The sequence below is a fragment of the Vanellus vanellus genome (assembly GCF_965231255.1).
Source record: "Vanellus vanellus genome assembly, chromosome: 7".
NCBI lineage: Eukaryota > Metazoa > Chordata > Aves > Charadriiformes > Charadriidae > Vanellus > Vanellus vanellus.
Window position 1 is genome coordinate 22412740 of NC_138912.1, and position 144179 is coordinate 22556918.

A 144179-nucleotide genomic window follows, 5' to 3' on the forward strand; every position below is an offset into this window, starting at 1 on the left:
TTTTTTATGTGATCTCCCAGTTTCCCCCTCCTTTTCTTTAGCCCTGGCAACGGCGAGCGGGTGTCCCCCAACCGCATCTCCCTCTCCTTTATTGCTCCCCAATCCACGCAGAGACCCCCACACCCCCCGAGCCCTGGGGACAGCCCCTGCTAGCCCAGGCTGTCCGCAAGCACAGGGCACCCACAGCCCCCCCGGCTGCCGGGTCCCCTGCTCGGGCTAGAAACTTGTGTTGAGCCACCTGGGGAAGGAAGAAGCGGTCCCATCAACGTCTCCCCAAACCCCGAGACAGCGCTCCCGCCCGCCGCCCCCGGCCCCGAGCCGGCCCGGCGCTAGGCGTGCGGTAGCCCGGACCCCGGGAGACTTCGCCCGGTTTTGCCTGTCGCCGCCTCCGGACAGAGGAGACGAGACGGAGGCGTGGAAACGTTTTGGGAAGCGCTCTTGGATATGAGCTTGGGGTTAAAGGTTCCCGTCCCCCACCGGTGCTGGGGCAAGAACCCCTCTCCCCTGCCCGGACCGAGGCCGGAGCCCGGGGCCCGGCGGGCCCGGAGCGCGGCCCGGCATCGCCGATCTGCACTGCCCCCTCTGGCGGGACGCGCGGCCCGGCCGCCCCGACGGGGAACGAGAGCGGGGCCGCCCCGCTGCGGGGGAGCCGGGAGCCGCGGGCCAGCGGCGGTGCGCCGGGGACCCGGCCTCCCGCAGCCGGCAGAGCTCGGTGCCCCCGGAGCGGCACCGGGACGCCCGCCCGCCCAGCCCGCTTCTACCCGCCCCACGTCCCGGTCCCTGCCGGCAATTTCACGCCAAGGCGGCGGCACCGGCGACGCCTGCCGCAGCTCCGCCGGCTCCCGCCAGCCCGTCCCCCCCGTCAGCACCCTGATACCCCGCCGGAGGGACCCGAAGCCTCTGCGGGTGCGTCCCGCGGGCAGACGGGCGGTCCCGTCCTCCGTCAGCCCTCACCCACCGCCTCCCCTGGCACTGACCCCCACCTCGCACCTCTCCCGAACCCCTTCCCACTCCACTGCTTTGCCACCAGCCCAGCCCAGCCCCCAGAAGGGCAGCGTCTCCCCGTGCCAGCAGCATCCCTCCAACATTGGTAGCTCAAAGTGTTCCTGCTCATCCCCCGGCCTCTGCAGACACCCCCGAACCGGAGCGGAGGCCCACTCCGTCCTCTGCTCCTCTCCTCTTTCCCTGTGTCCTCCCCAGCTCCACCATCACCGCCAAAAGGCACCAGGTGGCCCAGCCCAGCACTAAAGCAACCGTGCGAGGCACAGCGGCAACCACACGGACATCCCCGCACATCTGAAGTCACCCCGAAACTCTCGGGAAGGTGCCGGGTCTGCCCCGGGCTCGGCTGCCGGCCGGGGGGACCCCAGGGAGCGGCCTCCGAGCGCCGCAGCCCCCCGGCCGGGGTCGAGCCTCGCCCCCTGCCCCTGCATCTCCCTCGCAGGTTCCTCAGCAGGTCCCCTCCTAAATACCCTCTCTATCCTTCAGCGTACACTCTGCCTCAGAGAGAGAGGGAGAGGAGATGCCGGACAAAGGGAAAGGCACCCACTTCCTTACGACGCTCACAAACCAAACAGGCAAGCAGTGTGCATTTCCCCTCGCCACTGGAAAGCCCCCTTGCTCCCCGGCCGCTGGTGCCCTGCCCTATTACCTGTTGCACCCACTTTCTGTCTCGGTCTATGGGGAAAGAGCCTGCCCCCCACCTGCACCCCACATCTCCCTGGGGAGTTTATCCCTTAAAACACTCAGTCCCGGTTTCTTTTCCTGAAAGGCGCGGGCGGCCGGAGCCCCGAGCCCGCAGCGGGGGATCCGGGAGGTTTTCCCGGGGGGGTCCTGGGCAGCTCTGCTGCCGCGGCCGGGGGGAAGAAGCGGCCGGTGCTCGCCGGGAGCGGGGAGAGCCGCGCTCCCTCTGCCTCCGCATTTCCCTGGGAACTTTCTATTCCGGAGTTAACTATTAACTGCAGGAAAGCAGGCAATTTTCTTCGGAATGTGAACTATTTCCTTTATCCAGCAGATAGATGGGGTGATTGATTAATATGGAAATTGATATTAAAATATGGGTCGCAGGCAGGCACACTTTCCCTGTAGTCACAGCCGCACGGCTACAGCCGCACGGAGGAACAGGCGTCCGGGGCAAGCAACGCACTGAGCTATTGCCGAGGGTTTTCCTGGTTCGCCAAGAAATGCTTTAATTGTGAAATACATGCGGATATAATTATAATAGCTCACATTAATGCATTCTGAACAGCGCTGAGTGAAAGGGCACACGGAAGGTGCACAGGAGCACGCATGGGGGGGGAAGCGACGGGGGTCCCGCCGTAGAAGGGGGAGGTGTTGGGATAGTGCTCGGTGATCACCTCGGGAGAAAAGCCGCGGGGGGGTCCCATATGCTGTCAGGGTCGGTGTGTGAAGAGCAGAGATTCACGTGTATAAGGATGGTGTGTAGGCAAACAGGTACCCTGTACCCATTTGTAGGGTACCAGTCTGCTGCAAGGGGAGAAATGAGAGATTACAGCGGGGCAGTCTGTAATTCTAGACTCGAGTTAGACGATACTTCAGCACGGCTTTAAGGTAGGAAGAGACGTGTGTCCGTAAATGTACCCACGAGCCTTCCGTCCTTAACCATTCACCCTTTTTATTTGCGGTAGCACCTGTGCTCTTTGGTTAAGGGTCGCAGTTTGACACCCAGGGGAGCTGTTACAGCCCGGAAAGCCGGGAGAAGCCCGGTCCCCATCTACCCCGGCCCCGCCATGTGTTGCTGTTCTCCCTCGGCCAGCCCCGTTCTAATTAACCGGCGCCTCTTTTAATTACGAGGACGACTCTCTCGGCGGCGACCCCCGCTCTGCCCGGCGGCGCGCAGCCCCACGCCGCCCCAGCCGCCCCCCGGCCGGGCGGGACCCTCGGGTGGCCCCGGCCCGGTTGCCCAGCCCGCCCAGCGCCCCCGGCCCCCCGCCCGGCCGCCCCGCAGGGGTGCCTGGCACCGGCCCCTGCTCCTCCCGGCCCGTTCGGCTCAGCCTCCTGGCGATATTTTTCATGCTTCTTCCCCCTCGCCCTCTCCCCCCGCTCCCCCCCCCCCCTGCCGATTCACGTCTTTTTTTTTTTTTTTTTCCCTCTCTCTATGCCGGGGAAGGGGGAGTTTTCCAGCCCTCTTTGCTGCTTTTCCCTCTTTCCCGGGTTTGCCCCTCTCCCCCTCGCCCCCTTCCCCGCCCTTTCCCTGCCCCTCGCTCTCGCCCCCCTCCCCCCCCCGTTTGTTTGTCCCGGTGCCCGGACGATCATCGCGGTGTATGAAGTTCTAACTGGTTTGTGTCAGGCAGCTCTTTCTAAGCAGCCTGGCGTGACGGATTAAACATCAACTAGTTAAATAAAAATTAATATCAACTGCCTCCTAACTTCTAATGTCATGTTGTTTATAACTAATGAACTGATTAGGGGATAAACACATCAGGAAGACATTTCTGCTTCCCTGCTCTTTCGAGAGAGATTTGCAGAATTCAAAGTAAATCTCCCACAGTCCCTCCTGGGTTTTTCCCACACCAGTTTGGGGAGGGAGGAGGGGGATTCCGTGGGGTTTGTTGGGGCTAGGTCGGAGGAATCTGGTGCGTGTGTGAGGGTTAGCTGGACTTATTTAAACATCTCTCCGTGGAAGCACGTTTCAGAGCGCCAGGAGCGTGCGGCTGCGAGCAGGGCTCAGGCTGCAGCGAGGTGAGGAACCGCTCCAGACAGATCTGGCGGCTGCTGCAGACCGGGCTGGAGACGAGGTCTTAGAAAAATACTCATTGCTGCCATTATTGACTTCTGGCGTCCCATTTTAATATTTAAAATGAAACTTTTTTTTTCCTTGCTTGAAGCGACAATCGATGATTTTTAAGTGTTATGAAGGAAAGCGCTCCCTCCACCTTCTTTATTTTTACAATGATCCACTTGTCTGGGGCATGCCTTTCGCCAGTCCGCGTTGTTAACATTTTCCTAAACACTTTAGAAAAAGAAACACATACACACACAAAACGCCCAACAGCCTCATCTTGGAGAGGTCCCAAGCTTTTAAATACTGTTTGCCCAGCACCGCCGGCTCTGACAAGACAATAATATCAGGGGAAGCTTTTTAAAACCAATTTAGCAAATGCAGAAATGTAATTTTAATGAAGAATCGATAGCAGAATGGTTCATTTTTCCTGGGACTCCTTGTTGGAGCTGAGAGAGACTTTCAATCAATGGGGAGATGGAAGAGGGGGGGTAGAAAGAGAGAAAGAAAAATATTCGCTCAGTGATGTCTTTAGCACTGGGAATTTTTCTTCTTTTCTTTGGAGCTTTGTTTTGTTTATTATTTATTTTCAGTCACGAAGTCTTTACCAAAACGCGGCGGTAGGAGCAAGGAAGAGACGAGTGGACAGATAAATGGATGGACGGATGGATGGGCAGACAGATAATCTCTCAGAAGCACAAAGCCAGGCGCTCCCAGGGGCAGACTTCACAGGACTGCCTTCCACCGCCACCAGAGTAAACGGCGGAGTCCCCGTCCCCGTCCCCCGCCACCCCACCTGGACGCTGCCCGGGCCCTGAGCTGAGCGCTGCCAGCTCTCGGGTGGGCTGCGCCACGGCACGGATCCCCGCTCCTGCCCCGGCCCGGCCCAGGCGCGCTCCCCCCGTTCCCCCCCGCAGCCAAGAGCCCACCGCCTCCCTTTTCAACTTGGAGGAAGTTCCTCCTCTGTCCCGCGTCCCCCTCTCCCTGCCAGCCCCTCTCCGAGCACATTTTTATGGTAATAAGACAACAAATTAATCTGCTGTTGCAACAAGACCTCCCTACAGGTAGCCGCTTTGCGGGAGGGGGGCAAGGGGAAGCAGATTCAAAGTCCAGGCGCTGTCCCCCGCGGGTCCCCCCCCAGCCCCTTTCCTCCCCGGCTGTACAGCCCTGCTACACTGGAGCAGGTGAGTCCCTCTCCACTTTTATAAGCAGCAGCGCTGCGTTTGCTTTGATTGTTATTTATTTTCCCCTCCTTTTAGCCTGTCCCGGCTCAGTAGAGCGGCGTTTCTTTCTCTGTGGCTGGCTATTTTTTTTTTTTTTTTTTGGTGGTGGTGGTGCTCTGGTGTGTGTGTGTGTGTTGTTATCTAAACCGTTTAGTTTTGGGTGGTTGCGCCTAGATCTCGAAAGTCAGCGGGGGAAAGCAAGACACCCAAGCGGGGAGGAGAGAAGCGAAGAAAAGGCCGCGGCGGATCTACTGGTTTGCAGCCGTCCCGGGGAGACGGGCCATTAGGCAGAGGAGCCATGGCTCAGAGCTCAGGGAGAGCAGGTAAGAGGGGGGGGGGGGGGGGGCGCTGAATATTCAGCAGGGAGGGATGAGACCGTCACCCCCAACTCCCTCCTTTGGCAGGAGGCAGCCTGCCTCTGCTCTCCTCCACACCCCCCCTCCTTGCCTCGCCAGGTTCCCCTCTCACACTTTGCCATCTCACCCTGCTAAATGCCCCCCTTTCCTAATGGCTGCCCGCTCCAGCCCCCCTCGAAGGGCTGGGTTCCCGCCGTGGTTACCGTGAGACCTCCGCAAGGACCCGCAGCGAAGCCCCCAGACTCGAGCGACAGCCGGGCCGAGCCCCGTCCCCTCCCGCCCTGGCCGCCAGCGACCCCGGCCGCTCTGCATCGCCACCCCCCTCCCGGCGCCCGGCCCGGCCGTGGAAACCCCGCCGTCCGTTCTCAGCCCCGGTCTATTTTACACTCCGGTTTTGGCGCTTTGCCCCAGTCCCGGAGTTTCCTCCCGTCCGTAGAAAGTTCAGGGCATCGCCTAAACTCTTTCCCCACCGCCTCTCTTCCCCCCCCCTCGCCCCCCGTGAAACATTGCTCGCCGTGGTGGCTCTTTTCCTTCTGGACCTGCGCTGCCCGCGCCCCGGGGCTCTCCGGCAGCCCAGCGCCTCGCCGATCTCTGCGGGGCCGGGGCGCGGAGCAGCTGCGCCCCGGGAGCGGGGCGGCGGGGGCGGCGGGGCTGGCTCTGTGCCCCACCCCCCCACCCCCCCCGAAACCTGCCCCGCCGACGGACGGGTCTCCGGATTCCCCCCCCCCGAATCCTTTCCCCGTCGTCAATTTTATTATTTGCAAACAAAGCTTCAAACAAACCCCGCCGGGGAGGAGAGGTTTTTTTCCTCGGCGCTGCCGCTCACGGTAAAAGCACAACTACGCGGTTTGGTTCCTTCGAATTACGTATATAAACGGAGCTCTGATTTTTTGGGGGGAGGGGGAAAAAAGGACAGAAATCTAAATGGAGGTATAAAATGCAAACCTCGCCGGCTGTCAGCACGGAGCCGTGCCGCTGCCTGAGCTGCCAACCGTTTGCCGAAGGGGAGGCTCGGGGAGAAAGGCTCCGGCGGGCGCCGGGAACCGGGGCTGGCAGCTCCCGGTTTCTTTTGTCATCTCTGGTGCAGTCGCAGGGTGAAATATCCCCCGTCTAGAGGGTGATTCAGGTGCACAAACAGGGACGCGTACGGGAGGCAGACAAAAACACCCGCCCTTCAGAAAAACACCTCGCTCTTGCGTCGATAGATTCCCCATATATAAATGTATGTGCATCACGTCGGTAAATCTTAATATTAAATAAGTTGTATATGTGTATATATGCATACATACCCACATACACGTGCGAGCATATTTTTTCATAATCGAACCAATTAAATCTATTATATATGTTGTATATTATATATAAATATGACAAAGATTCGCCAAAACGTAAAGGAAAAATGTAAAGGCAACGAAAAAGGCCTCCTAAAAGAAAAGGACACAGCGGCTTTTTTTCGCTGTTCTGCACCAAAAATCCTCTAAGTCGAAACTAAAAAAAAAAAAAAAACCAAACAAACTTCAGAAAGTTTGCAACCCCTCTTTTCCTTTTCCCTTCTGTGTTTTTAAAGGATCTGCCGAAGTCCCTTTGCATCTGAGGTTTAAATAGGGAGATCAATAGAAAACAGTTGTAATGATCTAATTAATTATGGCAAAATTAAAAGCGAGTAGAAAATCAATCTCTGATGGTGTTGAAGATGGAATTAAATTGATAGTCCATCTGTTCACCTCCTAGACCGTATAAATATGCAACCCAAGGACGGAGCTAATGGGATCAAGCTGCCTGGGAGACTCTCTCTCAGTCTCTCTCTCTTCTTTTTTTACTTCTTTCCTTCCCGAAGTTCAGCCCCGCAAACCCACCCTGCCCGTGCTCCCACTCGCAGCCCGGGGTTTACCCAGCGTTACTCCGCTCGCTGGAGACACGCAAAAGGCGTTTGTGCCGAACAAGTCAAACCGACAACAGCAGCCCGCAAATCTGAGGGTAAAAAACCGTATGGTTTGGGGGGTGGGTGGGGGGTGGTGTAAAAAACAGGGAAGCTGAGGAGACAGCGTTCAGTGACAGCGTGTTCCCTTATCGTGCTGTTTTTAAATCAAACGGACAGGCTTGATGATGATGATGGCTACGGAGTAGTTTGAGGATGCTCTCCCTCCTTCTAAGCGTCTTATTTTACATCGGTCGGGGTTTCAGAGAAGTCATCCGTTTCTTTAGCCGGGTTTCTATAAAATACCGCTTGTGCGCTGGCAGGAAGAGGCGACACATTGGATTAGTTTTGTTTGTCGGTTTTTTTCTGAGCCTGTGAAGCTCTCAGGGCAGAGACCCAACGGGAGGACGCCGGTGCCGCCCTGTCCCACATACCCGCCCGTCCCCGCGGGGTCAGCCTGCGCCGGGCTCTCCTCGGGCTCCCCGCCGCCACCCGCCCGCCCGCCCGCCGGGCTACGCTTCCGAACTACCAGCGCCACTTAAAAAGAAAGGAGAATTGGTGTCATTGCTAAATTACAGAGAGACGGCGGAATTCCTATATTTGCCCGTTTTAAAAAAATATTAATAATAATAATAGTAGTAATAAAGAAGTACCCATTTCCCCGCTGATTTGTAGGTGCGGAGCGCACGCTAACCGCAGAGAGAGCTCGGCCGAGCTGTCAGGCTGGAGGAGTTTCCCACCATCCCGGCCCCTGTTTAATTGTGAAAAATGAAAGCTGGGCGCTGCGGTTCCCTTGGAAAAGAACCTACCAAAACCATGATGTTTATTGCCCAGATTGCCCGGGTTAGAGCTGCGTGGGGTGGGACGGAGAGCGGGGGTGGGGGGTGTCATTTAAATAAGCGAAGCCTAAATATAAATCAACTAAGACGGGGGGTCCCAGGCACGGCTGTAATCGCGTGTGCACACCCCCACCGCCGCGCCGTGTCTCTGGCGGGCGTGTGGAGGCGAAAAAACCCCGCGGTGTCTCACCGGGTTGTGCTAATTTAGCTCTGCCAGACCCCGAGAGCCGACAGGGAGAGTCCCGCCAGCTTCGCCCGCCGCCCCCAGCGCCGGGCCGGGCCGGGGCTGGAGCCGGTCCCGGAGCCCAGCGCAGGGTCGGGGGCGGGGTGGGGAACGGGAGACGGGGGGCGTATAGGCCGGGCCGGGCGCTGCCTGCGGGGACTTCCCTGCCAAACTTTGCCTTCCCCTCACACTTCCCTATCCGGCCAGAAAGAGTGCCCGGGGGGAGCAGCCCGCAGCACCAATCGGATTTATTAATTGATGTATTGAAAAGAAGGATTGATTGACATCTCCTAATGGAAATTACAGCCCCGCTTTCCTGCTGAACGCTGCCCTCCCGGCTATCCCTTCATAAAGAAACCCTTGAGGCGAAAGGTAGATTTTCATTTAAAGTGCCCCCGTCCTCAATTTCACAGATTAGATACATTTTAAACACAGACACACATATTGCAAATTAGAAGCTAATTTAATTATAAATCAAAACTGGGCATAAATCTGCACTCACCACAAAGGATCCATTTAGCAGAATGCAACCACCTCCCCTAACCCTGGAAAACTGCCTTGCAGAAATAACACTGTATATACATTGCCAAAGTTATGGATTGTGCACGGTTCAAAAAGATCCACGGGAGATATTTTTTCCCCACGCTGGGGGGAGGGGTAAAGTCCCGTGTGTCAGAAATTAGCCGATCACATGGTGACAATTTCTCTTTCTCCTAGTGAAAGGAATTCTCCGATAAATAAAAGTTTGCATAGATGTAGAAGGTTGTAATTCTGAACTTACAGGCTGGGAGGGAGTCGGAAGCGGCAGATTTTTGAAGTCCAGCAGGTCAGGATCAACAAACGCGCTCATACACGCACACACACACGCACACACGCACCCACAGAGCCGGGGTTCGTATTGATTGGTGACGTTTGGTTTGCAAACCTCAGACAGGAGAGGAAGGAGGGAAGGGACCAGGGTGCAAAGAGAGGAAAAGGCAAGACAAGCAGCTAGGAAAAGCGCTCCGAGGCTCGGAAGAGCTCCCTCCCTCCCTCCTTCCCTCCATCCATCCCTCCATCCCGGATCCGCTCGTCCTCTCTCCTCTGCTGCGCGCCGCTCTCCCTCGCCCGCACAGTCGCTCCCTGACTCCGTCCCTCTCCCGAGCCTGCCCAGCTGAGGCAGCCAGGGGAGCTGGAGGGGAGATGTGATGTCTGCTCACAGTTCAGTCCTTCCCCGCCCCCTCCACCTTCCAGCTCCTCTTTTTTAAGTTTAAATTCTCCCTTTCCTTCTCTTCCTCCACCACGCTTAGAGACACACACGCACACTTCTTTCAGTCCCTCCGTTTCCTCTCACGCTCCATCCCCTGCCTCTGCCTTTTGCTCTGTGCCTTCCTCCTCAGATGCACTAAACTCCGAGGCCATTAACAGCTGATGTTAAAGAGGAATGACTCTTCCTGCCACTCTCTTTAATTAGGCGCCGAACTTGGTCTTTCGCGGCTGCCAGCCAGGGGAAGGGATGGAGCAAACCCCTCTGTGCGAAGGAGACAGGCGGGGAGAGAACTGAAACAGCCCGATTTGCCCAGAAAGGGGGGGGGGGGGGAGAGAAGAAAGTTTCCCCACCAACTTACGACCAGTTTCTCTTGAAGCCCTGCAGACACCCCCCCCTCCCGCCCCTTCTCCCCCACGCCGATCCAAGCACTGCTTCCCAAGCAGGACCCCCCCGCGCCCGGCCGGGCAAGCCCCAGCCCTCACCTGCGGCTCTCGCACCGGGCGGAGGGGCCGCGCCAGGTCCTTTGTTGGTGCGTTTCCAGCCTTTGTTTAGCAGTGGAAACGAGCCTGACTTCCTCGACCCAGCTCCCGGCGCATCCCCCCGGACCGGAGAGCCGTCCGTGGCGGAGGGAAGCGGGGACAGAGGCAGAGCTCGCAACGGGGCTGGGGAAAAGCTGCCAGAAACGCGACCGGGGCAACTTTCTCTGGGGAGGTGGATTCGTATGTGTATAGAAATTGTCCGGGCTCAGCTTGGCTGAGAAGGAAAAAAAGACGGGAAGGGGAGAGGGAAAGGAAGACAGACCGGGGGGGGGGGAGGGGGGGGGGGAAGAGAGAAAGGGAGATGGAAAGAAAGAAGGAAAGAAAGAAAGAAATAAAGAAAGAAATAAAGTCTCGAGGCATATCTATCACTTTCTAAAGCATGTGCGGAGAAGTGTGCTCCCAACTTCCCCCGCCGGCCCTGCGGAGGGAGCGGAGCCGCCCCTCTCCCCGGCAGGTCTCTTTGTGCCATCATTTTTGGAGATGTGAATCCCAGGCAGTCATTACCACACTTTGGCCCCTCTGACTGCTGGAATTACCCTTTCCGGGGACTTTAATGGGCAAGCCATAGGGTTTTTCGCTGATCCGCAGCAGTTTTCGCTCCCTCCCCGTTTTTATGGGTGTATTATAGTTAGGGGTTATATAAATGTTTTTGCGTGTGATAACTGTAAATCCTAACATTTGCAAATGGCCCAGAGGCAAACTAACCTTGGACGGGCAGAGAGAGGGAGGGAGGGAGGGTCTCCCATTACTGCTGATTAAAAGGAGACTTTAATAAGCGTCTAATTCACTCATCGGGAGTTTTATGGAGAAATTAGAGGAGGACAAAAAAAAAGACATCTCTAGCGTGGGGGGAGGAGGCAGCAGAGGGGGCTCCCACGCCTCTACCCCAGCAGCAGCCCAGGGCAAAGGGAAGAGGCAGCTGGGCCTCGCCGGTGCCACGGCCTCCCATCACGGCAGGAGGATTCACATCTGGGCCAGCTCCTTTGGGTCAGAGGAGCAGCACGGACCCCTCCTGCCCTCACCCCTTACTCCGGCTCCGCCGCTCCGGGGCAAAGAAACGAGCAGGCAAAGGAGCGGAGGGGCTCTGCTACCGGGGGACAGACAAAAGGAGAGTCAAGTAGCAGGGGATTTGTGGCAAGGGGGCAATGCCGGTCGGCGGAGGAGCCAGGTCCGGGGACCCCGCTTGCAATGAGGGCTCCCCCAGCCCGGAGCCGGGTGCGAGGCTCAGGGGCAGGGGATGCAGCGAGGCCCAAGCCTGGCGCCGGGAGCCGTGTGCCCGCTCCCTGCCTACCTGCGCGGGGAGGGAGGGGGCAGGCTCGGGCGGTCTGCGCCGAGACTGTCCCCGTCCCCATATGTCTGTGGCCCGGGAGGCTTGGAGACTCGCCCCAGCTCCGGCCGGCCCGGTGCGCTAAGAGGCGGCTTTGTTGCAGAAGTGTCTCTTCACATTGTTGGCTTTTTTTCCCCCATCTTTCTTTCTTTCCTTTTTTTTTTTTTTTTTTTCTTCCCCCCTCAATGAGGCTGTAAAAGGTCTCCGGCTTGTCTCGTTTTTGTGGCAAACGCTCTCTTGTAAAGAGGAGAGGTTAAAGTGTCGGTGACTGAATAAAGAGCAGCACACGTGGGCTATTACCATTCAGGGCAAACAAATGCAGAGAAGGGAAAAGCCAGCAGCAGGCAGAGCGCGGGGGGAGCGCGGCCCCCCCGGCGCACACACGCACCCGCCCCGCTGGCAGGGCCCGTCCGCCGGCCTCCTCCCGGCCCCGGCGTCCCCCAGACATGCAACCCACCCATGGCTCACAAAAGAGCGAGAGAAAGAGAGAGGGGGAGACATGAGGGGGTCTTAGATGGGAAAAAAAAAGAAAGTAGCTTTAGGGGGAATGTGCTGTGGAGTGTGAAATTGCAGCCCGTGGTGCTCCATATTGTACCAGAAGCTCTCCAAAAACTCATCCTCCAACGTGACCAGAGGTGCTTAGAGGGGGAGAAAGAGAGGGAGAGGGGGAGAGGGGCTCGGAGACACAGGGGGAGGGGAAGGATGGGGGTCCTTTATTCTTTTCGCGCTCTCTTTCTTATTAATTGTTCGTTTAAAACCTAACTTTGTGTTTATTTGTTAAAGTCGGCCACCGAGAGCAATCTCGGGTCTCCCGGGCAGAGCGGCTGGGGGGGCGGGGAGAGGCGGCAGGGCCCTGTCTGCCTCCCCTCGCCCTGCCCGGACCGGGGAAAACCTCCCAGGCAGCTTTGATCCCGCTCCCACATCCCCACGCTGCTGTCCGGCACCCCCCATTGCCCTCTCCCCTCCCCGGGAAAAGTCAGACCCCCAGCACCCCTACAGCGAAGGTGTGATCCCTGGTCTGGACACCCCTTTCCCCTGGCTGGGGAGAGGCAGCTGGATGTCTCCTCAGGCCACAAATCACTCTCTCCTCAGACAAAGCACCCCAAAAGTCTCCCGGGAAGGTTTTCTCAAAGTGTTCCCCTCTCACACTCACACGCTGACTCCTTCCCTTAAACGCCTGCATCCCTGGCGGTTTGTGTTTTGGTTTTGTTTTGTTTTTTCCTTTGTCATTTCACAGCCAGGGATTTCGTCCCCGACTTTCCCACGCGAGGTTAAATTAGTTGTCGCAGGGCAGAAAAATACATATAGATGGTCAGCGCATATTTTTCTTGGGTAAAATCGTTAATATGATGGTGGGGAGTATTAAGGAGGGAGCTAAACCACCTCCAAACTACCAACATTTAGGCTGAAAGCGCTGGCACACTTGGCAAGGGGAAGAAGACAGGCGGTGTGTTGAGCCGCAGAGTTAGCGGCATCTCGAGGTGGCAGAAAAACAAAACTTCTGCCCCTGCAGCACGCCGTCCCGCTAGCCATGGGTCGCGTTTAACTGTTTCCCAGCGTAGTCAGCGACAGGCAACCCGTAAAAAAAAAAAAAAAAAAAAAAAACAAACCAAAACCAAACCCAACCAAAAAACCAACAAACCCTGGGAGCAAGTCCCGGGTCTGGAGACAACGACGATGGCAGACACAACAGTTTTGCTCCAGGCCTGACTTCTCCAAGGGGCTCCCCCCGCCGCACGGCCCCTATTGTTCCCGGGCGGAGCGCCCTTCCCCGGCCGGCAGCGCAGGAGAAGAGGCGACTGCCGGGAAGAGCGTTTGTTTAACCCGGTTCCCAGGGACAAGGCGAGCCGGGCAAGGTGGCGAAACCAAGAACGGCACAGGAGACCCAAAAACGCCCCTCCGGAGGGGAGCTGGCAGAGCCCTCGCGGTTATGTGTATTGGGGCCAGGGGTGGGAAATAGGATCAATGGAGAAGATTTCGGCTTGATCAGCTGGAGAAAGCCGGCTAATGAAGCAGATCGAAAGATAGCAATCGCCGCAACTACCCCCAAAAAGTTTATTTTTCTTGACATTTCCGCAGAAAGCCGGGCGCCTCTTTTGAAGTGTAAATGTTTCTAGCTTGGGGGGGGAAGGGGGGGCTGGGTTAGCGAAGAAGAGGGAGATCCTCAGATCCTCTTTGAGAAAGAGAAAAAGAAATAAAAGAAGGAGGGGGAAGAAATAAGGAAAGGAAAGGAAAGGAAAGGAAAGGAAAGGAAAGGAAAGGAAAGGAAAGGAAAGGAAAGGAAAGGAAAGGAAAGGAAAGGAAAGGAAAGGAAAGGAAAGGAAAGGAAAGGAAAGGAAAGGAAAGGAAAGGAAAGGAAAGGAGAAAAGAGAAAAAGAGAGGAGGAAATGTTCATTTAAAGTGGGACGGGTAAAAAAGCACCCAGGGCTGGTGAAGTGGGAATAGGTTGAGAAGACGCGTGTGGAGCCGTGGGAGTGGGAAAGAGGCCCGTGGTCTCGGCCTCGCCCGGTCCCACAGGGCACACGGCCGTGCCCGGGGCCGCGGGGACAGGCCGGTATGTTTTATCTGGGCAGACGGAAATCATTTGGTGGATTTAAATGTTGACAAAGCAATTCTTCCAGGAAGTGTGGTCTGGGAAGGGGCTCCAGGTGATATTGTGGTATGTGAGGTGGGGGAAGGGGACAGCAAGCGGAGACCTTTTTCGTTCTTTTCTTTTCTTTTCTTTTCTTTTCTTTTCTTTTCTTTTCTTTTCTTTTCTTTTCTTTTCTTTTCTTTTCTTTTTCTTTTCTTTTCTTTTCTTTTCTTTTCTTTTCTTTTCTCTTTCCTTTTCTTTCTTCCCCCTTTCTTTCTTTTTCCTTTTCTTTTCTCTGTTCTTTTCTTTTTTCTCTTCTCCCTTTTCTTTCCCCTTCTCTTTCCCCTTCCCTTTCTTTCTCTTTCTCCTTCGCTTCCCGAGAAAGCGGTCTTGTTTTATCAAGCTCGAGGCTCCCCCGTTTACACAGGTTACCCCCGCGCCCGTGGGACTGAAGCGTCGTTTCGCAGAGCGCTCACGCTGTGTATTTCTCGAGCCGTCTATTCCTGCCTTTCTCCTCGCTCAGATGGGGAAACAGCAATAGGGACCGAAGAAAGTACGGCAAGAAACATTCCCGGGAGGAGACTTGGGGTTCATCGCCGCCCCCCCGCCCCGGCCCACCACCAACCTGTTCTCTCCTCACCGTACAATCAACAGTTACAAAGGCCCAGAGCATTTCCGTGAGAGACGAAAATGAACCCCCCAAGTGTTAACGACGGCACGGGGCAGGGGATGGGGAAGTTCCCGGAAAGCGGAGGCCCTTGGGGATGGGGCGGTTGGGTGAGGCAGACGCGGTGCCGGAGGATGTACCCTTCTACCCGGCCACTGCTGGGGCTTCCACCCTCACCTCTCGGCCTCCGGCTCGGCTGTCTGCCCGACCCCGGCCCGGCTTGGGGCGGGAGGGAGGGAAGGAGAGCTGCTGGAAGACTAGAAGCGCCCTAGACCCGCTCGGCGGCGGGGAGTGATGAAAGGGCCGTTTCCAGCGGCGGACAGCGCGGGAGCAGCGGGGTGGCGGAAGGGGTTAACGGCAGCGGCGATCAGCGCGCTCCCAGCCCCGCCGCGAACCGAAGTAGTTGTTGTTGTTGCTGGGGGGACCTGATAACCACCGGGCCCCGCCGCCTGCGTGACCCCGAGGATGGGGATCGCGGGACCCCGGGGATGGGGATCCGGGGATCCAGGGGTTGGGATCGCAATGGCTCCGGGATGAGGATGCTGGGCCCCGGGGATGGGGATGCGGGGCCCCGCCGCCGGCCGGCGACCGCCGCCGCCGCCGCCCCTTCCCCGCGCCCGCCGCGCCGCCAAGCCGACCGGAGGGCGCCATCTAGGGGCCGCACGGGGCCCGCCACAGCCCCGCACCTGCGCTCGGCCTCCCCCCGCCCCTCCGCGGGGGCGGCCCCGCCGCCGGGCCGGGCTCCGCTGCTGGGGGGGGGGGGAGCAACTGATAAAGGCAGCCCGCGGGTGGGTGGGGGGCGCCGCGGACGCTGGTGGGCGAGCTGCGGGGTAGAGCCGGGGCGGTGAGGACGGGGGCGGCCGGGCGGCCCCGGAGCGGCGGCCGGGCTGCCCGCGGAGAGCGGCGGCCGCTCGCAAACTTGGCGTCTGGCGGGAGTTCCCCGCCCCGGGAGGGGCGGAGAAGCGCATTCTGCAGCCGGGCGGCAGCCGAACACCGCTCCTGACCGGGCAGCGGAGAGCCCCCGCTCCCGCGGAACACGCACCCTGCGTGGGGAGGGTGGCACCGGGGTTTCGGCTGTGCCCCCCGTACCTCTCCGCAGGGCGGACCCGGGAGCTGAGCGCTTTACAGCTAACCGTCGGTGGTGTGGAAAAAAAAAAAATATATAATCCCCCCCCCCCCCCCCAAATCATCCTTTTTGCACACAAGGGAAAGGGGGTGGGGGGAAGAGAAAGATAAAACATCAGCTGAAGTGCCAAAATGATTTATGAGACGGTGGAAAATATTTCATAAGGATGTCTCAGAGATTCTTTACTTAAACCAGTTAGAAAACAAAGGGGCTGTTTCGTGACAGATAAACAGAGGGATGGGGAAGGATGAAGGAGGAAAAGGAGAGAAGAAGAAAGTACATTTTTGGTGATGATGAACTCGCAGACTGAAAATCAAAACTAAGCTCACAGACATTTCTACCTTGTCTTTTTACCCCCGGTTTCTCGAAGGTGTTTCTCCCTTGCTCTCTGTTGCTCTGCTACATCAAAGCCACGTCTAATTTAACCGTAGACTTACTTGTGAAGTAATTCTTAAATCCCACTCTAGCATTAAAAAAAAAAAAAAAAGAAAGAAAGAAAAAAGCAGCAGAGACGTGGAAAGTGGGATGTTGGATTTGCTGTTATTTTCCCAAATGTGCATGAGGGGAAACTTTACAACGACTGAAATGGGCCTAACCTACTGGTTTAAAGAGGCTCAAGAAGCTTTCTCTTTCTCTGTTTCTCTCCCTTTCGATTTCGCTCTCTGCCTCTTTCGCTCTTCCTCTCCGGTCTCTCTAGCTTCTATTTAATTTTCATTCTTTTTCTTCTTTATGTCTTTCTCTCTTGATCCTGCTCTTCTCTCTCTGTCTTTTCCCTTTTCCTTTTCCTTTCTCTTCTCACCTCCTTTCTCCCCTTCTCTCCCTGTCCGTCTCCCACTCTCCAAGCCGCACACCTCGGGAGCCTTGACGTGTATCGATCGCCCCCCCGCCCCCGCTCCCTTCCCATTTCACCCCGAGTCGGGTCTCCGGTAAAAAAGAGCGGGGCGTGAGACGGGAGATGAAACTCCCGTGCCGTGTGTGCCCGCGTGTGCGTGTGCGCGCCTGTTAAATGCGGGAGTTAAAGATCCAGAGCCGCAAGTGACAACAAAGCGGGGCTCGGGTCCCTTCCCGCGGGCTGGCCCGGGGCGCTGCCGCCCCGCACACGCGTGGCCCGGGGCGCTCGCAGCGCGCTGCCGGGGCTCCCCCGCCGCCGGGTCCCGCAAGGCGGCGGCCCCCCCGCGCCGAGCGCCGCCGGCCCGGCCCTCCTCTCTCCTCTCCCCTCTCCTCTCCTCTCCTCTCCTGGCCGCGCTCGGCTCGGCGCGCTGGCGAATCAGAGAGTGTCGGAATCTATTGCCTTTGTCTGACAAGTCATCCATCTCCGGGGAGGCGGGCGGGGGGCTGAGGGCGCTGCGGCTTTTAGAGAGACACACACCGGGAGCGGAGGCTCCAGTCTCCGGCCCCGGCTCCTCGCAAGCACTTCCCACCTCGGGCGAAAAGTCCGCCGGGGCGCCGGATCCTCCGCCCGGCCGAGAGGAGGGGGCGCGCCCGCCCGCCGCTCGCAGCTTTCCCGGGGATTGCTACTCCGCTTTGAACTTAAATGAACTAGCCCCGGACCGCGGGAGGAGGAGGAGGAGGGAGAGGAGGAGGGAGAGCCGCGTCCTCCTGCGCCTTTTGCCGCCCGGCCGCCGGCCGCACCTTGCTCCGGCACCCCCTCCCCGCCGCCGGGGATGCTCTGAGCCCTCCCAGCCATGACACCCACCTGCCCCCCGGCGCCGCCAGCCCCTCGCTCCCACGGACTCTGCTGACTCCGCCGGCCCCGCCGCCCCGGCCCCCCAGAGCCGGCGCAGCCCTCCCGCCCCCCGGAAAGTACTTCGCTCCCCGCTCCGTCGGGCAGGGGGGCCAGCGCACCCCGCCGCTCCCCTCCTCTCCTCTCCTTGTGTGTTTTTTTTTTGTTTTGTTTTGGTTTGGTTTTTTTGTTATTTTTTTTTCTCCCCTAAGTCTTGAAGTTGAGTTTTAGAGGCGACACGGCGGCTTCAGCCGATTTCTTCCCCTTCCTTTGCCTCCCCATGGATATGCACTGCAAGGCAGACCCCTTCTCAGCAATGCACCGTGAGTACTGGAGCCCGGCTCCTTCCGCTGCTCTCCCTCTTTCTCATCCCTCCATTCCTCCTTCCCCAACCATTCTTCCTCACCTGATCCTCCTCCGGGTCCGTCCTTTCACCGCCAGCCTCTCTTCCCCTGGCCGAACCCGGGCTTACGGAGGCGTTCGGAAGGCAGGACGGGCCCCGCCGGCGGAGCGGGGGTCCCGGGCAGTCCCGGGCCCGGGGGAGCAGGGCTCCGTACCGGCGGCGGGGCGGGGGCCAGGACCCCCGGCCCTGGTTGGGGGGGGGAGGGGGGGGGCAGGGGACTGTGTGCGGCTGTGCCCCGGCTGCTTGCCGCCTGCGTGCCAAAGAGAATACCCCCCGAACCAGATCTTTCCTCCGCAAAGGCACTTTCCCCATCGCCCCGCAGACAACACGAGTTTATTCCGACTCGTGTCAGCACCCGGGCTGGACCCTTTCCCTCTCCCTGCCCCGCCGGGCCAGGGCTTCCCGCGACTCTGCGTGGCTCTGAGCCCACAGTTTTCCCCGCGATCTGAGGCTGTTTGCTTTGATTTCGGATTTCAGTGGCAGAGAGGGGAGACGCCAGTTTCAAATTAATGGCGGGTTGGTCGGTGGCTGTTCCGTGCTTCGGTTTGGTTTGGTTTGGTGAAAGGTTGGACTGCGGAAAAAAATAGGACAATTGTATGGCTGGGAGATCTGGCGGCTTCGGAGGCTCCCAAGAAGTCACGATCCCTCCTGGTTTATTTACCAGATCCCCGGTGCGCATTTTAAATGCATTCCTGGCACAGAGGAAAGTGCATTCGCGATATATTTTCACTTTAAAGAACCTTTCTATAAGAGGGGGACGCAGGAAAGCGAAAAGATCTCTTTCGATCGGGGACTGTAATAAGGCATTTTTCAGGCATTTTAATTTCACCGCACGGAAGGAAAATAATTCCGAGATTTAAATTAAAGAAAAAAAAATACAAATAGAAAGCCGAGATTGAGAGCATCTCGAGTCAGGAAATGAATAATTAAGAGCAATTTGTAACTTTTGACACCGAAACTTTTGAGGACACGCCCTGACCGCTGCATAAAAACAAACCGAAAAGATATAAAATGGAAATGCTTGAAGTTTAAAAAAATCCCGATTTGCCGTGAGAAGGAAGGAGCAGAAATACAAACCCCTAGTCAGATCCCCAAACGAGGGGGTAGGTAACTGTCTTCCTCCTTCCAAATTAATGATTTCCAGGATACATTGCTTAAAATTTAGGGTTTAATTTTCGAAGATCTTTAACAGAAAATAGTCGGTGCGTTAGACATTATTTTTAGTTTTCAGCGGTGCGACCTGCTTTCAGACGCGATTGCAGTAATTCTGCCTCCAGTACGATCGGGAACACGAAGGCAGCCGAAAGAGGGGTTTCACTGTCGCTGATTTTTAAGAAAAACTCCAGTGAGATTCGTGAACAATTTTGGGTTCCGATTAAAAAAAAAAAAAAAAATAAAAAAAAAAAAAAACATTTGATTTGTTCTGTAAAGTGTATTTCTAGAGCTACAGACCTAGATATTAATAAGCAATTAAAATACATACGGGCGCGGGCTCCTGACTCACACACGCAGAGACAGCAAAACACGACCCGGACGAAAGCGGTGCGACTGGCTGGGTATATGTATATACAGATGCCGGCACTTATACGCAGATAAATACACGTAAATATCTTACTGCTCTGTTAGAAATAACCATAGAAAAGCCCGGGACAGAGCAAAACAAACTCGTGCGAAAAATATCCGGGCTGCAATAATTTGAATTATTAATTTTTAATCTTTTTTGCATCTGTTGCCTTTTAATACTTTGTAATGCGAGTTATAAAAGGTGCTTTGAATTATTTATCATGGAGTTGCCGAGGAAATTGCTGTCTTGTAACTTTAGAGGCAACATGTGCAGAAGGGCTTCTGAACAAATGAAGAAAACACACAGCAACATACACCCGCCGGTTTTAGTGGGGGAAGATAAATATCCGCTCCCTCCCCTCTGAAACTCTAAATACGTTTTAAGAAAGGCTAACAAAAGAATGCAGCAAATAACCCCGGCTCATCGGGGAAGGGACAGGGAAGCCAGCCGGCGCCCTGGCCGAGGCGGCTGGGAGGGGGTATGTAGAGGTGTTACTGAAGGGGTGGGGGAGATGGAAAAAACTCTATTTGTGCGAAAGGACTTGGATCGATCGCAGGGCAATGAGAGTTTCCACTAAGTTCAGAACCAATAAGTCAGTGTCAGAAGCAGGGGAGAAAAAAAAACTCAGCGAAAATACAAACAGATCATTTTTCAGCAAACTGCAAAACGAACTAAGATCTCTTGGCGAGGAAGATACAGAAGGTTAGGGTTGTGTGAAAGGAAAGCTTTAATACAGTGTGCACTCCACAGCTATATCAGCTGGGTGTTCCGGAGATAGAGACACCCAGGTAGCAGCGCCAGCGAAGCTGCACCGCCTGCGACTGTGCATCTCCCCGCACGCCCGGGAAAAGGCGAACTGCTCCCGTCTCTAACGCGGACCACCCCAGGTGCAAGCGGTTCACAACCGCCTCCCTTGCTGAGTCCCAAAAGGAGACATTTCCCTTTATTCCCGTCACTCCTTTCCTCCTGCCCATGCTAAGCAGGTGCACACTTATTTTTTTCCCCAAGTTATTTCTCGAAATGGAGAAAAATCGGGGGAAAAAAAGCGATGCTAGCAGTCCTGTCTGAGAGAGAGCGGGTTTTTGTCTGGAAAGGGGGCAAGAGAGGAAAACGGAGCTTTTAAATTTTCCCTGAATCAGATTTGTGGCAGGCAAAAAAAAAAAAAAAAAAAAAAGACGGAACCGTGCTACCGTGCTAGTCTGTTAGATTTATCTTTTTTTTTTTTTTTTTTTTTTTTTTTTACTGAAGGATTTTTCCTTCAAAGATCGAAAGCTGAGGAGAGAGAAGGTCTGTCTGTAAACGAACACCGACTGCGGGACACAAAATATTCTCTTTCTCTTCCCCTTCCCCTCCCTACATTTCTTTCCCTTTCTCTTTCTCTCTCCGAATCCCTTCAACTCGCATCCGAAAATAACGGGAGAGGACGCGTTGCATGGGGGACATGCTGCGGGGTGAGGGAGGGCGGGGTTCGCCAGGAACTGTAATTGACAATGTGATAGAAAATCGTGGAAAGAAAATGAAAGGCGAGAGGAAAAGCCCCAGAGCAGAGAGAAGGGGGACTGCGGCAGGGTCCGCCCGCAGCTGCTGAGCAGCTGAGCTCCGGAGTTTGGGAGCGCATCTCTCCCCAACTCTGGGGAGAGGAGCCGGTGCGGGCACTGTCTCCATCCTCGCCCCGCCACAATGGCCCTGAGGAGCCGCCGCTCCGGCGTCCCGGGCGGGGACGGCGGGAGGGAGAGGTGCTCTCCGGCCCAGGGAGGGGAGACGGCATACGGGGGGGACAGTTCCCGGCTAGCCTCCGGCTCGGGAAAATTCACTCTGCCTTCTCTTTCCTTCCCACCTTTCCTCCTTTCTCTATCTTTCTTCCTTTTTCTTTCTCTCTCGTTCTTTTTCCTCTTTCTTCCTTTTTCTTTTCTTTCTCTCTTTATCTTTCCTTCTACCTTCCTTTCTCTCGTTATCTTTCTTCCTTTTTCTCTCGTTATCTTTCTTCCTTTTTCTCTCATTCTCTTTGTCTTACTCTCCCTGTTTTTTCCTCTTTCTTTCTCTCTTTCTCCCCTTTTCTCTTCTTCTCTCTCTCCCTCACGTCTTGTTCCCCCCTCTCGACCCCCTGCCGTCACCTCCATCCATCTGTAGTGACTGGAGATTTTGCAGTACGAGTGGCGAAGAATCCACGACTAACGGTGTGTTTCTGGTGTGCGTGGGTTGTTGTGTTTTTTTTATTTCTCTTTCCCCAGCAGGGCACGGGGGTGTGAACCAGCTCGGGGGGGTGTTTGTGAACGGCAGGCCCCTACCTGACGTGGTGAGACAAAGGATAGTGGAGCTGGCTCACCAGGGGGTGCGACCCTGTGACATTTCCAGGCAGCTGCGGGTCAGCCACGGTTGTGTCAGCAAGATCCTGGGCAGGTAAGGAAAGAGGCAGCTCCTTCCCCTCCCCTGGGACGGCAACGGTGCATCCCTCCCCCGCTCCGGCGTGACCTCCCGCCCTTCCCGCCGCGCCGGGCTCTCCCCGCCACCTCCCCGGGCGGCCCCGGCACCTCCGCGCCGCGGGAGCCCGCGGCTGAGCAGGGCCCCCTCCTCCAGCCGGGAAGGACGTGCTCTCCCACCCCCCCCGCCCCCTCCCGGGCGGCGTTTGGAAACTCCCGGGAAAACAAACAATTTGCGAGGGGTGTGCGGGAGGGCAGGAAAGAGAACCAACCGGGGGTGGGGGGGGGGACGACAAACCAACAACCAAAAACGAAAGAAAGACAAAAAAAAAAAAAACAAACAAAAAAAAAACCCACAATAACAACAACAAAAAAACCCCAACTCACAACAATCCGTGAGCGGCCTTAGCAAATACACGGGTAAATAAACAAACATCAGGACAAATAAATAAATAAATGCCCGCGGTAACCGATCGCCGCCAAACGTGGTGTGAAAATATCCCCAGAGGCGAGCCGGGGAGAGGGAACGACGACACCCGGCGCCCCCGGTGCCCGGCCGCTGGGATGCGGAGGGGTGTCAGCGGGCGGCAGAGCCCGGGCAGCCGCCGGTGCGGGCGGTGTGTGCCGCTGCCGTGCCCTCGGCAAAGGACGGGCCGGAGCCGCTGCCGCCGGCGGAGCAGAGCTGCTGACCGAGCGGGGAGATGGGCTGGGGCTGCCCCCTACGAGCAGGGGTCGGCAACGGTGGTGGTGTGGGGGGGCTGAACTGCGCTCTCGCACAGCCCTGCCAGCGTCCCGACCCGGGAGAACCGGGGGCGGGGGGGGTTAACCCGGTACTGCCCGCTCCCCGCGCCCCTTCTCCGGTCGCCCGGCCCGGCCCCGCGGTCGGAGGGCATCGCCTCCGGGCCGGCCGCATCGGGGCGAGGGTTTTCTGTTTTGTGTCTCCATCCTCGGGCCTGAAACGAGTGTGTGCGTGTGAGGCGGGGGAAGGGGGAGGCAGCGAACAGCCGAGCGCCCCTCGCCTCTCACGCACAAAAAAAAAAAAAAAAAAAAAAAAGGAAGGGAAAAAAAAAAAAGAAAAGGCGAGCGGGGGAGCGAACCTGGAGAGGAGAAGGGACTCCCCCGGCCCCAGCCCCGGGCCCAGCAGGCGGCCCGGAGCCCCGCCGAGCCGCGCCATGCCGCACCCGAGCCGCCGTGGCCCGACGCCGCGCACCGGCGGGCCGAATCCGAGGTGGGGCGCGGAGCCGGGGGCCGCGGGGCGCTCCGGGGGGGGGGGGGGGGGCAGCCGTGATGCTCGGGGACGGCGGGGCTGTTCCTGGCACGGCAGGTCACTGACCGTCCTTTGTGCAGGTATTACGAGACGGGGAGCATCAAGCCCGGCGTGATCGGCGGCTCCAAACCCAAAGTGGCGACCCCCAAAGTAGTGGATAAAATCGCCGAGTACAAAAGACAAAACCCGACAATGTTCGCCTGGGAGATCCGGGACAGGCTACTGGCCGAGGGTATCTGCGACAACGACACGGTCCCCAGCGTCTCCTCCATAAACAGGTAAGAACAACCCCGCGGCTCTACTCGCGACCCAACCGCCTCTTTACTGCCCCATAACACCCCTCTGCACAGCGCGGGCGGCTCAACCCTTCCTCGGTCAGGTTAGGCCCAGCCTGCTCCAGGACCCCAGGCCATGGCCCGTCAGCCCCCGGCCCCGCCGTGACCCCCGAGCCTAGTCCCGGGCAGCGGGACCGGAGCCGGCTGTCCGCCCCCCCTCCCAGGCCCGGGCGGCGGGCGAGCGGCTCTGCCCCGGGGCTGACTGCTGCACGCCGCGGGGCTGCTGTTTGCTCCTGGCCCGGGGCGGGCAGCGCTGCTGCGAGAGCAGATGAGCTCCCCGCCGAGCAGCCCGGCGGTGCCGCAAGGTTTGGGGGGGCTGCTCGGGCTGCCGGGGCGACGGGCGGCGGAGCCGGGTTTTCCCTTGTCCTTCCAACACCCCTCCCGGGGTGTAAATGGCCGCCGGCCTTGCCAGGGTATTAGAGCCGAAAAGCTGCCGTTATCCGCTGCCAAGCCGGGCTCGCAGCCCCGAGCCGGTGAGGGCTGGAGGAAGGCTTCCCTGGCACCCGCTGCCCCCGGTTCGCTCCTCATCGCCAGCCCGAGGGAACGGCTAAACTCGCAAGGCGGTGTCTGCCCCCGGCCGGGGAGCGGCGCGCCCGGCGGCCCCCGGCTCGGCCCGATCCCTGCCCAGGCAGGGGGCTGGGAAGCAGCAGGGTCGATTCAGAACTAGCGAACGATCCCCCCCCCCCCCCCCCATCTCCTCCCCAGGCTGCTAGGGCGCGACTGCTGTTGGTGGCGGGACTCAGATTTGGTCTCAGGTTTGAGGTGACAAAAATAATACTCATAGGACAGGCAAAGGGAAAAAAAAAAAAAAAAGGATCGATGCAGGAGAAAACGGCCGGTGATAGATGTAATCAAGTCCTAACACACTGCAAAGCGCTCAGGCTGCTCACATGCCTGCACATTCAAACGCGACATACATCAGATTTTCACACTTTGGCAACACACAACACTCTTACTCACACAGTAAAAGTAATTACGCTGCTTTAGTGTAACGTATGTACAGATACTTTGACCATGCCCCCAGAAATGCAATCTCTAGAAACAGAGTAACAGGGATATTTTCAAAGGGTTCGTATGCAGGCACAAAATACCCCACCGACAGAGTAAGAATACATGAAATTTTGCATGCAATCCCAAATATACGTCGCTTCCCATTCAAAGAAAAGTATATAGGGTATATGTAAATATGCACACAGGCTGTTGTAGTGTCTGCATAGATAAAAATGCACAAGTCAGTATATTGGCCCTTTTGATATATAACTAGTTTAGCCAGATTTTTTTTTTTTTTAAACCTGGTGTATTTATAGCAAGGGAAGCAAAAAATAAATAGCAGGGAAACCACAGTGGTATTTTTTGTCTTGCGCTTTTCGTGGCAGATTTATCAAAATATGTCTAATAACTCAGACTGTGTATTTCTAAATCTGGCATCCTATATAAATGGGTTTTAATATTTTGCAAATGATATGGAATTATCCCAAATCATCTTGAAAACAGCAGGTAGAATTAGCTAGTGGAATGTACCTTGGCTAAGAAAGATTCCCTCAGACACACTGTCTCTGTAATATACTGCTAGGCTACCCTAGGAAATTATCCCTGTGTGTGCCATCTGTATTAAAATGGTTATTAAGTTATGAACAGGGTAACATAATACTGATCGGCTAATTATACACCCTCCTAAAAAACCTCCAGGTCTCTGTTACTCTCTCAGTCAGGTATTGAAATAATAACAGTTTGACATTCAGACACCTTACAAAGGCAGCTGCGGAAGGACAGCCAGCTGTCCCTGGGAGGAATTAAGCTGGTGGTACAGGAGTCCAGAGGAACGGCTGTGGGCTCTTTGGAGGAATAGCGTATACGGACCCGACGCACACGTATACTTTGGCTGGCTCAAGGGATGTCACCATCCAAATGTCACTGAAGTTTCAGCCTTACGCCTGCCGGACCTGACGCCTCGGGTCTGGGTTGCAATGTCCCGGGCAGAAGGCTGAGCACCAGGTTTTTGCTCCCACCTTTGCTACCAGTTTGTGGCAGGGCTTTGGGGGGGTTCTGTACCTCAGTTTCCCCACCCTGGAAAAGAAGACTGATCCTTCTCAGAAGGAGGTAAGAACAGATGTCAGTTAGTTGAGCTTATAAAATGCTTTGAGAAGGACAAGTGCTTTGTAGCTGCTAAGTATTATTAGATTAAAGAGGCTCAGCTGTGACCCACCATGTTTGATTCATACTGCGATGACATTCGAGTGTGTAGTCACCAAGGCACAAGAGCATTTTGGCTTCATACAGTTAAGTCTTTCTCCATTTCTTTTAAAAATTCTGGCCCGACTTCCCACTGTTCACCTTTGTATGGGGCTCCCCAAAACTCACATCCATAGGGAAGCGAGCCCATCATATCGCAGGTTGTAAAATTTGCAAGACTGTAGTAGGCAAGAACAGGACAGCGAACTGGGAAAAAACTGCAGCAGAATAGGAAATAGTGAGCATATAAGGGCCCGATCCTGGTGCCGCGGAGACTAGCGCGAGCTTCATCACTCCAGTGACTTTTGTGACTCTACCTCACAAAACTCACCAAACGCATAGACAGGACTAAGTTCACAATTTAAATATACATTTTGCTCTCTCCCATTGTAAAAAAAAACAACAAACCCACACACAGAATTGGATCAATCTTTTGTAACAGCACATCCCTTACCTGCGGTACGATCACAAATCGGAGTTAATCTAACGCTGACTCTGAGCAGCTTCAGATAGATGACAATTTTAAAAACCAACCTTCTAGAAATATCTGTCTTTGTATTTTCGCAAAATGCGGGGTTTCCAAAGCAAAAACTGCATTGGTCCAATGTCCATAACTGTTAGAGCTACATCCATGAGCAGTTTAACATCTTGAGACTATAAGCGAGGCATTTACAGAAATAGAAGTTATCTATGTCCCTAGATAGACTGTGAATACTGCACTTCAAAATGGAGATCTCCTTGTACATGGAAAAAAACTACTTTTGGTTATTATAAGATTTTCTGAAAAGGTATCTATTACATTTTACTTTCTTTCTTTCTGGGGATTAGTCTAACATTAACAAAGGCTTTCAGGTGAGAAACTACAAAACAACGCAGTTTCAATTCCATTTTTAAAGTCTCCCTAAAACATTTTAAAAATCTATTTTCCATTAATTATTTTTCTGTGATATATGAATTATGTGCGCGTACCCTGCACTGATCTGTCAGTGTTGTACTGAGGATATGAGGACATGTTTGGGACGACATGTAATTCAGTACTGAGATTTATCAGAAACTTGTTCATATCAAACTCACACAGATAAAGGCTGGATACAAACTCCGGTGAAAAACATTACTTAACTACTCTGTCAAGATTCAGGAAAAAATTAAGTCTTCTGCTATGCAGTAGGTTTGCTTTAATTATGGAAAAAAAGTCTAGAGAGTATACTAGTTAATAAGCAAAGTGCACCAGAACTGACAGGATCAAGACAGAGCAGTTATCTCTGCACTGGGAGCTTTCCTGTTCCCGCTTCATACATTACGCACTGTACAGTATAAACCTATTGCGTATGTGTAGGTATACACACACATATGTATACATACGTGTATATATATATACATGCATATATGTAACACACAGATATGCACAGTGCGTGTAATTGAGAAGCAGGCAAGTGACAGAAGCTTTTAATTCTTTGGTAAGCAATTCATGCTTACGTTAAATCACTTGAGCACCTTGCTTCTTGAGCGTCCTGTCAGCCCAAACTTTTCCATCTGTCATATGACTATAAACGAGTTATCTTTGGTCACTTTGGGTTAGAATATTTCCGTTGGATCTAGGCACTGCTGTAAGCCGTGTGGCGGCGGTGTCCTAAGTATGAACTTGGCGGCAGATATTAACGGGAATTTTTGCTTTGTGTTGCGGTACGTACAGTTAGCCTAAGAACACAGATTTCATGAGATAATAATCACCCCAGAAAAATCGTTTGAATTAGACAGTGTACTTTAGTAGGAACAGGACAGAGCACATCACGGACACACATTCACGGTTATGCAGCAAGTGATGCAATGGACATTGTAGTTTAACCATTATTTCCTGCTTCACTTAAATTCATTAATTGCTTACAGGTCCAGAAAGGCAAAGCAAAACACCCCACCCCACCCCACCCCCAGTTTGTCCCTCTATCCCAGCTCACTTGTGGCTGGGTTCAGTACTAGGGACTCCCAGTTAGTCCTTCTCCAAGGAATGCTGAAGCCAAAGCATTACGGAGTTCAGTCAGCTTTTTGGATACACTTTGGGTCCTGGGGTCCTGAGAGAAGACCTAACTAATGCCCCACGGCAGAGAATAGAGTTTAGTGGATATATAATCTCCGTCAAGCCATTAGATGTTTTTTCGATCTTCTCTTAGGTATTGCATATATGTTAATTTCTGGCGTTAAGCACTTTGTTTGGGGAGATCTTTCCTGTTTCATTATATAACAATTGGCTAATGATTCCTCATTAAAGTCTCCAATAATGATATGCTTTTTAAAAATACATATGGAAAGACACAAACATTGACTCAGGTTATAATATAGTGAAATATACTCGTTCATTGAAATATTATTGAGCATGTGGCCAATTTCAGTGGCCGTGGGCAGACCTGTAGTTTAGAGCAAAGAATGGCATATTAAGAGATCAGATTTCTCTTACCAGTTCTGCCATTAACTTTCTGGTTGATCTTGGGCAGGTGACACGGACTCCTTATGAGGCTGCTTTGCCATCTGTAAAATGAAAATAACAGTATTTAGCTACCTTCGTAAAACTCAGTGTGATCCTTCACTAAAAATGCCCATGGAGTTCAAGACGTAACGAGAAAAGGTTCCAAACTGGAGCTCGGTTGTTTTACATCCAGGGAGGCTTTAGCCCACCTGAGGGAGATAGAATTGAACAGAATCTCGATTGAGGTAAATGTAACATCTCAAGACAAACAATGGAGTCTGGCAAACGGCAGGCGTATCAGGGCAGGGGCTGTGTCCTATGCGGAAGAAATCAATGTTATGCAAACAGAGCTTTCTGAGTCACTCTCGCCAGCCTCGCTTGAGAATTTCCCCAAAGCGTACCCTGTCCAAAGCCACTGGCGAATCTCTCCTCCTCTTTCCCAATGAACAAATCTGGTATTCTTGGAGGACGGGTAATGAGCCTAGGGAGAAGCCGGAAGAGTACAGGGTATCTCTAATGGCGGCTTGTTCATAGTGACCAAAAGTAGCGACAGCTGCACGGCCTGCAGTGAACACGGGCTGAATTGCACAGTTTTAACTGGCAAGTGCGGGTGTCACACAAACCTCTCACCAGCATCAGTGTTTAGTAGCCACATGTCATTTTTCTCAATAGAGAGGCCAAGGATTAGACTGGCCATGTGGACTGGATTAGCCTCTGACTGGCAATGGGTCGGCACAAAGCAGGGGTGAGGAAAACTTGTCCGACAGTACCCAACAGAGTTTACCAGGTCTTGTAACCCGGCACTTCTTAGCGCACACAGAAGGAACTCGGGATCCTAGCAGGGATCCGCTCACTTAGCTGATGCTGCGACTAAGGTTCCCATTCAATTTCCTGCATCAGGGCATGCTCTCAAGGTAGAAGACTTCTACTGCCAGTTGCTTTCAGCCGAGGAAAGAATGCAATTGGGTCACACAGGGCTTCATTACAAGGAATATACTCCTTTAAATTCAGATTCTTTTCCATCAGACACAAACCTGGTATTATCTTCTTTTTATCATTGCAAATAAAGGACAGGCTCATAAAGCAGAGGTTACAGACAATGTTACTGCAGCTGAAAGAGTAAATGAATGCTCACAGCATTTCTCTTTGTCTTATTCCTCATATCTGCCCACTGGAAGGTTGTATGGTGGGAACTACAATAAGCCAGCCGCATTTTTTCTAATTTTCATATTGCAGACATATTAGCTCAACGGAGGCGGTTAGCAAGTAAAATTGGTTGTGCCTGGGAAGTTCTGAGCTCCCTGTTCTGTGAACCTCAAAGTTCAGAACCACGTCAGTCTCTTTTATCACCTAAAAATCCCAGCCCTTCCTTTTGGTATAGATATACAGAAACCTTGATTTTTGTCGGAAGTTAAACGTTTTCAGGCTTTTGCATCTAGTGAATGATTGCTGCATTCTGCCATGGAGGTAGCTGCATTTCAGCGCTGGGTGAGTGAGTCTTACAGAGCTAAACCTCATTTACCAGAATCACTATTATGTGAAAAAACTCATTTGACTTTGGGAGAAAAGAGGAGAAAATATAAGTGGCTTGGCCAAGCAATGATGAAGTGGTGAGAACAATACAGTGTTCTGAAGGGCACAGTCCCTCCAACAGGAAAGGAATTATTCACGTTTAAACAAAGCAGTATAGCCAGGAATGAAGGGGAGGAAATAAGAAAGGAAATATTTAAATGGTAGCAGAAGGTATCTCCTGATAGGGAGGTCCATTAAGTTGTGGAATTGCATCCCATAGGAATTCCTGATTTCTTGGTGTGTATGTATCTAGATGGCATTCATAACAAGCAAACATACAATAAGAAACAATCTTGCATTGGCTAAAGAGATAGATAATACTCTAGCAGGCCAGCTGGACCCTTTATGATAGGATGACACGACGCATACAAAACAAAGTCATGTTTTCAGCAGTGTATCAAATATCAAAAAAAAAATCCATCTCTGTTCCTAAAGCCCATTCAAACACAAGATTTCCATATTACTTGAATAAAAAGATTTAACTTCAAAACAGTTGAACAAGGCTGAGCTTCACTTAGATTAACTTGCCATAGTCTTCAATTAAGGCATGTTGAAATTTAAATGGCGTTCAGGCTCACTGGTTACAGTCAGCAAAATATTTAGGGATCCAACTTTTGGGGAGGGTCTTTATAAATGGAAAGGTAGAGACTTTCAAAAGCATTTGTCATTGGCCTGACACCCATGCAGTTAACTAGGGCTTTAGGAAATCCCATCTGTGTGTAGAGGGCTCTGATGATGATTACTACTCCTGAAAGCGTCGGAAGGGTTTGAGTTTTTCTCCCAAACATTAATTCTTTAAACTGAGTGCTAACAGGAATGACGATTTTTCCACCACAGTCCCAATTAATCTATTGGAAACTATACATATATGGTCATATTTACCAGTACCAACTGTTTAAAAATACCAAGGCAGAGCCTAAATCATCAATTGGCATAAAAATCATGAGTGCTTGTAATACAATGTGGGTTTGTTTTTACTTGTTTTCTCTTTTCTATCCTAAATTTTTAAAGGGATTTGGATATCTGACTCCCATTAAATGACTTTAAAAACACCTTAACAATGCAGTCCTTTGAGCCTTCAGAGAACCGACAGGCCCCTTTTCAAGCCGCCCCAAGCACTGGAAACATACTTTATTAAATGAGAACTGAAATTCTCATGCTATCACTTGACTAGAGGAGCTGGAAAACCCACAACAAACACCGTTAGGCTTGTGATGAAATACTAGACAGTATGATATTCGGCGCTAGCCTCCAATTTTCTCTAGTGCCAGTAACTGAGAGCTGATTTTGTAGCACTTATATGGCTATCTACCCAGCTGAAAATCACAAATCTAATCACTTGGTTTCCAAACTCCTCAGAGTGCACTTACAAATATTCATTTCCAATCAATTTGCACCTGCTAATATTTCTGAACGCTCACATGTGATGACAGAGTCAGAAGCAATGCTGGTGCTCGCTATTTCTATTGCAATAGCATAAAGAGGCTCTGTGCATAGATCACAGCCCATTGTCCAAAACAGGCACAGCGTAAATAGGAATTTCTTTCGAGAGGTTCTTTTAGCAAATCAGCACATACATGCATCTTTCTTTACGTCATCCCCTTAGCTTCTAGTAGGTTCATAATTCAGACAGTTCTCAAGGTGTTGGGGATCCTGAAACAAACATCTTGATCTGTTAAAAGAAACGGGAAATGTGGCCCGGGCTCACCCACCGAGCCCAAGTCTAGGTAAAAGGCAGAGCAGAACCGGAGAGACCTCTTCCTCGGGCTCAGATCTGACAAGACGAAGGCTGAACACTAGCTAGACTGCAACAGCCTCCCCCCTCTTCCGATAAGTAGGCATATAAATAAATAAATAAACGGCATCCTAACTGCACTGAGAACTCAATAAAACAATCACATCAAATATGAGGAGGTATAAATCTCACGTCTGCACAGGTAACCCACTCAATTGCTTTTATTATGGCTCAGCCTGACTCCATTTATTACCATCCATGGCCCGGGTGAAGGATGTTTGCATGGAGGGTGGTCTCCTGGTGAAATCCTATCCCCGGAGCAGTGACAATCAGCCCATACAGAGGTGGATTTTGGTGGGGAAACCAAAGGCAGATCCATCTGTCTGCATGAAAACCAATCAATAACCCTGTAACTAGACCCCTTGTCGCTGGGAAATGGACAACACAATAGTTCAATCCTGGAGCCATAGGAGAGGAATGGCTGTGGCTGGGGTGTGAAGAATGACAGGGTGTATGCATGAAGTGTTTGAGACGCAGGGACAGAGTATGGCTGCCCATCGAGATATTGAGGAGGAGTGATGGGATAGGAGGAGCGTAGAAGGTACATTTAGATATATGGTAGGCAAATCTGAAAGGCTGGTGTGTTCAGAGGTGGGTACGGGGAAGGAAAAGCAGAGTTATACGGCGCTTTTTAGTAGGACGTTTATATGGGGACTGTGAGTGCAATGCAGATAGGTACCTTTGGGGAAATGCTCCGGTTGGATACTACATATGAGTATGTTGGTATATGGCAGGGAACATGTATCTCTGGGCAGGCACGTAGACGGTGACACAAAATGCTGGTAGGCTAAAGGAAGCATACGCGGGAGTTTGATGTGGTCGGGGAAGGATATTCCTTTGTCCTCTGTCTGGCTGGGGATTTATGTGTGTACCAGTTTTGACAGAGAGGAGAAAGAGTGATGTGCCAAAAGCCTGAGCTAACGGACTGTGAGTTCACAGATACGCTTTCCAGAAAATGCTATGTATGAAACATTTACCCAAACCTCGCTGTTAAATCAGGAAGGGAGATTCTGGTGGCTTGTCTCTGCCTGTATGAAAAATAGAAGTAGGACATTTCTTGCTGCTGTCATCCCCTAGCTCTGCGGTTCCTGTAGCGTCTCTAAAATCTGTACAGCATATTGTTCCTCAGGCTTCTAGCAACTCCCCCGACATGCACACACATGCATACACACACAGATATGCTGAGGTTGCCTCTGTTAATTGTTCTCTCCTGGGGGCCAATTTAGTTTTTATTTCTTTGGCTCCATTTTGAACAATTCCTCTTCCTTCCAAGGTAAGCACCCTCCCCTTTTTGCAGGGTCCAAGGCACAGGGTTAAACTTCCATCTCTGGTTGGGAGGCAAATTGCATCAAGAATAGCTATCAGCCATCACCGTACTTCAGTTGAGGGGGCAGCTATCCATGTTCTGCAAGGCAGATTGATGCCTGTTCGTCAATTTATAAAAGGAAAGGCAGAGACTGCGACCAGACGACAAAGTCACAAAGAAACCCTCGCATATCTGTCAGACAGGGTGCCCCACACCACCTCTAGTTTCAGGGTAGGTTGGATGGTTCTGGCAACAGTAACAGTACCCCTTTCTTTGGTCAGGGAGGGTTAATATCCCAGCCCTTTGATTCCCAGAACTAGTCCCCATTTTCTTCAAGCTGGGCTGAAATGTGAGGGCACCCTCATTACCCCACTGCCCATTTCCAAGCTCTCCCTCCCTTTAAAAATGTGGTAGAGTCTTTGGGCAGTAACATTTGGGCACTTCTTAAAGGGACTATTGCCTTTCAACATCTTCCTGTTTCTCTACAAATTCTTTTAAGAACAATTTTTGGTCATCTGCCTTTAAAAAGAAAGACCGCAGCACAATGTAGCTATGTAATAATGCCTGCTGTTAATATTTGCCTGAATTTAGGCCCTTTCTTGGTTGTTTAAATTTAGACTTTGGAGCTTGAAAAATTATACATTTATACATAAATTATACATACACAAAAAATGCATATACTTATTTATGAAAAGAGTAGAGAAGGGAGGAGATGTAGAAGAGAAGAGGAAAGGAAGGAATAATATTTACGAAGAAAAGGAGATCACGTTTGCAAACTGAGTGCATAGGGGAAGTGTATTTCTGGGACATGCTACGTACCAGGGCCAAGGCTCTGTAAGCAGAGGCAGAGTGGCAAATTAATAATGCCACAAATTCCCTCTCCCCTTGGAACGAACAGCAAATTTAGAGTTTTAAAGAGAGAATGTTTGTGGTGCTGCCTCCGGCAGACAGACAGCCGCAACACGAAGCTTCCAGAGCCGGGGGAGCACAGCTGGGTGGGGTTGGGGGAGGAAAGGGCAGGAGATAAAGATGGAGTGAAAGGCTATGGCAGATTTGACTTGGAGTGTCAAAACCAGACCTGCTGTGGTTTTCCAGACGGCAGTCTTGGCCACTGTGCCAAACAAGATGTGGAGAGTCATCCAGTATTGACATCCAACTCCCTTATGTGGCTTTAACAATTTCAGGCTCCATGTGTGCCCGAGTCGGGGGTCTGTGCGTACGGAGGCAGCAGGGATGGGGACAGAGGAAGCGTATCTGGCTGTGCGTGGATTCTTGTGAGGTGCAGAAGCTGGACAGCAGGGAGGAACTGCATGGGCGAGTTTGTATGCTTGCACGTGAGAGAGCATGTGCACATTTGTAAAAAGATGCCTGCCGTGATTCTAACCCCCTTTTGCGGCTTACATGGATTTTCGTGACCCGCAAATATTTAAAGAAAAATACACGTGTATGGGTGACCCCGCTTTGGGTCTTGGTGCCCAGCGCGCAAAGCTGGCACAGCTGGTGGCGCAGGGAGACATGAAATGGAAGGGAGTGTGGCCTGTTTCGGGTGGATGTATATACAAGGAAATGCCCCTCGGACAGTGAAAGGCAGGGGATAAAGCGATCCTGGGGAATACAGTCTTTAGAAGAGTGCAAGAGGAGGGTGCCATCCCTGTAAACGAAGCCTTTGTACTGCTTAGAGCACCACCTTTCCAAAATGCCAGCACCTTCGGCACCATTTGAATGTGCTCCTGGATCATTCTGTGCGGTGAAGTAATTTGAGCATGGAAACCCGGGTGCGTTTGTGCAGATAGACTGCTGAGTCTCTATTGTTCCACCAGACAATCTTCTCTGTAATGGATATTTGGGCGAGACATGCCCTATACCCCATGACATGTGTACGAGGACAAGCGTGGACATATCACTAGGGCAACATGTCCAGCTGGGAATATAGACTTATAGCAAGTAGGTATTACTGGTCTGTGTAAGAACTAAGAATAGTCTTATCCATGGAAACAACGTTGTAACTCTGCAGTTACATGCAGGGAGTCACAGGGGCGAGCAAAGGCATGGCAACACACATCTTGGGAAGCCTGTCTAGTTTCGTGGGGCTCTGCACAGGATTCTGCGTGCCTGCTGCTCGATGGCAAGGCGGTCGTGTGAGTGCACTGATGAACTGTGGCTGTGAACAGACGCATGGGGGACCTAGCAGTGGTCCGTGTCTTTGTCAGCAGTTCTTTTGAGTAGACCTGCGTATACGGTGATATGGCAGCCATACCGCTAATGTGTGAGGACAGTGCAGCTGGTGAGATGGGCAGTGTCAGTAACACAAACATGTGTGCGAGTGTGCGTACGACAGAGCGGCATCTGCTGAGATGTGTGAACACAGAAGGCGTACGGCAGGGCAGGTACACATATACATGGAGATACCACGTACAAATGCGGGGACGTGTGCCGGCTGGGGGTACCTAGTGCATCTGAGCGAATGAGGGGTGTATACAGCATGATATATTTGTCAGGGAGTGGATGTATGCTAGTTCACCTGATACATGATGCAAGAAGGGGATACCTGGGGATAGTGGGGGCAGAGGGGGTTATGCTAAAGGAGATATTTCTAACGATAGCCATAGTTTAATGCACTGGACTATGCCCTCCTCTCCTCTCCTTTCCCCTCCCCTCCCCTCCCACTCTTCTCCTCATTACCCAGGTTATCTTGTTTGGGTTAAGAGGCCAATTTCAACAGACTATAATTGAAGAGTGAAGAGAATCTGATAAGATAAGGAAGGGACATCATTCCTCAAGGGATCAATAGAGGTTTCATGTTCCTCCTTCCCCTGCTGTGTCCCTAACACGCTAACGCTCTGTGTCCAAGGGCCTGGTTTATTTGCTCTGCTTGTCTGCAAGCCCGGGAAGGAAGCGTGGGAGTAGGGGGGGCTGTAGCCCCCGTCTGTCACACAGCCAGAGCAGGGTTGGGGACATAAGGAAGGGACAACGGGGACACCGGTGGTGATACGGTCCCCTCTGGGAGCCAAGAGGAGGCAGGGAGGTGACAAGCCTGATGCCCTCCTGGCCGTGGCAGGGGCACGGGCTCACAGGGGAGGTGTTCACCTTTGGCCTTTTATCTCGGCATTGTGCTCTGCAAGGGAAGGATATTGATAATTTGTCTAGATTTAGACTTGCTTTTCCTAGTGTCCCCGTGCAGGCAAGCTCAAAGCTTTTTATAAGCACTCACGGGGCGACCTCTCAGGGCCCCTCAGGGTGAGGGAGGTATAATTACCCCTACCACAAGGAGGGCCGGTAACTGCTCCCGATTAGGTTCGTGTTAGGATCTGAGGTTCAGGTTTGGTGGCCCCAGTATCTCATGAGCCATTCTTAGCAGTTTTTTGGACCAAACCAGCATGAGAGGATCCCCTTAAGAAACATGGGGCTGCCTCAGCAGTGAACACGTGTCCCTCCATGGCAGGGCTGCCAGGGCTCCCATGCTGCACGGCCAGAATTTGCTCCGCTCCTGCCTCACGCTCCGTGGCAGGAAGATGCGTGTCTCACACAAGCTATGTGAGATCCATACAAACCCTTGGAGCAGGGATCAGCGCTGCCTGGCACGCGCAGGCAGCCGGGGCAGTGTAAAGAAGTCCCTCCGGGAGGCTCAGCCTCTTGCATCAGGCGAGCGCTGCGGGTGCTCCCCTGTCCCCCCGGCCGGCGTAGGGATGCTCGGGCATGGGGAGACGAGCTGGGAGGTCAGCAGAATGCAGGATCCAATCCAGATCCCATACAACAGGGCTGGGCAAGGTTCTGGAGAGCCGGAGACACAGAGGGGTCTGGGGCTGAGATATCTTCTTCCAGCTGATTTCTCTTTTATTTTTAACACCCAGAGAAACAGACGCTGAGAGCAAGTCAGTCATGCAGTGAGCATGTGGCAGAGTTGGGAATACAACCCAGATCCCCTGACTCCCAACCTCAGGCTTTAACCACTAGACCATGCTTCCCTCTAAGCCACCTTGAACTTTCCTCAGTGAGGATGGGGGCTACTAAGCCTCTGTGGGCTGCAGTTTACCAAGCTGTCAGGAGTGTGCTCACTGGACCGCCTCACCAGAGACAGCCTTCCTCACGCACGCTAAAAAAGTTGAAAAGAAATTCATTTCATGGCCGGTGGTTGCTTAAAAAAGGCGATTCCAGCATATGTATGTGATAAATGTTAACTGTGCATTAATCGCATTAAAGAGGACCCTATAAACTTTTCATTTCTAATTAAATTCTGGCCGGTGATTCTGGCGAAGCCAGCACACTCCGGGCCTTTGTTTATGTGGAAAATTAAAATGCAAATACAATGGAATTTATTTCCATTACTAGAGTGATATGCTGGGCTCCGCTGTTTAACAGCCTCCAATTATTTTCAAACAGGTCTCTCTCCCACCCCCACCCCCCCTTCCTCACTCCCTCATTTTTTTCCTCCCCCTATTACCCTGATGCTGCTACCCCAGTGTGAGGGGTGGGAGCTGCTAAAGCAGTGGGTGGGCTGAGGATGGTGTCATCTGTTCAAGGTCAAATGCAGGCAGGAACACAGAGGAGGAAGGGGGAAAAAGAGTGGGAGAGCACAAACCAGGAGGCAGGGGAAGTAACAAGGTTTGAGCTAATCCAAGGAGGACTAAGGAGTTCCCCGTTAGCAACCTCACTGAAAAATATAAGCTAAACTCACTGGCTTGCTAAATCCCAGCCATACAGGTGACTTGACTGAGAGAGGTCACGGGTCTTTCCCCGATGGGATATTTTGGTGAGAGGGTACAGTTGAGAGCTCTCTCTGGAAGTTTTCTGGATCTTTCACAGCCGTTTTCATAGACTTTGTCTGGATGTGACTGCTGCTGGGCCAAATCCTGATGGCTGAGGAAGCACAGAACAGGCCCAATGCCAGACACATTGCCTGCACAGAGCAAATAAATCTGTGCAGCAATGACACATAATCATCAGCTGAAAAATAACTGAACTCTCTTGTTCATTTCCAAGGGACCAAATGTGGCTACGCTGTCTTAGGGCATTAGCACACGATATCCACACGAGTCAGAAGCCGTTGCACAAACCCAGAGATTCATTGTGCATTTAAAATTTCTTAACACGTATATTTACTGCTAAATGCTGCTGACATAGAATCCCATCCTTCTTACATATTAAAGAGACCTAGGTCACTTCAGACATAGGAACATCGTCAAGCAGTCACACACAGATCAGAGGCATCTGCTACCTGACACGGATGCCCTTCTGCGTGTTAATACAGAAAGTCACACAAGATGACCCTTGCAAAGGCGAGTGTGCACTTCACTGTAGACGTATGTAGTCATTTACAGATACCTTCACAGACTCAGTCAAATCTATTCAAAACGGCACAGTACAGTCTTGCATGTATTCGTGAAGAAACCTAGGATATGGAGACATCCAAAAAACGTAATGAAAAGTCGTAGCAAAACCCCTGAGCGCACCAGAAGGCGCACACACATGTAAACATATTCACATAGCCTTAGAAATATGCTGACACACACGCGCCCGGTTATTCACAATTAAGTGGCCACAGACCTTGAAGCACACGGCTGAGAACCGGCCAGACATGCCACCCCGTGTGTCACACAGGCGCAAGCGGTGTACCCTTAGCACGCCCTGCTGGCAGGGAGGGCTCGGGAGCCAAAGGGGTATTCTTTTAGTGCGTGTGAGCATCTTAAGGAATCACCTAGTGTAAATGATCCTGCCCCAGCCGAGACAGGGAAACAGGAGAAGGACACATTCACTTACAACATTGAAAAGAGGCCATTACCCAGTCAAACAACCCAATCCTTGACATCATTATTCAATACACAGGAGCCCTGAAATGCACACTAACTCAATCACAGAGACACACGATTACAAAATAATACTGATGGAATCAATGAGACAGACATGCGGTCATACAAAGCGCACCCACCCTGGTGTTAATACACAATAACAGCTGCCCACCGAGGGAATACAAAACAGCCATTCACCACCACAATGGCAAAACACGGCCCGCGTTCTCAAAGGAGACTCGAAAACTGTGGCGACAAAGCCCACCCTTGCCACAGGGGGCTTAGAGCAAACCTTAGGGTGTGGGCAAAATCTGGCGGTGGTCAGCCTCGCGACTAACAAATAGTAAAAGCCTCAGCAAGGAGGTTCACGTCCTAGTGAGGCTGGTGGACCCCCAGGGCACTCAGGACCACACAGGGCTGCACCCACAGCCATCGAAATAGACCAGTCCGGCAAAGTGACACCTTTGCTCAATGACCAAAAGTACCGTGCGGTCACACGAGCAGGAGTGCATGACATTCAGGACTCGCCATAACACAAGCCAACGTAAGGGAAGCAAAATCTACTGAATATCAGAAATGCAACACATCCACGCTACGAACGGATGCAGACGCTGTTCAGCATCCAAAGCCACAGAACCACCTCACAGACGTGCCTCCCCAAAACAGCCCAATCCTCTTCCCAAACCACAGCAGCACACCCAAATCTGTCGTAGCACTAGCGTCTTTCCCCTTCAGAGAGGAAAAAACCAAAGTGCCCGCAGAAACCACACTCGTAACGCCGCAAATGATCGACCTTCCTTGCGCCTGGCAGACTGTGCCCGAGCGTGCTAACCCAAGCGCTTAACACAAGGCCCGAACGGCCAGCTTTTGCAAATCCTCCGTGATCTGCTTGGGAGGGAGGCAGGGGAACCGGACTCCGAGCCCTTTCCCGGGCACAGCAGGCATCAGCTCGTAGCGGGCGGTGTGCTCGGGAGTACGCTGTTACTGAAAACGCCAGCAAGGCTGGGGGAAGACTGCTCGTCGGTTGTGTGTGTACAGGAATTCCCCTTCCTCTACCGAGTGCCGCTGCTTGTAGCCATTAAAAAGCCCAGGTCCTCATGCTGGGTGTTCAGTGAGTATTGATTCAGTCTGCAAGCAATTTTAATATTTCTTCAGGGACTTTCCAGCAACAGCACAAGTCATTAATTCACCCTCCCAAATTGCTTATTCAATAGCAGGAACATGGCTCCTGAATAAAGTCCCAGAATTTATGTGACTCACATGAGTCAGGAGGTCAAACAACTGTTATGGAGCGAAGTCAAAAATCCAAATAAAATATTGACACTTTTTTGGGGAGTGGGAGGAGGGAGAAGGGGGAAGGGAAAGAAAAGGTATTTAAAATAGGGTTTTGTTGCAATGCCCCCAGGATAAAGAACGGAAAGAGATTGAAGACAAGTTGGAGTTTGTAAAATCAATGGGATTTATTGCATATCCGCTTGGCATTTAATAACTCCTTCCTTCCCACCTCCCCCTGCTCTGTATGTACATGGGGGAGATAAACTCTTCAACAAAACTACAGATAGCCAGCCACAAAGTACACAGAGGGACAGCCAAACACCAACACACGAAGGCAGGCACGTGCGGGGATGAGTATTACTGTAAGGCAGCAGCACAGCATGAGAAGATCCTCTCGGGACCCGGGGTCTTGACTGAGCTAGACAGACCCCATCACATATGGTATTACATATGACCATGTAGTAGCGTACAATCTATGTCCACGGTCCTTGTAAAAAAAAAAAAAGATGGGAGGGGAAACTGAGGCATAGAGTGAATGAAAAGAGCCTGCTCAGTCGCACAGCCCATCAACAGGGTGGCTGGATCAGGATCCAGTTAGTGGTTTTGCTGCGGAAGGACAGTGCCATTCACGGGAATGAAAGCACACACCGGGACCGGGATCAGACCGCAAGAAGGCGTCCATCTCACAGGAGGGACACACAAACCACACAAGAAGAAATGCATCCACAGACACCAGGCAAGCCCATCCCTATGCAGACAGATGCACACAGAGATACCAATACATACGGGCTTTTACTGAGCTCATTGCTATTCAGAAGGCACCGCAGCCAGATTACACACAGAAGTAGAAACATACCTGCAGACAGACATACATGCAAATGACTGTGCCTACAAACTCACAAGCACACCCGCCGCACACCCCGATACATCAGTATAGCCCCGTACAGCTGTGCATCCACACTGAAAAAGTCACGCAATCCGACGTGTTGCTACAAACCTAGATTTTACCTACAGTGGTATCCGTACATAAACAGATGCCCACACATACTCAATTGCAGTCTGCACAAGCGTATTAATATACAAGATTGTCTCCTTATTATATGATACCGGTAACTGTTTCAGTGAAATTATGCTAGTTTTCTGCAGTCAAAGATTTGAGACGGTAGTAGCCGTCCAACAACATTTATTCATTAGCACTAACTCCATAAAAAATAAGCACACAAAAATAGAGCCTAACATCTGATCAAATAGTACTTGATGACTTGGGATATTTAAGTGGGCTTCCTTTGCCTTGTTTGGGTTTTTTTTTTGTGTTTGTCTGGTTGACTTTTTAGCAAAGATTTAGGGCAGGTGCTTTCTCTGAGTTGAGATTTTCCAAAAGGCAATTTTTCAAGGGCTTTTTTGCATTGTGATAAAAATAATTCTTCACAACATTTTCCTCCTAAGACATCTTTTCACCAAATACACAGTGTGGTATTAAAATTAAGCAAGGCAATGAAAAGTTTGAAATTTCCATAATGATGCTTTAAAAAGATTAATATTTTTGCATTAAAAATACGCTTCTGTGTTATTTCTAAGATTGTTTTGTTCGTGATTGATTTTGCAACTGCCCTTTAAAAACAGCAAGATAGCATCTTTGGGCCACCTTATGCTACCTCTTGTCTTCTTAGACTACAATATATTCAAGAAAAAAATGTAAAAGTAGTACCATCACCTGTGTTCCTCTTTGCTCCTTTACCTACGAATCTTGATTGCATCTGATCTTGTCCAATCTAAGTTAGATCAAAAAATGAAATACATGCTAATTTACAGCTGGAGGTATTCCGATTCGTTAGGTGAACAAGTACTTAATTCAGATTAAGGGAACCATATTTTGAAATAATGGAACTAGATAAAAATCACTAAAATTTTCTAGAATATCGTGATTTTCAGAAAGACTGTTGTGTAATTTGCAATACCGTATGCCACTGCAAAAGCCCAAACTGTAAAATTTGAATAATTAAATATTTATAACTCAGGTCTTCAGGTAGTGTTAATCAATCGCTCCTCTTCTGTGTTTACCCCAGCTAGTGCCTGGCTCGGTGTGTCAAGATCTGGACAAGTCAGTCTTAGAGATCACTGAAGCTCAGAGGGAGAAAAGTCACCTGCATGGGGACGTAGGGATGAGGAAACACTCGAGCCTGTAGGAGGATAATTTAAACTGCTGCTCTTGGGAGGTTGTTTGTCAATTTGGAGTTGCTGAAGGAGTCTCAGCTGAGACGGTTTCATTGATAGGGAATAGGCAACAGGCTTGTTTACACAGGGGCAAATGAGAAAATTAATCTGAATTAACTTTGCAAGTGCATTGGTTAAAAGCATTAAAACATTGTTTGGACGCTCGTTCAAAATTTGAGTGTCCTAAATTGAATTTAGTTTACTTCATTTCCAAAGTGAATTAAGCTAAACTAAATTAAAGCTGCCTTAATTCTAAACAAGGGAGCCAGAGGTGTAATGTAGTTTAACTAGACCACTTCAATTCCACACACCCAGTTAATTCAAATCAGTTATTTTGCATAGCCATATGTAGGTATACCGTTGCAAACTCCTATGGACGGAAACTGTATTTATACAGGGGCTGGGAAAAGGGGACCCAAAAGTCCAGTGTACCCTCTCTTGGCCATCACGATTGTAACGGAGCGGGATAGACACCGTATGCCGCTGAAGGCCCGGGGAAACCCATAGCTCTGCAGTTAATCGGATGGGCGCCAGATATGTGATTTAGGAATAGAGTAGATCTGCACTCACAAACTTATTCAACTATGCAAATGCACACACTGGTATGGGCCTTGTAATAGAGCAAGGTTCCACATTAATTATCTATCAGTATTCAGATATGTTGGATATTACATAATGGATATTATAGCCTCGTTATGGATGAGTTCTAGGTGGTTATGACTTACTATTTGTAATAACCGTGCTTGATGCTGTACAAAACCATCCATACAGCTAGCTGGTGATGGTTACAAGCCACAGATCCGAACAGCCTATTTGCCCATTAAACTCTGTTAAAAACTGTAATGGTTGAATAAATGTTTATTAATTCTTCATGGGGTCTGAATATATAACATGTGACCCAAATGTCTAACTCCATATAGCCACAGTTACAAATGCAGACCTATAGGCAAGGATAAACAAGTACGCGCATTGTGTGTTAAATTAAAATGTACTAAGAGACAAATGCTAGTGAATTTGCAAACACGATATAGATACATAAACAAACATATAGCTCCTATTCTCAAAACATTAGACCTGATAGTGACTTACATGAGCCAAGCAGACTGGCTACAGATTTGCCTTTTCATTATAAAAAGATGGCTTTGTCCTATAAATCTGAAAACTAGACTGTCTTCTACAGAGATGGGTGCCAACTTTATGCTGGGAGCCTGCGCTCTGACATGCCTGCATGTGCCTGGCTGCTTTGGGCAGCATGATCGAGCAAGGAACAAATAAGACCAAGAGCAGTGAGGACTAGGACAGGGAGGGAAAGATTGGGGTTCGCTGTGGAAATCTTCAACTTTTCAATGTGGTTTTCATGTTGAGTCAGGCTTCGATAAAATTCTACAGCTACATTTCGGTGTTGGTGTAGCCTGCTGTTTCAATAAAAACTATATTATTCTAATTTTAATTTTTTAGCATAGTCTCGCTTTCACCCTAAAAAGGTCATTTTAGAGAGAAAAAAAAATTTTTTTCCGTTCTGATAAGGCTAAAATTCTTCACATAATTTTGTTCATTTCTTTAAAACCCAAGATAAAAATAATGTTAGATCTAAATTGACACATTCCCAGCACTGGTTTTGTTTTGATTTTGGGCAAACATCTTCTCCTGGTAAGGGCCCCACTATGAGATTTTCACCAGTTCTGACAAACGTAAGGGAAGCACACACAATGACACCCCTGTAAAGGGAATCAATTACTCGCTGAACACATGCAAGCACATACTGCCATGGAGCACTCTACAGGATAGAGAGATAGTACACAGCTAAATACCCAATGCTGCCAAGCCCCCAAAGTCCATAGTCAATACCCTCCAAAACTGAGAGACTGGCATAAAATCCACAAGGCTGTAAATAAGAATGTATTTGGGTTTTTTTTTTTTCCTTTGCCTTTAGTGCTGGCCCCTTGGGAGGCAGCCAGGTCCCACTTCCACCTGGCTTTTGCAGCCATAAAAGCCAGAAATACCTTGGTATTAAATGAAAGCCGAAATAATCGCTTATCTTCAAGATCTGAGGTTTTACACAAAATAGCGGGGACGGCATAACTTGGAAGAGAGTTGAGAATGTTATCTACATTTATCTGATTCCTCCCAGTTCAAGACTCCTTTCCTAATACACACATGTCTTCTGTTAATCAAAATGAATGTCCACAAGGAATTCAGCACAGACTCCTGAATTTTAATAAGTGGAAATGGGCTCAAAGCAAAGCTTTCAATTAAAAGTTCCCATGCTCCAGATTAAGATATTTAACCTTGGCAAGCCCATGTGTTTCTGTAGGTCTTCTTAACTCACCTGCTGGCACAGCCGCTGTTCTGACAGCCCTGGCCCGTGCTGCGTGGCAGTCACCGGCGTGCTGGCAGCTCGTGGGGCTGTGCCCTACGCCAGCTCCATGCTGCTGCAGCCACGCTGCTAGCAGGACCCAAGCCGGCCAGCCGTAGGTAACAGAAGATGTCGCTTTGAACTGCAGTCATTGCAGTGTAGGCATACTCTTAGCAAATGATTAATTCCGAGGAACTCGAAAATTTCTGGGCGTTTTCATGGCAGAAAACTCTTACTAGTGAAGGGGACGTAGCTGCTGGCAGTGCTCCTTTCCTGCTCTCTTCCTGTGGCTTGTCGTTTTTTGAAGCTTTTGGTCTTTTGTTGCAGAGACTATGAGTTTGTGGGAGGGGGAGTGGTGGGTCTGTAGCTGCTGGGGTGGATACTGTCGTGGGTCCTGTGAGTTGAACTTCTGCGCCGTGGTTGCCCGTGATACTAGAATTTGGATTTGATGACCCAGGTGGTTCCTCCCAGGCCTCTATTTCTATGCCCAAGACCAGAAGAACCCTTTTGTCCTTTAATATTTCCCTAATTCACCTTAAACCCGGGATATCAAACATCTACACCCAGGATCAAGTTTGCCTCCAATATTTTGTTAACTGTACGACATCTTCTAGATGTTTGGATTTTAATGAATTTCCAGCTTTCCCGACTGCAAAAAAAAAGCCTTCCAAACGTGAACTGAGTGTAATAAAAGTAGAAACACCTGCCTGAGGACATTTCTACGCTGCAGTCACTGCTTGACTGCAGCTCATGTAGATATACTTTAGCCAGCTTTAAGCCCGCCAGCCTGGGTCCTGATGGCTCTGTAGCCACAGCTTTGCAGCGCGCCGCAACTATTCAAGCACACCTTCTGTCTCCCAGGTGGGTTTTGCACCCTCACGCAAATCCACTTGCACGAACGGGAAAATGTTTCTCAAAGCCTAACGCAGCAATTTCTTCCGGGAGGTCAGGCTAGGCACCTTACACACGTGGGGCTGGCTGCGGTCAGCCCCATCAGTACCAGTGGCATGAAGCTGTGTGTTACTGCTCAGCAGGGTGAGCTGGCAGGCCAACCCCCTGCCTGGCAGACCCCCCCTCCCAGAAGGCAGGCATCCTCACCTTTCTTTTCTTGCACCCCTCTTCCTTACGTCTGGACTTGTACTGTGTAGCACAGCAGAACTGGAATGGGCAGAGATCTGCTAGAAGCTGAACGTTAATGCTCTGCTCAAATTAAATGAAATAAAACCATATGGTGTCATCATGGGTCACTGGTTTAAAACAACAAAAAAATCCTAGCTCCTCTCTAAGCCCTTCAGATAGTAAAACTGCTGCTGTGAATTCTGCCTCTTCTCAGAGCGCAGCCAAGAAATGCAGTGAGAGAACAGGGCAGGATTGGGCTTTCTCCTGTGTTTGGAGTGAGCAGGCTAACCTGGAACAAAGTGGCACTTTTTTCCCCGTGTCTTCAGGCATGATCTCAGTGTAGCTCCAGTGATGGTGGTGGACCTACACATATTAACAGCAGATAAGGAGTCAAATCTTCTCAGGGAGGGCTGGCATTGTGTTTTGAGATATGCAAAGCATCTCCGTTTCGACCTCTCGTCTACTTGGAAGCTTCAGGAAAATAGATAATCCCTCTTCAGGCACCTTTTAGGACTATCAATCTATCTATCTAATCAATCGAATTAATCTGTCATACGTGTGCTTATATACTCGTGTAGTACACAATCACCCTTCTTCTCTCTCCTTTTCCAAAAGGTAGGGAGAAGGAAATGTGATTTTCACGACAGGAGAGAGTTTGAATGTGTGAATATTGCTCGTGGCCCCTGAATATGGCAGGGTTTGAAGGCATTCTGCTGTCTTGGCAGGGAGCACCAGAGCCTCAGGCCAGCTAGTGAGGAAGCTGAGTCTGCTGCTCCTGCCAATGTCAGCTGTTGTTCTGAGGGTTGCAAGTGTTGCGGTAGATTTTGAGAGCCGTAGGAGAAGCTACTGCCCCCTCCCCCCCGCTTCCTAATGGAAATGATGTTGCGGCTTTTAGGGGGCAACTGCAGCTCTGATCTTCCCAACTACATCTGCTGCTGCGAATCCAAACGCGGCCACCAAAGCCAGTGCAGCTGAAATACCGCTCCTGTTGCCTTTGCCCACCTCTCCTCCCTTCGCGCACAGCCACTGTCAGCAGGGTACATGTCACTTCTGCTTCAAGCAGGGGAACGAAGCCAATACTGTGCTACAGCTCGCTGAAGCACTTACTTGGCCCCTGTTATTAGAGAGCCTGAGCCCTTCACTCCTCCTTCCAGCTGTCCTCACTGTGCCCCAGGTGGCACGGCGATGCTCCTATCTTCACACTTCAGGCAGGAAACAGAGCACAGAGAGAAATGCCATTTGTCCAAAGTCTTGATGAGAGATCCATGACAGAGCAAGGAACTGAAGCCCTTTCCCTAAGTCGGATTAGGCTCGAACTATCAGACTTTCTGTTTCCCTTCCTGCACCCCCCAAATCCCTTGGTTGTTTTTCCTCCCCATGCTATGAAGCTTGCTTTCCGTTTTGAACTTTGTGCAAACAAGACTTCCCCCCGCCCCCCATGTTTCGCTCAGCTGTGAATTCAGCTGCGTCTTAACCCATGCACAGAAACACAAAACTCTCTCCTCTTCGAACCAAAGCCATGCTCAGAGCTCTTTGTGCCTGCGCAGCACCTATCTGCAGGTGGGATATTGGTGGCTCCATGGGGGCTGTCACCAAGGGGCCCAAAGCTGCCTCCTCCCACCCCATGTTCTCCCTCTTCTCCTCAGGCATGCTTTGACGCCGGCATCACTGGGATGGTCACGAGCCCTTCTGCAGGAAGCAGTCTGATGCAGAGAAGGCATCGCTGTCTCACTTAGCCCTGCACCAAGTCCCCCGCAGGCTGCCTTGTCGCTACCGCCAGCGCAGCCCGTGGCTCAGCAGTACAGCCCTGCGCTAATTAAGCAGCGCGGCACAGCAGGGTGTGTGTTCCTTGGCCATCACAGCCGCCCTTGGACACACTGCAGAGAAAAGGCTGAAGCTTCGCAATGTTAGCCTTCCAAGAACTGCTTTAATTGCCCAGTAATGCACACCCTGGGGTCTTGTAATGTGCTTCTAATATGGAGCATTTAAAATACGAATACTCCAAAACAATTACAAGGAGTTTGGTGATTTGCTGAGTGTATCCTTCCGCTCTGAAAAATAATCCGTGACAAAGGAACACGATCAAAGTGAGGATACCAGAGCTTTCTGAAATCTGTCAGGGTCTCCTCGGGGCAGCAGGACACACCGCTCTTTCCCTTAGTGCAACTTCAGTCTGTTCTTCCAGGGTTAAAAGAATTGCGAGTCTGGGACTCTGGATGATTCAGACCTACCTCGTCTCCCTCTGATCAGCCCTAGTATGATTTTTTAGTTGAGATACTGTCTAAAGACTCTCCCAGCAATAGTAAGAGAGGAGAAACCACAGAGTACGTCAGGCTATAAGAGAGTTTGGATAGAAATGTCAGAGAAGCAAGGGACATTTCCTATGATCTGTCATTCTTTTAGCCAATCATTTCTGGACAGGTCTAGAAGTGATTTTTTACTTGCTTATTTACAAGGAGTGCAGGAAAGTTCTGCTTCTCAGAAAGGACTATGGCTCAGCTAATTTTAACTTCCAATATTTCTTTCTACATTCTTGACCAAATTTGTTTAGAGCTTGTTACAACAGTCATACTAGGAGAGATTACTTTTGTCTGTCCATCTGTATTCGGAATCAGCAAAACGAATTGCATTAAAACTTCTGAAAATAACGAAATATTAATCAAACATTGGAAATTCGTGATCTAATGCTGAACGTTTTAAGAAAGTCAGAGGCATTTGGAAACAGGCAGTTGGTTTCAGCTGGAGCAGTATTAACTCTAGAAAGAGCCAACTATGGTAACTCATGAATTCCAGGAATGGATGTATAATTCAGAGTATGATACGATGTACTGTAATGACATTATATGCCATTACTTAAGATAATATTGCATATTAAATTCAGATTGTGGAATGAAGTTCAGTTGCTTTACTGCAATCAAAGACCTATAAATGTCCTGTTGCTGAAACTTCAGAAGGTTATGTATTAAATCCCTCTATATTCTTCTAAACTCAAAGTAGACAACTTGTGCAGAAACCTCCCACTGGAAAATGAAAAATGGGAATTTACAGTAAGTACCAGTTTATGCCCCTTATTAAACACAAATGCTGTTATTGGAGTCACCGACTGTGATGGAATTAGAGCAGGGATGAAATTAGTCCAAAGTAACAATTTATTTTGGAGAAAAGACAGACGTTTGAAAATATCTGCATTTACTTCAAGAAATCAGCACTGCTGACTGGTGTGCCAGGATTTGTGTCCCTTCTGCTTTTGGGAAGGGCTGAGGAAGCGTTCTGCAAAAAGGCTTGTCTTTTTCCAGTGTCCAGAGGCAAGAACAAGCCATCAAAGGCAGCAAGAGGCGATCAAGGTTTTGCTCCCTCTTACACAGCAGTAATCCAGAAATCCTAGGTTTGAGGCAGCAGAGCTGGCTTAGTGCGTATTTCAGTCTCCAGCCAGGGTGAGAAGCTTTCAGCAATCCCAAAGTTTAAAGCAAGCATTATTACGTTGAGTCTGTCGCTACAGGCCCAGGTCAGCTCTGTTCATCTTTTATCTGCTGTTTCATTAGGTGGTCTCGTGTAGGACGGACTCACTCGAAGCCTGTTAAAGCAGCACCAGTGATGCCTGGCTATCCTGCTGTTTATCGCTGTCCCTGAAGGAATCGACCCAGGGGGATGCCCTGCCGTATTCTGTACTGAGCGTTAGGGTCCTGAAATTTCTCTCTTTCCGTACAACACTGGAGTTCAGTTGTGACTGTTGGGCAAAGGAGCACTGCTGGGGAGAGCCTCTTCATGACCTGTCTCTTCTTTTAGCCATAGGAAATACCTTTTACCTGAGACCTCATTAGATTCGCTGTGCATCTGATGCCAAGAATGATTTGACCTGAGCCACTGGAGGTTGCACAACCAGGACTGCTCCCCTTTGCTCGTTATTTCCAGACACTTTCCCTTGACGTAAAACCAGTTTCATTCTTAGGAGGGGAGCACTTTTGAACAGGGCCTTTCACCTCTGGGTCACTAGCTGAAATCTGGCCCTGGTTGGTAGTGACCGAAAATCATTACCAGCTGACGGCTACTGGGTGAAATGAGCTGGTGAGTCTCATTCCAGTTCCCAATGGACACATCTCAGTAAACACAGTCACAACTGGCACTAACTGGCATTCTCAACTGAGAGACCACAAACTGAATGGGGAAGGAAACTGAACCTTCCTCTTCATCCCCTGCCTGGGTTTCTGAAGCATTATGGACAAGCATTTTATACCACCATCATTTCACAGGCTGTTTTCACTCTAAATGGCTTTTGAAAACTTTGCCATTTTCATGCAGCACGATTCAGCGCAGCCCGATCGGCCATCTCAGTATAATTAGACTTATCTTACGGTTCTCCTCAGTAGAAGCTGAGCTGTCTGACGCCACCTCCCAGTACGAATGGCAAGCCTGATGTCATATCTCAGTATGAATGGAACCGTCTGATGTCACCTCAGTGCTAACAGGACATTTTATAATATGTCATCTAAGGCTGCAGGGGAAATCTTCGAATCCATTCACTATGCTACACTACAATAGAACATAACACAGTATAATGTGTAGGTTAACTTAGACACCCTCAGGCAGATTTTGGATAGACGGATGGATGGATGGATGGATAGATACATTTATACAAAGTATACATACATTATATCACTCTATTGATTTTTAAAAAGTTCCAGGTCTGCCTGGCTATAATGAGATTTTTGAACTTTGTGTTGCGATCAATGAGGGGAATATTATTGGCCTGGAGAATTGATATACCCGCTCTCTGTGGCTTGTTCTGCTCCTGGACTGCCCCTGCCCCCAAGGTGTACGATTCCATCAGACACTTAACCTCTTTTACAGTGTCATCAGGCTAAAAGGAATCTAATAGTGACACGGGACTTGTGCTCAGCACTCTGGCACTATTGCTTTCCTGTCACAAATAATTTATAGCTTTCTATTTCCATCCCTTTGCCTGCACCCCATCCCCTCTTTCTGTTTCTCTGGGCTGGGGGAAATCAATAAACTCACACAACCAGAGTGGCACTTCAGGGGATTTTAGGGGGAATGTGAAAAAAGAGAAGAGAAAAGAAAAAAAAAAAAAACAGAAAAGAAGAAAAAAGTTATATTATTTGCCCTAGCACAGACTTCTCAGATCAGCTTCTCAGCTAGTGCAAATCAGCGTGACCGCAGAATCTGGCCCTGAGGCCCCCGGACACCTTTTCTATAGGTCCTCAGCAGCTATAGATTAGGGCCCTTGGTACCACTGACCTATATGGGGCAAAGATCTGGTTCTCTACGCCCAGCTAGAACTTGACATTCCCTGCCTCCAGCTATGTCCCAGGCAGCTGCGCTGCCACTCCGGCTACTGCCCAGGCTCCATCATGTGCATATCAGAGTTTCCCAACATGCAGAGGTGATATGCTCTGAAACACCTTTATTTTCCAAAGAAGGTTTCACTCATAGGAGTTGTGCTTTTTCAAAAATGTCCTTTCAACATCTCTGCCTATCTCTATGCATGCCCTACTGCCCACTAGCCATGCATTTGCTCTTTGAAGTTTTGCCAACTTATTTAGAATGAATCTTTAAGGGAAGCTCTCAGGTGGGCAGGGAGAACGTGTTATTTGCTCTCCCTTCTGGAGAGACTTTTGGGGAGAATATAAAACTAATATAATGCAGGGTTGAGAGTTCCAGAAACTCACACTGAAAAGCATCTGCAGCCTCCACCCTAACTGGAGAGGCTTGTTTTGATCTCAGAAAGGAATTTGGTCTCCATGGCCTCCACAGGTCATGGCTTATTTGCCAAGTTCCTTGGTGAGACAGTTGTTCCTGAGTCACAGATACCCAGCATCTGCCAGTAGGCAGGGATGCTGCCAGTCAAGTACTAGGTGCTAGTGATTTTCTTTCACCACCGACCTCAGCTGGATTTAAACCAGTGACCTAGAGGTGAAAGATTTCATGTAACAAGAAATGGAGCACTGACAATTACAGTTCAGTTTATTTTCATTCTGAGCTGCATTATGATGGGCTTTGTAGCATTCATTGAGGCATCTTTTTGGGTGCCCATGCTGTGTTCAGTCACCACCTGATAAACACCAATTTTTGCTCTCTTTGCCAGAGCTTCTTTTTCCTGGCGATCTATATCCCATCAGCACTTCCTACAGGTGTCTTCTGCTCCCACCTTCTTATTTATGAAGGGCAAGGGCTTGGGGCGAGCCTTCCATCGGTTCAAAGCATTCAGTTCTATGCCAGAAAGGTATTTTTTAGGTACACAACAAAATTAAATCTACACCATTTGTTAAGCCAGCAGTGGCTCTGTCAGCTGCAAAGACTGCCTTGTGCTCGTGCTGGCAGATTAACAACTGTCAATGCAGTGGCTGACACACGGGAGATCCTCGCTCGTTGACTGAGCACCACAGTTATTGCAGTGAATACCCAAGTTTGGGGAGAAGACGACAGAGCAGAGCAAGGACAATTCTCTGGGAACTGGACCAGCAAAGCAGTAGAATCAGGATCACGAGAAGGCAAATGATGCCACTCTGCTGCACCTAGAGCTCAGACCAGTCTTCAGGTTCTGACAGCTGCGATCGCAGGTACGCAAAGGCCCAGAAAAGCTGCAGTTGAGTTCTGAACATGTTTTGCTCTTTTCCAGGATCATCAGAACCAAAGTTCAGCAACCTTTTCACCCAACACCAGACGGGAGCGCGACAGGTGTGACTGCACCAGGACATACTATCGGTAAGAAGACTGGCATGAGGGGTCATGACAGGAAAGGTGGAAATAAGGATGAAGCTCAGTTGAGGGAACAACGTCTGACAAGGAGATGCTAAGCAGAGCAAAAGGGAGGAGGGGGTGGGGGAACAGAAACCTCAGTGGAAATCAGAGGTTTCTGTTCTTCATTTCCCTCGTTGCATTGCAGAGAAGGGAATCATGGCAGAGAAACCAGGCCAAGGTAGGGGTTTGCACAAAGTGATTCTGCCTCAGCATCCATTTCACGTCCGTGCCTTCTCCTTCGCCTCCCTAGAGAGAAGTATTTACCGCTATCCTGTCTAAGCACCAGTCTTCACCTTTTCTCTCCTTCTTACTCTGACTATCTTTTCCCCTCTCTCTCCCAATTTCTCTTCTCTCCCTTTGCTGGAACTGGTCCATTTCTTAGAGCTAGTAATGCACAGATCGGGGTAAGATATTCCTGATGCCTCACAACTGAGTTCTTTATTGTTCTAGCTCTGCAGTCAGGTATCCCATGAGTGTATTTCACTGAGAAAATGCATTTTCTGCTGGGGGAGACGGGTTTATCGAGGTGCACAGAAGATGGAGGCTGTAATAAAGTGACCAAATACCTACTAGTCTGTTGTGTTTAAAGGTACTGTGCTAGATGTGTGATGAGGTACTTTTCACTGATGTCTCTGTGGGCTGTATGGTCTGCTGTTGCTAGCATAGCTTTATCCAGTAGCCATTCTGAGCAGGAAAAAAACATGCAGTATTCTGGGATACTGTGAAATTCAGTGGCTAATTCACGGCCTAAGACAGTGTCTTAGATACTGTTGGTTACTGAGAATCAGCTGCTATACAAGGATTTACTGGAAAGTGTTGGTCTGCGTGAGACAGAGCTGGCAGATACAATCCTGCACACGAACTGTGTTCAGGAGCACAATGAAATTAATTGGCCAGTATGGAAGGGCATTTCTGGATGCCCTTTTAATCTGGGCTTGCTCACTGCACTGGGAATCACTGACCACAACAGATGGAGTTGGCGGATATTATTCGTTCTTGGAAAAGTAGTGCAATATCTAGGGAATGCATTGGCTGAGCTGGGATATTGGTTGCGAATGCTGCTACTGGAGTCTCGAATTGCTCTGGGATGTACTGGGAAGTGTGGGTCTACATTGGATAGCGTTGACAGATTCTGCTCCATCCTGGAAGGCTTGTTTTGGTGATATGGATTGCTTCAGGTCAGTCCTTTATGAGCTAAATGACGGGTAGAGGCCTATAAGAGAATTGGGATATTCTCCCCATTACTGGGACATAGTGAGACATAATGGGCATGCCTACTGGATGCATAGCTCTACTTCTGTACTCTAGAGCCTTGATTATCATGAAGTGATCATTTCTAATCTGGATGACTTGTCATTTCTGATATATTGGAAACTCATGAGCAATCTTGGACAGCCCTGAGTGGCAGGAGGAGTCTGCCTGGTGACATTGGTCAGTGCAAAAGGAAGACACTAGATTTTTATTAGTCAGGGTTGGAGTATGTATCACCAACTCACCATTTGTTGTAGTAGGGAACTGAATTTATTGGCCCAACACTGAAGTGCTTCCAGCCTATGCTAAGAAGGTAATTTTTCAATGAGTGTTTTGGGTGGACATACGCACTCCTGGCGGAAAAATGCTGAGAGGAAATGATCTGACAAAATATGGACGGACTAGGAAGTCACTAGAGAATGTGGCCGCTGCAGCATTGCACTCAGTTACCATGGCATGCACTGGGAAGCCTGCTCTGAACTGGGATATAACAACAAGGTTTAGCTTCTTGATGGAATGGACTTGCTTGTTATTAATGGCCCCGTACTGGAAGGCTGTGGAGCTATGGCATAGGAACAGACAGGCAAAGCTGGGATGCAGCAACGTTAGCAGTAGAGCGAGTACGAGTCTTTCAGTGTGAGGGACTAGGAGTCTGTTTAGTGTCCAGGCTTTCCTGTGAGACTGGTGGCGTGCATAGCTTTCAGCTGGGGGGTCCCTGAGTGCTGTGCTGCTCTCCTCATGGCCCTTTTTCCCTTTTCCTTTTGTCCAGTGCCCAGCACAGCATCCCCTCCCGTCTCCAGTGCCTCCAATGATCCAGTGGGCTCTTACTCCATTAACGGGATCCTGGGGATTCCTCGGTCGAATGGCGAGAAGAGGAAACGTGATGAAGGTAGGGGGAGGGGAGAAGCTCATCCTCCCTTTTATATTCTTTGTCCCCATGTACAGGCTCCAATTTCAGGCCAAGGTTTGCAGCTGCTCCAGGGGCTAGATCAGTTTTAGCAACAGAGACCAGTTCCCCGCCACTGCCCTGCTGGCTTGGAATGCTCTTCTTCCGAGGCCCTTTCATGACAGGCTGCGTCTCCAGACATCTGCTCGGCAGGCAGAGAGCCGTCTCCATTGCTGGAGCTGATCCCAAGTTCATTCACTGCTGGAAACGGCTGGAACTGAACTCCCCAGGTGCCAGCAGGTGCCCGGACTTTGAACTGTGGGTAAACACGGTTTCCCCGACTCACTCGTTTTCAAACAAAATGCCATCCCGGAGAAGCACCAGCAATGTGGGGGTTATCTTTCATTCCCCTTGCAAACAAGTTCTTGCCCTGTGACGTGCCATGAGCTCCTTTAGCTGGTGATCATAAGGGCCCAGTTTTCAATGGGTAGCATTTACCACAGCAGAACTGCCACGCTTGCAACAGTCTGAAAGTGGAACAGGAGGTCTTCTGAGTACTGTGGCCCTAAGGTTGTTATCTATGCCTTTCGCTAGAGCTCTAAGGAATTAGGATTAAGCTATCTCCTTTTCCTTCCTACCTGCTGGGAAGGACTTAGGGCAAAGTGAATCCTGAAATGAGCCAAAAGCTGGAGCCTCAGGTCATGTAGACTGAGTCAGGCGGGGTGGGTAAGGTCTTGGTGCTTTTATGGTGGCTTTGTAAACTTTTTTTCTTAAAGCTTGCTCTTTTAATTTGATGCATTCAAAAATTGAGGGCCAGGAGGTGAACTTTTCTAAGAGTAGTGCCTGACCAGTTTGTTGGGTTCAGCCCTGCCTTCTGTATGTTGTTTTCCACTGTTGTTGCCTGTTGCGTGGGGGGACCTTTTCGCAGTACGGGTGGCTCAGTGTGCTGTGTGTGCCGTAACCTCAAGGCTGTGTGGTGTAAGAGAATACCAGGTTTCTCTGTGATACGTGGTGAGAAGAGAAAGCTCTCCTGAGAGAGATACTGCGTTTGGGGGTTTTGGTAATCATTTTCTCAGCATTGCTTGCGGTGAGGTTCACATCTCTAAGTTTTTGATCCAAATAAACACAATAATCCCAAGCAAAATAGGTAGTCATCGTGACCCCTTTCTCCCTAATACAAAGTAAAACTAGAAGCAAGGACCCAATCCAGCTCCTATTAAAACAAATGGGAAGATTTTTGCTGATGTCATTGGAAATTGGATCAGGCCCCAGAGGAAGATCCATTTCCCAGCTAGATGGCAGTAGGGCCCAGCTAAGAGACAAGTGTAGCAATGGAAGGGCTGAGTCAATGCCTCAAAGTCAAAAAATGTCAGGAATAAGAGACTGCAAACATTGCAAACCCCTCCAGCATTTCCCATCATTACATGTACAGGAAATAGTGACATTTCAAACCGAGTGACAAGTTTCTCTAATGGTTGTGCAAGTCTCTTGGCAGTCAGTTGGGGTTTTTGTGAACCCCTGTCTCATACAGTCCAGCGTGGTGATCACCAGCTCTCAACATGGTGCCTCCATATCTCATTTTGAAATTAAGCAGTTCAATCTGGCATCAGCAGCTATTCTTTCCAAATACCTAGAAAGATCATCCCACTTTAGATGCAGCCACGCAGTCACTTCCAGCCCCAGAACCTGAGCGGTTTTGGAGCAGTACAGTTAAACGCAGAAGCAACCAAGCAGCCATCTAAGACTGTGACACTTCACAATGATACAGCGATAGTAAGAACAACTCTCTGTGTCTGTCCTTAATTCATCCCAGATTTGATTTATGAAGGGCAAGCAACACTCTGCAACTCCCTGCAGTTGGCCAAGAGCCCATATATCCCACTAGGAATCAAAAAGGTACCAGACAGCCCTGGAGACGTTGCTTGCCTTTAGCTTTCAGAGTTTTAGGTGGCAGTTACATGACACAGCTGCAACTGCCATAGAGAACAGCTTTCATCCTGCCATCCCAGATATCTGCCGCAGGGAAATGTCACGTTCCTGTCCCAGAGAAATCTCGCATGGGACACCCTGCCAGCTGCTGAACACCCCTAGCCAAGAGCTGAGTTATCTGGGCCAACGCTGGCCTTAAGAAATGCTGAAAGACATCATCACTTTGCAAGGTTGGGTCCTAAGGCTAGAAGGGGAGGTTTTGCATAGCCACTCACTCCTGGGCAATCTCCCCTGTAGCGCTCAGGGCTCCGATTGTTCCCAGCTGTGATGGGGATTAGGAAATCCAGGCAAGAAGTCCAGTACAGGTATTTCTTTCATGCTCGTGTTAGTTGTATACACATTCTCAGTATTTCCAGGAGCTTCTGAGTACTGTTTTATTGCAGTTTCTTAACTGCAGCATTTATTCTCATGTTGAAAAGCCCTTTTGAGCTCCCAATGCTCATCTACTTTCCCAGCATTTTGGGGGTGGCTCTTCTCTAAAGGAGGCAGAAGCAGCAGCACTGCTCTCTCTTTCTTTCTCCTCTCTTGGACCAGGCTCTGCTTCAAGGATTCCTCTGTGAGGAATGCAGTTCAGCAGAAAGGGGGGAAGTACCAAGCTGCTCCTAAGTCCCCGGTTCTGAAAACCTTGTTAGCAACCTCTGTGATGGCTGGGGGGAACAGGATGGGAGAAAGACAGAGGCGCCTCTATCTGAGCACACCCCCTCCCCCAGGTCCTCCTTGCTGCAGCTGGTGCCTGCATTAGACAGTAGCACAGATGATTAAGAAGAGGAGAGATAATTATGTGTCAAGATGATGTAGCAGAACTCCCAAGTTGGACAGAAGGAGCCAGACGGATGCATGAGGTGGGCTCAGCGATGGACGCTGACAGCCAGGTGTGTCCCTCACAGGGAGTTAGAGGGAAGAAGGGAAATCCCAACCTACCAAATGTGCTGGTTGCAACTGCAAGGGTGGCCTGGGAAGACTATGGCATTGAGAGACAGCTAGCAGGGAGGTACCTCCGAGTGTCTACTAGTCACAACAAGGAACTGTCAGATTGCAAGTCTTTCCTTAAAACTCAGTGTGTCTTCCTCAGGTGAGTGCCCAGGAAGGATGGTCGGGATTTGCCCTGTTAAGACCATGTATTCCTTTTGTTTCAGTTTTTGACCAGTGATAGTAAACCCTCTGACTTAGTCGGTCTCCTATGTTTTTTTAAATAATTTGGCTAAAAAAGTTCATCACCACTTGTGCAGCACAGTGTGCCGTTTCTTGCAGTCTTGCACAGCCAATGTTGCTGTAATTTCCCTCTGACCTTCCCCACTGCTTACACCCACCATCTTCCAGAGGGAGAAGCGGCCCTGCAGCATGTAATGACTTTCCCAAGACCACTGAGGGTCTGGCAGTATCAAGCTGCAGCTAGACACGGGAATTCCTTCTCTTCCCGATCCTAATGTTGTCCTATGCTGTGATGGCAGGCCAAGCTCAGCAGGGTCATTGTCAGACTAAGGAGCAGCAATAAGAAGTCCAGAAGGATAAAGGGGAGAAATAATATGCAAATATTTCTGTTGTTCCATAACCCCCCTCCTTGATAGCCAAAATGATGAGAATTGGGGTGACCCAGAAGCACTAACAAAAGATTAGTATCACTCATACCGCAGTCCTTAGCACGGTATAAGGAGAAAAAGGGAGAGATGGGAAGAAAGGGAAGGATGAACAGATAGATGGATGGACAGATAGACAGATAGACAATTAGATAATATGAAAACAATATTTCAAACTGTTCCCTGCATACCACAGCATGTCCAGCTGGCTGAAACTTTTGGGATCTTTACAAACCCACTCTTATTAGAGACAGCTCTTTCTCTCCATAGCAGGCCACAAACAGACTTCCTCTATAGACCCAAATTCTCATTTGGGATTCGTGTTCCAGTGAGTCTGGTGCTGTAACAATCTCAGCATTATTAATCTTGGTCCCTGACAATATCTGTAGTATTTGACTGCATTACTGGCAATAATATCTGCAGTGCCAACAATGGCAGAGATAATATCCCCCAGTATTATTGGCATTAGCAGGGATCATATCTGCAACCTGTTATTGGTGGGAGCAGACGTAATGTGTCCAGTATTATTAGTATCAGTAGCAATAAAATCCACACACTTGTTAGTATGATCAGTGCTAATATCAACAGTAGGTTTGTGGGAGAGGAGGGGATGGAGCGATTTCTACTGTAAATGGCAATAATACTCAGGCTGTTTGCAGTAAAGGAATCCCCAGCGGAGACGAGGGAGCAAATCTCAGAAGGCAGAAATTCCTCCCTTCCTTTCTTCACCTGTCATTTTGACGATTAGAGTATTTTACATTGAAGTAAGCGATGCAGGGCTGTGTTAGTGCGGGGAGACACTAAAGGGTCACCAACATTTCGGCAGGTCTGATGGTGTTTTCCAGCGAGCGTCAGCTGGATCAGTACAGGTGGTTCACTGTACTCTTCAAAACGGGGTTGAGCTATGCAGAGCAGGGTGCTGCCTACTAGCTGTAGGAGCACTTGCACCGGGAGTCCTGTAGCTGCAGGACAGGCAGCGTCACTGCACTACTCTTTGGTGCTGCACGCATAATTTTCTGATTGTTATTACCACGACACCCTCTACTGAGAAGTGTTGCTTTTGTTACAGGTGGTTTTCTCTTCCCTCACTCCAAGTGGGAGGACTCTGACTGCAGGGCAGGGTTTTGACAGTGTTCAGCTTGGGGGTTTTCCTACCCGGCCGTCATCTCATTTTCCTACTGGGAAAGTGGAAATGCCTCCTTCAGGTGGAGTGGGAGGCAGGGAGATCTGCCACAGTCCCAGTCCTGAAAGCTGGTTTTTTAGATACTGCCCCAGGACATACACTGTCCTGAAGAAAATGTTGAACTCAATTGTTACAGTGGAAAGTAGTGCAGAGAGATGTGTAAAGTGTTGTCAAAGGTCTGAGGTTTTGAGCAGATATACAGCAGCGGAGTGTGCCACTGCAAGTATGATCCCATTTGTGTTGTTGAGAGTGGCAATGATAGTATAATTTGGGAGACCTGGTTGTGACACTTCAGGTGACTTTGTGTCGTCAGTGGCATTGATACGTGTTTGCAGGCAGTGTGGCTGTGGTTATCATGTTGTAACTGTATCACTATAGGTTGTGGGTTTGTGACACTAATGATGAGATTAACTGTATCACCGCTTGCTATGCTGCCCCATCACACTCGAGGCCGTTACACTCCTCACGGAGGTGGCTGTGAATTATTTCTGGTGGTATGTCTGCATCACTGCATGCAGTAAGGTTGTTTCAACGTGGTAATTGTTGGTACACTGGTGCGGGCTGTACTGTACTATCATCGCAATTCATATAGTTGTAACTGCAGCTGATGTAATGTGTTGACTGACAAGAGACTGTCACCGGGCCATGAGAATGAAGTCGATCTGACTATGTCACTGCAGCACTGCATTGAGAATTGTGTGTTTTCCCGAGGTATGACCATATTGTTCCACAGCATACTGGGGTTGTTTCAGGACATACAGCGTGCTTGTGCTGTCATCTGCAGTATGATGATGCTTTACCAGTGCTCTAGTTGTACTGGTGCAGAGAGGTCCAGCCCTTAACTGTCCTGTAGGGAAATACGTTCGTTTTCCTATGCTGCCTGCATACGGTTGCGAAGAGTACGAGTGAGTCATTCCACTTGACTGTATCATGGCCCCTGATGTATGTTCATGTCTGGGCATATTAGGTGTATTTCTGTTCTCCCCAAACAGTTGTGTTGTTGAAGACAACAGAGTGTGTTTGGACCCCTACAGGTGACACATCAGCACTGCTGTCTGTGGTGTGGCCGCATTGTTTCATGCTGTGATTTCTTGTCACCACAGCTGATGTGTTTGCGTTATTCTGTACGATTGCTTTATTGCAGGTCAGCAATAGTCTTAATGACACTGGAGACACACGCAGTTACATTGCCTCAGGTGCTAACCCACGTCCCAACCATCACACACAGTTGTGGGGTGTGCGCTCGGCAGTTTATGGCTGTGCACATGGAGTGAGCAGTTTCTGGAGTGTTTCACACTCTCACAGTGTCTTCCTCCTACTTTCCCTGGGACTGTGATGTTTCATGCAGTGTGGCTGTGTCTCCAGTGGCCATGAGCTTGCAGCGACGGTGTATCACTGCAAACAGCAGTGGTCATGGGGGGACATCCAGGCTCATTGTGTCTACACGCACAAGTGTAGGTAACACTCCCTTCCATTCTAGATGAAAATGTAAATTGAAGAGGGAGTTTATTCTCAGCAGCCACCCACTTCTCCCTCCTGAGGGTCTTTGGCTGGTGAGACTCCTAGGAGGACATAAGAAAGGCACCTGCTACTTATCCTGCACCACTCCAAATAAACTGCAGGAGGACAGTCAGAAAAGGGAGACTATGTGTGGAAAAAGAGAGGGGTGGGGGGGACTGGATAAAGGAGATGACAATGCATAAGCAGCACCGCACTGTCAGAAATGTGGGCTGTTGCACCACGAATCTGGAGGTCAGTCTGTAAGCAAGAGGGACAGCATATGTGCGTGTGTGTGTCTGCACACAGCCTGAGGGTTTGGGGGGTACGCATTGCTCAGGAGGACTTCAGGTAAGGGAGAGTTAACAGCTTACATCACAGAAAGCAGTTTGGACAGAATGCTCTGCTTCTAAAGCTTACAGTGCTGCTTAGTTTGGCAGGGTTTGGTACTATCTGAAGACAAGCTGGTCTGGCTTCAGCTGTGTTTGTGTGCGTCTCTGCTGCTGTATTTGTGTCTCTAGGAATGCACGCCTGTTTGTTTTTTGTATTTCTGTGTTAGGATCACTGGTTTCCACTTATCTGTGCTTATGTACTGGGGTGAGTGGCAGGTTGGACCCGTATTTTTGTGCATGCCAATGGAGACCTGGAAAATGTGTATGTTAAGCTGTGTATAATACTGCCTAGTGGGAGTACGCATACTGTGGATCATATGGATGTCTGGGCATGTATGGCTCAGCATTAGTGCTATGTATTTCTATGAATGCCAGGTATTTGTATTCACATTTTAAGCATATATGTGAATGTTGTATATTTGTATGTATATTCTGTGTGTATGTGTTGTTACATACTTGGAGTATCACTGTATCTTTGTGGTTGCTGGATATGGATATGTAGCCTGTTAGTGCTGTGCACTTCTGTATATAGTTTGTACAGATGTGTATTTGCATTGGGGTTATATATTTGTGTGTATGTTGTATATATATATCGGTTGTTCTTGCCTGTGTGAAGGTTGTTTATTTATGTAAATAGTTTGTATTTGTTTACATGATTTAATTTTGTATATGTGAATTTAAGGAAATTCCTTTGAGTTCCAGGTTTTCATTTAGTTAGTGTATGTACATTTTTGTAAGTTATTTGTTTATATAGAAATTACATTTAATTGACATGCACCTGCATTAGTACTTCCTTGTGTCCCAGTTTGCATTCTTGTGTCTTTAAATGTTATCGGCTACGTTTTGTGAGTCTTATGCGTAGAGCTTTTCTTTAAGTTTATTTGTGTGAGTGCCGTGAACGTGTGCTTCTCTGACTGTTTATTTACGGGTATTTAGTTTGTGGTTAGATCTTTTCCTTCTACTTTTTGCCTCATTCTTGGGAGGGGTTGTTGCAGCTAATGTGTCAGCAGGAGTGAGACAGCTACAGCTCCTCCCAGCGCCTCTGCCTGCTCCGTGTGTCCGGCTGTGCAGAGGCTGCTCCCTAGCTTTGCTGGTGCCTGTCCCTCTCTGAATCTTCTTGCTCGCTCTAGATGAGTTGTACACTGGTTCTGCCCGCATTCAGGGAGGTGACCGCTACAGTTTTTCATGGATGTAAACAGTATGGGAGACAGAGGGAGCGTATTGCCTGGATCCATGAGGATCTCAGGTTAATGCACAGTGGATGACAGAATAAATGGCAAAAGGGATCAGGAATAGCTGGCAAGGTGGAGGCAAATGGTATTTTAGAGGGTTGTTGGTGACATGGCAATGGGACATGCGACTGGTGGATCAGGGTGCCATGACAGTGGGAGATAGGGATGACACTGTTTTGGGGTCAAGTGACATGGCAATGAGACATAAGGGCAATACTGCTATGCAATCCAGGTGACATGGCACTGAGGCACAACAGGGATCAAAGTGGCGTGCCGATGACCCAGGCTGATCTGTCAGTACAGGGAGGGCTGGGAAACCTCCATCAAGAATCAGTTGAATAAGGCAAAGGAGAATTGGAAGAGCAGGGTGAAGAAGATCTGAGGTAACTCAACAGACCTGTACAGTGGCTGCAGGAGCCGGGTCACCAGCAGTGTGGGACATGCAGTGTCTCCATAAGGAGATCAGTTGCATCCTGGTGCGAAGGGCTGGGGCAGTCTGTTAGCAGTGGCTGTTTGCATCAGTGATGAAGAGCAGGGATAACACAGTGATGACATCAGGTGATGGACATATCCTGTGACGTAGCCATGGACCATAGGGACCGTGTTGGCAGGGGCACTATTCCCAGTTGCTGGAAAAACAAAAGAACCTAACGGGCAGTAAAACAAAAACAAAGGAGACTTGGAAGCACCTGACAGCCCTAATTCATCACAGCCCAAGATTTTTTTTCCCCCCTCATGTTCCCATTATATTTGTTTGTAAAAGTGGAAATCAATTTTGAAGGTAATTTTCTGGAAAGAATGGAAGGGAGGTGGGAGGGCCGGATAAGGCAGAGATGGCAAGACGAAAAAAAAATTTAGGCCAGGCACAGCCCAGGGGCAGCTCTTGGCAAGGTGAAAGAAAATTGCATATTCAATCTCCATCCATGAATCTCCCTTGCTGCTGCCCGCCTCCTGCTCGAAAACAATGAAGGCTTTCTCCCCTACGCTGCACAACGCCTGAGTATCAGCGCTCACTTTAACTTCAGGGTCATTAATTCACCTGATTATTGCAGGAGAGGAGAGGGTTGCAGAGGCATCCGTTCTAAAGAGCCCTCCCTTAGCTCATTCTTTGATTAGTTTGGGGTGGGGGGAGTTGAGATAATGTGTTGTCTTGGACTCAGTTTAAAATGGGAGGGGTTGAAGAGGGGGTGGAAGGAGGTAGAGGTGGAAAGGGAAAGATGTGGCCCGGCTTGTTGTGGAAGGGAGGGTTGGAAAGCAGTCATTCTTGCATCCCTCTGCTGTGGTGTTACTGCAAATTAAAAGTAGCATGTTCCACTCCATAGCTATCTTTCAGGGAGGGGAGGGGCATGGGTATATGTCGGCATGGGGATGGGGGGATCTTATCATTGCTTCTTCAGCAGCCCAGCATAGTGTCACCCTGTGAGGTGACATTTGAATTTACAATTCCGCTGAGAAAAGCCATTAATTCACAAATTAACATTTCTCCCTCTCTCTCTCTAGCTCTCTCTCTCTCTTCCTCGCGCTCTCTCTCTCTCTCTCTCTCTCTCTATCTCACATGGATGTGCAAGCAATTGAAAAGACAAAGGAAATAGCCTTAAGGAAGAGACTTTACTGCTACTCTGTCTGTGCAGAGATTGCTACTACTGCTTCTAGATAGATAAACCAATTACCTGAGCTGCTCTGTTCATGGCAGCCTGCTATTACCCCCTTTTGTAGAGCTGACTCCATTGCTGGATTACACTGTGTGTATCTCATTAATGTAAACCAGCACGATACTGGGCACTGTCCCTGACCCTTCTTGCCAGAGCCCATTGCTCTGCAGTGGAAGAGGGAACTGGGAGAGGAGTCGAGCAGAGGTGATGGTAAGCACAGTGTGCTTCCTAATGCATAGGGACCAGGCCACACACAGAACCTGCTTAGAATACCTTCACACGGGGCTTCCCTTCTACAGAGGAGATTGCGTGACATTAACCCCGAACTCTTCCATGTCTTGGCACGCACCGAATGCTGCACAAGAGGCCTCACGTGTGGGCACCAGGTATGGGCAGCACCTTGCAGCTCCATTCTCAACATTATCCTGAGTTTCCTCCAGGTGTAAAAATGTGTGTAGAAGGCAGATGCAGAGATGTGAGTACGAAAGCTACGTATAGATAGCTATAGGCAGATGTAACTGACTGCACCCAGGAGGTAACTGGCTCACAGAGGTACATGACAAACCTCAGAATAAGACGCAAAAATAAGCACTCTAGCTTACGGGCTGAGAGGGCCAGATGTCTCTGTAGTGCAGCTCCACTGAAAGCCAGTCAGTGATGCCTGTGGAGATGTTCTCGTCAAAGACAAACACTGGACACTACTTCCACAGAGCCCCCAGTCCTCTTCTCATGCCCTTTTGTTGCTCTCTCCTGCCATGCTCTTTCTCACATGCTTACTTCTGCTGTCGCTGCTGCTATGGATGCTTGGACAGGACATGTGTACAGGATACACACACACATGTAGGCACTCAGTCGCATGCTGACGCCACCCCAGGCACACGTCTGTGACACTAGCAGCCTGCCTGTGCATAGTCAAACCCCTGCAGGCATGGCTTCTCGCCACCTGCCCTAGTGAGGTCCCTTTCAGTGGCTCCAAGCCTGCTGGCTGGGGTACACGCTGCCGGGAAGCTTTCTGAGCACCTTGTGATGCTCTCTGCAGATTGCCTCGTAGGAACACACCTGGCTACCCCTGCGCCCTTTAGCCTGGTCACACAGCTATATGTGTTTGGGGAGAAAATGTGCTGGCACTGTGGTTTACATAAAGACTCGCACGTTAGTTTTTGCTCGCTTAGCATTCTACCTGTATGGAATTGGACAGAAATCTTCACCATCAGGTTTTTCACCCCATAAGGGCTTGACAAGCCCCGTTCAAGCCATTATCTTAACTTTCATGAAAGGCAGAAGCTTGCAGGGGGCAGTTCTCCACGTAAAAGAAAAACAGATCAGAACTGGTGTTTCTGGAAGCCTGGCCTCCACGTGCTCAGCGCATGGAGTATGTGCCTTTCTTCTGCGTTGCCTTGGCTCCTTAAATCTTCCTAAAAGCTTATCCTCTTAACAAGAGCATCTGCCTCTCTGTCATTCCCTGTGCCCCACATCGAGCGCAGCACATGGCCAGGGAGCAGCATCCTGCAGCCGGCGCTGGAAGACGGATCACGATCAGCGGAGGAATCGGCAGGCAGTGCCAGTAATTCAAACCATCCTGACCGTTCAGTGAACCCGAACCTGCTGACCTTGACAGCACTAGACAGCAGCGGCCTCAGGAATCCCAACCTTTAGAGAGGCGTCGGCAGAGTACGGCTCCTGCTCTCTCCTTTTCTTTCTCTCTCTCTCTTTCCGATCACATCCCAGCAGCCAAGGGAGCCCAACAGTCAATCCCCCATGCACCAATTAGCTCCTAATTTGGCTATCTCTGCAATCCCAAGTCTACGTCAATGTAATGTTAAGCATCGCTTGCCGTTCATAGATGGAAACCATTCCTATAAAGGGGTGTCTTCTTGTGCTAAAGGGAAACACTAAGCGCCTTGTTCTCAGTCAGAGCCAGAGAGAAACCCCTCCTCCTCCCAAAATGGGGGCGCTGCTGTTTGGAAGGAAAGCGGGAGCCCTTTGCTTCCCGAAGTGATAGCATCAGATCCTCCAGCCTTGTTTCACTGGATCCCAGGGGGATCCAACAAGATCTCACCAAGTGATTAGTTTGTGAGAATCCTGGCTGGATAGATGAGGGGCAAGGAGGTGACTAGAGTGGAGGGAAGAGAGAGAGAAAAAACAATGCGCTTAATTTTGCCACAAGAACTTGCATTAGAGAAAAATGCTGTTTGTGAACATTTTAAGACGCTTTCAGGGAATACTGGATTTCCTCCAGCTACCTCTGCGGCGGCCAAACAAGACCTGAAATGAACAGCATTTTGTGTTGGCCTGCAGAGGCTAGGCTAAGCTCTAACACCTTGCATGTGGGCACAACTCTGTTAACAGTAGATGGCCTGAAAGAAGCAGTTACAGATACCTGTCTATTGAGACCCAGCAGACATGTCTGTCTGCCTTCTATCTGTCTCCATTGATAATTCTTTGAAGGTGATTTTTCTATGCATCTCTCAGATAAAATAAAGGACACTTTGAATAGGTGTCAAATGCAATCCATGACCATTTTAAGGCCCTCATGTCAGAGATTTGTTAAGGGGCCTAAAAATAATGCCTAGGTCCACATTTCTCCTTTGCTTTTCCTGCATCCATCCAAGCATTCTACTGATTACATCCCATCAGGTTCAAGGTACAAAGTCTTCTTCCCACGCAGGTCAACAGCTGTAGGAAAACACACAGGAGCACGGTGCCAGAACAGGAGCTAGGTCATGGGTATTGCTGTTTCCAGTTGGATGTGGAGTAGGTCAGGATTTCTTTCACTGGCTCTGCCTTTTTTGGGAGCTTAGAGGTGTTATTCTGCTTTTAAGCTAGGGGATCTGCATCAGAACAGGTTTGTAGGCATCTGTGTATGAAATGTCCATCAAGTCTTGAGTGCCTTCTAGTCCTCTCTTAGATGCTTTAGAAAAGGCTGCTATAAAGGATGGGTACAATTCTATGCTTGGTTTCCCAAAGAAGCTGTTGCTTTCTTGCTTTGGCTTTTGCCATCTAGTGTGGGAAGAGGTAGGCCTCGAACAGAAGAATTGACCTTGCAAGCAGATCAGAATTATCCTAGAGTTTAGGACAACTTTACTAAATCCCCGTGAATTAAAAAACCACCTCACTAGCTAATCTTTATAGATACTTATGGCTTTTGTGCGTACAGCCCTCTCTTGTTTGTGAAACTGATTGCTACCCATGACGGGGCCCCCTCTTGTTTCCAGACTACCTCTTACAGTTTGCAACATATCTCCAACATACATCTTATAGAGGTCATATCAGTATAGGATCCTTCATTATCAGTAAGGGCCTTTACATGAGTTCATGCAGAAAGAGTCCAAATTACTCTACTAATGCTTTACAGTTATTGCAGAACATTCAAAAAAAGAGTTTGCATGGTGACAGTCCAAGCAGACTGCAGCATATCGCAAGCCTGTAGCTCTTTCATTGCATGGCGTTTTGCAATTACCCATCCTGTATAATACATTGTTTATTAACCTTCCCATTCTAAAGATCTCATTTACTACTGAAATGTGGCTGACTCTCGGGTGGACCATGGCAGATGTTGAACAATACAGAGCATCAACAGTGAAATTTTGCTGTGCCATGTCCAAATGAAACCACAGGAGAATTAAGATATGCTGTGGGTAATCACTCAGGCTGGATTTTGTTCAGGACAGCCAGGTTAATGTCTGCACTCTTGCAAAAAATGCCATGGGAATTTTAATGACTCTGAGTGATTGGAGCCTTTGTTTTATGGCACGTCAAAAATGGCAGCTCTAAAAACACTCTGCTTGAGCACTGGTTTAGTGCTGACTCAGAAGGGCTTCCAATAACATGATTCACTAGCATCTGGCTCAGGGGCAGGCACAGCCGCCTTTGACTTGCGAGGTTAAGGTAAAAGTGTGGATGAGGGGAAAATAAGGCGGAATGAAAGGAAAGGAGAGTCTAGGGCAAGGGAAATGGAAGGAAAGGATGTATTAAGAGGCACGTTAGTGGGGGACCAAGCCAATGAAACCCAGTGGGCTAAAGAGGAATTCATATTTTCTACACTGTGCATTAGAGGTGTCCATGGCCTGATCCAAATCTGCTGCGCCCTAGTGCTGGTGGATTCTCAGGTGCCAGTGTGCTCCACTGGAATGTCAGGGATCTCCCAGAAACTGGGAGATAGGCCTGGATGGGGACAGCCCAGCTCTGTGCTCCCTCCCTTGTCTCTAGCGGTCCTGATAGCAGTGTTGATTTGCATGTCAGGCAAAGCACTGCTTGAGAAAAAAAACAACCCTCCGAGTGTGGCGGTGTCAGCGCTCGCTGTTGTTCGACAGTGTAAAATTAAATTAATAAAGCCCCCAACACAGGAAAACATAACAGGAAATTAATGGCCTTTACTGTCGCTCTGATGCAGTCATTTGCAACCCTGCTTTCCGCACCAAAGACTTCATAAATGCAAGCAGTTTCTCTAAACAAGCATAGTTAGGGCTGCATGCGATGTAATTTTTTGCGTTGCTCCTGTCCTTTGGAGCTAACAAAAGCCACCCTTTTTTATGTGCTCCCCGAGGGGCATCCTGCCAAGAAGCAGCTCCCCAACAAATGGACTTAGGAAGGTGAGAGGAGGGAGCTAAGTCATGCCAAGGATGCTAAGAACATCTTCTGCCCTGGCAAAGGGAACAGCATACCTCCTGGTACCCTGCTTTCCTGTGGTGGCAGCTCTCCCTGAGGGCACTGCACTAAAGGCAACGTGGTGGACACCACAACAGCATAAATCAGGATAGCCCTTCTGATAACTTTCAGGATGTGTAACCACTGAATGCAAGAGACTTACAGATTTCCACTAACTAGAGGATCTGGCCCACTGTGTGACAGTGCTGCTTGCTACTCCGCCAACATAAACAAAGCAAGTGTACTGGGTCCCGGAGGCAGCTGCATTTCTATCTGGCTAACAGTCCAGCCTAATAGCGCTAGTAACAGATACCGGACCTACACTCTGTCCCTCATTACAACGGTATAAATCCCCAGTGCCTCTTCTGAGGCAAGGGAATTGTTGTGGATTTGCAACAACCTGACTGAGAGCAGATTATGTCCACTCATCTCCAGCACACCCAAAGGTCACAAAGCTGCAGCGACTGCTGGCACAGAAGCCACCGGCTTTGACTACCCAGGCTAACACGCCTCATCTGCACACCCACACACGTGTAGTACATGTTGTACACACGTCTGAGGCAGCTGCTTGCAGCCTAACACCTGGGAAGGCCTTTACTGGTGCATTCGGTAAGGCTGGATGTGCTGATTATTGCTATCTAATGCACAAACCTGGGTCTGTACAGACTTAGGGTCCCAGAAGCTCTGGGCTGAATTTGCAATCAAACACTTAGATCCTGTAGTAAATATATATGATTTTCATACACATACACACACTCACTTCCTTAAGTGCACATTTGCATGCTCCCACGATAATCCAAGACAGATCCGAGTACACAGTTCATTACGCATTTGCACACACAATTCATTTCATTTACATTCTCATTGAGCATTGCCATTTTGCTCATGTAAGCCCCGCATTAAAGCTGCGCTGCCCATCCCTGCTCCATCTGAGTTACTCTGTCACACGCAACCCCGGTGTTGAAAGCACCACAGCCCCCAGCTGTCAGGCACCGGCACACATCTCACTCTTCCTCGGTCAGGCACGCTCGCTTCCCTGCACGAGCAGCCTTCCTTGCTCACCGATTCCTCATTTGAGCTGTGCTCTCATTTCAAAACAGAAAATCCCTTTGTTTCTGAGCCTTTCTGCTCTAAGCCTGAGCATGTAAGTAACAAATACACACCGTTTATGTGTCACTGCCACAAATTACAGAGACACGTGGACCAGCACAGCACCATCAATTAGCATACTCAGGTTCAGGCTTCTGTATTCCCTTGAGGCAAACGGACACAGGAATCTGAACAACTGCAGAGTTCGCAAAAGATGATACACTTCCTTGAGGTGATATTCCTCCAGCACTCATCTCCCACTGTCCCTATTTTTGCAGGAACCTGAACTTGTACCGTATCTTCTTTCACTATCTCAGTGTAGATCCCTGATAACATTCCTCCTCTATGCGCTGCTGGACCTTGCCAGCCCCTTCCATGCTCCGTCACCTCTATCCTGCACTCACTTGGGATCCTTTTCACCTGGATTTGAGGTTCATCTTTCTCCCCACTAGTTCTGTTATCGCAATCAAAGCCCTGACAACTCTTGCAGCACTGCTACATGCTGAAATACAGGACTGACCCATCTAGAGATGACGCCTTCTCTCACATTGCCCAAAAGGCTGCAAAAATTCTTCTGGAAGGAAATTTAAACCAATTTTACAGCCTTCCTTTTCCAAACCCTAGTGAGTAAGGCAAGAAAGTTTCACAGGTGAAAACATTGCCAGATTAGGGCTGCCGGTCCCTGCCCTTGTCACTACTGCAGGGAGTAGAGTATTAGTTTAATAATCATTGTGGATGCAAACAGAGTCTCCAGAAACATGACAGCTGGACTGGATCAGCTCGTGCAGACCAGGACACCACTACCAGACGCTTCTGTCCGTGTGAAAATGTGGGATCCGCTGCCTCAGCACAGGTCTTTGTCCCTGACCTCTCCCTCGGTCAGGGGTCAGCCCGGACACAGATGCAGGAGGGCTGCTGTTCCCCGTGGGAACCCGATGCCAGGGTTTGAAGCCCGGGTCTGGTAGCCCTGGGCTCCTTCCCGGACCCGTGCCGAATGCGGCGCAAGGGTCTGCGCAGGGCTGGCTGCCATGAATGACAAGCGCTGGCTATCGATCGCGTTCTGAACTCGGCCCAGCCGATAGAAGGTAATTAATGACTCCATTTGCCTCAGTACCGAGGAGAACAATTGAGTTTGAAACTGCAACAACTGGCAGTGCGGGGAAAGGCCCCCCGGGACGTCCAGGAAAGCTGCCTGACAGGCCCAGGCTGCGCGGGGATACGGGAACACATCAGAGGGGGAAAAAAGAGAAGGGAAATAGGATAAAGGGAAAGAGCAGCCTTAACACAAAGGGTGGCTTGGGAAAGGGCAGCACACCTAGTCAGGAGTGCCCGGAGAATGGGACAGGGCTGCCCTGGGCTAGGCAGCCCAGCGGGGACGGCGACAAAGGCAGGCTGCGGGAGAGGACAGGGTCGCCTCACTGGCGCAGAGGGATGGCATTTCAGCAGCCGGCTCAGCACCGCTGTGTTAGACAGATGCGTTTCCCTGGGAGGCTTTGACAACCAGATGAGTTCTGCTGTGTCACCTGGCTGGCAGTTCTCATGCCAGTCACATTCGCTTTTATGATGACTGCGTTTTTTATTGGTAGTGCTGTGAGGCCCCAGCTGAGATCGGGGCCCCACGAGGCAGCGGGCAGACATGTCGTAGGGGTGGTAGTAGCCCCTGCCCCAAAAGAGAACGGTATCTCCATGTTGGTGTGCCAGCTGCACAGCTTCTCGTGACCCTCCTACGTGTTTCTGTGCCACAAAGGTCCTCCTGTGTCAGCAGTACTTCTGAATTATTTGTTGAGATGGCCTTGTCTCACCTTGAGCAGGGGTGCTCTCTGTCACCTGTAGCCAGGGATATAACTGTATTACGCTGCTTTGTTCTACTTGTACATGATAATGTCTTTGTGGCTTCCAGACCTGGGAACGTCTCTTTGTTTTGGAGCTATTTAACGGACATATTCCGTGTCAGATGTAGTTAAGTTTGTTTCTGTGTCCTCTGGCACAGCACTTCCTTGTTATCTGTCAGGATACTTCTGTGACACCCGTGGAGCATTTCTGTGTCTCGTGTCGAAGGCTTGCGCTGAACATTGGCCGTGTACGTTCCCTCAGCAGCCCCTCGGGAGGAGAGATGTTTCCTGTCACATGTGCAAGGCCAGCCCTGATCACGCTGACAGCAACTGTGTGCTCTTGTGAGGGACATAGTGACCAAGGCCATGGTTCACCTCTCAAGCTGTTTGTTTAAGATCCTCCTGATTTAAGAGAAAGGTGTCCCTGTGTCACACTACCACAGAGTTTCCCTTGCCAGTAAAAAGGGAACTACGAAAGGTGATGATGCCTCCTAATGGTACAGCTCACGCAGTTACCCAGGTGGCATCCCCAGACTCATCCTGCAGCTGAAGCCTTGCTTCACCACAACACTCCTTCCAAGAGCTGCTTTCTTGGCAAATCCCCATACCTTAAGCTTTTACTCCTAGTGCTGTTCTTCATCAGTTGAAGTGACCATTGCCCATGACAGTGCCATTCCTCATGGGATCTGCTAGTCTTTCCCAACCCAAATTTTCCCCATGAGCTCTCCCTTCACTGTCACCCACAGCTCTTTGATGGACCCCATCTCTTCTCCAAAGTCCTCTTTGCTCCTTACTGCCACCTTTGCTCATACCCATGCAGTTGTCAGCTCCCATACTTGTGTATTATGATATTTGAAGCTCCTCCTCATAGTCCAGCTCACAGAGTCACATGCTTAGATGAGAATTGCAACTTCAATCTAAAACCAGATATAAGTGTCTGTCCCTTGCAGTTTCAGGGAAAAAATTAAAAAGCATCTTCTATAGGTTTTGACACCAGGAAGCAAACACAGGGAATTTCCAATTCTTTGGTTTTGAAGAAAATATAATGATCCATGACTGTGAATGACTCAGTGTTAGCAACAGAAGACATAGAAATCTGTCTTTCAGGATCACCTCTGTGAAACTTTCTCCACTTCATAAGTAAAATCCATATGCACAGCTCATATTACTGCTCTGTGAAGTTTGTGATTTGTGTGCCTTACCATTATTAAGTCCAATACTACTGCAAGGTCCACCTCGAGGTAGCCTACAGGCCTCTGCCAAAAGTTTCTTTTCTTTCGTAGATTTTAAAGCCTGGGCCCTGGCAGAGTGCCCCCAACCTGCAGAACTCCCACCTAAACTAAAGCATTGCCTTTCTCCTTACAACTTTTCCACCCCTGCCTATCTATTTGCTTGCTTTGATCATTCTGATTTCTTATCTATACCCTGTTCTTTCCCTTTCTCCTCCCTTCATGCTTTTCTTTCATTTCCCACTGACTATGCAGGTCCTTTCTCATCAGCTGGTCCTGAGTTTCCCAAATACACATACGCACTTACGCGCGCGCGCACACACACATGCTGACACAAATAAATAAATAAATAAAAAGGTCAGTGAGCAGAGCAGCAATAACCCCTAAAACAGTACTATCAGAGGGACATGATTGATCAATTGAATTCCATAGCGGCTGAAAAATGTGGGATTAAGTAGTGTATTATACGCACAATGAGTTGAGGCATGATGTTCATTTCAAGTTCATTTCGCCAGCCCTCTGCCACCAGATCAGGCAATCAATAGGGGCAGCAGATATCATATATCACCTCTCTCCGTGCTAGGGAGAGAGCACCATAATCTCTCGCAAATTTAGAGTGACAGATTTGTCAAGATCTGAAGGGCCCCTGAATAAATGAAGGAAAAGAGACTCTTACAGCGACTTGGGAAAGCTGTGGTTTCAGCTTCTTCACACAAAGGCATGGCCTGTGCACACATGGGAGACACGCGTGCACAGGGCTCTGCAGGCAGACAGGAATTGTAAATGCGTGTGCATGTGCGCACTAATCTGTGTAACAACCCAGGGCAACTCACTAAGGGTAAAATCCGGTTTAATGACAATCAATGGAAGTCGTGCCGTATATGTGAACACCCGTCCACTCACACCGAACACCATGCGCAGTGTAGGGCTGCCACCCTTGAAAATCAAATATAGCCTAAACCAGCCGCCACAGACAAACGGCTGCTCAGGCACGTATGGTGATGCAGAATCTAAAGAATACCAGATTAATGACCTACTGCAAATATACCCATGTGTGTTAGCATCATGGTGTGCACAGTCATGCACGCTAACTGACACGTGTGGAAAAATCCTCAAAGGCAAACAGCTTCACAGGCTGCAGACAGGTTGAGACAAGTGCTGATGCAGAAACACACATATTTTCTTTCCGAGCCTGGACCCGGGAGTTCTGTGCCAGCTTTCTTCAGGGAGGACCAGAGAGAAGTGTCTACTGGAATTGGAAGCATGAGCCTCGAGCTACCCTAGTCCTCCTGAAAGCTACCCCCTGCGGTACCAGCCCAGTCCACCTAAAACACAAAGATTGCACTGACAGACCCGGTGTGCAGTCCACCAAGCCTGGTCTTTGCTTTGTTTTCTCTTAGTCAAATCTGCCATGAACTCCAGCTTTAGGAACTTGAGAATTTTCCCTTGTGAGAAAAAGCACAAGGAGAAAAGAGGAGAAAATGCCAGGGATCAGTGCCAGTAAAGAGCCTTGCACTGGCTAGGGGCGGAAAAGAAAGAGAGAAGGGGCTGCTCAAGGGAAGGCTGCTGGCTGGGACAAATCAATATGTAATATTTTCTATGGTCTTGCGAGTGGTACTGTACTACGTTACTGTATATAATGTACTATTGATTATATCATATCATATAATCACCTATAAACGGATATATCTCATAGCCAGAAGGCAGCAGGCTCAGTTATAACTCTGAGCCACCAGTTGGGCATTAACTGTGCCAGGAAAATACCCATCTTGGCACCATCCACAAGCTAAAAGATGACGCAGCGGAGTGGCATGGTTCTGGCTGTTGTGCAGTGAATGCCACTCCTGGCTCCTGGGAGCATCCTCTGCCCATGAGCACACTTGAAATCGCATGGAGGAGGGAAAAGGTCTATACAGATCCCCCAGCCACTTTCTTGACAGGCAGCAAGTTTCTGACATTCACAGCCTGGAAACCACCAAGAAAGGCTGAAGTATGAGGAAAATAGTGAAAAAGCAGGAAGGTAATCGCAGCGTAAGAGGGAGAACCTGATTTTAGGTTAGACAGGGTGGTAAGACAGTGTGTCTGATGAAGCACGGTAGGTAGAGATTCAGCATGGAGGGTATGGAGGTATATCAGCATGGATGAGACAGGGGATTATAACCAGTGTCACCAAAGTTAGGCTGAGAGGTGACAGCAGAAAGATACTCAGCACAGTTGGAGAAGATTATAATGAGCAGACTTGCCTCAGATGAGATGAGATGAGGGATTATGACAAAGGAAGATTCACTTCAGCTGGGACAGGAGGTTATAACAGACAGACTCACCTTGGATGTGACAGATGCTAATAGCAGGAGACTCACTCACTTCAGATAAAAAGGGGTTATAACCGAGATAAATGCATCTCATTTGAGTTGGGGGATAACAGGAAGGAAAAAAAAAACCAACAGGTGGGTGATAAGATGGTTTATCACAGGGAAAGATTCACTTTGGATGGGACAGGGTGTTTATAATGGACTCACCTCGGAGGGGATGAGCGGGCTGTAAGAGGCATTGGATGGCACAACAGAGCTAGAGATACCTGGAACGTGGCAGTGAGATTGGACTGCGGCAGAGGGCTGTTGCAGGTACAGAGATGCACTTCTGGCGATGCATCTACCAGAAAAAGGCTTTTTTCCTAGTAAGAACAAAGGAATACCAGGAAGGCTGATTCCCACTGAGTAGGACTAGGTTTTGTAATACAATGATTCATTTTGGATAGGAAGGGGGACTGACACAGACAAAGATTCATCTCACTTTGGAGGGAGTTTTATAACAGAGATATGGGTTGTGATAAATCACAAGCTAAATGTAGGAGAATGGGATGGAGATCATAACAGAAACCAACAGACAATCCACAGGGAGAGACTTGTCTCTGGTGAAACGTGGAGTCAGAAACAGGATCATTTGTGTTATCTGAGGGGGATGAAAGACTCATCTGGGGTATGACAGGACAAGATCAGATGATAAGGAAATTATAACAGAGATATAACTTCTATTGGGACTGGGGAGCTACAACAGAGACTGACTCCCTTCCAAGCTGTAAGAGAGCCCTTTCTCCATTCCAGGCTTCCTCAGTCCTCCCCAGTACAGGTCCATCCCCAGCACTCTGGTTTCTCTGTGAGTTGCCTCTCCAGTAGCCTTCTAGCGATGCTAATCGCTGTGCTTTGCTCCCATTTTATGCTCAGCAATGGAGATTTGGCAATTTTTAACACTGAAAATCAGCAGAACCGAAACTCATCTTTGAGCCGAGCACCATTCTCCACAGCCTCACTCACCCTGGGCAGGAGAGTCCCATGGAGCCCGCAGGAGCAGCCTGGCCACTCCAGCAGTCAGGAGGGGGCTTCCCTCGGGTCCCCACAGTGTCCCCCTCCCGCAGGACCGGCACAGCTCCCTGGGTGGAGGCAGAGAGTCCCGCTCTTTCCCATTCTGTCCTTGTCCTGCATCCCTTGCTGATCTGAGCCAGGGTGGTGCTAACTCCCTGTTTTCTCTGTCTGTGCCCTGCAGATGTATCCGAGGGCTCAGTTCCCAACGGAGATTCCCAGAGCAGCGTGGACAGTTTGCGGAAGCACCTTCGTGGCGACACTTTCACCCAGCAGCAGCTGGAAGCTTTAGATCGAGTTTTTGAGCGTCCTTCTTACCCTGACGTCTTTCAAACATCAGAGCACATCAAATCTGAGCAGGTGAGGGCCTGGCCTGGTAACGGGGACCCACAGGCGCCCATAGGATGATGGCAGGGAGATTGCTTCACTGAAATCACTCTCCTCCTCTTCACCCCTTGTTTTCACACTGACCTGTTGTTGCACATACATCACATTTACATTTTACAGTACTTTCTAGTTGTAAACATATCACTGTGCTGATGCACGTGTATACACGAGCTCTACCTCCTCTCGTGAACTCACCATACGCACGCACACTGTGCCCTCCCTAAATCCCCATGCCCGCCTTTCCCTCTGCACGCGCGCCTGCAGGTATGCGGGAATGTTCTTGCCATGACCACGCAAACACTGCCACGCATGTTCACCGGCACACAGCACTGCATGGAAACTCCTGCACTCGTAGATCACACCGGTGGCCAGCGAGCCACAGGGTCGGGCTTTAACAGAGCATTTCCCTTCATAGCCCAATGCTGAGACTTGACTCCCATCTCCAACCTAGTTTTCCGCACTTCTGCGGCTCTGCCCCCCTTTCCCTTACTCCCCCGCTCCCCCGGCCTTTTATCCCAAAAGCTGTTTGTCTTAATAAAATGAAAATCAAAAGTCTTTTTAAACCGCCCCGAGCCATAAACCAACAAAGGAAGAGAAGGAGAGGCTGGCTGTGGACTCCCTTCATCCCAGAGTCCCTGGGTTTATTACAATGAATAACCTTTATTTACTTTCATTAGACTATTAAGCACCAGCACAGTCATTTTTCCCCCTGAAACTCTGAGCAGGGCCCATAAAGCAAATCCGAAGCCTAATTGAGTTCATTTTAATTTCTCTCCGATCACAGCGAATTACTCTGGTGATAAATCAGGGGGCAGGCTCACCCCCAGTAGAAGGCCTAATTTGCAGCTAATTACAAAACTGATTTCTACAGGAAGATCAATACGAGAAGGAATTGGAAATGACTAGGCAGTCCTAGCCGAGCAGGGGCAGGGACGGGGAGGGGGCAGCGAGGGGGGAGCCCGCTGGAGGAGGGGGAGATGTGGGGAGGGGGCTGGGGAAGCGCATGGAAAAAAAACGGAGCAGAAAGAGCAGAAAATCAGTTTTAATTTAACCTAATATTAATCAGAGCAACTTTTCCTGCTGTTTTGTAGCCTTCCCGGTTTCTCCAGCTCCCGCGTCTGGTCCGGAGGCTGCCACAATAAAAAGGCAATTACCAGAGCCTTTCGGACAGGACACCCTTTCAGATTCAATGGCTCTCCCCCTCCCACCCTTCTGTTAGCCATGTGGCTCCCCCCTCCCCAATTTCATACCCCAATGCACAGAGTGACAGAGGCAGGGGATGAGGCTTCTTTGTTTGTTTTTAAAGAGCTAGGACAGAGGTAACAGCGGAGGGGAGGCAGACGACTCAGCAGACAGCCTGGCTACCGTGGGCCAGCACTGGCTGCTTCCTACGGCCTGCCTGTCCCAGTCACGTCATTGCAGTCCTCTGCCCCAGCTGTCCTTGTCACCAGGGCAAACACCTCCCACCTCCGCTCAGCCAAGAGGAGGGGACGTGGGTTTCCCCTTTCTTCTCCCCTGGGCTGGCACAGGCAGCCATCCCCATCCCCACAGCACTGAACGAAGGCTCAGTCACACCCCAGATAACGGGCCAGATCCCTCACCCCTCTTCCCCTTCACAGCAGCCCACAGGCGGGTGGGATAGTTCATCCTAGGACCGCCCCCCCTCACCCCCCACTGCCACCCCACAACCCTCTTGTCACTTCATCTTCTCCGTTTCCTCCTCCTCCTCCTCTTCCATCTGTGCAGGGGTTTGCAGCTCTCCTCTTCCTCCCCCCCATCTGTACACCCTTCCTTTTCTGCCGGCGCATCAATAGCGAGCTGTCTTTCTCCTCTCTTCCCCAGGGTAATGAGTACTCCCTCCCAGCTCTGACCCCTGGTCTCGATGAAGTCAAATCAAGTCTATCCACCTCTGCTAACCCAGACCTGGGTACAAATGTGTCAGGACCCCAGACGTACCCTGTGGTGACCGGTAAGCTGCCTGACCAAACAGCAGAACCAAGCTTTTTATTTATTTCCCTCATCACCATTAGCTTCTGCTTTTTCTGCTAATGCAAGATATCCCTCATGGAAAGAGACAGAAAGACTGTGGAGGACGTAAGGGCTCCAGAGAAGCTTGAAATTCAGAGTATTGGCAGCTTTGGGTACACCTAGAGGTGCCCAGGTGTGACTCAAAGACAGAGAAACCTAGGCGTGAGTCAGGAACTTGTGTGCCCAGATGGGTCTTAGGGATGGGTGTTGGTGGAGGACTGGTATGTCCAAATACGCACTGTGATTTTTCCTTTGTGTCTGAGAACAAGAGGGTCGGTCGTTGCTTACCCATGATCCGCACTTGGTTTCTCGGGGAGAAATAATAATTTAAGTTTTATTCAGCCCTGGCATTTGGAAGGGGCATTTGCAAACTAAATACTGAGGCCTGCTGAACTGTGACTGCTAAACTCCCTCTTCCTTAAGCCCATGAGTCTCTAACAGCAGCTGGCAAAAGAAATTTGTTCACAGGCTTTCCCCTTCCCTCACGTGTGGGCATATTAAACTCAGATGCGACTGGGAGAGTAGGAAATAAGAACAAGGGCAAGACAGTAGAGGAGTGGGGATGCACAGAAGTAGGAGGCAATCTCTGCAGCAGCTGCTTCGCAGAAGCTTCATCTTTGCTGGTAGCACGTGCAGGCCCTGAGCAGCACAGGGTTGTCCTGGGACCGCGGGACGTGCCATCCCGATACTACTGTTAGATTGCCTGCCCTGTGTGTGTCTAGAGCCATAAGGAGATATTCTGGTGCCACGGCCTATCTTCTCAAGCTTTAGTTGCCACTGCTCCCTGCTTACGCAGCTACCACAGATTTGCACATCTCCTCCTGGCTAGTTAGAGCAGCTGACAAGGCCCAAGTGATTCACCCCTGTTTAGTACAGCCCCCCTTGCCCTACAACTGCTGTGGCCCCTCTAGAGACCTTGAGGCATAAGTTGAGAAATAACTTGTGACAAAGAGGTGTAAGTCCTGCTAGCAAGGGAGGGAGCTGTTGCCTCTTGGACAAAAAAGCTGTCCTCTGGTGGTACAGAATCAAGAGCACTGGAGTTTATGTCTCAATGTTTTCTTGCAGAAGCCCCAGCTAATAGCCCCCTGAGGTCAAAGCAGCTCATGGCTGCGGCAGGCACTCATTGCCTGTTCAGCAAACACTGAGCAAAGGCATATTGTTGCATGCAACTTTTGGCTACCAGGAACTTTGGGACCAGCAGGATTAGTAACCCCAAATACAGAGGAGATCCAGTGTGAGGTCTGCAAGGTGTCACGGAGGACCTTGGGGAGGTCAACTGCATATCTAGGTAGAGTCTAGAAAGCGTGACATACACAGACCTTTTTCATGGCTTTTACTGCTACCAGGCTTGATCCAGGATCCTCGTAGCCATGCAGTTTCTTAGCCAACCATAAAATAATGGCTCAGCTATGGCAAAATTGTTCCAGCTTTCTTTGTATTTGCATATGCAAGACAAAATCCAGCTGGTGACCATCTACCATTTAGAAAATCTACATCTCTTACAGGAAACACTTTCCTGTCTTTGCGGGGCAAAGTCAGTAGGAGAGCAGTACTGTCCTTCCTTCATGGAAGGCAAATCCTCATTGCTGGATGTAAAGGTGAGATGCCTAAAATCAGAGTTTAAGATTCAAAGGGACCACTAAAATAATTCTTTTTAGTCCTTCTGTCTAAGTGAAGATGGTGCATTCCAGCCTGTTAATACGAGAACAGAATTCCTGAAGGCTGGGTACACTGCAAAGGCTTTGGACACGACTCTCACAAGGGGACAGCAGGAGACAGATTTGGCCTCACAGAAGTGGCTGTGGGCTGAGGCAGAAAATCTTCATGTCCCCCCAACCCTGTGCCATCCCCACTGTATTCCCCTGCAACACTCCCAGCTCAGCTCAAGAACATCCCCATCTGATCCATCTGGATCCAAGAGTGAGAAAAGTTCATTTCAGACCCAGCTTGACATTCCCAGGTGGCAACTTAGCACTAACATCTCAATCTGTATGCGACATTTCAATCAGCACAGAGTAACGAAAGCAGAACTATTAGCGTTGGGAGCTGTTCACTGGTGGTAATGACGGGGAAACTCAGAAACTGGAAATGAAAAGGGAAAAAAAGCCCTCAACACCCTGAAAGGCAGCAGGGGAAGAGGGGCGGAGAATTTTTCCTCTACACTTAGGCCAGGATCCAATGTTTGGATTAATGGCGCCATTACCCAAGAAAGGACTTCAGATAATGCTCATTCTTAAAATGTTTTTGCTGGCAATTAAATGGTTGCAGTTATTGATCTTCATTGATCTGATGTCCTCAATTTGCATAATCTATTAAAGATGAATGATTCATGATATGTTTGCTATGGGGGTGGGCAATGCTTTCAGGAAGGACCAGAGAGGTGAGGAACTCAGTGCTGCCTCCTGATCTACCCCAGCCAGGAAATTAAGGAAGAGGCTGGGAGCATGCAGATTTCTTTTGTATCACCCAGATCCCTCTCTCCAGAAGGGATATTGGAGTAATAGCAAGTACTGAATTAGTAGCTCCCTGTTTTGCTGCTATAGTGTCATCTTTGAAATGCCTCTTTGCTCTTGTCCCTGGGCAGTCTGTGAAACCAGGTGATACCTGAAACAAATGTGAAACAAATCCACCCATGCAGAGTACAAACTCTGTGTGCAGCCACTTCAGGATGTAAGACTGAGCTTCAGTCTACAAGGTCTCCCCAGCTCAGTCGTCCCAGGCAGAAAAAAAGTATCTCTAGCTCTTTCCAAACGAAAGCTGTCTGGCATTGGATTCTTGCCCTTTCTGAAGGCTTCAGAGAAAGACCTCCTCCTTTCTCTGGCTCATGACTAATTTGCCTCAGCAAGCTCTCTCAGCTCACACCATTCTGAGAATACGCACCTTCAAAAGCCAACAAAACCTCAACAATATGTAACTACCTAAAATCTTGGAATGTAGTGAGATAGTTGAGTACAGACGTTGCTGAAGTCCCTCTATCTGTCTGTGAGCTTCCTAGAATTGAAGAGCTAAAAATGCTGCCAAATGGGCAGCCACCTCCCCAGTGTGGAAGAAGGCCTTCCTGAAGCACCTATTCAAATACACAGCTTAGCACCACAGTTACGTACAGCACAGCCTTGCCGAGTACTGCCAATATCAAACACTGCCTTTCAGACAATTATTCTATCTAATGCATCTTTGACGGTCCATTTATTACTCACATCTCCTAAAGCAAGTAAACAAAAACATTTGCTTACTATGGAGCAGACAGGTCACCCTTTTTTCTCCCCATTAAGTATCTGCAAGCAATTTCCATGAATGAGCTGACTCTTCGGGCCTAGCTGGGCATGAGGCTAGGAAACATGCTCCCGCTGTCCTTCATACAGAAAAGACTGTAGAAATTTTCAACTTCCTTGTGAAGTATCAGGGAGAGAAAGCTTTTAAGAGCTGCCTGAGAACACCACCTTACCTCTTCCTTCACACACGGGCCATCGGGCCAGCTACATCTTGCCTCGATATTGCATGGCCATCATAGCTAGATTGGCGTAGATCCTTGACAGTTTCTTGGACAGTATCTTTGGACACCAATCAGATTTCCTAGAAGCAAAGATCCAAGCTTGGACATACCAAGATAAGACGAGTAAATGCGGTTGAACACCAAGACAAGAATTCTGTTGTTCAGAGATGTTCTACTTCAGTTATTTCTTTTGAAGGCAAGCAGCCCAGGCAAATGAGCATAAATCTGTACAAGGCTAAGTAAACACAGAAAACCTCAATAGCTTTCTTTTATTCAGTAGTTTCCACAGATCTTTGATTTTGGAAGGTACTCAGTAGCTAACAACCGAGAGGTGAGCGGAGGAGAACTTCAAGATTTTGGCACTAGCAACAGGAGTACTTTAAAATTACAAGGTTGTTCACAGAAGGCTTGAATCCTTTGAGAACAAAGGTTAAGATCCTTCTTTAAGTGCCATCAGAAGTCACATCTTTTGGAATAGGCATGCATGAAAGAAGTGGTGTATCTTCAAACCAGGTTCTGAGTTCTGGGGATTTAGTTTGGGAGCAGAGTCTTTTCCAACTCTATTATCTAGCCCAGAAGTTACCCAACACAGAGGCAGCACTATGGGAAATAAAACACAATGGACTTTTCATGTACGGCTTGAAACTTGCTTATTAACAGGCTACTAAGGGGAAGGATTTACCTACGAGATGGATCGCAAAATTACAGCAAAGGTTAAGAAAAACTTCCCTTAATTGAACCTGGCAGTTTTAACTAAATAGACCTTGTTTGCCAGCCCACTGCAATCAGTGAGATCTACAAAGAAAAGTAAAGGTAAAAGACAAGCCCAAGAAAAAAGGGGCAAAAAAAGCACTTCAGCAACTTCTACCGTGGACTGAAATAGGAGTATGTGTCATCTCCTCTTCCTGTGAGGAGATTTCTGAGTGCTTCTGTGTTATGGTTAGCACCTATTAACAGGAATAGGTAACTTTTAAAATCATCATCACCCACCAAAACAGCTACCAGGTCCTGTATAGAAAATATTTCCTTCTCTCTGGGAAAAAAAAAATAATCCCTAAGGCAACAAGTATCATCCAGGGTGAGAAATCCTGACAACAACTCACGATGTGTCAAACAAAGGCACCAAAAAAGCACAAACCCCATCGATCTCACTTTACTCCAGACCTCCCCTCTCTGGCATGGGGTCAGAGATCTTTTCAATTTAAGTTATTTTTTTAAACCGATACATGAATGTATGCAAAAACCCATAAAGTATAAGTACTGACATTAAGGCTACTACTTGCTATGTCTGAAAGACGTACAAAAATAGTACTTAAACAGCATCTTATTTCTATGAAAGTTTTCAAGAAAGTTGTGATACTAAGCACGGAGAAAACACTGGCTAGACACCTGGATCCAAAGTTTTTCCGAAATGATAAACAATCTTTTGAGAACTTTAGCCTCCTGCAAGGTGAAAAGATATTATTTCCTTCGTTTCAGCTTAGTGAGTGAACTGAAGAGAATTTTGTTCAGTTCAATAACCAGGTCATTCAAAACTAAGAAACAAACTAGTATTTGAAAAAGCAGGAACATTTGTTTTCCTCTGTCAGTGAGTGAATTAAGCTTGGTGTGAAAGGATGAGATCTATTAGTTCTAAAATCGGGTTCTAAAATCAGTTCCTCCTTATATATATTCTTTCCTTCATTTAATAAGACATTTTCAATGCAAACCTGCTTAGAAAAGCTTGTTTTTTCTGTTCTAGTATATATAGGAAGTCAGGGAACTTGTGGTCATTTTATTTAATTAGCATGAATAATTACAAATACTGTTTGTAATTTAATTCTAATTTCCATCCAAATATAACTTGACACAGATCACAAGTAAAAAGTTAATAATCTAATAAAATAATAATATGGACTCATCGTTCACTATTTTCTCATCTAATAATATGTAAAGACAAATTATATTAAACAACATAATTGCTTAAATAAATGTGCACAGATGCAGTTCATCTACTTGGCAAAAATTGAAATAACCACGTTTAGTGTAAATTTTGTATTTGTCAAAATATTTGTTACCACCCATAAAAGAAATCAGCCTCATAGTGCAAATGTAAAACAAGCTGATCCAGCTCGCTGTTTGAAATCATGATTAAAACTGACCATTACATTCAGTTGTACTTATATCATTACACTGAGAGGGGGAGCATTTCCTTCCCCTTTTCCTTGTTTGTACTGGTGAAAATTTCCTGTCTTGCTCCAATCTACTTTAGCCTCTGCCACCAGCGAGGAATGGCCCTGGTCAGAGCTTGACTGAGCTGACTTAAGAAAACCTCTTTAACAAACTGCGAGGGGCCCCAGGCTGGCTTTGGTGACAGCAAATCCTACAGAGGCAGACCTGCACTCTGCGGCACAGCATCACGGCTGCAGCCGCCAGCACTCAGGCAGCCTGTTGGGCACATCTCTGGATGCCCCAGTGCCCTGAAAATCAGATGTGATAATCATTCATGTGGCTGCTACGAGGTTGTTACTACCCTGCCTCATCAAAATTAAGGAGGTATTTTCTGTAAGCAAGCCTCTCCTCTAATTTAAGATGAGGAATCAGCAAAAGTAGAAGGCCACAGGACCTCCAAATTTATTCAACTGTTTCCCATCCCTAAGAAGAGATAGTCAAGAAATTTGGAAAGTCAAGAAATTTGGAAAGGCAAAAGGTGTTACTACTCTTTTCCAGGACCAAATGGCTGAGGGCGATATCTGCTCAGAAGAATGATCCCTGGAACAGACAGGAATAGTGGGGAGGAAAGGAATCACATAAATTATTTCCATGCATCCAATGGAAGTTTCACTGACAATAACTTTATGATGCTGAAGGACGTGGCTTACAGGCTTGAAAGGCATGCTGAATTCAGAAATGGATGGGCCTGAAAGAAATAATGTCTTCACCTTCCTTAAATCAGCATTTAAGGGAACAATAGCACTGAATGCAATAATGTGATGTAATGACAATAGCAGTGAATTGGCATTCCCAGTCCGATTTCCCTCAGCAAGGGGACAGCATTGCAGGCTGCCGCACTCTATGCTGCCGGACAAAAAGGGACTTTTTTAGAGAAAATAATTATATTGTCTTCCCAACAATTCAGTTTTTGCCTTTTCTTTTGAGGCTAAATGAAGGACCCAATAGGTATGGCCATGATGAAAATTTTTGTGATGTAGATATTTGCCCACTGACAGCAAAGACTGTGCTTTATATCTGAGTTAAGCAACACCTGTCAGCGGGTGTTAATAACTTTTGATCCCCATCAGCTGTACTGGATTTAACCAGGCCAGCTGCTAGTACATTTGAAATTGCCCACTGCAGTCAATCAGAGAAATGGAGAGCTTGCAGAAATCTTTGGCTCTTCTTTGCAGGTTTAGGATTGCCGTGGGCTACCCAGGAAGATCTATCCTATCTTATGAATATCATTGTGATGAAACCTTGGAGATACTTATAAAGAGGACTGTGTGAAAAACTAACGTGTTCTAATCACATTTCCCAGCATGTATTTCAAAAGCATCTTATTTAAGAGAGAACATTCAAGTCCCAACCCACCAAGGAATAAGCATACGCTACACTTTAAGGCAGGAAGTAATTAATTGCCCAACCTGATGGGCTGGGACTCCAGAAAGGGAACAAGAATACGAACTCCACTGAACTTCTCTGTTTGCCAAACGCACGAGTTGCACAGCTTTGTTTGCCCCCAAGACTTTAAAGCACATCGCCTTTCATCAGCTCCATCTGCAAACAAATGTACTTAGAGCCACATGAAGTTAACTTCAGTGCAGTTCTCAAGTGATTAAGACTAACAGTACTCAACTAGCTTCAAAGAGTACCTCCAGATCACAAGTCTACTGGAAGGTCCGTGTTTTATTCTGTACAAAGACTATAAAACTTCTTCTCTCCAAAGTAACATAAAGAGTTAGCAGGTCAATTTGAGAGCAGCAGTTAATTAGATCAGACACAAAATCTAGATTTATAAAATGCAGTTTTATAAAAAATGGGGCAAATAGATTGCAAATCTTGACATCAGTGATGTCACAAGTTTTGACTCTCAGGGGAAGGGAATCCAAGCTTGTTTCTTTAAACATGTATTTCAACAACCCACAAGTAAAGTATTGGGCTAAGAACATGGATGGATCTGTGCAGAAACAGAAAATAAACCTGAACAAACAAGGCTCACTCTCCAGTCAGGAATATGAGAGAAGACAAGAAAGGTACAACAAGAAGTTGCAGATTAGTCGTGGCACACTTTTCAATTGTTCTCACAAAGGTCTGTTACGATCACAGAGAAGGGAAGAAAAATAGGATGATCTTTCTCTTCAGTGCAACTTGTATAATGCTCTTGCAAAAGAAAAGCTAGAAAACCGAGAAATGAAAGAAAAAGTGGTTCTTCTGACATGACAGAAAGCAAAAGTAAAAGATACACTGTTGTCAGTCCAGTTTGGTCTTTTGCATGACTTTTAGAATTTCTGAGGCAGGATTCTCACAGGGGATAAAGCAATGTGACTCCACTGCCTGTAGTGTAAACTCGCCAGTTTATGAATGCTGACTCCCATTCTGTTTGCCACAATGAAACCTTTCTAAGGAATGGAGAATGCAGATACAGAAAAAGATGTTTCAATGGTGGGTACAAGCATAGGATTCAAACCACCTGAGACAAGATTCAGCTTTGGCACAGGGTTCCTACATGAACTTGGGTATGTCTTCTCTGGGCTGAGTTCCTCACAGATAAAAGAGTGATCCCTAAGGGTTGCTGCAAGGATATGTGTTTTAGAGTGAGGCACTGGGGTCATGTAAATATTTGATAGATACCCCAGGAAACGACAAAGAACGCTAAACATTGTCAAGATGGTAAGCAGTGTTGTTAAGTGAGTGTGTACAAGCCGTCCCTTACACAGGGACATGCCATCTTGATATTCTTTGTTTACTGAAAAGAAAAGGAGCACTGGATGCAGGTAGCTTATCCTCCAGGAAGCCAGCAATGAAAAACAAGCAGCTTATCTAGTCCTGCAAACCCCCCTGCTTCCCTTCCCTTCAGCAGCAGAGAGCACGATAAAAGCTGAGACGAGTCTCTGTAGGAACCCAAAGCTGTGAATCTTCCTCTCACCCTGTCTGGCCAAAATCCCTTCATTCGCAGGGGGAATTTAGGCCAGAGATCACCCGTTCTAGCTCTCCGCCAGAATAACAGAGGAGAGGGTTAGAAAGGAATAAAAACAGCCATAACTCAACAAGTACGGTCAGAAAGAGAGGAGCAGGAGATGCAGAAAATATGTAGTCCTCTGTTGTGTTTCTAGCTATATCCCCACCCTGCTGACCCTTTCAAATTTCCCCCACCATGACACTGGGTGGTGTTTTTTTGTTGCTTATGAACAAGGATATCGTTTGCCATTTAGAAGAAGAAAGGAGCCTGGGACAAGAATAGGTTTCTGCTCTCTTGGGGAGTTGCAAACTTGTTCCACCCCCTATTTGATTACAGGTCAGTATTCCAGCCTTCAGGATAAGGCACTGACAGATACCTTGGGGTTCCCTGATGCAGCCTTACTGAGGGACTCCCCCCAAGGCACAGACAAGCCAGCACGGCACTGCTCCGCAGCTTGCTGGCACTAGCAGGACTTGGGATAGGAAAGGACAAGTTCTCCATCAAAAATATGAAAGAATCACAGAATGGAGAAAATCAGAAGTGAAAACAAAAAAGGTGCAGCTGACGTTTGAGGTGGTTAAAATGAAAAATGGAACTGTGCCATTCACAGGTGGATAAATAGATCAATCAATTGATCTCGTCTACACTGACACACTTTGGAGCTATAATTCACTGCTGGGGCAATTATTCCAGCATAGCAGTGGCAGGAGTTATATCAGAGACAGAATTCAGATGCTTTTAGTCAGGGGAGAGTTGGACAACAAAGGAGTAAAAATTGGTAAATGTCATCCACCGGTAAAGATACATGGGATATAAGTTATGCCTGTGCAGTTGCAGAGCACAGAGGGAAAGACAGACAGATAGATAAATAGACACATAAAAGTCTGAGTTTTGGTTGTGCAATCATTCGCTGTCTGACCTTATCCTCGCCTCCTCTCCACTACTCTCGGAGAGAAGAGCGTTTAGCATTATGGTGTCCCAGTCTCTTTGCCATGTTACTGTTGACTTCTTTATCCCCCTGCACCGAGAAAGTGGTGCTGCCTCTGGAAGGTGCGAGGAATTTTTCTTCATAAGCCTCTATGTGTTCAAGAGAGGGCTGGGCTCATCTCCGCTGCGAGTCTGACAGGGGCTTTAACAGCCTCACGACACCGGGACAAATAGCTCCTGGTCCCTTAACCCTTCTCAGCTTTGCAAGGCAAGGCCTAGCACTGTTGTTCCCATCGCAAGGGCTTTAGACAGTCTTTCAGGCTGAAATCCTCTCCGTGGTGGCTGGGCAGAGCGGAAATCCAGGGGCTGGATCAGATTGGCCTAATGCTACAGCAGCTTAAGCGGTCTGTTTTACCAGAGATTATGGTTTCACTTACACAGAGTGCCTGAAAAATGCTGTGGTTTAGGAAGGATTATAGCTGAAAATTCCATGCTTTAAAAGAGAAATAAAGCAGGGGAGGGACTAGGAAACCCAACGTGCCTGGGGGCTGCGCAAACAGGATTAACCTCTGCCCGTAGCACCTCTTGCTTCTGCCCACCCGTGCTTCCTCTGTCCATCTTCTTCTCTGCCCTTTCTTCCCCAGCGGCTCCCCACACCTGCTCTCTCTTGCACAGTACGGAGAGCTGAAAAAGGAGCCCAGAAAATTCTCAGGACCAAAGTGTCCCAAGCTTATTTAAGTATGACTGTCAAATGGCTTCCTTGAAAAATTATCTCTTCACTTGCAGCCCCTGAAAGCCAGGGGAACTTTTGGCCCTCTGCCTGCAGGTAGACCTATTCATCCAAATTATCTGATATCACCATTATTTGGATAAAGGTTTCAGCACTCCCTTCACTCAGGTGGTGACTCTGCCTGTCTAGCCTGAAGGTAAATCTGTGCAGTCCTTACCATCTCATGACAGAGGATGCAGAAGAAAAATAGCTCTGGGGGTTCTCCATCTACTGAGACTGGCACCACATGTGAAGGTTCACTGGTAGGATTGTAGGTTAGTATATAGTTGTAAAAAGCAGAAGCTGGGCATTGATGTGCTGCCTACTTTTGGTGACTTTAACTGTGCAACAAGAACCAGATACTCCAGCTTCTATTCCCCATATCCTCCACAAAAGGTCATTGCCAAACAGAGCTTCCAATAGCAAAAAGGGAGAAGAAATTACAACGCTAACTTAGCATACCAGAGACTTCACATAAGTAAACTAAAGAGGAACTGTACACCTTTTGGCCGGGACTGATCCTTCCCAATCAACTGAACCATGAACATATGTCTTTGCCACAAAGGAGTCTCAGTGATCAGAGACCTTTGCTGGCCATCCAGGTTAGAGGTACTTGGAGGAGAACACAGATGGCAAACTATCATTTTTGCCAGGTAGCAAACCTTCAGGAAACAAATGCCTCAGGATAAACGGCATTCACAGATAGAAACTGCCCAGCCCTTTATTGTCTAGGTGAGCATTGCAGCCTCACAATAAGGTGCCTAGAGTTAATTAAGCCAGTTCTACATTAATGAAGTCAGATTTATGACCTAATTATATGTCACATTTATATTTTTCTGTATAAATCAAAACCACCAGAACTAACTTATTTCATAGGCCATTGGCAACACTTGCCATCACGGCAGAGAGATGGCTTTCATTTATTGGCTTTAATTTGTTTACCTGAGGGTGGATGGTTTGCTAGATGATTTGGATCGGATCTGATCACATCATCCATACTTCTCTTTCAGGTGTTCAAATACAGGACTCTATTACTGCTGACCCAACAACAGTGGGTGTTCTGGAGTACCCATGCTTTAGGTCACAGAGTTCTCCAATTCCCAAACCTCTTATTTGGCAGCCAAGTTAGGAGCAGTTGCAAATCTGCACATCAGAAATGGAGGTCCAATGAAAACAATTGAAAAGGAGACCTTTTATAAGTCCCCCACGTCTCCTCTCCTCCATTATATCTCTCTGTCAAGGTATCTGCCTGGCAATGCTATACTCTGGGAACAACCAGAGTCAGTACTGACTGGTTTTATGCTTAAAGCTCCAAAGTGTGCCACTGTGAATAAGATCAATTGATTGATCTATCTGTCTATACACATATTAATTATACGGTCCCATTTTTATTTTAACTACCTCAAACTTCAGCTACACCTTTTTTGTCAAAGCTTTTGCAGAGTTTGGCTTGAGAAGCTTTGGCCATTACACCGAGCATCCTGTTTAATAGATGCTCATAACCACGCTGCTCTCCTGGGGAAGGTTACCTTGGGTTTGAAGAGACAAAGTGGTATAATTCTCTGGGCCAAACTGTGTAAGCGCAGCATCTTCACGTGCCCTCAGCCAGTGAGAGAAAGCAGCAGGAAAGGGAGCACAGAAGCTTCAGAGCATTCTTCTCCTTCCCAACCCCACGCTTCTTCCTGTCCTACCTCTCCTGCATGTTCCCTCCCTCACCTCTCCTCTTCCTGCATCCCTTTCCTCCCATCTGCCACTGCACTCCATTCTCCTCCTCCCCTGCTGCCCCTGCAGAGGCATCCCTGCAGTCAGAGCCTAGCCCCCGGGTGCGTTTACTGCTGTTGTCTCAGCACTGGCTCCTCTGATCTACTCCTAACCTTTTTATTTTTATTTTTGTTTTTAAATTAATTTCCCTGTAGATTTTAACCACTCCATTTTCATTTACCCATTTTGTTCTTCCTCTCCTCCCTTCCCCACCCTCCTCTTCCTCCCCCTGTTCCCTTTGTCTGTCTGTGTCCATCCCTTACCCTACCACAGAAAACCTCTCCTCTCCCCTCAGTATAAAGCAAGAGCCTCATGGAGCCTCTCTCACCCCTTTCACCCCCACCACGCCGGTCGGCTCTGGGCAGGCTGATCTTCAGCCCTTCCACATGGCCCTTTCAGACGATGCGTCCACGCCTTGCTACAGTGCCTTCCTTCATCATGGTGCCCACTTTGGGCAGTCCAGCAGCCAGCCTCTGATAGCAGGTAACCGGCCTTGGCCACAAACTCAGTGGGGATGCTGCAGCCAAAGGGGTTCAGTTTCGTCTGATGGGGAGACCAGTAAATGCTGCAAGCTCTTTAAGTGCAAGTGGGAACCAGAGCAACCATGTTCCAGTTCTGTGTAGGCAGCATGTGTCCTCAGCTCCATGGATGGTCACAAAAAGATTTCATGCCTGTCCTTCCTTTTTTAGAATAAAATGGGAAAAGATGCTTTAACTACCTAGAAGTGACTGGATGTCCCAGTTGGATGGGTCTGGGACTTAGTATAGAAACACTAGTACAGCCAAAAGAGACTAGTACTGCCTCAAGAGCCGTAATGCCCCCGAATACTTTAGGCCCAGCGAGGGTACTGTGGGCTGGCCTAAGGTAGGTGATAGCAGCCTGAATAACCTAGCCCAGCTCCAGAACTGATAGCGTCATTCAGCAGGGTTGTACAAACCACTAAGTTAGATAAATCCATAGGCAGTTGGTGAGCGCTGCCATAGCTATGTTATGAGCAATATTTAAGTTGCCTGGTTTAGGAGCGTCACTGAGAGCTGGTGCCTTCACACAGCAGACCAAGTAGTTAAGAAACAGGGCATCACGTCTGAATATCAAGAACAGGAAGGGTGGGTGAGAGACCATAACGTCTTACAGCCAAAGGAATACAGACCTGAAGTAGGTGGCCTTTAAGGGAAGGACAGAAGTAAAGAAGTAGGTTGCAGAAGACAGCAGCACTTAGTAGCAGCAGGCTGGAGGGGAGGATGGGGAGAAAAGACAAGTTTTAGGTAGGTACTAGGGGAAACTCCTGAGCAAGGTGACTGAAGCAACACTGCTGCAGAAGCTCAGGGGTGGCTTGGATGAAATAGTGGGTATCATTTTAGGTGACCGCTAAGGCTGTTGTCACTCCACTGTCAAGGAACGTAATTTGGGCTTTTTCAGAACATACAAAGTGTTAGTGCAGACCACAGTTCCTAATGCTCAAGAAACATAACTTACCTCTGCCTCCTTCACGTTCCTATATTAATTTTCTCTTTTGACCTAACATCCTCCCTTTGTCCCATCAGGTGAGATTTGCATTTCTAACCCCCCCTGTAGGAAAGCAGCAAGTAAGAGCAGAGAAGACTTTTATGTTCATAACACTGTCTTGGTCCAGTCTTCCTGCAGCCAGTAAGAGCCTCTGAGCTCTAGGCACTTCCTAAGCAAAGGAGTCTCCTGACAGACTCTCTCCAACAACATAATTCTCTGGGGATGCAGTCATACATGACCACCCTCTAGCCTAGAAGGCACTGTGTTTCAGGAGAGGCATCTGCCTTAGGACCTTAATGGAGAGTATGACATGGGAGAAAGTGTTTGAAAGCTCAAACGATGTCACAGTGATGAAGGTGCTGTTCCTCACTCAGAAGGCTCTTGGAGAAGGGAGAATGGCTGGAGTCAGAAGCATGTTATGAGCAGGATAGGTGCTAGCTTTGCCATAGCCCTGGAGTACAAGAATTTAATAATCCTGTCTACCTGCTGATAATGAGAGGAGGTAATAGAAGGGGCCTGGTTGTACGTAACACCATTTTAAGAGTCTTTCTATGGGACTCTTATTCATGTTGCTGATACTGTATTTGTTATCTTCTTTTTCATGATTGGGATTTTGACAGATGATCACTTGCCAATGAATTTTGCACACTGAGTTTTGAACATCAGCCTCTGTGTGCTCCTGTCTGAATAAAAACACAGGGGCGAATGCGCATAGATTGAGTAGCAGAGTGAGTGTGTATGTGCTCCCACCTGAATGGAAGTGTCAAAATGAATTAATTTTGCCAACTGCTACATAATGTTCTCTCTAACTTTTCAGTGACACTGTTTTCTCACTTATCACCTGTTGTTATTTCTCAGGCTAGCCAATAAATGAAACCAAAAGAAAGTGAATTTTAAGCATAAAACCTTCTTGCCTTGAAAGAAAGTGAGGGAAAAAAATAACCCTGCATCTAGTAGGTGTTAACCATACGGATTAACACACTTAACACACAGCTACAAATCACTAAAGGAATGATGGTGATAAAAGAGTAGAAGAGTATAGAATATAAATCCCTGAAGCATTACATACATTTTTTTATCAATACCGGGGAGTGGCTGGAAAACGGCTCAGCCATTGTCTGGTAGTTCTGTGCCATTAAGTAAGAGGAGGTGAGCTAGGAACATCAGCCACTGATCACGACCCTCTTCAGGGAGAAAGAATGAACTTGCATTTCTTTTTTCTCGAGCAAATCACCTCAGTAATCTTTAGTCAAGACCTATGAAAGCAATGACACTGGTTTAGCCTACCTCATCCCAGAGAAACTTCCTCCCTTCAGGTTAATGCTCCACGTTGATTAGGTTTTGCTTTGCTGTGTAACTGTTATTTATTCCTGACTCCCCAGCCAAGGTTCACGCTTGTTCCAGGGCCTGCTGTACCAGCTATCATTCTGCCACTAGCAGAGCTAAAGCAACTCTTATTCTTCTTTCATTGACATATCCCAGCACAGTTCCGGTGTCTCCAGTGGTGTTAATGGGCCGTACTTAACCTGTCACTTCTAAAGGCGAACCAGACTCCAGCCCTCCAGTTAGAACAGACAGGAGAGACAAAATTTAACAAAAGAACAACAAATGGCACGAGTTTCTTGGTGAGCTACAGCTCACCTAAGGAATATGAAAGGCTTTGGATGCCTGGAACAGGCTGAGATCTCAGTAGGCAGCATTGGAGGTTGAGTTGTAAATCTCCCAGCAGCTGTGGGGGAAAGATTATCTTAATTTATTTAGCTTTTTTTTTTTTTTTTTTTGGTTTTGGCTTGAAACTCCCAGCAGCTTCTGAGATGATTTTAGTTCATTTAAATGCAATAAGCACTAACAGCAAATGCCCTTCTGGCTGGCCCATTTTCAGGCTAACCAGTCCAAATGAGGAAATGCCTCTGGCATCAACCAAGAAGCCTCCAGCTGCACTTCCTAAGAGGTGAAAAATAAACTACAATCATCCACCCAGTCCACACCCCTCTCTACTTCTTTGGTGGAGTAAAGATATCACAGCTTTAAGTATTACTAACAAAAACTTGCACCTGTGATAAAAATGAAGTGGGACTCAAACTAATTCACATGATCCCATTATTATGTATATTACACCAGCACCTGGAAGGAGTCTAACTAGTATTGATCTCATGCTAAGCACTATGCAAACGTACCAAAAGTGTGCCTTTGCACCAAAGAGTTTGCAGCAGAAAAAGAAGCACAGAGAGGTGAAGTGACTTGCTTAAAATCATCAGCAGGTGAATGGCAGAGGTGGGAAGAGAGACAGGCACAGAAAACTCTTGGATTGCTTTCTAATGCCTTGCACATTGATCATGCCCTAAAGCAACATCACCAGTTTTGGAACTGCATCCACTGCATACAGACAGGACCTCAGCTACTCTGGCAATGAATATGCTGCCATTCTCTGTGCAGCTCAGGGCCATTTTGATTTGGTTAAAATAGATCCAAAATCTGCAGTGAAACAAAACAAATTCGTTTGAGCCTCACAAAGCTAAGTTTTAACATCCATCCTTAGAGTATGAGATCAAAACTGTCACAATCTTCCCCCAGAATTTTCAGCGGATGCACAGCACATATGTAAGAGAAGCCTGCACAGCACTTGCCTATCAAGCTGCTAGTCATGTGACAGTGGGACAAAAGGTGATATCAAATCAATATTGAAAGGTCTTCTCCCTGTTGATCACTTGTCCTGATTCTTTTTCTTTCCAGGCCGTGATATGGCAAGCACCACCTTGCCTGGATACCCACCCCATGTTCCCCCAACTGGACAAGGCAGCTACCCAACCTCAACTCTTGCAGGAATGGTTCCTGGTAAGTCAGCCTCCAGACTTCAGTAACGGTGCACACATGCATGCTAGCATTGTAAGAGCTCTCACAGTTGGCTTTGCTGGTATTAAGGTCTATTCTTTTCATAAAGAAATCATCAGGTGCCTATAACCAATGTAGCTAACAATCGTTTCTGTAATGTATCTCTTTCCCCCTAGTAACTGATTCACTGCTGCTATGGGCAACTAGCTATCTATAACCTGTGGCAATTAATAGGTAATTAATTAACCTTAGTATTCATTAACTAATGTAATTATTTTCCAATGACCCGTGCAGATTATTATGTACTGCTCGTGGCTCGGGATATTCAGCTATCCACTAACTTAAGGTAACAACTTACCTTCTATCTAAAGCCAGGACATCAAACTGAAAATCATCAATGGTAATTTAATACCTGCAGTTTTTGGAGACGTACTATCCACAGCCTAAACTAGCTAAGAACTCAGCAATGATTAACAGCATTTCAGGGAGAAACTAACTATTCACTTTCAACAACCAACTACTTACCCACCTCCTGTTTATATGCTAGTGCCTCCAATCCAAGCAACTATCTACCTAATCCTACATCCAAAGGCAAACTGTTTCTTTGCTACCCAATACCTTCTCTTGGCAAATGGATTCTCCCAGTCTTTAGGGAGAAGAGAGGACCATTTACCGTAGGGCAACTGAAGGGTTTATTTCCCCAGGCTCTATTCTGCACTCCTCTGGTGACAGTTATCCCCAGCAGATAAATGAAGAGGCAGGATTTTCATTTCTGAGCCATGGTAGATCAGAACTCAGAACTTCATCTGCTGATGATTTATGTTTATGTTACCACCCTGGGTTGTGAGTCTTGATGGCTAACAAGCAGGTACACAGTCCATTCTACAACCTCTGCTACTGGAGGGATGACTCCAGAACTGAAGCAGCAGAGATCTGAAGACAGAAAGCTCTAAAATCACTACAACATGATTTGCCAAGGCTTATGAGTGAAAAGCCTAACTTAACCCTCATCCAAATCTCAGAACAGCTAGCTAAATGAACATACACTGCAGTGACAACAGTGAAAACATCCCTGACAGGAAATGTTTGCAGGACAGTCTTAACATTTTTAAATGACAAATCACTACTCATATACCATGAAGTACTCGCTAATACCTATAGTCACATTCCAGAGCTAACAAGCTACCTGCTGCTTATGATCCTAAGGCACAACAAAATCTCAGGCTGTGCTGTGAAGATTATGTGATTGACCTCCAGATCAGGAAGAGATAGTGGATTGGTCCCTCCTCACCCCCACTTCAGTCCCTTGGTATAGCTGACCAGCTTGCTGAACTTTTGGGGTGGTGCCGAGCTGGCAAATTTTAGGGCATATCCTTCTACACTAAATTTTTCAGGGAGGTGGTTTGGCACCAGAATCAGAGCAGCACTAAGACAATATACATCAATTAAAAACCCACACACAGTAGCAATAGATAGACTCAATTGCCAACATTTAAGTCAGCTACAGGTCAAAACTTATAGAAGGTCATGGCATACAGAAGTGATTAATAATGCCAAAATAGCTGGCTCTTTGATTAGGTACTTCTAAAAAACAGGCTCTTCTCAATGTCTAACTTCGCAACTTTCTCAACTGTTTGGTGACTTATGTAAGTTTAACATCCTCATCACAAGGATGATACATCTAAACTGGGACAAAAATTTTAAGACCACTAATCACAGGGGTCACTTGTCCAAGAATAAGGTATTTCAGCTCCTTGATGTAGACGCTACTTATCCATAAGACAGCAATGTCCCCAAACCCACACCAAATACCTCCAAAAAGAAAAGGAACAGGAGGATAAAGAAAAAAGTTGAGTTATGCTTCAAAGAAAAAAAAGGTTATTCAAGCCAAATGGATAGCTTTAGATTAAATCTGATGTCAACATTCAATTAGAGGAAGTTTCTCCAGTGGCCTGCTTGGGCATCCTGCCGTACTTACTGCATCTTTTTCCACAGCACATCAAGTTCTGGCTGTTTCATTCATACCCCACTGGTCAGACCCAGCCTGGCAGCCCTTCTATTCCTGTCTTCTAATGTGGCTGAAGCCAACAAGCTGGAGACAAAGAGGCTTCCTGGGAAGGAACATAAGACCAGGCTTTAATGGGTCACACTGCAGATCCTGCAGCCACTACTCTCTGTCAGGGGCCAAAAGTGAATGCCCGGGGAAGGGTATAAGGGTAGAGCAAGCATGTATCAGTACTTTCTCAAAAGATCTCCCAGCCTAAGCCAGACTTAGTATCTTTAATATTAAACACCTTCAATAGGTTTCCCCTCCACAAACTTAAACAGCATCTCTTGAACCCATATAAGCCTTTAGCATCTGTAGCAACCTATGGCAAGAAGTTCTGTAGCTTAACTACATATTGTGTGAAAACTACCTCCCTTATTTGTTCTGAACCTGCCACCTGCTAGGCTCACTTCATGCCTCATGGTTTCTGTATTAGAAGACTAAACGTGCCAAGATTTAAATACAGATACCAAGAAATACTGTTAGTAAAGGTTCCCAGAGCACAAATTGCTCAGAATATAGGCCTCATGAGATCGATCCTCTGTGCTTGCTTGCAACCTCTGATAAGAGTCCAGGTTGAACAGAGAAAACAAATATGATGTTGCCAATGGTTTGTTACGTGCCCCCAGGCCAAGAAAGATCAGGGTTCAGTGCTTTAACTACAGTGGAAACAAGAAGCCAGCAAGATGACCACTCAGGGAGTATCTTTCAGAAACATAATGACACGCAAACAAACCTTATTGTCCAGATACGAGTGAATATGAGAAAGAGTCTCTGTCTTCTCCAAATAAAGGTGCAGAGCCAAAAATAGAACTGGTCAGAAAGCAGAATTTCCAACCCATGCAAAACTCTGATTTTTTGACATTTGTTTTCATCTTGCATTGGGATGAGGAGTCAGAACCTTGAAATAGTTCAATTTGCAAACATCAGGATGAAACATTTCAATAACATCAACGTGTTCTAGATGTCAAGACATATTAAAATAATAAAAGAGTTGAAAGGAAATTAAATGAGATGAGAAAGGCAAAATGAAACAAAACAAGAAAGTTGAAACATAATACTTTGTTTCAATTTGCAATCATTTCAGAACTTTTCTTTCCAAAGCTCCATTGAAGCCGACAAGCTCGTGCAAAACAGTTCCATTTCGATGAGACAGCATTTTCCTGTGGAAAAATGTTTCTGAGAAGAGTGTTTGACCAGTGCTAACCAAAACTGCTCTGTTCTATCCGTGACAACCTTTCACTAGACTTCTACTTGTATAGTCTAGAGAAGGGCTTGTCTCCAGTAGCAGTGCGTCCATGCAACGTGGTCAGTCATGCATGCAAGTATCTCTGAGGTTTATGGGGATGATGTGGTAAGACATATATCCTGCATTTGCCCTTGCCTGTAACTTCAGGTCCCAGGCTGTAGCTGTGGATGAAAGCCAGTAGTATCTGAGCACACACTTGAAAAAGCAGGGGTTAGTCACTCAAAGAAGGATGAATCAGGTCTTGTGCTACACTTAACCTGTGCGTCTGAGAGGTGTTTTCCTGCACAGGTAACAGAGCACCTTTGATCCCCCTCCCAATTCTTCCTCTTTCCCAGAACGGCCATCAAGTTTCTGCAAACTCTTTTGGCGAAGTGAGCATCCGCTGAAGGGAACTGCATTTTACACAGAGGAGCCTAGAGCCTGCAGAGGGCTGGTGATGGCAACGGCAGGGAGTCGTTAAACAGAATCCAATGTTGATGAGGAAATTACACTTGTTTCATTAGTGATCGGGGAAGGCGATAGCTCAGTTCCTCTTGGTCACAGTTGAGCTCAAAAGCTCATTATCCTGCTGCATGCATGCTTTCACTCCTCGTCAATAAACACTGTTTCCAGTGGCTGCCCTCCCTCCTCCCCAGCTCTCCGTAGCTGGGGCTCTTTCTCCTCTACTTAACCCGTGCTTTGGGAACACTGTAAACAGTTTAGAGTGACAACTCAGAGGAGGGTGAGAGAGAAGCCTGAAATATCAGAACTTCTTCTCTCCATGCAGAGAAGTGAAGTTTACATAAGGCATTTCAAAGCAGAAATTCTCATCTAGATATTTTTTTTCGTTCTTTGGGAGGCAAACTCATTCCAGTATATCCCACAGATAAGTCACTTCAGTAGAGATAAATCTGGACTATTCGTTGCTTTTTGCCTTTGTATCCTATCCCACAACATCTTGGTCACCTTAGCAGGTTTCACATATTCCTTCCCAGCTAGCTGTCAGGATTTTCAGTGCAGGATGTTTCTAGATATGGAAACATGCTGAGTTATTATCATTAAAACAGTATTTAGCAAGGTCTATTGCTGAAACTAAAAACTACTGTGACTAAAATACCTTTGAATGGTGATTGGGTTTGATACACGCACGTTTTCATACTGACTACTTTTGTTATTACCCTGAGTGTCCTTGAAAAACCTGGCTGGACAGATTCTCCTCAAGTTTAAACCAGTCCAAATCCCCTGATTTCACCAGACTTCATTTCCAACATCTGAGAATCTGTGGTTTTGGCTTTAACTCTCCAGTGAGGGGAGATTTGCAGAGATTACAGTATAATTAATTGACATTTCTTTGATAATTGTATCACAGGCATCCAGCGCGTCTTGCATCGCCTTCTTTCCCTATTCCATGGTATCTAGCAGGAACCCCAGGTGCTTTTCAAACACTTCTGCTGTAACAACTCCACCTCCACCTCAGGGCGGACCAGAAGCTAATAGTCACGCTGTTCTTTCACTGTCTTCTAAGCGCATAATGCCTTTCAGATGGCCCTAATTGTCCCCAGCCTGTTGGTGCTGCATTAAATTGAGGTTATGATCAGATAATGTCATGTTTTTACTTAATGGAATCGTATATTTTTAAGTTTTGGGAGATTTATTTATTTTGAATGCAGCACCATACCTCCTCAGTTACCAAACAGAATTCCCTTAGCCCTGCACAGCCTTCTGGAAAATGAGAGTCAGCTCCTTATGCACAATAAAACTGAATATTTAAGAAGACTCTGTCTTGGGTCAGAGGCTTATTAGATCACAAAGCTCACAAGTATTTTGGTTTGGGCCCATTTTACTGAATGTGAAAAAGGGAGCTGTAGCCCAGTTTGTCTTTCAGACTCAGAACAGCACCTAAAGCACTGGAATTCAGTAAGTTTTCTCAGTAACTCACTAAGCACAAAGGTGGGGTTCATCATATATGAATCACTTTTCTGACTAACACCATCATATGGACTAAGAAAGAGCGATTAATGTTTTTCATTTTGTTTTATGTTTAAGCCCACACTACCGTCAGCACATTTTCAATAACAAACGATACTCTTCTCCACAAATACATCATCACCCTCAGTACCCCACAAACAAAACAGCAACACATATTGCCATCAACAGCATTGCTAGTTATGAGTTTATTGTGAGTTTTTCCCATCAAACTCCCATGCCTGCTGTCTTGACACTACTGGAGAACCTTAGATTTTATTTACAAGCAAGCTGATAGTGAATTGCAGAAAAAGCTTGCGTATGCAATCCTACTGCAACATGAGAATCAGAAGTCAGAAGGCAATGAAAAATAAACCAGTTTAATTATTTATTTGTATTACTGAATTTCATTATTTTAAACTAATTTCTTGATTCTGAAGAGGTCAATCTTATGATTTTTAATTGTATGGGTAAGCAACATTGCACTGAACAAACACTACAGTGTCCTGAAGGGCACAGTCCCAGCTGGGCAAGGAAGCTAGATACACTGGTTTTCCTGCTGGCATACGGATTCAACGTGAACGCTGGCTTGATGGAACAGCAGATATAAATCTTCATTCTTAACTGTATTCCACACCTTCCTTGCTTTCTTCCAGGGAGCGAGTTCTCAGGGAACCCCTACAGCCACCCTCAGTACACAACCTACAACGAGGCCTGGCGGTTCAGCAACCCTGCATTACTAAGTGAGTACCTCTTTCCCACAGCACACCCCCAGCCTCGCGCTCCTTCTGTTTGTCTCTTTTGTTTTCTTTTCTTTGTTTTTCTTTTTGTTTGTTTGTTTGTTTCTGAAGAGGCCTTTCAAGTATTTGGCCAGGTGAGAGGCCTTTTTCCTCACTCTCCAGTCCAGTGTCTAGATGGGTATATACCTCAGGTATGTTTTGTACCTGTTCTGAAGCCGATTCCTCGTGTGTGAGACAGTTCAGAATTCCCAGTTCAGCTCTGTCTTCTCCATGGCCTGCATCCACAGTTTATTCCAGATGAGATCAGAAGTTAAATTCAGGTTCTCTTAGGCTGCAATCAGCATCCGTTCAAGGCCTGATTAAAAATCCAGATAAGGTTTCACTCCTCTCCCAAGTTAAACCCACCGTTAGTTCCTGGTGATCTGGAAATCCAATAGAAGTTCTTCCTATTGGACCCGTTGGAACAGTGTCCAGAGCAGAAGAGAGGCTGCATCATTAGGTTTGTAATAGCCAGCAGAGTTTTCTTGCAGGGATATATCTATCTCCAGTGACTCCAATATGCCCAGAAATAAACAGGATTTTTTCAGGAAAAAAAACTCCTATAAGACCATATCTTCTAACACAACATTTCTTTGCAAGGGAATAGGAATAGATTTATTATACGTAAAATAAATCAGCTATGATTATTACCTACATATTTACTGAGGTTTAACAACTGGATAATAGATACACATTTTATTCCAGTGTTGTTAAACCTCAGTAAATGTGATCTTAGTAATCAATCACTATTTAACACACATTCAATAACTATCTAGAGAGCTTTCACGCCAAATGTGACCAAAATTCCAAGCAATAAAACATTGTAATTTTGTTTGATTTCTCCCCTCCTGGTTTTAAAAGTGACCCACTATACTTTGTCAGCTATGCTCAGAACATCTGGCCCTGACACTCTCCTTGTGGCCGCAGATCAGGTGTGGCGTGTTTGTGCTGCAATGTTCACGGGGTTCCCTCTCAACAACTTACTGATAATCAGAAGGAGCAAAAGGATCTCCTTCCTGTAGAGTGGCTGCAGAGCCCGAGGCCACAGTAGTGTCTATCCACTGAAATGTGGCTCTTGGCTGGCTTCTGCTAATTGCCTTTCCCTAATCCCATCGAGAGCCGAGTCTCCAAGTTTGTTCTTTTGGTTCCTTTCCCTTTCTTTCTTCCTTTCCTTTTTTTTTTTTTCCAGTTCTCCTTTGTTGCTTTCCTTCGTTCGATTGTTTTATTTTTTTATTTTATTTTATTTTTTTTACTGTTTGTCCTTTCAACCAGTCCATTCTTCTCCTGTGTTAACTTTCAGGTTCCCCTTATTATTATAGTGCCACATCCCGGGGCTCCGCACCTCCCACTGCTGCCGCTGCCTATGACCGCCACTAGTTACCATGGAAACCACATGAAACTGCAGGGCGACAGCTTAGGCCTCCACATTGTACCTGTCTGATCACCTCCCTCCATCCCTGGGAAGGGTGAAGAGACCTTCTCCGTTCCTCCCCACAGTCCAGTTCCTTCCTCTTCACCATGAAGGACCAAGCGCTCACCACTCGAGACTGAGACCCCCCCACCCTCCCCCTGCCCTCCGCCCCCACCGCTCCCCCCACGCTGGGAAGAGCCTGCAGCCAACTGGCCTCTCCTGCGGGAGCCCACCACCGCGCCTGGGCAAAGCTCAGCCACACGAAGTCTCCTTCCAGGGGCTTCCAGGACTTCAGGGGTACTCGGAAGCAATGCAGCTGGCAACCTTTACCTTACAGGACCCCCTTCTTCTGGGAGCGGTAAGGGCTGGGGGAAACAGGGGAGAACGCCGCTCATGAAACACTGTTCCCCAAAGATATGTTCTTCTGTGACGGACTCTTCAACACATGTAACACCTGTGATGCTCACCCTGTTTCCCAGGACAGAGGGAACAGTCTGGCTAGAGCAGAGATGGCAGTACAGAGACCTGGCCCATCTGGCAATGAAGAAAAGGACCAAGTAACTATCTGCACCCCACGAGGGGTTCTCTGTGCACCTCATCCCCACTCTCCAGCGTGGCTTCCCCCATAGTTGGCTGCACGCCAGGCGTCGTGACTTTGCCGGCCAGAGTTGGGAGGAACCTCACACATACACCCACAATTTCTGTGACACACAATCAGCTCAGACAGGAGGATGGAGCAACATTTACAAACCAACCGACGAAATGAAGAAATATATAAATAGATATATAAATATAACTGTGTTTTTATGCTTTGTCATGAAGGTCTGTAAAAAGGAAAAAAAAAAAAGAACAAATCCCCAATTTTCTAAAAAACCCAAGCAAACAAAAACAACAAAAAAACCAAAATAATAATTAAAAAACCCTACAAAAATAAAACTCCAAGTCCCATCCCTCCCCACCACCTGAATGGCAGACGAGTTCCTCTGACGTTTGATGCTCCTCTTTCACTCTAGGGTTTTGTTTCCTTTCTGTTTTGCACTACAATGGGATGGTGGTATTGGAGAGGATTGGATGCCAGCTCCACCCCTGTTGCCTCCTCCTCCTCCCCCTTTCCCAAATCCTGTCTCTGGGGAGCAGTGTGGACAAGTCACATCTGACAAAGTTACCAAACACATCAGTCGACAAAAAAGCACTCTGAGTCAACAAACGTTTTCCATGTCACTGGTTGGCAAACAAAGAAAACAAGCCCAGCTGCGCTCTAACTGCGCTGTGTGGTGGAAAGGAAAGTGTGGGGCTTTATGTGGGCCCATCTGATTGCCCTCTGGACAGCTGAGACTGAGATGGACAAATTCAGGATTGGCTGGGATTATTGCTTGGTTCCCTAGCCCTTAGCCGCCGCTCCTTTTACCTTAACCCCTGTACCCGTGACAACTCCAGTTCACCCACATCCCAACTTTCACAATTTCAGATATACCCAACACCCATCCTCCAGATCCCCACAGCCGGTGACAACAGCCTCATTATCTGTGCCCAACACCTAATTTCCTAACCACTATAGCTTTGCTATATGGGCCCCCTTCGATCCCCAGTCCATCTGCTCATACACCTACTAATTTATAGGCCTCCATTCAAATCCATACGCCTGCATCCTACCAGCCAGTCCCAACATACAGCCCCATCTTTTCATCTTCAATCCTATATTGTGCACCCTAATATTTACCCCTTATCCCAAATGCTCACCTTATGATTCTCTAGGGATTCTCTGCTCTTTTTGGTTCCCAAGTGACTGGCAAACACTGTTCTGCAAAAGGCTAACTGTCGATAGAAATGCTTATTACTCCTGTATCGTCAGCAAACTCATAAACTGTTCCTTGCACTGACACTTCCTAAAAAATACTCAAAGTAAACACGAAGGCAGCTATAGCCTGTCCCCAGGGCATCAAGTCTGCCAAAATAGATCCTTGTTGTTTTAGAGAGGTTTCAGATAAAACTCGTGGGCTACTGTCCATGGACAAAGACAGGATTGAGAATCAAACCCCCGAAGGGCATAAAAGTGAATAGCGGAGCAATCTGTACAGCCAACATTATGTATAAAATCCAGAGCTCCCAGCCTCAGAGGAGATGTGGTTGTGGACTCGGTATTCTGTCTCCAAGTTTAACTTGTATGTATGAAATCCATCATCAGTAAACAGCTGTGTTGATCCCAAAGGCCCCTTTCACCTATCACTTTTAGCCCTTGCATGGCTCTAGCTGATTATAGGTCTGTGTCTTCTTTAACGGGATGCCCAAATGATAAGGGTATTTGGGGGGGGGGATGTTTACATAGAAGATATAGAGCTAAAATCTGTTCCTGTACAGAATAAAATCAAAGAGGTTACTCCTGATCTACTAAAAGTGTTATTCCGCATGTCTTACCTCTGAGTAACCTGCTGCAAATAGCAGAGTCGCTACACTGTCACCGAGACCAGAATTTGGCCCGTTATCTCATCTTGTTTTATATGAGAGAAAATTCTGAGTAATTTCTAAAAATTTACTTTCACCACTCCTTGTTTTCCTCCACGGACACTGGATAGATGCTGGACCCTGTTAGTAAAGTCTCCCTTTTGGTCTCCCAGTACAGCCTTTGCTTTCCTTGTGCACCACCCAGTAGGTGGTCAGGGCAGAGGCAGTAGTAAATCCCAGGACCAGCAAGGGGAATCTCCTGAGGAGGCTAGAGAAAAGGAGACTGTCACGCCTCACACTTGGCAACCTGCAGCCCAGGGGCCACCTCAAGAGAAGCTAGCAGCTCAGAAATGCTTAATTTTATAATGGTGTTTCGCTAAACTTGAGACACAAGCTAGGGTATGAAAGCAGGATTTGGTTGGCTCACTCATGGCTGGCTTGATTTGACCCTCGGAGGGCCAAATCCATTGTTGGTGTAACTCCACTGATCAAAGAGGATTTCCACCAGGCATTGGATTGGTCCAGAAAGTTCATAAGCATGGCATGTAGTTCGACCAGGAAAATTAAAAGGAAAGCAGAATTATGCAAAGGACTGGACAGTCTAATCCTCTTCCACCACCATCTGTAGACCCCCATGCGAATGTACTGAATTACATTTGCCAAAGAGTTTCTTGTGTTGGTTGTTTTGATTTACAGTCGGTGGATGCATTGTAAAGCAGTATTATAGCTGAAGTCTAGTAGCTGACATGGGGATTTATGTGGTGATATTATGCAGAAGAAAACCATCAATATTCATATAGATTCCATTAGACTGGACTATGCAGGAAACACAAAAATTCTACCAATTATTTAATATTATGTTATTTGCAAAAACAATTGCTGCTTTGTAGGAAGATAATGTGTGTAATGTGAAGGCAATTCCTCTTGTATATAAGTTCATCTCCATCTTCATCATGGTAGTTATTAAAACAGCCTCGTCTCATCCTGTAGATAAGGAACACGCTGTCTGTACTGTGCAAGTCTTGTTGTGCTCACTGAAAACAAAACGATGTATTCAATAAAGCACAGCACAAATCCAGAACCTGAGGGAACAGCCAAACCTTGGAAGGACCCCTTCCCCAACAGGCCAACAGTTGCTTTGTTATAGGTGGATTTTTTTTTTTTTTTTTCATTTTTCTTTAAAAAGTTTTACAGGAAAAAAATGAAAAAGAATTGGAGGAAGAAATCACTATGCAAAATCCAGTGAAGTCTATGACTCACATCCCTCTCCTCCATTCTGCTGTCTCTTCCCTTTCTCCCATTTCTTTCTCACACCCTCTTTCCATTCTATTTCTCTCTCTCTCTTTTATTATTCTTCATTCCCAATGCACTTTTTTATCCAGAGAGGGAACAGCATTACTGATATGAGAGCAGGTATCTGGGAACTCAAACCCCACAGTTCTCCTCGTGGCTCTAGAGAACCTTTGTCAAGTCCAATTTCCCCCCTATGCCTCAATTCCAATCTTCTGTAAAATGGGAATAACAATAGTTCCTAGTTCACAGGGGGATTGTGCAGACGAATTAATTAGCACCGGCTCAGTGCTTTGAGATCCTGGAAAGAAAATTCTATCAAAGTGTTAAGTATTATTCTGAATAATAATGAATGTTTCCATTACATTTCTCTCTTTTCCTTTTTTTCCCACAGATCATTCCTCGTTTCTTTATTTTTCTTCATTAGCTCTCCCTTCACTTCTTTCTCTTCCTATCATTCGTAGCTCTGCTGCTACGTTTGCTTTATCTAACGGACCAAGCAGAAATGTTGTGTGACTGGATCTCCTTCTCTCACCATTTTTTTGCGGGGGAGGAATCTCGTGAGTTCTCAAATGCCATGCTTTGCTGGAAGCAACAGGGACCGTCGCATTTAAAGCTGGGCAGCAATTTCAAGGTCTGTTCTCTGAAGCTCCCATGTCCTTTTGGCCCAATGGGATGTGGGGCAAGAAGGAGGGAGGTTTGCATAGGGTGGATGCATTAAAGCTGACACCCTTGTGACCTGTAAATCCATAAACCTGTTGGGAAGGGTTGGTGGCAATGAGCCCTGCTGTGGAAACATGCTTCCTGACCCATCGGTAGCGATGATTCAAATTCAGAGTAAGACTTCAGAATTTATCACAACATGAATGTGAGGATGTTAAACAAAGAACAAAAGGAAAACAAAAAAAAAACCTGCACCTCTTTCCCCTCTTGAGTATATAATTATATATATGCACATAAGCATTTTCCTAAAGGAATTTTTGGTTTGCTGAACTGTTGGAAAAACCCCACCCTTTTGTCCCTAAGGAAAAGCACCCCTCTGGGAAAAGAAATAAGAATCATAGCTGCCCCCTTTGGCACTTACAGAATGAGGGCTTCTGAGGGACCCCACAAACACCGCAGTGTGCTCCTTGGCTGGGCCCAGGACAGTGGCAAATTTGCAAAGCAGGAAGGAGGGACCAAACATAGACAATTACAGAACTGACAACAAATCCAACCGTAAGCTGCTCTGCCGATGCTCTCCGGGCTAAGCTAGACATGAGAGCGGGGAGGGGAGGGGGCCAGTGCCAGGTGCAGGGTCATATCCATTCTAGGCTGCTGCAGCCACTCTTGGCTTTTCCTCATTGCTTCAGTTCTGTTTGACTCTTTTCTTTTCTCTTTTTGTGCACATGAGAAATAAAAACAATTTTTTTTTTGTATGCCATTTTTGTGGCTTCTGGCTTGTTTCTCTTTCCCTCTCCTTCTCTTCCCCCCCCCCTCCACCTCCCCCCCAGCGCTTCTCTCTCCAGTGGATTCCCCTTGAGGTCTCCAGGATGTTTGTTGCACCTCGCACCCTTCAGGCACCGTGTAAACACCACTATGATTGCTAACAACCACCACGCCGTGTGATGGAAGGCACCGCACATGCTTGCAACACCTTACAGTGCAATCCAGCCTCTGAGTCCCCACCTGCCACCACCCCGCTCCTATCCATTGCCAGCAGGACTCCCTCTTCTGTTGATCTCACTCAATTGAATCCCAATGATCCATAACACATCAGGTGTCCCCCAGGTAGTTCAGAACATCAAAACGCTGTTGGGTAGCCGCAACATCAGAAAGATGTGGGGTAACCCAGAGTCCCCTTCCCCTCTATGCCAGTTGCCTCACAGCCCCAACTAGGGATGCGCAACACCTTCTCAGCATGCCTTGAGGAGGATTTTAAGTCCTCCACAATCAGCCCTGATGCTCCATCAGAGCTCTGTGGGGGCTGTATGCGAGGTCTCAGTAACGAGAGGGTGGCTGACAGCTCTCAGTTCTTACCCCCACTTCTCTGCTACCCTGGTTTTAGCTTCACGAGAAGAATTCTGTTAGCCTGATGCTTTGTTATAGCTTGCTCTCTCTTAATCTCTATCTGTCTTGGTCAATCGGGGGGCAAAACCAAATGCAAAGTCATTAATAACCCATTCTCCAAGCTATTAATCGTCCGCCTAACAAAGAGCTAGGCATTATATTAAGGTATGCTATAAACATAGCAAATACTGAAGTATTCGCTCAATTTTTCCTCAGTCAAGCATTAATTCTCCAGGAAGTCAGATGCAGTTTAAGGTCATAGAGGCGGAGCAAAAATGTAGCAAGGAGTCAGGCTGGGCTAAATCAATTTTGCTTCTACAATTTTTAGTCATTTAAAAATATTTTCACAACAGCTTATGAAAGCCAGTGGGCCACATTTTCTGCTAGGGTGTGTGTATCTTAAGGAAAGCCTGTGCAGAAGTGCTGTCATGAAATCAAATGCTTTCGTGAAGCTTTTGCTCGTCAGAGAGTTAAAACATTTCCTTTTGTTTCAGTTTCCCTTGCAGTATTAATAGAATAGGCTGAAAATCCTCCAACAGGGCATTTTCCATAAGTGAAAGTCAATTTGTTGAAATCCAAACAGTCTATAAAAGCAATTCAATTTTCACAACACTGCAGTAAAACTGCCTGGCAACTATCTGGCAGTCGGAGACCCCGCGTTTCCAGGGTCCGCCGCCTGCGAGACAGGCAGGCTCAGGATGTGATGCAGGGACAGGCTTGTGCTCGAAATCGGAACAAAACCGGATTCCAAAATTCTGAAGTGTTTTACGCGTCAGAATTATCTTTCTATACCAAAGTTCAGGTGCTAAGAATCAAACCGTGGAGATCCTGGATGTTAAACTGACTGGAATCAAAGGAAATCAGTAATGTACATCTGCTGTCAGGGGTGAAAGACAGGCGAAGAATCAACAGACAGATGCACTGGAAGAAAGCAAAACGGATTTTCAAAATTCATCCTAGTAAAATAATCTTAGAAGAAAGATTTAGGAGCTAACACGATCATCTCATTTGTATCCCACTTAACACAGCCCAGAGAACTGCACCCTAACATTCCTGCGTAGGTCTCCATAACTGACAGTTGAACCACAGCAAAACTTTTGCAACTTCCAAGAACTTGTATATCTCGCAAAAAGAAATACTTGCATGAAAGCGCTATTTCTACCATTCCAACCAGTATTATGTTCCTTTAATAATCCTGCATAATCAATGGGAGTTCTCAGTGTGAAAATGTTGTGTGACAAAACTAAAGAGCGCCACAGTCTGTCTCCTAATGAGGAAAATGATACTGTAAGAGATTATGCAACACTAAGTGAAGAAATCCTCTTTATAATTACTCTGACAAGAAAAATAAAGAAAAGTTTGAACATTCTGAGATGATGACAGCCTTCTTTAACAAGAAATATGTTCTTTAATGAGGTGTAGGCAAGGAAAGATAATACAGATCTAAAGGTATTAATCAAGCTAGCGGATGAATTTACTGGACACACAATCAGTACTGAAAAACTGTAAGGACCTGGGGAATGGCAAACATGGAAGAAGAGCAAGTACGGCACCAATGCTTTAAAGGAAAAAAATTGATCCTGAAAACTATTATCTAGTAAAACTACAGAACGATATTTGTATCCAAAGGAAAATACTTTAAAATGTTAAGGGAAGGATCAGCCCACTAAGCAAGTAGTTCATTATAAGATGTGCATATTAAACAGTCTGCACATAAATTCTTGTCTGCTTTAGAAAAAAAGTTGGGAATATCCTCAGGACCATTAACTTACGTGATTCAGGAGTCGTCTGCAGTAAAGCAAAGGAAGTTTGTTACAGTCTGTATTGCCAGCCCCTCATACTTGAAAATCACAAACCAAGTACACACAAAATCATAAGATTGACTGGAAATGATGTAATTTATACATAACACCAGATAACATTTTGTATATATGTATATTTATATACATGTATATAAAATAAAAACAAAACTTTTATTTGACTTCTAATTTTACTGTTCTCAAGATGTCTATAGCTACATTATTAATTGTGCCTCTTCCACTGTGAAAGTCAGAAATTCACTTCTTTTAGTGAAAAGCGAGCATATCGCTGCATTGCAGGGACCTTGTGGTCCTACTGCCTTAGGAAGCAGCTTAAATGTCACAAGACCTGGAAAGGGCCCTGTAACTCCTGGCAAGGCTGACAGAGCTGGTCTGATACCAAGCGTGTCAAAGACTTGGGTTTTTTTCCTGCCTTCTGCTGTGTGACATTTTGGTGGGAGCTGCCCATCCATGTTTGATCATTTCAGGTTCCAAAACTCTACTTGCAAATTCATTCCATAGCAGCTGGTTGGAGAAGACCTCTTTCTACCGTTCCTTACCACCCTAGCAGGAAAACCCCCTTGTCAACCCTGGCCGCTTCCTGCGACCCCTGCCTCCTGCCAGCTCTTCCGTCCTTTCCTTCAAGATCCCTTTTGGTGCCTTGCCAGTTCTCCTGCCCCAGGCATGTTGTCCCTCGGCGTTGTCCCTCGGCATTGCCCCTCGTGTGGAAAACGTGGATTCTCTGTAATCCCCCTACCCTCTCAGGTATAAAACCTCCCATGTTCCTTCTTGTGCACACTGGGGAGACCATCCCGCACCCCATACTCCCTGCTCAGGTGCCATTGGCTTCTCCACACACTCCTTTCCCCCACACATTCAGAGGACCTTCTCTACCTTTACCGCTTTCTGCTGCTCTCCAAAGTCCCCTTTACTACTCTGATAGGAACATCGGGTTTCAGGACAGAGGCAACATCCATCTTTACTACCGGCAGCCGGACTTTCTGCTGCTTTGTAAGTAAATGCTGACCAGCTGAAACTGAAACCGCCTGTGGCTTCCATCCCTGGCAGAAAAACTGCAAAGGACTGTCTTGATGCAATGCAACGCATGGCCATGGTTTCACCGAGAGCTACGCACTGGTCTTTGCTGAAGGATAAGCCTTCTGTTATGAAACGTAACAATAACGGCTTCACTTCTAAATTGTCTTCTTTCAAAACATATTATTTGCATCAGAATTACTCTGGCTTTGCCCCCGTGCCTGAGAAGGAGGCAAATCATTCTGTTTTAAAGAAACACACCGACAATGAAATATTACAAACATAATGACTTGCAGCCTGAGACCAATTTCAAACACACCCCGTTGAACACTTATGAAAGGAAGACAAACAAAACCTACACAGAAAACCCAAAGCGTGTAAGACTGAACAGTGTGAAATTTCACACAGATATAGTACCTCTGTGCACAGAAGGAAGCACTTTTCCTTGATGTCAGCCTCCACCAGAATGCAGTTTTAACCACAGACATGCATTTGGCACCTCCTTAATATGCCAGCACTGGCTAGTTATAGCGCCTGGCTAATAAGGCAGCTTCCGCATACGCACTTTTCAGACTCACTTATGAAAGTCAAATCATCATTAACAAGCAAATCAATCCAAAGCCCCTTATTTTCATGCCCCTTTCTCTAGCATCAAGACCAGCAGTTTTTAACATATGTTTTTAAAATCTCTAGTTTATTTTTAAGGAAACTGCTCTTAATGTAACTGGGAAAAGTGAGCTTATGGACCTAGATGCACTATACTGGCAGCTATTCTTCTACTGATTGGTTTTTGTTCTCACTGTTTGCTAATTGAAAAAGATTGAAAATCACTTCTCTAGATACGCTTCAAATCTCAGAGCATGACATAAAATCCAGGAATCCAAATTTCTACCAAGCAATGTCTAGCTAACAAACAGTTAGCTGTCTAACCCATCGGGAAAGTTTATATACCCTATCCCTCTATTAAAGCCGAGTAGAAATAGGATAATAGCTTGTTAACGCTATCAGCTGAGACAACCTTTTATCTCAAGCAGACACGGTCCACACTCAAAAGTCCCAGACTGACTCCACACAGAATCATTCTTCTTAAATGTCATGGATTGCCTGTTTTAAAGTGAAAAGTCCTAGAGAAAAAAATAGCAGTAAAAGAACTGATGCAAGGCTGCAAAGCTGGGTTGGGTACCCAAAAGTTAGCAAGTGCCAGAATACAGGAAGATTGGACAGAACTCTGCAGGCAACATGCCAGAGGGAACAGGAGAGAAATTAAATGAACTTGTCGTACTTTGTGCTCTCTAACTCTGTAGAGTCTATTAGTAGCACAGGGTAAGATTATCACAAGAGGTTCGCATCACCACGAACAGAAACCCCTTGTACGCTCCTGCTCCCTATGCATTGCTCTCCCCTTCCAGCCACCTTTGTCCAGCGATCCATTTATATCATGCAAGTGCAATACACTAGTAGGTTATATTTGTTAATAAACCAGGATGTGAGCATCTTATACCTACTTAGTATTCAGTTTGCTCTTTTATAAATGATTTGGTAGAGAATCAGGCCCTCCTCTCCCTCTCTAGCTGACTCTCATCTGATTCTAATTCAATTTCTCTGCCTATTGTTTATTTCACCGCTCCCCTGTGAAGTGTCAAATGCTGATGTTCCGTCAGCCTAGAACTGTCGTTTATATTTGTCATTCAGTCCTTGTTAAAAAATAAAACAGGACTGCGCCTGCCTTGGCGCGCTCTGCCTGGGAATTCCCTGTGGTAAAATTAGTCCATTTAGATGGAAAGTTTTGTGTCACTCCCCTGTCTAAATTGGCAGATCTGGCTCTTTTGCAAAAACCAATAAACTGTGAACCTTGATGCATCTGTCAATCAAACCCATCTTTCGTGAGCAAAGCCAGATGACAACAAAAGCTGGGCAGGCTCCTCCGATTGGTTCTTCTCATTTAGGCATATCAGGAGGCACCTGTCACTCCTCCGGCTCAGCATCGTGCTCAGAGGGACTCCATTCACGGGGAGATGCAGCCTTATTGGGGGCTGGGTTGGGGCCGGGATAGGAAAGGAGGAAGGGGGAGTTTACCCTCCTCACCTTCAGTGCAATCTGCAGGTTGGCTCTTTCCTCACGGCTCTGGCGAGAGGCAAGGAACTGGCATCACCTTTTGTTCTGGACGTATTTTTTTTCACATCTTAAGTGAAAGCTTTGATACCTTAAACTATGCGGGTTTTCTGGCGGCTAAAAGGATGTAGGAGGAGCAGTAAATGTGACATGCTTCATCCCTGGGGCTCTGGGGACCGAGCCATGGTACCACGGAGGAGCGAGAGGACATATTCCAAACCCCTTTCCAAAGCTGCTGCGTGCACCCTGCCTATCTGGTCGCCCACTGAGGAGGAGAAGCAGGGAGGGTATTTCTGCCTCTCTGCTAGGAAAGGAAGGGATCGCAGACTGATTGAATGAGGCCTTGCATGTCAAGGGAAGCATTTTTTATAAAGGCGTAAAAGAGGAAGAAAAATGGCAGCAAAGAGCAATAGCTCACATCATGGTGCTTGAGAGGAGCTGGGGCACTTAGGAGCTGATGATACTAGTGGGAACGATCCCTAGACAGATCAGACTTCAGAGAACATCTCAACTTGCCCAGTTTTCACTGGAAAATTCTGAACTCTGCTGGATGCCCCTAAAAAGGACGCCAAATTTTCATTAATTGTTTCTTTTGCATCCAAAAAGAGAATTTAACCTAATTTTTCAAAGTGTAATCATTTGCATATTTGCCTTAGGTTGCCACTGAACCATTCAAGAAACTTGTTCTTCCACAGAGCTGCTGCTGGATGATGGATTTGCATTGCCTCTTAAGCACCCCATCACAAACCTCATCCCGGGCACCTGTATCTTCTCTTTCTACTTTGTTTTGCTCAGAACAGCTCTGCCATCATGTCACTCACGTTGTTTGCAAGTATCAATGTAACTGTCTTGACAGTGCAGTAGCCAGCCGTTCTCTCAAAACCAAAATACGGTGCATTACTAGTTCTCACAGTTGCCTCACAAGTCTCATCAAAGTTTTGTGCTTTGCTGCAGTTACAGGATATATGATATAAGATGAAAATCTCAGTCCTCCTAAGCCAGTTATGAGTCCATGTGGTTCCACTGACCTGCTTCAACTACAGGCTCAAAAAGACAAGACAAATAGCTTGAAAGCAAACAGCTAAAAAGCTCTTTATGACATTTAAGATCACGTCATTATTCTTGCAGGTGGAGGAAAGCAATTCTTGCTTACTGAGTGTTTGAGACTTGCCAAACTGGGCATACAAAGTACTGATTTTCATATGAGAGATGAATCTGGTAAAATATTGACCAGATGATGCTATTTAGCATTCACATACACATTTGCTGGGCTACACATATAAGGTCAAAATACAATCTGTACATCATTGTTTAGGGTCTTGAAAAGAATGCTAAAAGATTGCTTATAGCAGGCACGCAGCTTAGGGGATGCTGAATGAGTACACAAAGTAGCATAGCCACAGGCTACGGTCGTGGAAAGAAACATTACAGTCCCTGTGTATTGTGATGAGGAACCATATTACAATATCACCTAGAGACACCAAGACAACAACTCTGTGCATTATGGACTGTACAAAGTAAGACATCATTTCTGTCCTGACCAACCTACTTATCATTGGACAAAACAGAGAGAGGAAGCGAGTCATTCAATGCTGCCCACCTGATCACTGACAGAAAAGGACTGACACACAAATCTCACCAGCCATGCCAGCCCGCTGGATCCTCCCGCCCTTTATGTAGGTATGAATAAAAGCAAAGGGGGCCACCACCAATTAGCCCTGGCAGAAGCATGCTGGAAAGCTATCGCGTTCTGGGAAGAGAAAAGAAGTGGATGCTTAGACCCACCTCACTGGAAGGTTTGCCACATTGTTGAGAGAGTAAATGCAAGAAAAAATAATGAATCTTCAGCACAGGTTTTCTACCTGCTGCACGTTTTTCTGACAGGGGAATACATACACATAATGTAAAGAAAGTCAAAGCAAATCAGCTGGAAAATGCTGTTACAAAATAGAAGAGAAACTTTACGATGTTACATAGTGGAAAGAAAGTCCTAACAGATAGCTCACAGAATCACAGAATGGTCAGGGTTGGAAGGGACCTTTGGAGATCATCTAGTCCAACCCCCCCGCCAGAGCAGGGTCACCTACAGCAGGTTACACAGGACGGCGTCCAGGCGGGTTTTGAATGTCTCCAGAGTGGGAGACTCTCTGGGCAGCCTGTGCCAGTGCTCTGCCACCCTCAAAGTAACAAAGTTCCTCCTCATGTTAAGATGGAACTTCCTATGTTCAAGTTTGTGCCCCGTTACCTCTTGTCCTATCACTGGGCACCACTGAAAAAAGACTGTTCCCATCCCCCCGGCACCCTCCCTTTAAGTATTTGTAAGCATTAATAAGACCCCCCCTCAATCTTCTTTTCTCTAGACTAAAAAGACCCAAGTCCCTCAGCCTTTCCTCACAGGAGAGATGCTCTAATCCCCTAATCATCTTTGTAGCCCTTTGCTGGACCCTCTCCAGCAGATCCCTATCTTTCTTGAACTGGGGAGCCCAGAACTGGACACAGTACTCCAGATGCGGCCTCACCAGGGCAGAGTAGAGGGGGAGGATGACCTCCCTCGACCTGCTGGCCACACTCTTCTTGCTGCACCCCAGGATGCCATTCGCCTTCTTAGCCACCAGGGCACATTGCCGGCTCATGGTCATCCTGTTGTCCACCAGGACTCCCTGGTCCCTTTCCACAGAGCTGCTCTCCAGGACGTCAGCCCCCAACCTGTACTGATGCATGGGGTTATTCGTCCCCAGGTGCAGTACCCTACACTTGCCCTTGTTGAATTTCATAAGGTTTCTCTCTGCCCAACTCTACAGCATGACCTGGACAGGCTGGATGGCAGCACGGCCCTCTGGTGTGTCAGCCACTCCTCCCAGTTTTGTGTCATCAGCAAACTTGCTGATGGTACACTCTATCCCTTCATCCATGTGATTGATGAATATATTGAACAGGACTGGACCCAGTACTCACCTCTGAGGGACACTACTTGTTACTAACCTCCAACTAGACTCTGCACCACTAACCACAACACCCTGAGCTCTATCTGTCAGCCAGTTCTCAATCCGCCCCACTGTCCATTCGTCTAACCCCCACACTGAAGCACACTGTCAGGCCACACAACAGCCATAAAGCTATTAATACAGGGAGATGCTTGGCCAACGTTCCCAAAAGCAGCTCTCTAAAACGTAACCCATACTCAGGGATCTTACCAAACCCCACAACTTTCCGAAATCACCGACAGCCTAGCACTTCCCCAGTTCATGAGCCATCTGTGCTTGTTGCATATGCATTCAGGAGCGGAGTGAGATTTTCTTCCACGATTTATTCCCATCCCGGTACTCTACTTTGAGGATTCATTGGCCAGTAACCACAAGAAACTGCCCAGTATTCTGAAATGTATAATCTTTTGTTATCTGGTTTCACCTTTGTCACAATATTCCAAAGGCTCGGCTGGTCAGTTGTGACCAGCTCCTCAAAAGGGTTGAAATGTGAGCTAGGCATGTAAATATGTACAGATATTTTTACTAGAAAACTTTAAGGAGTGTTCGGGACACTCAGCTGTACATGGCACACTGAGCTTTTTTGAAAATTTTTGTAACAACAGTTGATAAAGATCCCTGGAAATCTATCCATCATTTTTTTCTGTGTCTAATCAGACCTGGGCTTTAACTAATGTGTTTACTTTTAACGTACCCTTCTTTGAAAATTATTTTCTCTAAGTTCATTAGGAAAATCTTCCCCTGTTCTTCTACCAGCTAGGATACATATTCACCATCTGACTTTAAGTTTTACTCTAAATCAGAAGGGACTTAAATTATACCCTCTGCTCCAACTATTTCATTGTGCTCCCCCTTCTGTCTATATCAGGTGATCACTCTCACTAGATTAAGGTTATTACTGTCCGCAGCAGGAATTCTCTTACTGCTTTGCGTTTGCACAGCAGGTAACATGTGGGCTCCTGGCCCACACCAGAGGTTTCAAAGAGCTACCACAAAATAAACTGTAAACAGCAAAATATTTTTTTGGGAAAGGCCACGAAGTACCTTTCCTGGGAAACATCCTGGTGATGTTGAACATTTCTCCTCGGAGGCAACTTCTCTGCCATTACTGACTGCCCAGAAAATCCTGCTCTGGGTCAAGGTGCCACACGAGAAGTTCCCACCAAAAGGAGGGGAGAGAGTGAAAACAAAACAAAAAGGAACTCAGAACAGCCTTTGATTCTGGAAACCTGGCACGGTCTTTAACAATATCACCAGTGTTGTCCTGTGTGTCTTTCTATTTTTCTTTTTGAGTGTGGATTGCCTATTGTGACCAGTTATTGTTTGTTTATTCATGTATTTTGCCTCTTCATATATATTTTGCTTGGCTGATACAGCAAAAGCAAAAAATCAATAACATGTTTATTTGCTCTGAGACCTGTTTGCCTTCACAAACCGAGACCGAGCACAGACATCACCTGCTTTCTCAGAAGAGAGGTAGACACCAAAACATTTGGGACCCATGGTGAAGGATGTGGCATAGGAAGGCAGATACTTGTGTGGCTATACCACGGAGCTGAGCTTCATCATTTTTGTGTTCCACTCAAAGGTGACTGGCAGAAAAGGAGGCAAGGCTTTTTGGAACCCTTCCTTCTGAGGGAGTCACACATCAGCAAAAGTACTAGATTTGTGTAATCTCTGAACTACAAGGGCTTTAATACAGGAAAAGCAAAAGCTCTGATGCATCTCTTGCCTTGCGCAGTCACTCAGAATACAGAGAAGTAGAGTCTGGATTATTTGGTTACATACGCACAGAACTGCATACGTGTTTTTTGTGCAATACATATCTGTGTACTATAACAATGAGTATCAGTGCCTGCATTAAATGGCCAACCAAAAGCCTCAAAAGGCAGCTGTAATCTTACTACTGACTTTGGTTTCTGCTCCAGAACAGCATGAGGGTTCTCATGCTCTTAATTTGCCAAAACAGACATCTCTCAGTTTGAAATTGCCATGCTGCTAACAGAGGATATATATACTGACAAAAATCATACAGCTGCAAACTTCCTTATGCTCCTTCTCCTCAGACGTAAGCATTGCAATGGCAGGTCCTCTCGCTTTGTCCCGTTAACCCAATTTCAAAGTGACAAAAGCGTAGTGAGTCTGTAAGCCACCGATCACATGGTTTGCTTAGCAAAGATGGAGAATGCTTTTCCTGACACTGTTATCTTTAGGCACCCAAAACCAGCCAGTCATCTAACATGGTTTGCTTCTAAACTAATCAAACTTGGAAAAAATATGGTGGGATTCTAGTTTCGGTTAGCAGCGCCAAAATAATAACAACTATTGTTTCTGCCATTTGTCTCCATCGTATTATATTTTTTCCCCCAAAGCGAGCTTTCCTCAGCCACCTCTTACTCAAATGCAGAACAAATCACCTATGATACAGCCCAGACTGAAGAGGCCAAAGAGAGAAGAAAATGGTCATTAGAAGGAGCAATGGAAACAATCTGAGAACAAAAGCACTAGTCGTCACCTTTTTGTGAGCATGACCCATACCTCTTCCCTGGAGGATTTCATGTCCTAGAATAAACATGGTGCAAAAGAGTTCCTTCATGCTACTCTCTGCCAAAGTAGTAGACTACTACTCATAGTAGTTTCTGCTGTGAATTCCAGCATGACTCCAGCGTTTGAAAATACGCGATACTGATAACAACCAACTTGTTTATGCAATCAGTTATGGTCCTCAACTCAAGCAAGGAGATTTTACCTTTCTGTCCAAGGTCACTACCTTTTCTCAGTCCTACAGCCAGATGGATGTTTATCTACACTGAGGTTAAGTCCCTCAGACTCATTGAAGAGCTCCTATCCAGCTCAGTTAACGCTACAATATTGGTACGACAAGTTACTTGTGCTGTGCTAAAGACAGATTGACTCTACAAATGTCAGCAAGAATCTGTCATTTCTGCTCATAACTGAATATCTGCTTGGCTGGGTGGTTATCCCCCTGAATTTCCTTTTACTAGCCATAGATAGAGTTGGTTAAAGAAAAATTGCTGCACAGACCAGTGCCGTCTCTAGCAACTTATCAATGTCTCCTGCTTCTCTCCCAAGATCAGGCACTGGTGTTGTGTCATAGAACACCTCTGTTAGGATCTTTAGGTGCAACAGACTTCCCATACCTTCAACTAGAATCATGAGCCCACAGAAGGCACTTGGGGATCTCTTATCTTCAAGCGACGACAATAATTCTCCGTTACAAGCCTCACATGACTACAAAAAGCTCTTGTTTCTGATCAGACTGTCTACAACTTTCTGTAAACTTCCATTCCAGATTAAACACTACATAACAAGGTACAACATTATTATCACCGTTATTTTCTCCACCAAGTATACAAGAATCTTTATCTTCTGGGCTCCAGGCAGAAATTGCAGCTGAACTATTAAATCAAAGATCCTTCCAAATTCAAATCCCTTTCACGTCTTCAGGAATCTTCTGTTCTGTTTTACAGTTATGCCATTTTCTTACCTTTATCTGTACTCCATGTGGTCTGTTGCTGTGCTGCTCAAGGCATTCTTTGACCTTTGCATTCCCTGGTGTCAGGAAGACTCTTAATTGGAATTCATCAAAATGGTTCTTGATCATCATCTGGGGGGTTCTTGAACACCCCCCAGAAGCCAAGCCAGAGGTTTCCTTAGAACCAGACCCTGCAGGTCACAAGAACACAAGAAAAAGATGACACTTGATTAGATTACAAAGTAGCAAATTCAAAGCTGATTAAATTTTTTCTCCAACAGTTTGTGGTTTTGACCAAGTGAATTTGCCACAGGAGGTTACCAAGATTCAGAAAAGACTGGACAGTGTTATAGATTAAAAAAAAATAATATCCAGAGTTATTAGCATTCAACAAGCATTCTGGAAAGATATGAACATTTCTGGGATTAAGCCAACCTGTAGGTTACTTGAGCTCCCAACACACTGCAGATTCTTCCTACATCTGCCCATTGCACAGTTCTGCCTTCTTCCTAAGAATCTGTTGAGACCACTGCTGAGTTGGTAGACCAGACAAAATATGAGCCTGGCCCAGTCTTACAAATCCTATGTTCCTAAATTCACAGATTTAACATTAAAAGGAAGGAAACTCAGCCTGCAGCTTTGGCCCACAATCCTAATCATAGCTGTTGCTGCAGGAGCTGCATATTGAATCATTTGTATGTCATCTGTCTTGCCATCGTGGATAGCTACCTGTGGTATCCTTGTTAGTTCTATACGCAACCTGCTTGGAGCCTACTTTGGTCCAGTTTGTCTCCACTATTTTATGCAGATTTCAGTTCTGAATCATTGTCTTTTCAACCATAAGAGGTTTTTCATCTCCATTTCACAATACAGAAAGGTTTGTATTGTTACACTCTATCTTTTCAATATTTAGAGATAGTTTTTCTATAAAAATGTTAGTTTCTGTCCCAAATGTTCAGTGACATAAGTGAAAATATACCCATTTACACCATTAACATGTCCTATGTCACGTTCACCTGAGTGGCTCAGGACAGCCCGATCATAACTATTTTTCTCAGAGTCTGGATTTGCGTTCTGCATCCATCACTGTCAATCAGAAGTCTGAAGTCAAAAGAGCTACACTCATGTAAACAGTGTGTAAGTGAAACTGGAATCAGGCATTGACTTTTAAGATAGTTGTTTTCAAGTTCATTGCCGCAGCTACCCCAGAGGAGACTCCTAGTGCACTGCGATCATCTTGTCTGGCCTCTGATACGAGATACCCATAGGGCTGCTTTGAATTAATTCCTGCTGCGGGTTCAATAGCTGGGGTTGAGCTAGGGCAATCTGTTTCTGAGGAACATTTGCTACCAAGTATAAAGGTTCTAGTGCTGGAAAATACAGTGAACCCTAGCTAAAATATTTTGACAGGTGATTACCTGCACTGTTGGAAATACGCACATCATTTCTGGTTGAATTTACCTACTATCAACTTATACTTGCTGGAGCTTGTCAGATCTCTGTATACTATGCTGCAGAGCCTTTGCTACCAAACTGTATGGTCTCCATTTTGGTTCATATTTATAAAATGTAATACTACTAATCTTGTTTTTAATGAGGAAAAAAATCCCCCTTTACAAATAATCTGCATTTAGGCTTCATACCTCTGTGTGGAAGCTCTCTTTATAAAAAGACACTCAACTCAGTCTTCTCTTTAGCGATCAATGTTTCTGTTTGGGATTGTAACCAACCAGGTTCTCCCTTCACAGATACCCCCGGTTCAACCGGTCCTTTCCAAGCACCATATATATCTCCTAAGTTTTCTGATTAAGCTCTGTTTGCGCGACTTCTATGCAGAAAAATCAGTTATTATTGCCACCATTATCAAGTTGTATATGTTAGTTCCTATACGTATTTTTGTTTGTTTTCTTAAACAACAACAAAGAGCGGGTCCTCACCCCAAACGATTTACACTTTAGGATCCCACATAAAAAATTGCTACACTTATGTGTTTCCTCCATAAACCCACAATCTCAAGTCACAACTGTTATTTCGCATCTGCTCATCTCTAATGGGAGAATATCCAGGTTTGATCTCCAACACTGCAGATGAATCTCAGCTTTATTTACCTGAGTAACTACAATGCAAACTTGTTAAAAAAGCCTTCAGAAGGAGCTGCCTGCACCATTTCCTTGTCATGATCATACCAAGTGATGAAAATTAAAATGTTTGAAGAGAAATCTTCCCTCTTCCCACTATTCCTTTGCCCAGCTGTCTTTTCCTGTACACTTACTCTAAGGGCAGTAACTTTAACTGGCTTTCTAATTGGCAGGAAACTTGGGGCCCTACAAAAAGTGTCTCTCTCAAATTTTCCTCTGCAGTTTGACTGTGCCAGCTCCCTGCTTCCTATATCTCCCCACCCTGCCTGCTCCATTTTAGCACTCTAGAAATCAGTCTCCTTGATGCTCAGTTGCACCATTTTTACCAGATGAGAATTGCATTTGCATTATAGCTGAACAAACAAAATAAGAGATAGACCATCGACCACCACACCACTAGTGTTTCACCACCCCCAGTTTGGGGCTTGCCACTCAAATTCAGTTCTGTCTCTAGGCTGTTTACGACAGGGGTACTCCTTTTGTCAGCTGGATTGAGGAAACCTTTGGTCCCAAGACAAAGATGATGACTTAATGCTGGTAAACTGAGCCACGGTGCTCCGAGAATCAAAGGCAGGTCCCCCTAGCCTGCAGCTAAAGGCTCAGGATAGCAATTTCACAAATGCTGAGCTTTGACCTAATGCTGCTCCCAGTGAGATCAGCAGGAAAGCTACTGGTAACTCTTCCACTGATCTCAGCGTTAAGTATTTTGGAGCATCCCACTTGCAGCTTAGAGAAGGATGGGGGAGGAGACAGAGGTGAAGATGACACTAATGGAGCCTATCGTCTGTACATGCATGCAACCAACATTTCACAGACATACCTCCCTCTGATCAAGTCTTTAGTACATCTCTTTAGGTCACTCAAAGATTCCTAGAAAATACATAATTCTTGATATCTACTTAATCTTTATTCGAATACTTTTGTCTCATCCAAATATAGTTTCTTTCTGGCTTTGGTTGGTTTTATCGTTCTCCATACTGTAGGACATGCGTGTACACACACACCCACACTTCTGCCTTCAGAAATTCTGAAGCCAGAGGGACTAAAATTATCATCTAGATTGTGCTGACTAGAAACTGAATCCATAAGCCAGAATCATGACATTTTAATGACAATGTAATTACAATGTAATTTTAATTCTATTGGGAAGTCCTTCATTGTCCCTATCTTGGACGATGTGAAATGATGTAACCTGAGACTGTCAAAGGCACATATGGGACCAGGCATCCCTTTCCGACCCATACTGAAGGGAAACTGGGTACTCAAATCACTGATGTTGTTTTGCAAGATGTGATTTCTTCTTGGATATCCCTGACTAGTAGACACAATGGCAGATACCAATGTATTGTGAGGTGCTGGACATCACTCAGTACCTACTGAAACAGTATTTGGGCACGTATCAGCATTTTGAGGGTTAAACAGATTTGTCCCTAGCTTCCCACTCACTTTGGTATAGGGAGAGGTAGAGATGCAGGTATTACATATGGAGGCTTCTGACTGAGCCCCAGAGATACCCCACAACAGCTACTGGCTTTTACTTTTGGTTTGTTGTTGTTTTTTTTACCCCGTTGTTGTTCTTGTTTCTTTTTTTCCCCTTTCTTCCCCCCCCCGCCCCAGCCATGGTGCAAATTGTGGAAAAGCAGCATCCTGACTCCTGTCATGAGACAAGTGGCACTCCTTTCTCCCTCTCCCTCCATCTTCGCCCCATCCCTCTTGTGCATTATCCATCTCACCGAGTTGGACTGGAGAGAGCCAAAGAGGAACAGAATTTTTCCGCTCTCTTTTTTTTTTTTTTTTTTTTTAAACAATCTCCTCCTCCATCTCCCCTTTCTTCTACTCCTCCTCTTCTTCATCCTCCCACCCACCCCCACCCTGTCCATCTCCCCTCATCCCACTCACACACCACTCCCCCCCTTTACCGGTATCCAACACTGTCAACCCAAACACATGATAAATTGCCCTGTCAACAGAATTCATTCAGGGACCAATTAATTCCACAGAAATGAACCAGGAGCCATCAGTTGCTGAAAAACTCCAAGTGCAGGGAGCGAGGAAGCTAGCTTTGTGAGTGAGAGAGAGAGAGAGAGAGAGGCTTGGGAAGTTAGTCTGACAGAAATTGGTCATTTAATGCTTAAGTGCACCGTAGACAGCCCTGTCATAGCAGCCGGCATGGCAAAAACTCCCCCAGTGCTTTATTTATTAATTATGTGGAGCAGCACGGGGGTCACTTCACTGTCTTGATACAGACTCATCAACTTTACTTCTTGTCACTGGAAGAGATCCCACAGCATGTGGGATAGAGGGCCAGGCCTTATCCTGGCTCTGTCTCCTGCCATCCTGCCACAATGCAGGCTAGAAGCAAGTTTGCAAGAGCACCACCTGTGCCCTCGGTGAGAGTGGGCAGCAGTGGGCAGGGACACGAGAACAGTCAGAAGTGGGAGGCAAGCCATTATCCTGCTGCTGCCCAGCTCTGGAGCAGAGGTGGTGGGAGCCTGGAGATTTCATTTGCAAAGCTTCCTCATTATCCTCCTTCAAATTCTCCTTAGCCATGATGCCTGCAAAAATCTGACAGCAGTTAGGCTGCTGATGTATTATGAGTACTGCCTATCCTGCTGATCAATACCGTCTCATTGCTCCTTGCTGTATTCCCTCAGCTGTCCATACTAACCATTGCTTCTTGACTCGTAAGCTCTCGGAGGGCAGCACCGTCTCTCTCCAGCACGCGAGTCCAGCACAAGGCAATGCCAGATTCTGATCCCGAAGAAGTGCTCCTCGAATGGTCATAACAGAAATAATAACAACAATTCTATCTTTTTACAGAATCACGGAAAATAAGGCTGGAGTTGACCTTAGGAGATCATCAAGACCGTGCCTCTGCCAAGGCAGGATCAACCATCATTAAAGAACCCCTAAACCTAGAGCCTGTTTTTAAGAACAATGATGAAGGTTACACAACCTCCCTAAGCAATCCACCCCAGTGCTCCACTACACTATTTCTCTCTCCACCCTGCTGTGGCTTTAAGATTTGAAAACACTCACTTCCTTCACAGAAAACATCAAGCCAGGCCCTGAGATGTATCTCCACCTTTAAACAAGAGACAGAAAAGTCTCTCTCATATGGCAGAGATTTACAAATGATGCATGGGCTGCTTTTCACATTCTTTTGTCTGTTTGGAAAGCAATGGGATGCGTTCTGGTTTAATCCAATATAACACGTATTTTCCAATTTTGTCAGTAGAACCAAAACTTCATCCTCCATATAAAAGCTGAAGAATGCAAATAAATCCTGGGAGTGGTGATCCTGCAGAGTTTAGGTCTCCCACTAGCGATTCTGCCAATTCAAGTGGCCTACTGAAGAAGAAGCCTCTCTTCTTCCACACATGGCTACTGGTGGCCAGTGAAGAACTGCAGTGTCAGAACACTTCCAGTCCACACGTTATTTACCCTGGCACCTGGAGACACAGAGCTATACTGCAAAAGTTTTGGATTCCTGGTCTTCACAGTATCACAGTATGCTAGGGATTGGAAGGGACCTCAAAAGATCATCTAGTCCAATCCCCCTGTCGGAGCAGGAACACCTAGATGAGGTTGCACAGGAAGGCGTCTTGATTGTCCCAACCTTTGGGAGTGTTCAAATATGAGGTTTAAGTGCATTTCTTCTGCAGGTGTCTCTCTAAATACCCGCCTGTCCCTCCATGCTTACCAGCACAATAGGGACATACAAACTACAGCAGAAGTCTGAGTTGGTGAATCAGTGCAGTTCTCTCTTGGCGAAAAGCTGTTGCCTTTACCTCTCCTAACCCCGCCACGGTCTGCTTTAAAGAGGCAAGAAATTCTTGTCCTGCCTATCACGGTACGCAGAGGGGAGAACAGACCTCGCAGTTCAGATAGACCCTCCAGCACGTCAGATGGCACATTAGAATTAGTTTAATGCCACAAAACTACAAAATGTATCCTCCTGATTTAGAGCTACCACTCAGATCCTTCCAAAGCTTGGAGGACACTTTGGAGGGATATCCTAGACTGCTCCCTTGCACCCATCCCTCTCCCAGAGGCAACCTTCAAGATCACAACTCCACAACCACCTTACAGCACCACTGGCCAGCCGACAAACTGGAATAACTGCGCCGGTTTCCTTAAAAGAGAGATGTTTTACAGAAGCCGGGGGAGATATCTATTCTGTCCTCAAGACCTAACAACATCTCTAAAAAGCATGTCTTGAACAACAAAAGCCAGGAAGCAAACATCTGATCCAATGACAATCTGTATTTAGGTATTTATCCATATGTCTATTTATGACTCCACCCTCTCAGCACTTACCCAGTAATGGATAAATCTTAGCGTGTTATGGAAGGTACAGCCTGATCAGGAAACTTAGTTGACAACGGGCTATTTAAGTCACGGGATCCTTACAAATCCCTTCCAAGATCAGCTGTAGTAGTGTTTCTCCATCAGGGTTTAAGCGTACTTTTTAGCGTTCGTTTCTTGCTAGCAACCAATTTTTCATAGAGAAATTTAGATGGATTAATTTCACACGAGAAGAGGAAGAGAATCTTCTATTTCAGCTAATAAGTAATGTACACGGGCAAAGACGGTTTTAGCTGATCTGCAGGATGTACAGTCTGCAGTAATCTTTACAGCTGACTCTTAGGCCTAACTGCCCGCAGTGCGAGTATTAGCATGCATGCAGAAATAGCAACCACTCCCTTCACTTTTTGCAATCTTTACAATATAGTACCACTCAGAAAAAAAGCAGTTACTTTCCCATGGAAAAAAAAAATAAAAAAATTAGAGCTTCCTGCTAGTTCTGTTAATTTCATTCCTGTGCTTCATCTGGAAAGTGACAGGGAAAACAACAAACTTAAAAAGTGAAACTTAGGTATATAATTGTAATTTGTTACCCTTTTAAAACCCCATATTTCAGATATTCAGAACGAGGATCATATTTCAAGCTAATTCATTCAAGTTACAGCTAATATTCAGAATGGAACACTCAATGAACACAATTTTCACTTGATTATAACTTCTTTGTAACAGGAACAACAAATGCCTAGAAACCATAAGTAGTGCTGAGGTCACTCAGGTATTGTAGTGATACTATAAATAACCAAAACATCAGATAAATATTTTTCAATGTTCCTACTTGGTGCCAGAAATAAACTACGCCTTCACAGAGCAGGCATGACAGGAGAAATCGGATATGAAATAATTTTGATAGTGGAGGAGCTAGTAAGAATCAGGTCAGAAAGTTTACTTTTGTCTCAGGACAGACTTTCTTAGGGAGACACTGGTCACCTTGATTGTCTAAAAACAGAGGCAATAAAGATAAAACCCATTCTGTGCAATGAAAGGGTATTTGGGGCCTCCATTTGCTTACCCCAAGAGACATCCCCATTACAGCAGCACCCTGTGTTCCACTGTTATGAGTTTGTTCAATACTTTGTTCTCAAGGGGCTCGCTCTGCAGGCTGAAGAACTTGGTTAGCAGGTCCCTGCATTGCAGCTCTGCTGTGGAAATCATTCCATATAACCACTTCCCCCGTGAAGCACGCATTTTTCTCAAAAGCGTTGTCTCCTGGCAGTACGTGGCAACTTACCACTTCACTGTCTATGGGGGAGTTATTCTGCGATGCAGCTGATAACGATTGATAAGGAGGAGTCTGGGTGGTATCAGGGGTACAGACCACCATCATCCACAGTTATGCACACCAAGGACACAGGCCTTGCAATATAACTAGTACTGACAAACAGGAAAAAGCGTTATGTGATTCCAGGAGATCAATATGGACCATTGCTGGTGCCTTTTCTTGGAAGAACAGCCTGACCGCAAATCTGTAGGCTGTAAACTTAGTCATCAGCAGAGGATGAAAAGTGGGATTTGGCTGATGAACTTTCTAGTAATAGGGGCTGCTAGCTGCAAGTGTTCAACAACTCAGAAGCCAGCCTTAAAATCTCAGAAGCAAAAAAATCTTGGGTTTGACTGAGGGTTTCCTCCTCCTATTTAATCCTTTCACCTTCTCAGCCACATGGCCAGTAAAGTGCCGTTCTAAAAATGAAAGTTACTTTCTAATGTAATAATTTGCCTCCAGGCGCTGACATCTAAAAGAAAACACACAACTAAAATATTACAAAGACTCACAGCTGATAACGCTGGACTGACTAGTCCCAACTTTGGATACGCAGAGGGCTTAGTACGCAGAAAATGGCATGAAGACTGCATATGGTCTCTCCTTGCAAGACGGCCACAACTGCCCATGATACCAAAACAGCTCTTCTAACACAAGGATTGCTGGACTCACTCCCCAGAAGAGGAAGCTATTGGTAGCTTAAAGGACAGCAGAGAGCTCTGACCCTGCCTCACTTACCCTTCTGAAGCTTTTTTTTTTTTTTTTTTTTTTCCTTTTAAGCTGCTGTGTGGCACTGTCTGCTGTGCGCTGCTGGTCTCAGAGTGTGGGGGTCAGTGCTGGTGCCCCATCACTTCAACAGAGTAGTTGCAGCATCATGGCACAAAAGAGCGCACACTGCCCTCACCTTCCTGGAAAGCTCCTGTTTGTGCTATCTTATTTGATTCTTTTAGGCTGAACTGAATGTTCTTCCCACGGATACAGCTGGAACCACTCAACACCATCCAGGTGGGTCTGCCAATAGTTGTTCTTAAGTGCACCTACATTCACATGCTCAAAACACTGGGGAAGGCAGCATCAATGCAGGCCTGCAAGGATGGGCTCCGTTAGACGCAAAGTACCTACTGAAGCCTGTAAGGACTGAAGGCCCACATATTTGGAGGACTACATATGAGAACCTGGTGTAACAAGAAGAGAGAACTCCTGCCATAAAGGTGGTCATTGTGTGAGCAGAGGAACCTCGGTTTGGCCCTGGAGTTTACAATGAGTTCTTGTTTTCCAGTAAGTAAAGCCAAGCTGCCTTCACTTTCTGCATGATGAGAGTGTTCAAAGAGCAGCTGAATAATTCAGGGAGGTTTTGATCTGAGTGCAGACAGATGCAGGCATAAACTGTTTCCAGAGCCAGCTGGGAAACAGTATTCCTGCCACTTCTCACCTCCTGCCACTTCTCCTAGACATCTGATCCTAGGCCAGCAGCTCTCCCAGCTCTCCTTGTGCTGGAAGCTCAGTGACATGTTTGGTGTCAGTGGAGACTCCACAGTCTCTCTCAGTGTGTGATATTCATTTACCACTTACGAAGCATCATGGCACATACACTCCTCCACAGGTCTTCCTTCAAGGATGGATGAGAATGCCCTTTGGGGAGAAAAGTTCAGCACACCCACATCACTGCTTGGCTGAAATTGCCTCTGATCCAGAGGCAAAGGTCTCTGCAAGGGACACTTGGGGTCTATTTTTCAGTTGGGACAAAGTCAATGTTGGGGTAGGCCTTTTGTATGCAGCCATAAGAAAAGATGACAAGAGCTTTTACTAAGCTTCTGTGGTCTCCCTGTTGCTTCCCTCCTTTTTCAGGTAATTCTGCATCTTGAGTCCGGCTTTATTCAGCCTGTCAAGATTCACCCTGACCTGAACAGGATCATCTGTGATTTACATCAGCACAAACAGGAAAAGTATCTGGTCCTTTAAAGCTACAAGGTACACACCTTTCATAGAATGTTTAGTTTCTGGTTTAACAATGCCTTGATGCTACACCAATGACTTGATTTTGTCCAAATACATGAAGAATATATGTTGAAAATTAATTTATTCATGTTGACTTTAACAGACGAGTTCTGGATTTATACTATCGTGAGGAAAGTGAGAATCAGAGTGAGTGTGAGCAGACGCATTCAACAAGATTTAACAGTCACTTTCCTACGACCACTACGACCACTTTTTAAAGTATGCTTTTCTCTCCTGACTAAACTACTGTATGAGCCATGAAAGTCCTTCTGATGTCAATGTATCTCCCTATATTGATTTGTACGCCTGGATCTTCATTGTGCTAAGGAGCCAGTCTGCAGTTGTACCTTCCACTGGACTGTGTGCATATTCTGACCCAAAGGGATGGGGATGAACAGACAAAACCAGAAGTTAAGATAACTAGAGGGTCCCTATGCAGATCTTGTGTCACGTAAAAGCATGGCTCTATCATACAAACAAGACACAATATAATTCCTTCCAGTCACAGTAACCGCCTTTCTAGCGGTTTTCTAAGGACATATTTGAATGGATCCCACCACAACAGTTTCTCAGCTCTGCACAGGCATTGCTCCGTTTGGCCTCAGATTAACACAGGACTTGCCAGGCACTCCGAACCATGCCCATTTTACAGCTGGGGAGCTGAGGCATAGGGATTAATTACTGTGTGCATGGTCACACTGCAACTCATAGCTCAGCAGAGAATCGAAGTAATGTCATTTAGATGCCACTTAATGTCACTTAGTATTTGATCCGCTAGACTGTTCTTCCCACAGCTGATCACCCTTTTGTATGTAAATCAGCCACTAGAGCTGGAGGAAAGGCACTGTAAACTTAGATATTGAGAGGGAAAGAACCTGCTGGGGGGCAGCGGAATCTAACAAAGAGAGCAATGTATCTGCCAGGGTTTGCAAAGGGAAAAAATATGCTGTGATTCTCAATTGAATGTGCAGAGTTATGGAAATCTCCCCTTGTAAGGCTGATGGCTCTGTTCCCTGGAACTTTCTATCACCTTTCAGGCAAGCAGTGACACATATCTGTGAGACCAGAAATGGGCTCTTTGTCCCAAGATGAACTGAATGTCCTTCAGGACCAGGACTGTATTTTTGTTGTGTGTTGTGCATTGCTTGTGCAGCAGGGCTCCGGTCCTTGCTTTTTCAGGAATACCAGAAGTGGTAACTTGGAGTGGGGGTGGACAGGTTGGGTAAATCCAGTCCTGCAATTCCCAAGCCTCTTTTCTGCTCCATGATTTACCCATCATGGTATGACAAGCTTCATAGCACAAGGACAACAATTAGAATATGTGCTCTGAGGGGAAGAGAGAAAAGATTATGAGTAGAAGTTAGGGGATGGAATTAAAGAAGAGAAACACGGTCCTGGAATGCGAAGATGCAGGCAAGCAATGTTATCCGAATGTGTTGTCCCAATCAAGCCCATAATTCTATTCAAAGGAGTACCGTTACGTACACAGTGTTTGCAAACTCAGGCCACGATTAAACAGCAATGACATGTAGCAGACTATGAAGGAAAGCAGCGGGTGCTAAAATGCTTAGCTGTTTTTCTTTTGAGAAATCAAGTGTGCTTCAAAGATAACAGGCCATGAAGATTAAGCTGCTACTGCACCAAAGGAGAAAAGCAGATGGAGCCACCAGCACTGCCACAGCCAAGCGCACAGAGATGTTTAAAGGCTGGAGATTTTATCAGCCCCTGCTCAAGGAGGACTGTAGGTTTCAGCTGTAGAAGGTGAAGAGAGGCGAAGAGGAAAAGAAGGGGAGGAACGTGAGGTAGAAGGATTTCATTAATTAAAAGAGATTAATTAGCACCATAAAAGCAGGCACCATGGATTACAGCAACTGTCAGCAAAGAGCAGTGACAGCGACAGCCGAGCTGGCCAGCCACTCCCGTCCCCAGCCACTGGCCATCTCCCCACCTCAAACCGTTTGGGCAGTAAAGCGGGCCAGCTCAGAAATCACAGAGGGCTCCCAAAATGAGGGGTAACTTGGAAGATGGATCTCATCGGACAGTGGAATGAGCTGGTGCTGGTTTTTTATACTTTCCATGTCACCTTGAGCAAATCACTGATCTTGCTATGCTCCAGTTCCTGAAATAGGGAGATATTTCTTCCGAACTGCCAATTTAAATTGTAAGACCTTTGGGGCAGAGAGTAGAGCACACCTTCTATTATATTTATAAGGGATCAGTAAGCATTAAAGAAGTGCTGCAGTAAAGAGCTAGTCAGCTGGTAACCAGAGTCCAGATGCGTATAACTAAAGTTAGAAAAAATGCTCATGCATTCCTTCCACCCCATAACGTACCTTTCATATCGATAAAGTATTTCATAATTTCACTATGTCAGAGGCATTTTTAAACTCTAAACATCCAGAAGCAAATATTTTCAGTTTATTTTTCTGATAAATGTTTATACTTCTATTGAAAACATTTTTACTTCAACATTTTCTTCTATTTGTAAAATAGAAGAATACGGAAACACTCTAAAAATCACACATCTTGATTTTGCCAAGGTGAAATATTTACCTTGCTCTGAAATGACTTCATCCTGTTTAGTCAAACTTCTCAAAAACTATTCTTGTTCTGGATCACACCACACTTTTTTGATGTATGAAAATTCTTAAGAAACCCTGTATTTACAACCTGCATTATAACCACCTCCAGTACGTCCCACTGCAGCACCACCAGTAACATACACAATTCACATGGGAACCATCTTTGTATTCACTATTCAGCATCTATTTATGCTGTAAAACATATTTATTTGCAAGCCAAATAAAGTGTACGATGGGGTGCAGATCAATTACATACATGCACAGCACTGGAAGATCTGATCTCCGCTAAAGGCCCCAATTTTTCCTTAAAACCACAGCAGGTACTTCCATGTATGTCAGAAACGGAGACTAGAAAACTCAGGGGAGAGCACTCTGGAGAGATTCCTGCTCTCTTTCTTATTCTCAAAACCACAAAAGTGTCCTTGTAAAAATGTTTTAGCTTCTCATTGCCTCAGTTTCTCTACATACAAACTGAAGATAATATCTAATCCAGCTTCATAATACGCTGTAGGGTAAACATATTTGCATCTGTGGGGCAGGGAGAGGCTTGGGAGGGAAGCACAAAGCAACTGAAACAGAGTTGGTACCTCCTAGTATGGAAACACACACAGTTCCGCTCCAAAAACCTGAATGTCCCAGGCAGACTCTGAGAATCTTCAAAAACAGAACACTAAACCCCATCAATAAGCTGGGTTTTTTTCTATGCTCTCAACAGCCACGGCAAGTCATACACATCACATGGACTCCAACATGGAGGAAAGAATATGTGAAAACTGCTGGTCCACTGCTGTTCACCCTGCCATTTGGATTGTAACATGTGAGGGACTCGTTCTTGGCTCCAAGGATGGGGTGCAGAACTAGGAGATGAAGCTGTAGGTTTACTACGTGATGTTGGGTGAGTCCCTTCTCTTTCCCCACGTCTCAGTTTCCCCAACAGCAAGAAGGAAAGGGAGGGAGGCAAATGACCTACCGCCTGGGACCGGCGGAAGGGACACAGTTCACCCTCATCCCAAGCACACACTGTCTGCCAAAAAGATGAGTCATAAGCACCTTCTGACCCAGGCACGTTACTATCTATGAGAGCTCCCCGCTCCTTTAAGGTGCTGGAGCCAGCGGCCCTGTAAGGCTCTGTACTTGCCTGCTATGCTCACAGCAGCCATCTCAGCACAGAGAGTCAGACTCTGGGCTGCTCCAGTCTATTTTATCACAATTTACTCGGTAACAGGTTACAAATGTGGCATCTGATGAAAATAATGAGCTTTGATGTCACTTAGTGCACGAGGCTCCCTGCGTGTGTGCAGGGAATAGCAAACAAGAGCCAGCCTGGCCTCCTCACAGGTGCCAGCACAATTGGTCCCACGGCAGCATCCTCCTGCTGTGCTCTGCCTCGGTGAGCCTCACCCACCAGCTACATTCTGGCACTGTCGAAGAGTCAGTGTGGCATTGAGGTCAAGCCCAAGGCAGCCCGCAGCAGGGCCACTCTCTACTGTGATGGGTCAATGACCCTTGGGAACTCACCCAGCAACCTGCAGGCCAGGTCTCCAGGACCCTAGTTATGCCCTTAGGTGCATCTATGTCCCGCTTCAAGAGGCACACATCAGCCAAGGGCAGGGACCAGCTCATCAAGAGGAAATGGTCCCTCTTCTTGTCTTGGCACCATTAGTATGATAGGAGACATTTTCAACGAAAAAAAAAAAAATCCCACTGAGAAGCTCGAGGAAGGTTACATAGCTCCTAAGTGACTAAGTACTCCTGGTCTCCTGGTCTTAGGGGCTGGTCAACCCAAGCCGTATCAAAGACTTGCTAGGTGGCCCTGACCAAAGTCCCTTTGCTCTTCTGAGTCTTGGGGTATTTGCTGCTGTATAGAGATGAAAGCACTCCTATACTCCATGGAATAGCCATAAAGGTGAACCTGATAAAGACAGCCTGGGGCTATGAACAAAGATAAGGGACCTATCAGCTGGTGGGGAAGGGTACAAGCAGATGTGATACACAGCAGAGAAAGAAGGGTCAGAGAAGATGGGATAACATGGAAAAGGGCATGAAAAAAAGGCTCAATCAGATATAGGAATGGAAAGTTAAAAATAAAGAGGGACGGGCTGTGGGACGGGCTGTGGGACAGATCCAGGATGCAGCTCTTCATTCATACTCCAAAGTTTTGCCTTTTGTTTTTTTTTTTTAAGCTTGGATTTGCTAGATATTTTCAAAGTTTCTACTTAAAACCAACAAAACAAACCAACCTCCCCTGTGCCTTTAGATAGAGAAGTAGGACAAGAAACCATTTTCTTGGACTCAGTGTTTTCAGATGCTTTGGCTAGGCATCCTGACCAAATGCCTCACCTCATACTGTGTCTGGAACGGGACAGAATTAAATGCTTGAAAATCCCCTAGAGGAGTTACCTGCTCAGAGGAAAAGGAGCCTTGTAGCCCTCAACATTTACTATTATCACTATTTAAGTTTTACTTCAATATACAGAAATACACCACTGCTACACGCAGACTCCTAGGGAACAGTATAAAAAATAAATAAATCACTGTTTCACTCTTTTTCTGCACAGGCATACCAATTTAAAAAGTTACCCAAGATGCAGGAGGCTCTTACAATACCAGTGCTGGACTAAGGGGCAAGAGGTGAGGGTTACAGCCCTTATTTTGTTCCCCTCTGTGGACTCAAAATCCAGATCTCGATTCCCCATGTGTGAAACGATAGTCTTCCCAAATTCCAGACTATTTGGATTATAAAGGCTCTGGGATATAATCTACTTTAAAAAAAAAAAAAAAAACCAAACAAAAAAACCAAAACAAAACAAAACAAAACCCACAATACAAAAGCTATCATGACAGGGGCTCTGATCTCATGAGAGCCTTTCATTGCTACTGTAATATAAACACTAACCCCACTCCTCTCATTAAAATCTCATCCTCTTCCCCAGAGATTCAACACTGCTCATAGTCAGGTCACTGCACATAGCCCATGTGTAAAGGGAAACAGCAGCAGGACAAGAGAAGGTGGACGAGGACATGCTGAGTACTTACGTTTGTTGAGCTGGTCACAGTGACACCTAGCTTTTTTTTCCTGAGTTGACAGCATAAGGCATACAAGAAATGCAAAACGTAGCTTTTGGTGCGCACTGAGTCTAACATAGAAGTCTCTGAGCAGGGAGAAAATGTAAGGTATAAAACAGCTTTTTTAATCTAGCAGAGAAAGACTTAACTAGAACCAGTGGCTTGGAAGTTAGAATACAGACAGTTTCAGATGAAAAATACAGTCCACAGTTTTAATTTACAGTGATTAGCTATTGGAACAAAGTGCCAACAGAAATAGTGAGTTCTTACTCTCTTAATGTCATCTGTACAACATATGCCTCACTCAGGAGGGCAAAGTAGATAATTTCAGGATTCCTTCTATGCATAAATCTATTCTTTCTGTTACCTACTCATCCACTGCTGTCAGGTCCCTTAAGTTGTCATCCTTCTTGATTTTGATCAGCACACCTACCTTTGTCACCCCTACAAGTTCCCTTTCCCTTCGTTCATTCCTTTTTCAGGTCATTAGCAAATATATTAAGCAATGCTGGCATTGGTACAGACTGCCTGTTTTGCCTGAATACTTCTTTCAGCAATGTAAGAGTTCTCACCCCATCCCTTATCAGTCTGTTTCCAAATGGATTCTTATATTTGGAGAAGTTTTTTTCTACTACCACTTCAGTGGATGGGAGTCTCTAGGACATGGCAGCCAAGGCTTTTTCTCTAAACCTCTGTCCGTAGTCATTTGAGAGTCCCCTTTCTGTAAGGAAGTCTGAGCATTCCTGTTTTGCAGACGTAAAAGTATGCCACAAGAAGCCAATGTCCAGATGCACAAAGCCTTTAAATGCCTAATTCTCACTGATCTCAGTGCTGAGTTACCCTTATGGATAAGGGCTCAAGTGCCATTGTGGGGAGAGAGCTCCACTTACAAATCCCATGTCTTAGCCAAAGAGCTTTGGAAGCACAAAAATAGGCCCCCAATCCCAGCGAGCCTTCATGCTCGCCCACAGACAATATTGTAGAGCCAGGAGACAGACACGCTAAAGCCAACATGGGAAGCAGTTACGGTCCCTCTTCTCTTTGAAACACCTGCACAACCAAGGCCAGCTCAACCCTGCACCAGGGAACAGCCTTCTCTATCTCTACGTACTCCAACCCCTAACCCCTGGGGCCTGCTGACTGCGACAGATAGGAAAGCTCTCTGCAGCAGAGTGTCTGCTGGAATGTTTTTTAATTATCTCTGGAAAGTATGGACTGTGTATCATCATTAACTGGACTAAACACTGACGGTCAGTGAGTCAGGTACCAGTAAACGGTGCAATTAACAGCCAGAGGAGAGAAGTGTATTCAATCTGAAAGCTTTCTTTCTCAATCCATCTCCACTCATCACCCAAAGTGCTGAGCAGCGGACTTTTACTTTCAATTACATTAATCAGGTTAATTCCAAGTTAAAGTCAACATTTTAATCAAGAGGCAGCAAACTCACGCAGGGAAGTAGAGGGCTGAGGGGAAGAAAGGAGGGAAAAAGAAGGGCCAGAGGAAGGAGGAGGAGGAAGAAAAGAAAGAAAAGAATGAAGGATAGAAGATGTCAGGAAAGAAAGCAGGATATTACAGTGACGGGCACCACTGAAAGAATTAACTGTGGTAAATAAGGAATAAGCATTTACATTGGACCTCTAAGTTAAAAGGGATTAGTATTTACCTATTGTGTAACTTTGGGATACTGGGCTGTTGGGGGTGTTGCAGGGGGAAATTTGGAATGTAAATCAGAGCAGTCTCAGGAGTGCTGTATTTTACAGCAAGGACTGTCCCCAGGAATATCTTCTCTAAAGTGTCTGTAATGACCCAAGTTGCAGACTCATCCCACTATGACTTCTGTCTCCCCAGGCATAAATCTCCCACATGTCCTCTAACGTATAAAAACATTGCATGCCTAAAAACCCTACCAAGTGCTCCAGCACGTTGAACAGAATTTCCACCTGTACCTGCAGCTGAATCAATTGCATTAACACTACTGGAGGATCCAGTAGCGCATAGATCAGATACTAACGACTGAAGAAATATGGCATTAAGTGTTTTAAAGAAGCCTGCTCTGATGAGCCCATTGTATGTCACTGCTAGAGATTTTTAAACTAAGCAAAGGGTGAGTGATGCCCAGCTTCCATTGGATTTCAGAAGGACCTGGGAGCCTAATTTAATTTAGCTTCTCTATAGACTGAGTGATCCAGATCCACATAGGAAACCACAGAAAGGATGCTGGAAGGTTCATCTGGGCTGCAGGTCCTCGCTCTTTCCAAGGGAAACATAATGTGTGTGTGTGGGGTAAGATGCTGATGAGACTTAAGAGGTTTGGTTCTGGCCCATCACACACTTTTCTTTCAGTTACATTAGTTCTCACTTCACAGAGGAAGTTCAAGAAGGTGTAGCTCCTGTTCTACAGAGCTCTACTGAGTCCTGACAGAGGAGCAGTCTCACCAACTGTGGTGTGCCATGACTATCACCTGAACAGTGAAGCTACCAGTCCTTAGACTGAATCACAGAAGGCACTCACTCTGGACCTGTGCAAACTCTGTTAATCCTCAGCTCACAGAGCAATGCCAGTTTTTTTTCCTCTTGGAAGCTTGAACAAGAAATCAGAGGGAGATTCAGAAGATGGGAAAACAGAAGTTGGAGGAAAAAAACATTTTCTGCAGAAAGGGGGCATATGTTGCAACAGATGAACTACCAGGAACACTTATTCACCTCCCAACTCTAGTACTGACTTCTCCCATGGTTTTGGGTGAATCATTTCTCCCCAGCTATGATTTATCCATGCAATGGGGACACCAGTGCTGCATTATCTTCCCAAAGTACTTTGAAAAAGAGCTGTAATTTAGTTTTTTTGTTTGTTTTGTGTTGTTGTTTTGTTTTAGGTTTGTTATTTTTTTTTTTTTTTATAAGAGGAGATTGTGGGCATGTAACTGTAATTTTTAAATTAAAACCTGCCCAGGACCATGTCCTTTGACCCATCCAGATAGCATTTTTAACATCTCTAAAAAATACAGAAAAATAATATGTTAGGAATCTAAAACAACAAAACAGTGCAAAAGGATTAAGAAGCCTACAAGGGAAAGATATATGTAAAGCGAGGAAAAGCCCACAATGGGAAGATGTCTGTATGTATTACCTACTAAAATTCAAGCTTAGGGGTCCTTTCAAACAGCAGCAGGCATTGCGGTTCCGTTCCCATGCTTGCGAGGTTTGATAACATAATGAGAGCCATGTGCCCCCGTAGAGCAGAATGGTACCTGCCTTTGGAAGGGAGCGAGAGACAATGAAAGATTGCCATCCGTTCCCAAAAGCCATCAGGAGCAGAGCTCCAGGACTTTCTCCCCAGCAGGAGCTCAGTTCCAGCACTTCTGAATTTAAATTTTAAAAAGTTCCTTGCTGTTTTGCTTGAACAGGGAAACAAATGATGCAAAAATAGAAAGATTGGAGTAAATAAAATAAGAGCAAGCAGTTAATTAGTGGGTCTGATCAAGAATGCCCCGTCGTGCTCATTCTTCCTCCAGCATTCCCCACTCCCCCTCTGTGCTCGGCGCCCCGCTCAGACCCACACTGCAGCAGTAGAGCCGTGCCCCTGTGCCACCTTCTCCCCTCACCTCTGCTCACCAGTTCAGATCTGCTTTGCAGCACAGCTGGAGCTGAAACATCCCTCTGTGCCACCTTAACCAGCACTCCTGAATACCAGTCTCCCTAGAAACATCTCCTTCTTTTCCCTCCCTCCTCTCCATCACAGCCAGGAAGCGCAACAGATTTCAGCAGTGGCAGGAAAACGTCCCTTTCCCCCAAGATTAGGAAGGAAGTTAGGAATGTGATGACGGAGCAAATTAGTTTGGGATCCAGACAGAATATGGATAAGGACAGATTCTGCCAGGCCACTGGAAACAGCAAATTCCCTCTGTCTGCAGGCAACCTCCTGAATCTGAGAACCACTGCTAAAGTCAGCCAGGGCCAGAAGAAGCAGAAATTTTGGCACAGGGGAGCTGGAGCTCTGGGCACACGGTTCTGCTCCCAGCTGCACCACTGAGCTGTTTGTTAATGGTGGCTCAGTCTAACACCTCTGCACAGACCTTTCCTAGGCTGCGCACTTCTCATGGAGTAGCTCTCATAGCTAGGGTTTAAACCTTGATCAATAGTTGGTTGGCAAAACCACACCTAAAGATGCAGTAATAACGGCAAAAACGGAGTTATAGCCGTAGCTTATTTCACTCAGATTCAGTAGGGAAGTACATGACTCAGTTTTGCAACCGCAGCAGAAATGCTTCACTGGTATGTTGTACCGGTATTTCTACACCATTAAAAACTCTGCTTGTACATATGGCTTTACCATATGCCTGTAGATAGTCCAGTTCTTGACAGCCAATTCTAGGGGCTACCAAAATGTTACTAAGCATAGGGTACCTTCCTAAAGAAAACTAACCCGTATCCTGAGTGCTGAGGAACTCTCATATCCACCTTCATACGGCAGGGCAATGCCATCACACCTAATTGTAGATAGGGAAACCAACACACAGAACAGGAAAGAGTGTTTTTCATATTGAGACTCAACAATCCTGACCTCTTTCTACCCAGCAGTCCTACCCTACAGCATCCTCAAAACAGGGCTAGGCCACTGTGTTCATTAACCTAATTTACTGTCAACCATGTTGATTTTTGCATCCCACACTATGGCCTTCCTGGGGCTCAAACCTTTATCTTTAGCCCTGCACATACACCTCCTGACTTACACACCCATCTATCTTACTGTGTGCTTTGAAACTGGGTCCACGTTGCCATGATGCCTGCTGATTGCCTTCATCCTGCGGCTCTGGGAAGTGATGTGGAGTGGAAAGCAGAGTTAGCGGTCCTGAACCCATTGGCAGAGCTCCCGTTTCAATGCAGTCCAAGGAATAACCATAAATCACAGCTCCAAGGGATGGAAAATGTCTGGGAGGTCATGTTCTCCTCTGAGCACACTGTGCCTTGCTGAGAGCTTCAAAGTTCCCAAAATCCTGCACTCCTCAGTGGTGTGGGAAGTTCAGCGGAGAAGAAAGGAGAGTTTCCTTTCTCATTCCCCTTTCCCTGCCGAGAGGCTCTTGCCGAAGGATGGGCTATTGATTCCTCTCCCTCCAGCCTCTCCAGCAGCACAAGGCCTGGGCCGGGTGGAGTCGGACCCAATCATAATTGCATTTGCATAATACATTTTACCTTTCTCTCCTCTGCTGTAGTTTTCTGAACTTGCCAAGTTGCAAGCTGACCCTGTGAGGCAAGGCGTGATTAACTGAGAAATTCACAGCAGCGCCACTTTAATCAAAGGGGACAGAGGTTACAACAGCTCAATATTAGTGATAACCAGCCTTTGATCCACAGAGGTAGGCCAAGCCTGGCAGGCAAGCTGCGAGGAAATGCACCGTCAGGGCTTTTGTGGGGAAATAATACCTTATTAACCCCTTCGTCTAACCTGCTGGGGGCGAGCAGAGAGAATCACCGGAAAAAAAGTCCCTTCCAGAGTCTTAATTACAGCCCGCAAAGCTGCTCCTTTTTAAGCCTGTACCGAAAGGTGTTAGATTTGAACAAAGAGCCAACTCCATCTCTCAAGATCTATAGACTGGCTTGTAATGGTGGTGACAGCTGCTAAAGGCTCCTGCTTCTACTTCAGGCTGACCACCGGTATCGAGACAGTCTGACACGGAGGCAGCGCAGGCTATCGGCTTTAGCACTTCCCTGTGTGTCCGTAGGCACCGGCTCTGCTCCCAAGTCTGCTCCCACCGCCGTGCAGCCCTGGCTGAGTCACACAACCCGCTGTGCCATTCCTTCCCTTTCCCTGCTTTCTGCCCGTCTTCCCTCTTCCGCCTGAGGAAAAGCCATTTCTTAACATGCAGGTCCAGTAGTATCTAAAATAATGTAGCTAACCTGGTCAAACCTTCATGTGGCCTTCTACAAATAATTAAAGATCATTCTCGTAGGCAGGTTGCCCCAAAGATAACGTGAAATCTAAACAATGGGAAAAGTAACATTTGATAAGAGATTTGTCAAAATTCAGTATGTAGACCTGAAATAGCAAACAGACTCAGGGAAGAACAGAGGCCCAAATTAAGGTAACCATGGAGAAATTGAAAATTCCCAATTTTTTTGAAAACTTTCAATTTTTAAATTTGTTTAACTTAGGACTGGACATGATTCACGCAAAAAGAAATCTGTCAGAACATATTTCCTGACAAAAACAAATTTGGGTCAATCAAAATGTTTATTCCAATAAAATAATAAAAATTTAATGTTCTTGTTTAAAGAACCATCTAAATATTACAGAATCAAACAAATTTTTGAACAAAAGTTATTTTGAAGTGAAAGAAACCTTTTGCTTCTGAAGGAGTGAAATGGATGGTGTGAATCATGCCAGGCTTCCACCAAAATCTTTTGTGAAACAAAATCTCAGTGAAACTGACATTTCAGCAGTAAGTTTCCGTTTTCAGTCTTCTGACTGAACGGTCCTCTCTGGTGGAAAAAACTCTCTTAAAATCAAACAATTATCCTGATGGTCTTTTTCTGAAGGGACACAACTAAAATACAATTCAATTTTCCTGAATGTTCTTTATTCACCCACTCTTACCATCGTCCCTCAAACGAAGACTCAGCTGGAGACCCAGGAGGAAGTCTCACCTTTGCTGCACAAACTGAAAGGACTCAGTTTCCCAACCAAGACCTTTGTCCAACGTTGTTTAAGTGAGGGAACAGCCCTCCTCAAACTGGGGGCCAGCAAGGGTGAAGAAATGAGCTCACGTACTCCCAAAGCAACATGGTGTGGAAACCAAATGCGCTCCCATTGAAAATAGGCTTTCCAATACAGTCATATTATAATTTTGGGTCATGATTTTAAAAAATGACTTGGGTCCGTTTTTGAAGGTTTGTCTCTAGACACCTTCGGGAGTCCTCGTTTTTGAAAAGCAAGGGGCTGAGAACCCGACAACTTTCCCAGACTGCTATTGTGGCTACAGACAGCTGCAGGCGACTGTTTTGTTTAACAGACCAACACCCAGCAGGCCCTCTGCAAAGCCACACCTCAGCTTGGAGAAGTCAGCTCTCGTCCCATGGATCCCATTTCTACAGGGTTCAGCTCCCTCCCCTGGCACTTTCTCCTCGTCCCTTCCTCATGGACCGTCCTCGGCTATTCCCGTCACTTCTCATTTCCTTCTTCCTCTTCAACACATTGGTTTTGTGTCTCATTCAGCTCCGCATTAAATATCTCCAAGAACAGGGAAAGGAGCAACAGCAAATCTTACTCTGACAGAAGGAGAAGGAAAAGCATTTCAGCAAAGGCACGCTAGATACCAAAAATCCTGCACTGCAGTTCCTAACCTCTCCCCCGTACCTCGGCAAAACGCACAGACCATCAGTTACCAACAACACGAACCAATCATTTTGCCTAGCAAGTGTGGGATACAGCCCACTGGTAGAGGATAACAGCAGATATCACACCAAGCCCACTCAGCACATTGACCTCTACCTGCTTACAGGCCAGCATGAGGCTTTGGCCACTTCCCTTCCCCGTTATTCTCTACCCCCCCACACACATCCATTCGTTAATTGATCCCTGATCATCTCACGAATATATTTCTCTCTTTCCCCAGGGCAGGTCCACCCCCTTTTCCCTGTTCTCTGCCATTAAGATGGGTCTCACATCACCATGCACAGCGGCACACGCACAGCTCCAAACACCTCAGGGCAGGCACATCATTTCCAATTGTGAGCAAATGCTGTTGGTTTTCATTAATCTGCAGACACTATATTTGCCAATTTCTCCAACTTTTCTTTCTCACTCTCTCTTTCTGCTCCAAGGCAGGTGAGCGCATCAATTTTCTTCTCATCTGTGGCAGTTAAATTAAATGGAATCGGCCTGATTGCTGAAAATCAAAGAGAAGGCTGATAAAGCAATTAAATCCCTCTAATTCCTCCTCTTGAAAAGGTGCAGCTTGGCTCAGAAGCTAATTAACTTCATAATGAAAATCCTTCTTCACCCTTTTAGGCTTTCTTTCCTTCTTGTTTTTGGTAGAGGTGGTAGGTTGCCTATAGAAGAAGGGGGATACTACAGCAATAAACATGGCTTCCTTGGCAATGGCAGACAACTGGGTGCATGCATCATGTCAGAGTCTCTCCAAGGGCTTAATGTGAGCAAATTCTGCTATGTAGGGCAGAACGTGCCATGGTGTTTGCTCTGCAGTTGTACGATAGCTTTCAGGATAACCTTCTTGTCACTAGCTTTCAGGTTTATCCCGTGCCCAGCCCATGAAGACTACCAAAGCCAAATCCATTTGTAACAGCTTCAGCTACAGCAACTTCAATTTTTAGGTTTGGGATTCATTTGTTAAATTTATGATGAACAAAACAGCAGCTTCACATTAGACACTTAATTCATCTTAATTGTTAGTCATAGAAAATCGGCAGGCATGGATCTTTAAAGCCACGCACTCCATCTCCTTAATCCACTTCTACTTAGCACTCAGCATTGGGGTGTTTGCTCCTTGACTCTTCTGATGGGAGCTGCAAGGTTCTCTCAGATCCAAGCATGTATCTTTCAATTCTCTTACTCTTTCAAGTGTCAGCCTACACTAGACTATTTTCCGCTCTTCTCTCAGCACGCTCCTCTTGGTCCAAGTCCTCTTGCTACCAAAGTAGCCTATGTTATCCTACATCCAGTCACAATCCAGCATGCAAGTGGGATCATCCTACCCCTGCTCCAGGGCAATACACCCCAGGCATGAATCTCATGAGTGATGTACTTCAAGTTGGGTCTCCCAGGTCCCATACAAGAGGAGACCGTTGTATCAGCACTCTGTGATGTGCCGTTTCTCTGGGCGCAGCCTGGTCCTTCACTGGGCCTTATTCCCTTTAATATGTCAACGTGGGAGCCAGTAACTCCAATGAAAATTAAGTGGACAAATCTATCTTCTTTGTATTGTGCCACTTCAACTATATTTAAAATATTACAAATGTGTAAGGGGAGGACAACCACTGCATTGGCTTCCTCAGTTCAGGATACATCTTGGTACACACTGGCATCTAACTTCCCACCAGGCAAATCTCTATCAATGCTTCTATTTTCCAGACTTAT

General features: G+C 47.2%; 1 protein-coding gene across 2 annotated transcripts; it reads left to right on the plus strand.

Moving 5' to 3' along the window:
* Positions 1–17721: 17721 nt before the first annotated feature.
* On the plus strand, positions 17722–102501 carry PAX2 (paired box 2; the record flags this gene model as incomplete). Of its 2 annotated transcripts, none has more annotated exons than XM_082486099.1 (10): positions 17722–17827; positions 21703–21871; positions 23239–23436; positions 52247–52332; positions 54389–54508; positions 76368–76543; positions 78413–78539; positions 94943–95044; positions 100938–101024; positions 102361–102437. In XM_082486099.1, 10 exons carry the CDS (start codon positions 17785–17787, stop codon positions 102435–102437), a joined length of 1185 nt encoding a protein of 394 aa, XP_082342225.1. The 2 variants fall into 2 exon arrangements, with proteins under 2 accessions (XP_082342225.1, XP_082342224.1); XM_082486098.1 differs by having other exon boundaries at positions 17785–17827; positions 102380–102501.
* Between the last annotated feature and the right edge of the window lie 41678 nt (positions 102502–144179).